This window comes from Styela clava, chromosome 12, assembly GCF_964204865.1.
Source record: "Styela clava chromosome 12, kaStyClav1.hap1.2, whole genome shotgun sequence".
Lineage (NCBI taxonomy): Eukaryota > Metazoa > Chordata > Ascidiacea > Stolidobranchia > Styelidae > Styela > Styela clava.
This window is the reverse complement of record NC_135261.1, coordinates 416,634-560,812: the sequence shown is the minus strand read 5'-3', so window position 1 is coordinate 560,812 and position 144,179 is coordinate 416,634. Positions and strand designations below refer to the sequence as shown.

Below are 144,179 nucleotides of genomic sequence, written 5' to 3'. Positions count from 1 at the left end.
GTGCACCGCTGCTGACGACGAGCGTGAAAGCGTGTCATAATAATGTAGCTTACTTAGTCACAAACGTATATTTTTAAACGAAAGAATATGCTATTAGTGAGTTCGGGACAAAAGAGAACACTTTATTAAAATTTTGAATTCCACATGGTACCAAACGCCATTTGAATGGTCGTTTTTTGTATATAGATCATATATGCTGCTATTTATACACAGGAAGCTCCTTAGAGTACATAATAACAATGTGATTATTGATTAACAACTATATTTGGGAAACGCAACTGACATTGACAAATAACACACGGAACCACGAAAATGAGGGTATATTTATAACCAGGCTTGAATATCTATCCTCTTGCGCAAAAGAAGTGTCTGAGCGTCGGCACAAATTGCAATTGTTATGTTGTTGTTTGCTCAATGCTGATTGGTCATTGTTACAAAAATAAACAAGGAAATCGACCCGTGGGAATATTCATTACGTCTGTCGAACCCAATTTATACCTTACCTTTACCACCACATAGCACTAGAGAGCAAATTCTTTTGTTCATATTTTCTGTTACTTCCTTGTGAAAGTGGATTGCGACATTTTGCTGTTTTAGATCAATCGTTTCTATATTTATAGGAATGTCGTCTTCGCCCACGCGTTTTGAAACAGAAGTGAACGTTGCGAATATAATTTTACTTGCCAAGCGTCGTAATTTTACATGCCAAGCTGTTGATAAAAAAATTAAATCCATAAACCATTCCCTTTTAACAGATAACTAATTGAATTAATAGAAATGAAATCGCCAGTGTGTGCGTTGTTGCTATTGACATTCATATCCAGCACGATGGCCCATGGAATGATGGTTGGGGGATTCACGGAAGCAAAGGATCCTACAGATGATGTGGTTGAACTTGCCAAGCTGGTGAGTATTCTAGAATTTTCAGAATAATTCTGTTGGAAAGAAAAACTGGCGCTCCCATATTACTGTAGTATGGGAACCAGGATGGCGGACACCTGAATATAGTGTGTGTACCAGGTTAGGGTTAGGCCATAATTTTATTCCAAATTTTCTTATTTTAGTTCTATTACAGTTCGGAGATTAGCCAAGTGACTCCTGTAATATTTATAGCTGGAATTATGGCCTAACCCTAACCTGGTTCACATACTACGTTCCGGTGTCCGCCATCTTGGTTTACATACTTTGTGAGTACTGAAAAACCTGTATACCGTAACTGTATAATGGCGCATTCATATGATAGGATTTTCATATTTATCTCAAGGAGAGAAAACCTAATAGGATGACTTAATCATATAGCGAACAACGGCCTCTCGTTCAGTTGCTAGTCCATGTCCAGTTAACCAGTTCTTCGCTTCAGATGCATGAACTTGATGGTGGAAAAAGCCGCAACGAACTTTAATTTTTATTGGCTGCAAAATTGGAAATTTTCTGGGCTGTTAACATTTTGATCTGTTTTCGTTGATTCTCTCTTATCTCGGTTTATCATATATCCTTGCACATCAGCCCTGAAACGGTGAATTTCTAAAAATTTGCATATACATTTACATGCCAACCCTACAACCTTTACAGCTCTACGCTCTTTCTTGAGAACTTAACATGGTTAGAGATGCTGTAACTGTTGGAATTAAGTTAGCATAAAGTCTATTCGCTGATTATTTGTTTAGGCAATAGTTGGACGAATTGCCGTAAAGTTTCAGTTTAGCTGGCTGTAAATTTGAGCATTACTTTTTTTGTTTAGTAATTTTTTCACAATTGAGTCTCCTTCACTTTTGAGTGAGTTCCCATAACTTTGCTTAGAAATGAGTCTTCTTTACTTCTAAGTGAGCGCATAATATGTCCTTGATTTTAGCAAATTTTCTAAAAATATTCTCCATTTTCAGATGAGACCTTCTGTCGAAAAGACTTTATGTTTGAAAAAAGAATTTTGTGCGTTCGACCATTACCATGTTCTGTCGTACATGTCTCAAGTAGTTGCTGGAACGAATTATATCATTAAGGTCAGTGCTTTATACCAGTGTTTCTCAACCTATGGGTCCCGACCTAAAACCGGTTTGCCTGTTTATCTGACAAAAATATTTTTGGTCAATGTTTTTTTACAGTAAAATAAAATTCGTTTTATTAGTCCATTAATTGTATTGACCATAATATTCCATTGAAATATCCATCAGGTAGTTCCCATATGGATTGAAAGAACATTACATACTTGAGGAGAAAAAAATTTGATATTTATTATTCTCAACCCGAGTAGGTAACATAGGTGATAGATCCTTCCCTATAGTAACACCATTCATTCATTCTTTAATAATGTTGTTTTGTAACAGTTTTCCCAAAATATTCAGTTATGCAGAATTCACACTCTTGTAGCTGTTACCCTGATCCTATCGATGTCCTATGATAAATGATAGAAATGACGTGTAAAATTGTTTTAGATTCGGAATATGCGTAGCCCGTGATAAATAAAGTAATTTTTTAAATAGTTTCGGAACTTATCCCGCCAAGAAGTATTTTCAGTCGTCGGTTGGGTGCGAGCTTTCAATCGTTTAATGTCAAGTTTCAGTAATGCATAATCCACTACATCATATCTGTCTCTTTTGATTTGAGCTGCTTTAAATCTCTTGTGACCCGGTATTGGCCAGCATTTAATGCATCAAATAAGTACCTTAACTCAGTTTCAATAGCTATTGGCATTTTAGTGGCTGTGCTTCGACAACATGCCCTCTGCTTGACTCAATTGGTCCAAAACTACAAAAATGATAAGTTAAGCTTAATTTTATATTTCTGAGCCGGGCTTCATAATGTCCATTAGCCATTGTTGTTTTGATATGACCGTTACTATGAAATATTTGCCCAAGTTTTTTGGAAGCAAGACTCAAAATATGATATAACGGTGTTATAATTATATTTCAAACTTAAATATAAAAATTTAAATCGAAACTTCAAATCAAAACTGATAAAATATTGAAACAAAGTTAAAAAGAGAGAGATTTTGCCAAAGTTGTCACAGTCAAATTGTAATTTGAGAATTTACTTAAACAATTTTTACTAATATTGACTCATTGCTATTTCCTTATTTCAACCATATGTTGTAGAAAGCCATTGAGACTAACACATACATAAGAAAATGCTGAATTTGCATATATAGAAAGTCCCAGTGACTCAGAAGTCCATATGTTATTCTTCATTCATTTTAGATATTAAATTTAGATGAGCTCGATAACCATAACTGGTCTATCGTCTCCCTTCACACGGAAATGCATATTTTTTATCTTTCTTAATTATGTTTGTACGATGTTTACTTTCGACATGTGTAAAAATAGACTACCGGTACCGACTATAACAGTTGACTACTTGCTGCCAAAATATATGGAGTATTTGAATCAATTCGGCATCAATTATTTTCAAATTATAATATTTAGCAATAATTTAATATATTCATTTCGAGCAATTGAGGACAGGGCCTTCATTTATTGTTATGTTCATTTTACCTTAGACACTTATTTTGATATATTACACCATAGTAGGCTATTAGTTCATGACCAGGGGTGTCGCAAATCCGATATTTAAATCAATTATCTTCAAATGATATTATTTAGGAATATAGGAATAATACTTATTTTGAATAATTGAGGGCATTGGTTTTTATGTTATTTGGATACTGCATGACAGTAGCTTAGCTGCTCAGAACGAGGATGTCGAAAACGAATTGAATATTTAAATCAGTTCAGGATTAATTTTATTCGATACTCCAAATTTCAGGAATAATTAAAACTAGTTCAATTCAATTTTGAAAATTATAAATAATAATAAACCAATCAAATTCATAAAATATATCGAAATATTGACTTGTGCATGTTTTTTTTATCAAATATAACCCAATTTAAAATGCATACAAAGTGACTCCAGAAAAAAGGAACTCATAATTTTTGTGATAACTCGTAAGTTATTTAGCACTTTTGCTGTTTGTTGTTATACCCAGAAGTCTCAGCAAGCTGGGAGGCTTTGCACAAACGTTATGTTCTCCTTAGAATATGTTTCAAATGACCTGGTTACTGTTTTGGAGTCATCCCATCCTACATTTAAATTGGGTGAAATTTTTGATTTTATAGTAAAGGGTAATAACATTAAAATTTGCCTGATTTTATAGTAATTACATTGATAATTCTCATTTATCATACAATATGATTTATTTAACTTACAATTGTACTACGAATCAAAATTTTTCGAACATCTCATATATAAGTCTCGATATACAAACGAAAATATCTGTCAGAGACCGAAGACTTATTGATCGAAAGTTAGGGTATCCCCAAAACAACACTCTTACTCCATAGTGACACCTTGTGTCTCATCACTAATTAACTAATAACGCACTAATTATACGACATGATTCGCCCAAAATCAATAGGCTTCTGGTCTGAGATATGATGAATGCACAGGCAAAATCTGGTGCAGATTCAATCTCGCTTTCGTGAGATATCGCGTGCATCTAACAGACATACAGACAGACAAATACCTTTCAACATACTTGCCGATTAAAATCGATAAGTAACAATATGTTATTTCAAAATTTATCCATGGTGTTAAATTATCACTCAATTTTGGCCTTCTTCAAATCAGCAATATTTATTACAAATCATTCTTTCTCATTCCAGATTGACATCGGGCAGAAGGAACCCATTGCAATCAAAGTGTTCGTGCCTTTACCATACACCGAGAAACCCCCTGAATTGGTAAAAGTTGTCCAGATGGAACCAAACGAACGATTTGGTTTCGAGCTGTTTGGAAAGAAAAAACACCCAAAGCGTGTTGATTTGTATTAAATCTATTTGTCGTACTTTTGATTCACAGATGCAGTATTGTATTGTATTTTTTATGATACTTTGGCTTATTTTTTGACAAGCAGCAATTGGCTGTTATATTATCATGATCATTTTTAATTGAACTTAAAAATTTAATCATCAACCGTCAAACACGAGCTCTTTTTTATTAATGTAATCAAAACATACTTATCGATAATTTTCACGGGCTTCACCTAATTGTATGTAGGGTACCCATTTTTTTTTTTTCAAGGGGGGGTGCGGGTTGGAACCCTCCCTTTTTTTAAATGAGAAAAAAATGGTTCTCCAGAAGTATGCGCACCAAGATATCGTACAATCTGAATCCTAACGGGTACACATATACTATTTTCAGGTTGTGTGCCATCTTGGTGCGCATACTTCTGGGGGGGTCCAAAAAAATTTCCCATTTGCAATTGTACATAGAAATTTTTTCATAGCTTAAAAAACTTTTTAGAATCTAAAGACTCTTGAGATTCCACGTTTTCTGGCAACTAGTGGGGCTCACTAAATGTTACGGCCTAGCTTGGCATTCAGAAGTTTCAGATTTTTTTGTTTGAAAATCCTGGGCTTACACCCTGGCATGCATGCACAAATATATCGCCGCAAAATTAACTTACATCACGTTTCAAGGTTTCGGGGAAACCACTTTTTTAATAATTTTGTTCCACCAGCCAAACCTGAAAATGGGCGTAAGTCAAAACTTGAAATTGAAGACTAGAATAGGTAGACTTAAAGATGACCCCTTGTCATGAGATCAGAAGTCCATTTCAGTCCACTTCAGACAAAAAAGATATGGCTTTAATCAAAGAGCGAATGATAAAAATTAATTGATTGAATGATAATTAACCTTAAATGACTTTTATAAGAGGGTTTTTCACACCTCAGGGCTGTGACGCAAGTAAGGCAATTTTTTTCAAAAGAGTTTTGAACCCTTTAGAATTTCTTTGTTTCATTTTTGATTATTGTAATCAGCATCGTGAATATACAGGGTGTCCAAAATTTTTCCTTCGACTTTATAGCAATAACAATTGTAAGTTGTAAATGAATATTGAACCTCCAGGACCAGAAGTATGCGTACCAAGATGGCGCACAACCTGAACATAGTATGTGTGTACCGGTTGGGATTCAGGTTGTGCGACATCTTGGCACGCAGAATTCCGGAGCACTGAAATATTATTGTATGATAATGAGAACTACAAGCACAATAAGAACTATTGAAGAACAATGAAATTTTTATCACTATAAAATTGGGCGAAATCAATTGGACACCCTGTATATTCTTGTACTGTTGGGAAGTTCGCCAAATGGCAGTGGCTTCTTGTGCAGGATTTTGTTCGGGGGTGAAAGGTATATTTAAACCTTCAATATTCAAAATACCGTATTTGCTCGTTTTGTAGCCCGGGCCCATATTTTTTAACCAAACTCACTAATCGGGCCCTTATTCAAACCGGCCCTTATTCAAGCACGGGCCCTTGTTATCTTTAAGGTAAAATTGCGACGCCCTATTATTATTGAAATGACGCACTCTGCGACGCCTAGTTTGAGAACCACGTGTGAGTGTTATCTACTAGCGCTTAAAATTCAACAGCGTTGTGACAAAAGCGCTTCTTATTTCCTATTGTTCTCTACCACTGAAAAATCAGCTTTTACATCGGGCGGGTATTCAAGCACCGGCCCTTATATATTTTTATATTCTGTTCACATGGGCGGCTATTCAAACGGGCCCTTAATTAAGTTCGGGCGGTAAAACGAGCATATACGTTAGTCTAAATATGTTTTTATGTTTATGACACTATACATGACATTATATCATAATTGACATTTTAGTAATGTTGCAATAAATTTCCTCAACCAATTTTTGAAATGTTGGTAATCGGACTTAGCCTTTGGTTAGTCATATACATAGATTTTGACAAGATAATCAATGTACGGGGCAAATTTTTTTCAAGTGAGGCCCAAATGATAAAATGGAAGAGGTAATTAGAGATTCCAATGCCCAAGAATTTTGTTGGAAATTTTAAATATAAACGTAATGTATAATCGTTTCATATATGAATAAAAACCATTTGGCAAAAAATAATGCTGGAAAAAATAATGTAACGTTGGATGTATAGAACTTTTTTGTGTATCACTGCCATGATTGAGATTTGCTGCCTTCCACAGTTTGCTGACCACTGAAGTGCGGGGTATAAGCCAGGGATGACGAACCTTTGCTAGGAATGTGTACAAAAATTATATCTTAATCATGAAGATGAAGAATGGGTAATAGATATTCAACCAAAGTTTGCATCAGTGCAATCTTCCCCGCGAGTCTTATAATCTTTAGTAAGTATGGTACACATGCAGCATTATCATGTCTGATATTTGACTCCGTGAAATTTATGTGCGAAGCCCAGATTCGCGTGCGTGTAAACTACTGAACTGAAAAATGTTTGCATAAATTGGCCGTGACTTGGTGGTTCACCAAAAGAAGGGGTGCTCCCGAAGTATGTGCACCAAGATGGCGCATCTTGGTGCACAACCGGAACCCTAACCTGGTACATATACTATTTCAGTTTGTTCGACATCTTGGTGCACATGCTTCTTGAACTCCAAAAAAAGGATATTGAGTCACTTTTGGACCTTCAAGGATTTCCCATCCCAGGTATAGGCGATATATGAATGAGGTCAGGAAGGGAGGGAGCTTTAGCCAAGTTTAAAACAATCAAAATAGATTTTTGAGGATAATCGTGTTTATTAGTCTGCTCAAATCAATGTCCTGGACGAACAACTAAATATGAGGATGTCTGGGAATCGAACAAACCCATGGAGTTTAAAACTACACATAGAATGTAAAAAAATTCTATAAGTAAATAACATGTGTTTCATCTTTAAAGTAATAAAAATGGTACCAGAAAAAAATCATCTTTTAAAAAGTTGGGGAATATCCTACTTGGAATATTTCATCCATCCAGACGAAATGTAACCCTAACTTACATTGAGATGTGTTTTTATTGAATGTATAAACGCCAAATTTTTAAGCCCTCCTTAGAATTTTTATGAGCATTTCACTCGAATAGTATTCTGGGAGATGAACTTTTTCTCTGACACCTGAGACATCCTAAATCGGGTCGGCAAACGAATTCTTTGCGACCCTCGAACTACTTCTAATATATGAAACAAAAGATAATCCTAAATGCGTTGTATCCAAATGAATTTATGTGGTAACAAGTGCGCTGTACGTACGTACAACGTACGTTGTAATTAAAAGTCAAGTTTATTTAGATTTTTAAAATTTGAAAATGTCGGGAAACAAACGGAGGGAAGTTTGCGATGAGTACCGAACATTTCAAAGTGCTTGAAAGGAAAAATAGTTAATAGTGTATTCAATGTTAAACGTGTCATTGCAAATACAAAATTCGACCCGGGGCTGCGCCACTGCTAGGCTGCGCGACAGTGTAAAACGTGAAATGTTCACGTTTGGAAGCATATATTGCTGTGAGCAGCTCTATCTAAAAGGTATTACATTAAGAATAAATTGCGTACTTGCTTGCCATATGTATCGTTATTTGTACGACGTAGGATACTGCGGGACAACGACACAGGACACAGAAACAACCGGACACAGAAACAACATCATCCTTGACACTGTTAAGAAGTAAATAAAAAAAAATGTATTGTTTGATAAAATATATTTAAAAAAGCAACATACACGTCTCATTGTGACAGGCTTTTAACAAAGTGCGAGTGCGCCATAATTAGAATTTAAATGTGGCGATTGTTCACAGGCGGAAATGAATGCTACCGGGAAAGTGGATATTTGGTTCGCAAGTACATAAAGTTTGCCGATCACTGTTCTAAATAGTGCTTCAGCTCTGACGATACTATCATCGAATCGCCAAATAGTACGCGCCCACTTAGACACCCAATAACCATGTACAAATTTCAATTGACACTAGAGGCGATGAAGGCTTGTGCTAGGACTCTCATTGCAACGACGACTCAACAAGCATTCTCGCTCGCTTTCTATTAACTTTTTATTTCTTATTAGTTAGTCTTGAATGTTGCCAAGTTTGCAGCACGAGTACGATCTTGAAGATCTGCAAATCCCACTATTCGCACTGAATTTGTTTAATAGTGTCGTTGTGACATAATAAAATCTCATCTAGCTTATTACAACCTAATGATGTTTGAATCCTAAATTTAAACCAGCAACAACAACATAAACCTCAATGCTATAATCACCAATATAGAGGTAACTAGTTTTGTTTGCTTACTTCACGTCAAGTTGTGACTGAACGTATCAGTTGTCACATCAAGGGACTGAAACCTATGGGCAGGGGGTATATTTACTTGGCTAACACAAACAGTCCCCGATCTCGTAATTTACGAGTTCGGGGACTGTAGTCGTAATAGAACTAATATGAGAAAAATCTGAATAAAATTATGGCCTAACCCTAACCAGGTATACAACTTACGGGAGGAAGTACCATAACCGCTATTGAAAACTTTTGTAGGTTCATAGGATGGGGAGTAAAAATTAGCAGGGGCTCCCGAAGTATGCGAACCAAGATGGCGGACATCGGAATGTAATATGTGTACTAGGTTAGGGTTAGGCCATAATTTTAGATATAAATACTACGGGAGGCTCTTGGCTAGTCTTCGAACTGATAATAGGACTAAAATTGGAAAAAAATTATCGCCTAACCCTACCTGTTACCCATGTGACGTTCCGATGTCCGCCATCTTGGCTCGCATACTTCGGGAGCACTAATTAGCAGGGTCTGTTAGCAACTAAAATATGAAAGCCGACCCAATGGCTAGTTTTATATCAACATCAAACTTAGAAAAATGAAGTTTGACTTTAGTAGGTTGCAATCTCAAGTTACCTAGAAATTCAATTATTTTTACTGAGCACGCTTAAACGTATCGTTCTGTCATATAAATATGAATTATGAACAATCAATACGTAATTTAATAATCGTGTCGATAATTTGCATGTTTCCCGGTCAGAAATCATAAAACATGGCCGCACATAATTCATAGATACAGTGAGGGTTTTATCTCAGGACCATAGTTGGTCGATGGATGCTTGATGTTCTGAGCAGTCGAGAGATATCGATGTACACGAGTAAGGAAATTATTGTGATGTAACAAGGAAAGTGGGTCTAAGAAGATTTTGAAAATATAGTTTTTTGACAAAGGTTTAGACTTCAGAGACGCAGCCAGAATTTTTCAAAGGGTGGTTCCGAAATTTCTAATTGTTAAGTTATAGCGTAACAGCCATTGGGTCAGAAAACGTTGGGTTTCAAGAGTCAAGGGGTGTAATGAACGTTTCAAAGCTACGAAAATTTCTATGTACGATTCAGAAGAAGGCTTTTTCTCAAATTTAAAAAAAGGTTGGGAGATCCCCTGGTTGTTGCTATTCAAAACTGCTTGATCACGGTACCAATAGACTAATCGATCTCAAATTTTCGTAGCTAAAAGATGGAATATACGGATAGAAAGCTATTAGTTTCAAATTGTTCTGACTATTTATAATTGTTTTTTACAATTCGCAAGAGCTTCATATGACATTCGGTACAATTCTTTCAACATTCGGGTATAATATTCCTGATATTTCGTTAGTTATTTCCCAAAAGATTGATCGAATAAGGTAGGAGTGAGATGGCAATCTTTTGGCTGAAAATATTTCCTTTGGCATAATAGGTTGAGTACCAGTGGACGGATTAATTTTCTCTTACCTTTCCACAGAATTTCTCAAATAAGTGGGTGAGGTGAAGTAATCCTTTCGTGGTAAATCTTCCATCAGTTCTTTAGTTCAAGGGAGTACAAGCTTTCATACGGAAGGGCCAGATGCAAATAACTGTGTGAACCGCGTGCCGCACCTTTATTTGACATGGACTCTCAGGTCGTTGCAGGCAAAAATAATTCGACATGACATGCGTAATTGGACTCACGTATATATAGGTTCTGCAGCGCGAAGGAATTGGAATTACTTAGCACTTACTACTAAATTCAAATCTCGTTTCACGGGCCGCGCGTCATTCAAAATTCGCACTTCGCCGTGGGCCGCGCAATTATTCCTTGTGAGCCGAATTCGGCCCGCAGGTTGCACACCACTGATTTAGTCAATGGTAGGCACTGCTTTGAGAGAGCAAGGAAACTTGTATATGTAGCACTTCGGCTATCAGAGTTGCTTTTAACTCTGTTATCATTCCTTCCAATTTCAGTTGATGGATCGGGACCTCTTCAGCAAAATTGTAACATTTCTATTAGTACTCTTTCCACTTTCAGTTTATGTATCCGATCTTGCTCTGAGCAAAATTGTTTAACAAGCTACATAGCGGGCCGGTGGTTTCTTGTAGTACCTCTATCTCTGCCGATTCTACTTATAGGTAATGAATTTCTAATTCTGCTTTGAGCAAACTTGTATCAAAACCTATCAAGAGAAATTTGCTTTGAAAATTTTGAATTTATAGATACCATATATTGTTTTGACCCTCATAGATGTATTTAATAAAGTAAAAATACTTGAACAATTACTGATAAATAAACCACAAACCTAGTTAAGATAAACTGACTTCATAACAAAATTAACATTGTAAAAAAACTTTATGAACGCCTTGTGTTTATATATCATCCGTAAATATCCTATTCTAGTATATATACTGGTTTTGTTTGTGTGTTTTCAATTTTAGTGGCGGGATCGGATAAGTCGCATTCTTAGTCATAACCGTGACTTTTTATGTTTTGTTACGTCCCTTAATCTCCATTGTTCAAGTTTTGATGTTATTGTTGGGTAAGAATGCTTTCGAGTTGCCGCGGTTTCATGCCAGATTACCTTCGAATCATTTGTTAGCATTTAATAGCGTCTCGCAGTGAAGCAATTTCGATATAGGAAAAAAAAAACAGGCCCCGTGTACGGGTAGAAAATGTGTTCTAAGCAAAGTCTCACGGACTCACTGGAAAGTAAGGAAAACTCATGTCAGAGTGAAGTTATGGGCACTCACTCAGAAGTAAAGGAGACTCATCTCTGAGCAAAGTTACGGGCACTCACTCAGAAGTAAAGGAGACTCATCTCTGAGCAAAGTTCTGGGCACTCACTCAGAAGTAAAGGAGACTCATCTCTGAGTGAAGTTTATGGGCACTCACTCAGAAGTAAAGGAGACTCATCTCTGAGCAAAGTTACGGGCACTCACTCAGAAGTAAAGGAGACTCACCTCTGAGCAAAGTTATGGGCACTCACTCAGAAGTAAAACAAACTCATTTCTGAGCAAAGTCACGCTCGCTCAATTTGAAGTAATGTGGAATTGTCTTCGAGAAAAGTTACGGACACCCAGTTCCGGACCTATCTAAAATTCATTTTATTTACTACCGGCCAGGCATAACCGGAGCTTAAAACAATTCCCCACATCTATCTATGGCCCAAAGCTATCACCAAATCAGAGCCACGTGGCAATGTTCTATCATGTAGGGCCCATATTAAAAATTGTTCTTCAATTCTCAAATCATGCATGAAACAAACATGGACGTGGTTTAAGCTGTTAATCAATATCAAATCGGCCACGCCCTTGATAAATGTTAATTTGCTTCGGGTACAAAAGAAAAGTTATGCGTGGTTTAGTAAAACCTGTTTCTGTTTTAAACGTGAGGTGCGTCTTCGGCAGGTTTAGTTTACGCAAAGGGAGACAGGCCTGTGGGTTTATTAGACTATTTACTGCACTAAGCGTTCGAAATGTCAAAAATCTTGGTACTCGCGTAGTATGTGTAACAGGTTAGGGTTAGGCCATAATTTTATCCAGATTTTCCTTATTTTAGTTCTATTACGAGTTCGGGGACTGTCTGTATTAGCCAAGTGAATATACCCCCTGCCCCACCAATAAGTTTCAGTTCCTTCACACAACTTGTAAGTTTGAGAATCAAAATGAGTTACTTCTATATTGGTACGCACACTTCTATAGCGACACTTTATATACTAAGCGTTATAAATGTCAAAAATTGACGATGACACGGTCGTTTAGTTTCTGTGTTATAGGTAAGCTACGTTAATAGAATAAGTTATTATTGCGGAGGGTGACGTTGTTGATAGCGTCGGTCTAGTAGTGTAGGGTTAGGCAGGCAGTGTATTACAGAGGAAAGGAAAGTAAAAGGTGGCATATTTTTTATGTTTCTGGTTTAAACGTAAGGTGTGTAGTAGCTACGTTTGAAGGTTTAGTTTAAATATTGAAAAACAAGGGTAGTGTGCGCCATGATTCTTGGGTTTAGTAGAGTTTAGTCCATAAGTAATTTTTCGATTCTGACTTGAAGATGTGGTACGTCGCCGGGATACGTTAGTTAAATAGCAAGGATGTAGCCAGAGGAGCTGAAAGTCAGAACCCCCCTCCCCCTACCCCATCTTTTGCAGTGTAAATAAAAGCAGTTATATGTATCGTTGCACATAGCAATTTTTCGTAACTTGAAACGCTTTTTATTCCCTTGAGACTATTGAAACCCCACGTTTTCCGGTAACTGGTCAGACCCGCTAGCTTTTTACAGTCTAACTTGGTGATTAAGAATCTCAGAACCTCCTTTTTCGAAGCTCCTGGCTACGTCCCTGGTTAATAGAATGCATATATGTTGTGGGGGTGCCGCCGTCTTGGTGGTCCGGTAGGATCACTGGTTGGGGAAGATATAACATGAGGGTCAGAAATGAAATGTGAAAAAAGCATTTTTCTGTATCTACATAGCAATTTTCGTAGCTTGAAACTCGTTTCAGTCACTTAAGACTATTGTGAACCAATGTTTTCCGCTATCTGTTACGTTATCTCCCCTCTCTAACCAGTTTACCGTGTTAGTGTAATAAATGGCGAATGTTGAACGTGTATGACTCTTACTTGGATATTATGATATGGGAAGAGAGGAAAGCCGATAAGACGCCATACTCGTTTAGTTCATGATATTCTCTAAAATGATCTGCCTAGGTATATTTGTCTATAGCTTTATTCGAAGCAAAAGTAGAAAGAACTATGATTAAAATTTCCTGTTTTCATTTCCTGAATACGTCACCATCAAGCGTCACGGGTCATTAAATTTACTCAGTAAGCGTCACGGATCATTAAATTTACTGATCACGCTTGTCAACTCCAGAAATTGTATTTGCTGTTAAAAATGTAGAGCAAAGTTACCCAAATTAACGAGAAATGCCCAACAATCGTTAAAAGAACATTCTACTTGGTCTGAGACCAGATAGAGGGAGGTGGGCAAGGATCTTTAACCAGGGGCCAAAAATTTTGCACATCTACACTGGCGGGCCATGTAAGTGTGACGTAAAAACTGACATTTTATGAACAGTATTTGTGATAATATTTTTTTTAGCTAAAATGTCAAAATTTGGTTTCAGTTTGGTTGTGGCAGCAACAGGCGGGCCAGATTGAATTACAGAACGGATCGAATTTGGCCCGCGGGCCATAGTTTGCCCATATCAGAGATAGGTGGAGGCTAGTACACTTAATATTATTGTAAGAATGTGGGAGTCGGGGTTTATGAACTAAAAAATGTTGAGTCGTATTTATTTGAGGGTTACCCACTTTCACTTTAAAAAGACCACTGGCAAACTATAAGTACTTTTTGCTTAACAATTCAACTAGGGCTATTTCAGTAACTAGTTATTATTCACTAGTTCTAAAACGATAGAGCGCGCTCCATGAGGCTGTAAACAATTTTTGAGGGAGCTTGAAGCTAATTAAAAATAAAAATATTTGTTATATTTGATCTTGCCCGCCTTATATGTTTTTAAAACTTTTCATTATTTACGTTCCATCAACATATTTTCAACGTACTTTTTGAATAAAACATACTTTCGCCTTACAATCTGTTATTTGTAGCTCATTGTTAGCTAGTTATTTTTAAAGGCGGGGCGCAAGTCTTGACAGATTTTAACAAGGGGTTTGAGAACCACTTTAAAAATGGGCCACGGACTTTAACATTTGCTTGAAAATATCTAACAATTCAACTAAAGCTATTTCAGTAATTGATTGCTCAATATACGCTCTAGGTATAAAATATGAAATCTTCAACCTGCATTCTAAATAAGCAAAGGTAGGTCCCGCTAAGTATAACTTCTTGTCAATTTTTTTTAAACTTATATTGAATAATCGGACCTCCTGAAGTATGCGCACCAAAATGGCGTACAACCTGAATTCAGGTTGTGTACCACGTTGGTGTTCAGGTTATGCGAATATTCCATATCACAATGTGAGATTACTCATGCATTACTTTTATGTCTCATATTTAAACCTCATTTGAAGTTGTGGCGGCATTCCTGAATTTCCGTACTGTGTGCTTGTCTCGTAAATTGCAATTTTTTGTTTTGTTTCATGACGTAGTTATAGTGTATTTTATCTGTAGCCATCTTAATAAGTAAGCTTTGTGATGGCATGAGTCAATGACTATGAAATCCTGTTTATTTCACGTTTTTTTCATCAAGCCAGATCAGCTGCTTTCGTTTTTAGTTTAAACAATAGACCGGAAATGTCGTATCATATGTCGACTCGGTCTAAAATATAGATAGAACGTAGGGTAGTAACAGTTATGGTATTACTCTATTAGTTAGTGACAGTAGAAGCAAGAGTAGTAAGCTATATAGTGAATTGCGTAGGCACTGCAATACAGGCAAGGTTGAATTAACAGTTAAGCAAAATAAGCACGTGTTTAGGGCACCACGAAAAAGGGGTCACCACAGAAATATTCATGGACGAATTTTCAAGTGTATCTCAGTGCTTAATAGAGTAATTCGAGTTGGTCAGACGATTCAGACCTCAATATTGGGTTGGTTGAAATGAATTTCGATTATTTTCTCTTTTAAGTACCATCTTACACCTCTGTATAAATGTTTGCAGACACGAGAAAAGGGCAGCACATAAATTTTCACGGACAAATTTCCAATGGTATTTCAGTGCCTAATAAAGTAATAAGAGTTGGTCAGACGATTCAGACCTCAATGTTGGCTCGGTTAGAATCGATTATTTTCTCTTTTTTAAAGTACCATCTTACACCTCTGTGTAAATGTTTGCAGGCGTGAGAATTATTTTCGAAAAATATCATGTACAATATCATGTACATGAATCATAACTTGCATTCAATTAGTAGTGAATACAGAAACTTGTTCAGGTGATATGGATCGGATCACTAGATTTTATAAATAGGGCACCAAAGTCTTAGTGATTACGTCATCTGAAAAGCGTGATCCGGCCCGAATACAAGGCACAGCCATTATTAACTGGTGTAGGGCGCTTGAAGACGATTAAGATTTCATATTTAGTTCAATTTTAAACCCCGTCACAAATTTTTGATATGTTTGCTTTGATTCTGTTTATGCGGGATGGTAATTTGGAGAGTTGGCTTATATAAAACATCATACGTCGTCTCGTTTTAGCATGGATAAAACATACAGTGCGCCGATAGCCTTTGCAATACTATGATTAGGAACCGTAACAGTGGCCTGCCTGTCTTGGGTATGGTAGCCATGGGCGCTATTTGGAATGGGGCGCAAAATGAGGTAAAAAGTTTTAATTCTAAAATGTTTCAATAAAATAATTTAAATTCGGTTTTTTATTAAATAATAACGTAGAAGTATTTCCATTAGTAGAAAATTAGTTACGGGCAATTATCACGTGTTAGTGCAATAATCGTTATACAAAATCTGTCAATATCTTGCCTCAAATCTTGCTATAGACCAAATAGGCTTGTAGTATGGATCGATATTAATTTCAGGAAGAGGAAAACGATACAATGTTTAACTGCGATTCCCATATTTATCAGAAGAAGTCGGCAATAGGACCCAATCATAATAGCGAACCACCAGATTTTTGTTCGATTACTAGACCATGGAGATTTCCTAATACAACCGAATACCTTTTCGTTCACGGGTATTAATTTTAATGGCATTTTTTATCAAATTGTCAGGTGTTAGTTTATAATCATCAGGCGATATATATATATACTTCAGTGTGCTTAGTTGAAAGATAAAAAATGCACAGATGAGTCAATATTTTCTCGGAAAACATTAACTTCCAGTTAAATATAAAAAGACTGGGCCCATCCTATTTGTACAGGCAAGGCCTATAGTTAGAGTTTGTACTGCCAAGGGCCGACCGTGGGCCGTTAGGAAGAAAACACGGTCGTTCGCTAACGTTATTTGCTGAAGATAATTGTGTTGATCTATTCTATGACGTCATGGTTTAGCGTATGGAAAGTTGTTGAGAAACGCGTCGTGTGTTGGAGTGTAAAGTAAAGGTGCTTTGTAGGCCGGCATAGTCGGTTTATATAGGATATAATTTTTATATTTTTCCAGGAGGAGAGGAAAGTTGATAATATAACGCAATCGTAGGTTAGGCATCGTATATTTTTCCAATGGTAGATAAAAGGCGATAAAATGATGAAATCGCGCCGCAGGATGCGAATATTTTCCGTTTCGGGAATCGAATTATCAGCATGTGGAAGCAGTCCAGTGTTGGAGGTAGGAATCCCTAAACCCCGAGTCGCAGAGTGAAGTAGAGTCAAAGGTCATCCGAGTTATTAGTAAATATTGATTACAAGAAAATTTGAAAAACTCTTAATCGTTAGTTAAATAGTTTTGTTCGCTAGACAGAGGGTGGTTTTTAAACCTTTTTGGTCCCGAATTATGTTTCATTTCGGTTTGCGCTTTTGTTTCCGGGTTCAGGTCGAAAATAGTTCGCATGAAACGCTGCACCCAAAGTAGAATAATATTTCGGGAATTATAGCTGTATAGGCCAAATTAGTTTTAAGAAAACCTCTCGCTTCAAAAAGCATTTACAGGCGCGTAATGTTCCACAGTAAATCTAAATTGTCTCAGCATCTCTCTGTATTTCAGCGATTTCTTGTAACTTTGCTCAGAGATGAGTCTTCTTTACTTCTGAATGAGTGCCTGTAACTTTGCTCAGAGTTGAGTCTCCTTCACTTCTGAGTGAGTGCCTGTAACTTTGCTCAGAGTTGAGTCTCCTTCACTTCTGTGTGAGTGCCCGTAACTTTGCTCAGAGATGAGCCTTCTTTACTTCTGAGTGAGTGCCTGTAACTTTGCTCAGAGATGAGTCTTCTTTACTTCTGAGTGAGTGCCTGTAACTTTGCTCAGAGATGAGTCTTCTTTACTTCTGAGTGAGTGCCCGTAACTTTGCGCTCAGAGATGAGTCTCCTTTACTTCTGTGTGAGTGCCCGTAACTTTGCTCAAAATGAATCTTCTTCACTTCTGAGTGAGTGCCTGTAACTTTGCTTAGAGATGAATCTTCTTTACTTCTGAGTGAGCGCCTGTAACTTTCCTTAGAGATGAGTCTCCTGTACCTCTGAGTGGATATTTTTCGATAAGTGTTTGTATCTTGGCTCAGATGTGACTTTTTTTTTATTTCTCGTAACTTTATCTAGGGATGAGACTCGTCTGATTAAGTGTGCTTGTCTTCACTCTGAGACATCAGTGTATGATACTTCTATTGGAACGAACTCTCGATGCGCCAGTTTGAAGATGACGCCAACAAATATGATCTTTTACTGTTTACAGTTATAGATAAAAACAACTGACGCAACATTTTTCGAATTGGGCATTGTAAGGATTTCGGTGGAATTCCCAAAACTGTAGTTTCACCGTTTTCCGTATGTTCACGACCTTTTTAATTAAAGATCGCGTGTCCTTTCGATAAATTTCGATGAAGAGCAAACATCGCGGGTTTTCATGTTTTCCTTCCTTAATGAGTTTATTAATTTATTTTCATATTTCGCCAGACTCGGAGGAAAATTATATATTCGCGAACGTGTGGTGTGTCATGGAATTTGTACATAGAATTATGGGGACATCGAAGTGTAAATATGATATCATACCGCATGTGACGTTATAATAGTAAAACTGTGACGTCGTCAGAAAATGTGACGTCATATCACAAGTGAAAGATTTCAGAGATATCGCAGAAATTATTTGTAATCTTGTGACATCATAATACAAAAGTGACATCATATCAGAAAATTTACGTCATAATAGGAGTGGATTTCATATCACGGAATTTTCGGAAAGCTATGTCTCTATAATGGTCTCGATTGCTTGTGAGGTGACTTGTACGTGGGGTCCGAAAGTTTACATTCGAATCCCGGAGTTTTATATTATTATTCGTATATTGTTTGCCCATAATCAAATACACATGTAAATTATAATAATTGTGTTTTACTGGTGCCCAAACGAAAGACCTTCAGGGGTTCGCGTCAAATAGTTTTTCCACATTTTTTAATCGGACATTTTTATGGTAACAAATATTATAAGCTATACAGGGTGTCCATAAAGTCGCTTTACAATTTCAATTTTGTTATGAAGTCAGTTCTCAATATACAGGGTGTCCATAAAGTCGCTTTACAATTTCAATTTTGTTATGAAGTCAGTTCTCAATTTATCTTAACCAGGTTTGTTGTTTTTTAACCAGTAATTGTTCAAATATTTTTACTTCATTTAATACATCTGTGAGGGTCGAAACAATATAATATGGTATCGATGAATTAATTCACTTTGCAATTCCAGAACTTTATGGACTCCCTGTACATATAATCAAATACACACTGTTCCTCGAGTTTCGGGAATATTTCATCGCAGTTCCGCTCCACCTAGAAAATTTAAAAACCACCGAGAAAGAATATCACTACACATAAGCCAGCGACGCATACTTCATAGTTTATTGTAAAAACCGCAGGGTCAGTTCGATCGCTGTTGAAATGTAAACTAAAACTCATCGGGCGTGGTTGAATTCCATTCCTATTATGAACTCACAATCCAAATATTTCGAGGAGTCTTCAGCAAACAAATCTGTCGTTTGTAGAAGTCGCGGCTTTCGAGAAAGTATTTGTCGCGCACACAGCGGATTATGTCTAGGTAGAATAGCATTTTTTTTATTCATTGGGGGGAGTGGAAAGTTGATAAGATGGCCTGATAACATAGCATTTTTGGGGGCTCCCGAAGTATGCGAACCAAGATGGCGGACATCGGAATGTAATATGTGTACTAGGTTAGGGTTAGGCCATAATTTTAGGTATAAATACTACGGGAGGCTCTTGGCTAGTCTTCGAACTGATAATAGGACTAAAATAAGGAAAATATGAAAAACATTATCGCCTAACCCTAACCTATTACCCATGTTACGTTCCGATGTCCGCCATCTTGGTTCGCATACTTCGGGAGCATCCATTTTTGATACTTCCCGAGGAGACGAAAGTCGATAAAAAAAGCGCGTTGAAACGTTGTTGCTTTCGTAACAGTTCTTGCGGACCGGTGGCGTTTACAGAAAAGTATGGGATTTTCGTGTTTATCTCGGGGAGAGGAAAGCCGATAAGAAAGGGGGATCGAAATGTTGCAGCTGAAAATTTTTTTTTTGCGGATCGGAATTTTTCCAGTCTCGGATCAGTGTGATATAGAAACGTCATATCGGTTTAACGCTTCATAAGCATGCTACTGCGTGCAGTAATCATCTACTTCAGAGGGATTCGGTATGCGCCGCGCACCAGCAAGGCACAGACCTCCACCCCTGGCTTCTGTATATGCTATGTGTAGCACAGCACGTGACATTATGTGACATTTCGATGAATTCTTTCAGATGTAAAAAGTGTTTAACGAGCGTTCTTACTATTTGCCGAGTTGTTATTGTGGGTTTGGCAAAGTCATTCGTTTCCGAACAATGTTTGCTATGTCGTGAATTATGATCGCACAAGTGATTAAAAAGTTCTATGAGTACTATAGAATTCCTTATCTTGTGAGCTTTAAGCATAAAATGCTACATATTCAAATAATTTCAAAATTAATGATATTCGATGTTTCAAATTCCGGAATTTTAGAAATATTTGATGAAATATGACAGAATCTTGTATCAAAATTAGATTGAAGATCTCGGCTTATTGAAGTGACTATAAAATGCCATCTCTTTCATTATTTTCTGATTATTACTAACAGTATCGTCTCCCTTTACAGTTTTGCTTGATTAACTCTGAACGGTTCCGACGTGTTTATTTTTTCAACGCCTTGAGATTTAACGCTCTTGGTTTGACCGCGCGTTAAGTGTCTTGGCGTTGCAACTTGTGTTCATGTGTTTGGGAGCAAGAAGGAGTTAGAAATCGTATGAACGGCCTGCCTCATTCCTTCGTAAAAGTCTAAGTGGGTTGCCATATAGACAGCTGGTTAGGAATATGGATGGATATATGGACCCAATCGCCATTTAAATGACATTTTCTGTAGAGTAGACGATTATAGCGCTGCCATATAGACAGCAGGTTAGGAATATGGATGGCTATATGGCCCCAATCGCCATTTAAATGGTCTCCTCCATACAGGGTTATTGTGCTGCCATATAGATAGAAGGTTAGAGATAGGGATGTATATAGGATCCCAATCAAGATTTTACCGCCAGCTTCATGGACGGGTTTTACTCTGCCACGTAGACAGCAGGTAAGGGATAATTATATGGTTTCAATCACTATTTGTAAGGTCTTTTTCATTTTTCATAGATAATTTTGCGAAGCATTTTACATCTTCACCCCGCCCGGCCACATTACATAAATGGCATGAGCATGATCGTCGATGGGGCGGATACATTCAAAGTAGTATTTATAGAGTCGTAGCCAGGAATTTTCTAGGGGGCCGGGGGGGGGGGGGGGGGGGGTGAATAACTATTTGCCAAGTTAGACCGTAAAAGCTAGCAGGTCCAAAGGCTAGAAAACGTCATTAAACGGCGTTTCAAGCTACGCAAAATTCCTATGTATGATACAAAAAAAAATGCTTTTTATTTTTTAAAATGAGGGTTCCGACCCCTAATCCCTCCTTCTGGCTACGCCCCTGGGTTTTTCTATCACTAATTATGCTTTTTTACATCACGTTGCAGTGACGGCTTAACTATACCCCTGTACGGGAGGTAGCCTTGGGTCTAATTTTGTTTAAAGATTAAATGTGCCCACCATCTCAGCCTATGTGTAATGCCTTGGTTCGGCAATGGAGAACAGTGAAGATTCCGTTTCTTTAAAAAATATTGGTTTCTTACGTATCAGCGGCTGCTTATGCAAAGTCTTGTTCGGAGTGGAAACGATTGAAAAATTGCAGGGTTACTCTCACGATTCTTTGTATCCTTTGTTAGAGCTCCATATACCAAAAACTAACATTATTTACACATTTATTTCAGTAAACAAACGATTTTTCTAACTTGATGATTATCGTGTTCAGTAGACGTGAAAATATGTGTATTCCGTGTCAACTATTCAAAATACTGACAAAAGTTACGATTAGTTGGTGTTTGGTTTTATTTTGCTACTGCCGAAGTATGTGAACCAAGATGTCGGACACCGGAAGGTAGTATGTGTACCAGGTTAATTTCAGGTACAAATACTACGAGAGTCACCTGGCTAGTCCCCGAACTCGTGAGAAAACTAAAATAAGGAAAATTGGAATAAAATTATGGCCCAACCCTAACCTGGTACACACAGTCACACACTACGTTCCGGTGTCCGCCATCTTGGTTCACATACTCAGAAAGTACCTTTATTTTGAAGGCAGAAGTTACCCATGATTGAGTTTTTTGTCTTATTTTCTGACAATTATGTGAGGATTGCCGACAGAAGTTACGCTTGGTTTGGTTTCTTGTTTATTTCGTGTCAATTATGCGAATACTGACAGAAGTTATGCTTGGTAGCGTTTTGGATTATTTTGCGCATTTGCATATGATTTCTTGTCAGTTGTATAATTAATTCAAACCCGAGTTTTTTAAAATTTATGTAAGAAATACTGACAGAATTCACGCTTGGTCGGGTTTTTGAAATTATTTCGTGTGTAATATAACTAGATAAGATACTGACAGAAGCCACGCATGGTTAGGTTTTCGGGCTTGTTTGTGTAGGATTCTGGCAGAAGTCACGCATGATTGAGTTTCTGGTCTTGTTTTTAATCATTTGTATATATGATGACAGAATTCACGCATGATTGGGTTTTGACTTTCTTTAAATTATAGCGCTTAAGTAGTCAAGTCCCACGCTTTTGCAATTCAAGCGACCTGAATTATACATTTTCATGATTTCTTAAAATGTGTTCACGGGAACCATTAATTAATATCTATCAAACACACATCAGTCTTCAAATTGATTAGATTGCCTTCGGCAACCAGGTGAAATATTAAATCAATTAAATTATCACAAGCCATACGACATCTCAACTTTTAATGTTCCATAACGATTAATTAATGGCGGGCACGGATTAAAAAATCAGAAAATTAACTTACTTTTTACCGTTATTGGTATTTTAGTTACATTATTTAGACTTGCTTGTTCTCATTGTACATTTGATGTAATGTAAAGTTTGTCAATGGCCAAGCTTGCATCAAGTGTGATATACCTATATTTGATTTGCTTTGTAGCTCCGAACACATAAAAATATAAGTTACTTTTACTATTTTTTAGACAGTATAGTCCTTAGCGATTGATCTATATTATCTTAATATATAGGCTTATAGGCAGGCTTACGTGACGAAATTATAGGAAAGTTGAGGAATTGAGTTAAGGCAGATTACAGCATGTGTTCGTGTGTGAGTATGTTCATGAAACTTTGCTCAAAGCAAGGTCCCAGCCCACAGCTAGAAGTACAAACAGTACGAATAGAGGAGTTGTATGAGTTATGGTGACCGTACATTTGAACCCGTGTGTATATCCGCGGGTTCAATCTATATGCGGGTGCTAAAACCCTTGGGTTAGGGCTAGTATGGTTCAAATATTGGTAAAACAAAAAAAATTCTATAGGTGCAATGTATGCAGGTGCAATGTTCGTTGGTTTAAATGTACGTGGGTTCAAATGTAATGGAACCATGAGTTATATATTGTTTTACGAAAGTTTGAAAGCAAAGTTTCTGAAAGAAAGTTCCAAAGTCTTGAAGTGGAAAAGATCTACTTCGAATTACTCTCGTAATCACGAACCTTTGTAGGTAGGCTTTTCCTTGCCGCTGCCTCAGAATTACTCCATGGTCCCCAACCGGTTTGAGAACTCTTGCCCCGAACGCTCCACTTTTTACCTAAATACCTCTACCTAAATATTCACTGTCAATATTAGTGACTTGTTACGCAAGATCTTTGGAGCATAATTTGCAAATAGGGGTAGTATAGACAAAAACATCATCAAATTAAAGTAGTCATCAAAAATGGGCCCCATCGAAGTCTTTCGATCGTAGTATCCAGAGACCCGCCTCAATTCCCCTAGGCTAAATCAAAGGTCTCAAAGTAGTCCATAGGGAGCCACAGGTCTTAGTGAACTATTTTTTACTTACTAGAATACATGACTTGGATAATTTTGCAACTCTTAAAATAAGCATTAACGGCATTAATAAAATTTGACAACGGTAGCGTCGAAATGTGGCAACATGGCGGTAATTCGAACATGACATTATCTATAAGTTCCAATACATAATTTTTATTTTAAAATCTATTGTGATGCTCCGTAAATAATAGTCAACCTTTTCACGGGCTCCATAACACCAAATGTTTGAGAACCTTGCCATAGGTGTGATCGAGGTCTCTCCTTGATAAATTCCGCAATAAACAGCCTTATTTTTGTCACACAGTTTTCAAATGTAAATAGGCCTTACTTATAGAGAAATATCAATTAACATTAACCATAAGTCCAAGAATGGGTCGGAAACTGGATCTAGGATCTTTGACGGAAGAAGAAGAAAAAATAATTTTGCAAGTTATTAAAAGGGATTATACCGTGAGAAAAGTGGAAACGAACAGAATCGGGTAAGCTATTTTTTGCGCGTGTAATAATATTTTGGCATAATTTCCGAAATAAGCGGGTTCGTCATCGCGTTAACGTGGGAGTAAGTTTGCTTGAAGCAGGGCCACGCATAAATGCACATTTAGTAGGGTGTATCGAATACCAGAACCCAGATCATTTAGGACATATTCTAGGGAGAACATAACTGTTGTGCAAATCGTCATGGGTTACTGAAACTATGGTACTCCTGAAGTATGCGCACCAAGATGTCGCACAACCTGAATCATAACCTGGTACACAACCTGAGTTCAGGTTGTTCGCCATCTTGGTGTTACTCCCACGTTAACTTTTGGGCACCATCAAGTCCATGCTTCCGAAAACAAATAACTAACTAATCCTATACCCGAATTGGAATGGTAACCGGACGAGAGACCTTGGTTCGCCACATGATTAAGCTGTCTTATCGGCTTTTCTCTCACCTGGGATAAATATGTAAATACTACCCTTCTATGCCAATCATACTTAAACAGAAGTTCAAAACAGAATCCAGGTTATTTTGAAACCTATTACAGATAAAACATAACTTTTGCTTAAAGCGTCCGTGATAAATCGAAATGGCATATGACAATGGCATAACTTAAACTAGTCTAAGTGATTCAAGAGTCTTGCTGCACACTAACACAAATATATTTCTGTAACGTTTTGTCTGACCGAGGTCAGACTTCTTCAGACGAAACGTTACAGAAATACATTTGTGTTAGTGTGTAGCAAGACTCTTGAATCACTTAGGATTGTTATCTTTACTCTTGCTACAGCATCCTTGCATTATATGCATACGGATCCGCCGACACAAAAGCATAGAAGAAAGATAAGTAGTTAGTCTCGCAGAAACCAAATCATTAGCACAACTTGAACTAGTGGCTCTAAAATTGTCGTAGCCATTTGCCCGTTCCAAGCACCTTTACTACTATCGTTTTCATAACAACAAGTGAATGAGATGCGATTTTAAAAGTTTATGAACCCTTGTTATAAACATACAAATATTGTCTGAATTGGTGATGCCACATTCCACTACGGTTCCATCATATCATCGCTACGCGAGACCCCAGCCCAGAAAGTAAATATGTGCATAACTCATGTCTGGACTCGCCCTTTTTGTTAGAGTTGCGGTGAAGATATTAAAAAAAAGATCATGAATTTAACCGTGTTTTATATGTAATGAGTGTTTTGTGTAGTATCAAAATCAGCAAAATGTTGTTCAATTGAACGCAACCCCGGTCAACCGTTTGATCAAGAAAATTCGTTTAACCGACCAACCACTCGCAAAACAATTCTAAATATCTTTCCTATATATTGAAACACGCTGTCAAATATGATTTCATGGCCCTCAATTGAAAACGGAACGAAAACCCGGTCAAATGTTTGAGCACGAAATGTCGGTTAACCATTCAACCGCTCGTTGTCCGTCATTTCAACTATATTTACTGGATACCGAGTAGTCATACACTCTAGTCTAGAGTTCAACTATATCATTCTATGGTCAACCGATAATTCAGTAAAAAACGGTCAACCGTTAACAATCATTTTAAATGCCCTGAAAGACAAACCGTCAAAAAGTATTAATACATTTCAATTGATTTGGTTAATTTAACAATACAAGAAAGAATAAGTTTAGCCTTGCATGACTTGCGTGAGGATTATAAATCAAAAATACTGTTGTATTACATGGAATTTCATAGTATTTTTCGGCTCTTTAACGTCAATCTTTAGAATTCAGTTTTGAAAGGTTGTTTTCTGTTGTATTTTTATATTTATCCGAGGGTAGTAGGAAGCCGATAAGGCGGCTCAGCCACTGCCTCACGCGCGATTACCGCGAGTTGTTTGTTTGAAAAGTTTGAAGCCGTTACCGATAAACGAGTGCTACACGGTGCGATCACTGTAAATTTGCTAGTTTTTGACATTCACGGGCACACCTTCATATGACCACGGTACATAATTCATAAACATAATTCTTTTAACAAAACATTGGAATTATGCTGACATTGGAGTGGCCATATTAATCATTTGCCTTCATTGGTATTGGAGACGAAGTGTATCGTTTTGTCGTTATGTTGTTGTTCTCGATATTTTTCTTCCCTAATGTTATAGTATGAAATAATTGCTTCTCTCATTAACTATAGGATCAATTGCTTCGAAATTTTCAGGGGGTGAAGATTGTGTTTCACTAGAAACCCGTTACTTTTATATATTTCAAAACTTTTCGTGGGATTTATGGGATTCGTTTTTCACTTCGAAATTGTCTGTGATGAACTTTTTAAAATTGTTACAAATTATTTGTAGCGGTTCTGTGATCTCTCACATGCTACTCCCGCGCTACGCGGAAGTCGGAACGTTTTTTGACCGTACCGTGCAGTACACCAGGTAAGGTACTGTATAAGATGAGGCGGGCCACTTCTTTGTTTTAGCTTTCGTGTATCGTGTATTAAATAAACTCCGCAATTTAACGGTCAATCGATTTTAAAATCTACGACGAAGAAAGCTAGATGACTATAATTTGAAAACAAAATTCTATGAATTCTTTAGGGCACATTATTTGGTACTCCTGAAGTATGCGTACCAAGATGGCGGACACCGGAACGTAGTATGTGTACCAGGTTAGGCCATAATTTTATTCCAATTTTCCTTATGTTAGTTCTCTTACGAACTCGGGGACAAGCCAATGACTTCCGTAGTGTTTGTACCTGGAATTATGGCTTAACCCTAACCTTACACATACTAAGTTCCGGTATCCGCCATCTTGGTACGCATACGTCAGGAGTACCAATTATTTTAACCCCAAGTTTTTCGGGTTCTCATCATTAACGGGCACACCCTAATATGACATTTAATACCAATCTTCATATGACATTCGGCGGGACATTTATGTCAGGTGGCGAATTCGCACCAGATAAAGTGTTTGTGTGGGAGGGACGAACGATCAATTTCACAAACGCGGTTTTAAATGTTTATTTTTGGCGCGAAAGTTTGTTACTAATAGGTTTACCGTTGGAACTGATAACACGGCAATCGGAGGGAGTGTCGTAAAGAATTCCACTCCGAGAGAATTTTAAAGAAAGATAAATTTCATCGGCGCTTTTTCATGTATATTTGCCTCTAACATTACCAATCCGCAAACCCCAAAAAATTTCCTGTTGGCGCCCTCGTGTGTTTATTTTTTTTTAATCCTCCCTCTTTTCAGATAATCACCCCTTCGTATCAATGGCTCTGCGTAATCAGTCACTGACGCTCGTCTGGGCCAATCGAATCCAAATATTCATTATTTAGCAATGACTAAAGTTTTCAATGAGTTCTTTGGGAAATTAGGTACAAATATTCGTACAAGATCCGTTCAATTATTTTAGCATTGTGATGACCATAATATTAATCGTTTTGAATCTTCGTGCCCATATATTCGAGTATTGCTCTCCTATATTTATGCCTAGTCGCGTGTTTCCCCGAAAATAACACTTAACGTGAATTTCAGAAATAATTTTGATTCAAGCCTTCCCACTAAATTGAGACCTAGTTAATAGCGCAAAATTATTTTCGACGTAGTCGATAGCAAGAAATCTCTCCTACACGTTTTAAATGATTCATAATCTATGATTAGAAGTTATTTTAAATAAAAACGTGGTATTTATGAATACATGGATATCGGTTTTCATATTCTGTATATTTAAAAATCTGGTAATTCTCTAATTTGTAATTTTGATAAACAAAAGACATCCCTCCAAAATAAGCCCTAGTGTTATTTTTTCAAAAGTAAATTGAATAACGACACTGTCTTATTATCTTCGGGAAAACACGTCAGTGTATTCGCACCAGTTAAGACTTGCGTAGTTGGGAACGAGCGAGTACTTTCTCAAACGCGGATTTAAATGTTTATTTTGTTTTGAGCGCGTAGATTTGCGACGATTATATTTACTGTTGAAATTGATAACACGGCGATGGCAGGTTAACACGGTTAACCAGTCCATGTCGGCTATGAGATTAGTTTAGGACTTAGGGGATTGTCTGTGTTAGTCAAGTGAATATACACCCCTGCCCATAGCTTTCAGTCCCTTGATGTAATAACTTGATGTAAAGTAGACGAACAAAATTAGTTACCTCCATATTGGTACACATACTTCTGGAGCGCCCGTAAACCACCCTACGCCGGTGAAGAGTCCATCAATCCACTCGCACATAAATATTCCTCACAGAATATTACTAACGCGTAGCGTAATACGTCAACCCTCAAATCAAATCGCGATACTAAAACTTTCAATTCCATAAATTTTCGAATGCTCCTAATACCAGTGATAACACTATAGAGCAGGAGTGGGCAAAGTTTTTTGACCCAAAATTATGTATCTAGATTCTAGACCAGGGGTTCCCAACCTTTTTTTAGAACGACCCCAAAGACAACTTTCCAGTGTCCAGTGCGACCCCAAACAATATATATACTTTGAAGCTTCTTTCACTGGACTTTTGAGTTTGGTCATGTGGTGATATTAAGTAAAATGAGCTGGAACCAAACAGTGATGTCGCAATAAGCACCTACATTTTCTATAGCATCAGCATAGAGCGATGCCTATGGGCCTGTTTTTCAGTACGCCATGGTACAAACTGCTAAATTTAACATGATTTATCAAATCTTAGATGTTTTGTACATTCATCCTCCACCATACCTCAGCGACCCCACCGACCCCATGACCTGTTTGCGACCCCACGTACTTATCACTCCGACCAAATTTGGGATCGCGACCCCTGGTTTGGGAACCCCTGTTCTAGCCTGACGGATCATGTAAGTATGAAGTAAAAAGTTACATGTAATAAACAATATTTACAGTGCTACAAAAGCAAAAGTGGAAAATAATATGCATCGTGGCAAAACTGAACTTAATCGCAATCTCAACAAGTTCTTTGAACTATTTTAGTTACACAACAAAATTTGATTTTAGTTCGGTTGTGGCAGCGTCAGGCGGGCCAGATTAAAATACCCACCGGGCCGGATTTGGTCCCGAGGGCCGTAGTTTGCGAATGTAAGCTATAGAGCCTTGTTCAACGTAGAGGTGTAAAATGCCACATAAAAAAACTCTTGAGGTTTACAATCGTATTATTGAATTTTCAAGACGACGTTTCTACGCATTCGCTCAGATCAAGGCACTGTACAACAGCTGATGATACGTAATGAGCTGTTTCATTTTGGAAAGAATGGAAGCATTCCGGTTCGGCCTACTAAATATACTTTCCCTTTTCCGAGCAATTATTCAGTGAATACGTTTACAAGTTCTACGTTTGCGCCACCTAAGCGCAAAAATGATTTCACTTTTCCCTTTCACAAGTAAACTCCCCTTTCGTTCCTAGTTTCATTGCATGACAAGGTTATTTCACAGGGTGTTTTCACTTTGTTGAGCATGAATTGTTTGAACATAATGGGTTTTGCAATCTACCAATCATAGAAACACTATAAATTTCACTGAAATGATAAACTGGGGGCCATGAGATTAAAAGCCCTCCGAAAGCGGGCCACGAGCCATAAAGGGTTGGTAACCACTGTCGTAACTTCTTACAAATATTTAACAAGTGGGTTGAACCTGCCAAACACGTTTAGTGGTTAACCGCTTCCTAGAGTGAATATAAACCGCAATACCCACGGCAAAGAAAGTTGAATTGTTAATATAATTGAGTTTAAACATCGGCATTACGTATACATAAAAATAATATGGGATCCCGGAACTTATATCAGGACTATGGCTGGGCATTTTCGAATATCTGGTGATTTTTGAAACGAATCAAATATTTTTTCGAAGCGAATCTAGAATTCTTCAGTACTCAGAAGATTGATAATTGTTTGTGACTTTTTTATTGTAATGAGCCCTCCAGATGCATAAATTACTGAAAACACATAAAACTTCATCACTCAGAAAGCACAAAAAATTCCTGTCGGCACCCTCGTGTGTTTATTTTTTTTAAATTCACCCTCATTTTTGAGTATTCACCCCCTTGTACCATCTTCATTGACAACCATAAATTCGAAAATTTATTTACAGAGAACTTTCCAAAACCGTTGAGAATGAGGAACTAAAGCAACAAGAAATTGTGAAGGAGGCGGTTCAAGGGGAAGTCCCTATTGATACTCTATGTGCCAGATGTGGGAGTAAATTTATATGGCTCATCAATCCTAAGGTGGGTGTGACATGTATACGGTTAGCTTATGTGCACACAACTGCGTGTGTGAGTGTGCATTTGAAATATATTTGTATGTGTGCAATTGTTTGTGTACTTAAGTTATGCCTGTCCTCCAAGTCCTCTGTATTTTGTTTGTCCGTTTTTTGTTGTTTTGTGTTTTGTTTCTATCAGAGTGACCAAATAAAATTTATTGAATGATTGATACTTATGGCAGTGGGTGCCTGCTTTCTGTGCCAGATGTGGCAGTAAATTCACATACTGACATGGCTTATTACAAATGGGAATGTGAAATATATGTGGTTAGTTTATGTGTCTTCGATTGTTTGTATGTGTGCTTTTAAGACAAATCGAAGGTGAGTTTGAAATATATGTGGTTAGATTATGTTTCCGTGTATGCTCATTTTGGCAGATGTGGGAGCACAGTAACTTTTTATGATTCAATTAAGTCAGTTGTGAAATTTTGTGTGTGTGTGTATTCATATGTTCCTGATGGTACAGGTAATGGGAGTGGAATTACAAAGATCAGTCAAATTTATTCTTTATATTTTTATGCATGTTTTTGTCTTATGTGTACAGTTGTTTAGTTATTATATTATGTATCTCTGTGAATTTATATGACCAATTAATATTAATATCTGGACATGTCTTTTTCTTTGTGTACACAATTTTACGGTAGAAGTAACATACATGCAGTTAGCTTATGTGTGCAATTGTGAATGTGCATACTTTATGTGACAGATGTGAGAGTAAATTAATATAGCGCAATAATACAAAGATTTTGGGGAAATATCAATGTTTTTATTATCATATGTGCAATTTTGAGCAATTTACTTTATGTGACACTATTCACACTATGCTGAATACGACTGTGTAAGTTGCATGTGTATATGAAAGTTGTATGTGAACGTTACTGTGTGAGTTGTATGTGATAATTTGTGTGTGAATGTGACTTTGTAAGTTTTATGTGATAATTTGTATGTGAATGTGACTTTGTAAGTTGTATGTGATAAGTTGTATGTGAATGTGACTTTGTAAGTTTTATGTGATAAGTTGTATATGAATGTGGATCCTGTATGTGATAAGTTTTTTTTGAATGTGTAAGTTGCATTGTTTAAAAAGTTGTATGTGACTGCCCCAAGATAAACATAAAAATTTGTTTTACTTACAGAACCAATGCAACGGGTGCGATCTCTACTTTTGCAAGAACAAGATCGAATGTATCGTTTACGACAAACTCACAGATAAATGCTTCTGCAATGCCTGCTTGAAACAGAGGTAAGAAAATGCAGTGTGGTGAATGGGGGGAAATATACAGGGTGTCCACAAATCCCTTTGCAATTTCAGCTTTGTCATGAAGTCAGTTCTCAGTATATCTTAACCGGATTTGTTTCGTTTTAATCGATAATGGTTCAAATATTTTTGATTCATTTAATACATCTGTGAGGGTCAAAACAATATATGATATTGGTAAATTCCCTTTGCAATTTTGAAAAATGTCAAGACTTTATGAATATACATCCGACTCGGAACAATTTGGAAAAAAAACATACAGACTTCAAATCGAAAATAAAAATTGAACTTGGCTCTATATCTGATCTCGAAGATAAATTTGGTACTCCTGAAGTATGCGTGCCAGTATGTCGCACAACCTGAACCATAACCTGGTACACAACCCGAGTTCAGGTTGTGCGCCATCTTAGTGCGCATACTTCAGGAGGTCCATAAATTTTTACAAAAATTAAAACTTTGGATTGCATGCGGTTTGGAGTTTAAAACTACAACTCCAATATTATGAAAAACTAGCTTGCCACGCTTTGACTTGGCAGACTTGAGAAAAAATTTAAAGGGAATCGAGAAAACTATTCTGTGACCGGAGGGTGAAAAGCCTAGGTTAAGAAACCCTCCTTGATATAACCTACCTGTGATAGCCTGTACAATCAGGCGAAATTCACTCTGACTTAAAATTTTAAATTGACTTCAACTACCAACTTCAGGCTGCTTGTCCAGGCAAAGTCCGATGCTTTAACAGTAGCCAATCGTGCCCAAAATGGATAGATATTTTCAGAGTTCAAGTTCGGCTGACTCAGATCGCTCTCCCCTGTATTTACCAAAAATATGGGGTATTTATTCGAATCCATCCATCCAACTGTTTACTATCATTAATTTTAGAGATCTCCATGCACTTGCTGGTAACTGGTTTTATACAAAATTGAAAGGAAAGTTTCGACGGCATGGGGGCGCTAAAGTGTCGAGGGAATTTCAGAAAAGAAAGAAAACAAGAAAATCAGAAAGTGGTAAAATTGCTTTTTTGAAACATTCAAATAAAAAATATTTTATAAGTAATTCAAGAGTCTTGCTCTAATTTTTTTGCAGAAATACAGCGTGTCTCAAAAGTAAGTATACATTTTTATTTGCGTTTCAAGTAGTCATCATAGAGAGTTCATTTCTTAATAAGACATGGTATGGATAAGTAGTAAAATTTAAGTATTGTTTGCATTTTTCATCAACCCACAGAATGACGAGAAGAATATCCCAAGAAATGAGGTGCAAAGTGCTGTTTGGCAAGAAGCATTTAAATCAATAGGAACAAACTCAGCGCATTTTTTAACAGAGAATTCAGAATTATTTCGTCTCAAGGAGTGTTTGTTCTTTGGTCTTCTTGATTTTTGTGCATCAGCTACAGATCCCATTTCCATAAATTTACGATGAATTGCATAAATTGTTCGTCGTGTAGGAGCCGAATTAATTCCAAATTCTCTATTAAAGAGGTGCTGAGTTTGCCTTACTGATTTATATGCTTCTTGCCAAACAGCAACTTTGCACCTCATTTCTTGGATTAATCTCCTTTCTGTGGGTGCTATTTTGTGGGTTAATGAAAAATACAAACAATACTTAAATTTTACTACTTATTCATACTATGTTTTCTGAGGAAATGAACGCTCTATGATGAGTACTTGAAAGGCAAAATAAAATTAAAAGTGTCTACTTTATTTTGAGACCCTGTATATTCATGTTTATTGTGCAGTAAAAGTTTTGAAACACTTGGAATATCTCTATTACTGCTACAGAATCCCTCACATTACGCGCTTACAATCCGCCAGTGCAAAGGCATTAAGGAAGGATAAATACTTGTCCCCGCAGAAACCCAATCAATAGCACAAAATTAAATATTGTCCCAGCAAAGAGTGAACAATAACTGAGCAATTTCCAAACTAATCAGTTATCTTAAGACATTAGGAATCAGTGGAAAATTATATAAAAGTCTCTACAAATAAGACAGTATATTAGCAGCAACTGTTCTACAATTCCTTTCCTGCTCATCATTGCCTGCCCACTGCACTGCACACTGAATCCCATTGCTGTATATGATTTATCATACTCTCTGTTACATAAGTTTTCATGGTAAAACAGAAATTTCTGATTCATTTAGCTGGGAGATCATTACTTACTTGCAAAATTTGATTTCTAATTTTTATTCAAACTAATTCTATGCGGAGAATTTATTATATTATAATAGGCAATAGCTATTTATCCTTTTATGAACCAAGTTAGGTTATCACACCACTTTCTATGTTTATCCTATGTTGTACAATACTTTCGCAAACCTATTGTAACCTAAAATATACAGATATTTAAATGGCCAAAATGGAGCAATAATCCAATAACAACACAAAACCTCAAATTTTTCTTATTTCATTTGTATTTTTTACATTTACAGACAGCTCTCCTGGCCCATCCAAAAAACCAGCAAGGCTGACAGTGGAAGTTGAGAGAAATGGTGAGACAAAAAAGTTTATTATTCTGAACCCAAAAACGTAACGGTGACTTCCTCCACCACCAAGTCCATTCATCTGGCAACAAATAACTGGTTAACTCTCATTCAGTTACTCAGTTGCCACATATTTCAGTATTTGTGCATTTGTGCCATATACATGGACTTGCTGGCAAAAAACTAGCCAACTAGAAGTTACATGAACCAAGCGAGTAATGCAGCAATAATCTCATCCACGGTGTTTTCAAACTTTCTCATTCAGCACATGGCAAAATTCAAAAATTCAACAAATTCTATATACTTCTGTAGACTCAATCTCCTCTATTGATTCCACATCGGCACCATCTTTATACCGGCATCCATCAGACAGAAGCTACGACAGTTCCAGCATCACAACTCTAGAGGAGGGTCGGGAAATCCAGACGCCTCTACATGGACAAATACAAGAGAATAAGAAAGATTCTGAGTCGGAGAAGAGTGATGAAGGGCTAATAAAACAGGTGAGGTTAATTAATGCTTGTTCATTGCCAAGAACAATGAGTTGAGAAATAATTGACTGGGCGGTGTGGCGCATCGTTCTAAGCGTTAGAAATACGCTCGCTAGCGCACGTCTGATTACCCTGCAAGGGTTCACAAGTTCGAATCTATGTGGAAGAGGATTGCTAGACTCCTCGCCGCTGTAGAGTGGTTCACATATTAGCTGATTGGTTACAACTTCCTCCACCATCAAGTCTATGCAGCCGAGACAAATAACTGGCTAACTAATTCAATACCCGACATGGACTGGTAACCAGACGAGAGGCCGTGGTTGGCCATGTGATTAGGGCGCGTTATTGGCCTCCTTCCTTCGGGATAGATATGTAAATTTTATCCTATCATAGAAATAATACAGTATCAGGACACAAAGATAGGTCAAGTATTTGTTTCAATGTTCAGAAAGCTGATAAAAATGATATAACGGCAATCTTTTTGAACTTAATTATTCTCTGGGTAATCAGTGATTGTTAGTATATACTTCAATCTATACCTTTGAGGGTGTGATGCCTTGGGGGGTTAGAGTGTTTAATTTAATAACGGAGGCTCAACGTGCTAAGCGTTTGGAATACGCTTGGCATCCCACCTTTGATTACCCTGTGTGGGACTGCTGGTTGGAATCGTGTGGGTCGAGATTACGACCAAAATTGATTACTGGACTTTCTAATCGTTGTCGGTTGGTTTAAGTAACCGCTGGTCGTTTATGGCTTCCTCCACCATCAAGTCCATGCATCTGAAACAATCAACTGGGTAACTAATCCCATACCCAACATGAAATGGTAATAGTATGATGGGGTAAACTTGTCCCACACTCCAACAAAATTTGATGGCCCCATGGATCAAAGCCTTGGCTCTGCTGACAATCCTAAATCTTGATCTCAACGTGTTTATCACTTGTATTCTAATGCTTTTAGGATTATGATGTCACTATGGATGCAGTTGTCATAGGAACGATTGAAGCTCCTCTCCAATCAGCATCAACTGAAACTCAAAGTCATTCGTTTGACATTGAGATTCAAACTGATGACCTTGACAAAGACGAGGACAAATTACCAGCAATCAAGGAAGAACTGGAAGCTGCTATATCTAAGTTATTGCTGCCCAAGTTAGAAGAATGTATGTCTTATTTAATTTTATTAATATTTTTTATTCCGGACATTTTTTATTCAGGAGAACATGGCCCCAATGGCTTAGTTGGGAGTATATCCAATAAGATAAGAGGCATTTACAGTCTAAGAGCCATATCCGTATCACCTCATCGGACCTATTGAAGTGTTTCACATATGTCCGCTGAAATTATAGATATAAATTCCCATTGAAAATATCAATGCAAAAATAGCGTCATAACGACCTAGATTGTTACATTCTGCTTCTCATTATTATATAAACATTAGCTTAGCTGTTGGACTAGCTTTTGTAAATAAATGTTTTTTATTTATAGTTTTTCATATTGAGTTTTGATCACTTCATCCCAGTAACCAAGTCTATTATCTGTAACTGGCCCACTCAGGAAAGTAGTTGTCCACTCCTGATTTGGAGGCTTTTTGGGGGGTAATTTTCTGGTTATAATTTCTCTCATACTCTTTTTTTTTATTCTTAATTAAGTAATTCCTTGATTTTCATTTCTATTTCAGTAAAAAGATCTCAATCAGAGCATGAATCAGAACTGGAAAGGCAGAAAAAGATCGATGAATCGGTGAAAATGGCTGAAGAGATGATTGACAAGGCTTTGGAGAGAGCAAGAGAAAAACATTCTAATATGGTAAGTAACATCAGCACTATAGAGTAGGAATTGTGAGGTTGATCTTTGCATGTTTTAGTGAAGTTGTAGCTGCTGTAGTATTTTCAAACTGCCATAGTCGTATTTAAAATTCTGAAGTTTCAGACATTCGATGGTGGTAAAAGAAGTCGACAAGAACTCATAGCTTGTGACTAGACGAGAGGCCATGGTTTGCTACATAGTTTTGTAACCGGATAGGAAGAACTGAACACTTCTTGTTTTGTCCAAGTTTTATCTATATATCGTATACAAAAGCTTTTTTAAAGCAAGTGTACATGGTCTTAGAAGATCGTCATGGCTAGACCCTTATAATCAGAGTTTAAATTGAATAACAAGTTACTAAACTGGTAGCCCCAGTTAAACCGTAAGTAGGTTCATTTCGATTTTTTGTTACAACAAAACAATGAAGCAGTACAGGGCAAAACAAAAAAATATACGGGTTATCAAAAAAGTAGGCAAAATCTAAAAAGATTTAAGACATGCTGATGTATGTGCCCACTTACCCCAAACATCAAACAACACATTGAAGTAAATTTAGAAAAAATAAACGGACCTTATTATTTAATATCTAACAAAACAACTGCTTTTTTAGAGAAACGTGTACTATTTGCCAGTCCAGATCCCTAAAGTGAAGTTGGAAAACACTTCTCACTAATAATTCTCTATATATTTTCTACATGCATGTGCTTTCACTCATCCTCTCCCTCTTTCTTTAGCCTCAAGGTCCCGAGGAAAACGTTCTCCTGACCAAATACCTCACTGATAGCAAATCTGAACTGATGGATAAAGTTTCTTCCCAGCTTTACTATGAGGTTTGCATGGATTACTATGTTACTGCAGAGTGTGACTTTTTCATCTCAAATTCTCCCCTCTTCCCCCCTAAAAATAATTAAGAATTATATGCCTCCTGAAAATGGAGAAAAAATGGTGTTCTGTTTTTTTATTAAAATTAACCCCCACTCTCAAATTCCCCTAAAAAAATTGAGATTTACATGATTCATTAAAATGAAGGATATTGTAGTTTACCCTCCCAAAAAAAGAACTATTGCCCCCTTCAAAAAAAAATTTGGATTCACATGCCTCCAGGAGAGAAAAGGACATGAATTACTCACTAAATTACTTCTTGCCTGCGATTTTTTTTATTTTCCCCAACCAAAAAATTGAAATTTGCTAGGCTCCTGAAATGGAGACCAAATGACATTTACCTTTTATATATGTTTATTGAAATGAACCTATGTAACACCTCCATCTCCAAAGTACTTGGAAAAGTAAAGAATCTTTCATTCATTAAATATTTGAATGTGACACAGAATTTTGGTGGTGTAAGTCACAGGGATTCATCTCTGAGCAATGTTACTGTACGCATCAAACCTTGTCTAAGGTTTTATTTGCTCTTCTGACTTCTTAATTTGTTTTTATTTTTTTGTTTTTATCAATCATTCTATTGTTATGCTGATTCTGGAGTCAAAATAAACTTATACTTATACTTAGGACCACCAAAATACCATGTATGTTTTGGAGAATAAACTTTTACTTATGAGCAGTATTCATTATTTCTTACACAATTCCAGGCTCCAAATAACTGGCTAACTAATCCCATACCTGACCTGGACTGGTAACCGAACGAGAGGCCGTGGTTCGCCATATGATTAAGCTGTCTTATCGGCTTTCTTCTCCTCTGGGATAAATATGTAAATCTTATGTCTATCCTATCCATGCGATCTGTAATATTTATTTCTTCTGCAATTCCAGGCTCATGACAACAATGAGGGATCAGCTCGATCATCCATGCGTGAGACTGGGACAATGACCGAAACTTCAGACAGCGAAATGGAATCGATTAGTTCTCAATCTATTACTAGTGAGTCGGGAGTCTTTAGTGCTTTTAGATCTGTGTTTGACAAAGTTTTCCAAGTGAGGCTCAGATAGTAAGTAATAGTAGTAATGGTTTCAAGACCCAACAATTTCGTTGGAAATTTTAAAATTTACCTACCTGAAATATCCGGTCTTTTTAAACATATTTCTGCCAATGTCAGTATTTTGGCGACCGACTCCTCACTTTAGTACTATATTTAGTTCGATTTTTAATCTTGTATGACCCAATGTTATACTATTCATAGGTGTCGCTGCTCGATAACCAATGCTGGTTTATCGCGTCCCATTTCACCCTGAAATGCATTATTTTTCTCTCTTTTCTTATCTTGTTCTGTATGTACAGTGTGTATTTCTTGGTGATAAAATAAATTACTGATTACAAAAATAAACTAAGGGATGCTAAGGAATATTTAATTTGTTTAGTTAGAATGAACATGAACGTAATGTATAATCGTTTGATATATTATAAACAAAAACCATCTGGCAAAAAAATTATATTTAATGTTGGATTTAATGTTAGAACTTTTATGTATCACTGCCAGGCCCAGTAGAAAATGCTCGGCAGTTTTTTGACCATTGTATTAGATGTAGATAGTGTTTTCATTTCTGGCTGGAAAAGAGGGAATCTAGTTCGGGAATAGTTACCCAGTTATTTCTTCCAAAAGCATGGACCTTTCCATTTACATTGGGGGAGAAAATTCAATAATATAGTGAACCATGGACAGTTTACTTGCAATGTCAGCTGTGTACTTTCTGCAGTACTTTGCTGTTACCTTTTTTGAGCAAACTTCAATGAAAATATTTGAAATTGTTTTCAGGTCGTCACCGATCCAGAGATATTCCACTATCAGAAAGACTTGGTAGTCTCAGCCCAGACTCTTTGCGAAATACATTGAATCAAAGTCAGGTAAGATTCCGGATTTGTCAAATCAGGTTTTTTCTTATATTTTTGTGAACACTCATGTCCCTGCTTTGGGTACTTCCGTAGTATGTGTACCAGGTTAGGGTTGGGCCAAAATTTGATTTCAATTTTCCTTATTTTAGTTCTATTACGAGTCCAGGACTGTCTGTGTTAGCCAAGTGAATATACCCCCTGCCCATAGGTTTCAGTCCCTTTACACAACTTGATGTAACGTAGGCGAACAAAATTAGTTACCTTCATATTGGTACACACACTTCTGGAGCGCCCTGCTTTGAGGGTCTTTCCAACAATCCAAGACAAGCAGACAGGCTAAACTAAATCATAACTGAGATAATTTTACCTTATGATTGTCATCTAGAATTAGCACACTGACGTGCACATGATTATAATTTATAATGGTAAAATTTAATAATTTACACCGAGGGTCAGCACTTGACCTATGTGAGTGCAGAGTCCAATGAGAATGCATAGGTTACATTAGCCTAAGACTATTCCTGTGCATCTGTTATGCTTTCAGAAGATACCTGACTAAGTAGCTGAGAACAAAAATCAATTTGTTATTCTAACAATAACAATACTTTGATATAAGTAGTATCAGAACTCTAGAATTACAACTTTTTTGAATTAGATATTTGAACTTTGGTTGTCGATGCTCAATCACCAGCTTTGGTTCCCTGCAATTTCCCTTCCCCAGTATAACTGTAAATTATCGTTTTCTCATAATTTATACTTGTAATGTTTTTTTACTTGTTGGAAAAAAAAAACTTGACTTGACTTTGACATTGTTCTTCCATATTCATCAGCTTTTATTCTTTGATTCACTTCAAGTCCATCATGTCAAAATTCAAATATTTATTTATTTATTTCAGAATTCATCAGGAAGTTCCATCACACAAGGAGTTGTGCTGCAGAAGGATCAGTTGGTAGCGAGGGCTGATATTGATAATACTTTGGGACAAATATTAGGTGGGTATGCCCATATGCCGGGAGCATAAATAGTGGTCTCTGTGTACTGTGGGGTGCAAGGGGTGTGAGTTGTACAACTTGTACATGTGGTGTATTTGATTGAAATATTCCAGCATGATAGAAGTGTGTGATTGTTTAGAATAGTGGTTTCCCCCACCCCTCATTTTACAATTAGTTGAGTCTTGTGCCCCACCTCAAAAATAACTAGCTAAGAATAAGCTAAAAATCACAGATAGTAAGGCAAAAGTATGTTTTATTCAAAAAATATCTGGATGGAAGGAACATAGATATTTAAAATAAAGAATTGTGGATATCCAAAAAGATTAAATCTTTTTATTTTTAATTAGCATCATGCCCCCTTAAAACATTGCCTACTCCTCTGTTGTGGGGCGTGCCCAGCCGGTTCACACTGGTTCTATAGAACCGTCTCACGAAACTTTATGAGATCAGCGAACCGGTTAGCATCACTGGTTACTGTCAATGTTCTGTTTGTAACAGAATCGTCTGAAAAATATGACTTTTGTGAAGGAACCGGCTGACAAAAAATTTGAATCCCACCACTGGGCGTGCCCAATCGTTTGTGAACCACTGGTCTAGAACCTTGTTGTGGGCAAGGATGTGCACACCTAATTAAAAACAACCCAAAAACACCAATCAGCATGATATTTTTTAGATGAACAAGGAGTTATCGTGTCTGGTACAAACTCACCACAAGAGTTCAGTACAGAGCTGAAATTTACTGCAGTGGGAGGAGGGGGCCAACGTAGGCGTCGATTATCAACAGAAGAATTATCGGACTCAGACTCGGATCATTCAAGCGAACATTCTCACGAATTTCTCAAAGAGAACGAGAACTGGTCGGTACCTGAGGTGCAGAAAAGGCCGTCACAGTTTGGAAAGGTTTGTAAACTTTTGTAAAGTTTAGTTTTCTTTTTTCAACGAGAGGAAAGCCAATAAGAAGGCCTAATCATGAAAAAGATTTTTGATTTTTATACTTTTTGTAATTTTATGAATATCGAATCATTACGCAGTTACATAGCGGCCCTGAATAGCTCTTATATTAATGGTTGCTCGTCATCTTAGGACAACAACTTATATTCTGTCTCAGTTTTCTTGGTGTATTGTTTACTTATTATGAAGATGCTGTTAAATTATGGGGCACATAGGCATATCTACTTCATTGAAAAGCAGGTGAAGCTACCAAATTTCCATTCTGTTTGGAATAATTTTTTATTTTTGCTCAGGTTACAAGCAATAGCAGTTCAAGCGCTATGATGTCATTGCAGAATGGTTTTGAATCACCTTATGACCACTTGAGGGAGGAAGACAGTGATTCGGATGACCGAGAACATGTAGAAGAGGAACAAGTGCTTGCGAGTGTTGTCAGGTCTAATTTCAATATGACATTTTGTTTTGACTCACTCAGAATTATTATCTGGATTAGCAGCAAAGCTATGAAGCCTGGTCGTATTTTTAAATTCCCAGATGTCAGAATCATAGTCGAACTTTGCTCTTACCAAAATAGTAATTCCATACTTTCAAAGGTGATAAAATGAGTCAAAACTCCTGACTAAAACTGCAAAAAGAATAAATTGTACCTGGCGTTCTCAATAGTCTATTGAAGAGCTTATTGCGCAACTTTTTCTGCCAGTGGGCCATGTAACTAACTTTAGACGTCTAGCTGAGTCACTCAAAAATGCGGAATGCAGCTATCACTTATCCTTACAGTACTAAGATTCAACGCAGCGACAAAAGCAACAATCATTATGTATTTTTATCCATGTGAGCGCTCTTTTTATCATAAACTGTCGGACTTAGGATTTTATGCTTGATAATGAAAAAATTGACCTTTTAAATAAACAGCGAATAATGATATTCACTGGTTTGAATCCCATTTGGTTGCACAATCTATGCCAAAGCGATTTGAATGGCAAAGAGAAAAGCAAAAGTCGAGTGTTGACAACGGCCAGACTAAATGGCTTGTTGCTTGCCCCTGGTCTAAATTATATTTAGAATTTATGACACTTTAAAGACAGCGGAGTAAGCAGAAAAACATTTTTACCCATATGAGCGCCTTTTTGAACATTAACTGTAGATTTGGGATTTTAAGCTTGATGGGGAAAAATCTGAGTGTTCTCAAGGGCCACACTAAATGGCTTGGCGGGCAAGGTTGTGGCTCGTAGCCCACACCTCAACTAAATAATGCTACTAAAACAACACCGAATACAAAATAACTTCCTCTGTTATAGGTAAAATTTTGGTAATTTTGGTAAAATTTTGTGTGCCAGGTTAGAGTTAAGCCTAATTTTAGGTACAAATACTACTTGGCTAGTCCTTGAACTCGTAATAAAACTCAAAATAAGGAAAATTGTAATAAAATTATATCCTAACCTCAACCTGGTACACATACTATGTTGCGGTGTTCGCCATCTTGGTTCGCATACTACAAGTGTACCAAAATGTTATTCCCGCATTATGAGGAATTTAACCTATTATACCTTCGGTCTCATTAAGTTATTCCAATATCTTTATTTCAGGCGTCCTGATAGCACTATGTCTCCTCCAGCTCTTATGAGCAACCAAGTTGAAGTCTTTGAATCATTACCAGCGAAAAAACCTCATTTACCAGTAGATGTCGCTGTTGATCCACGACTCCTTCGATCACTCAGTGAGGATCTGGATAGCAGAGAAGCGTTACCAAAAGTAAAGGTGTGTATAAAACGTTACCATTGGCGGGTTACGTAAATCTAACACATAACTTTCGAATATAACACTGCAGCTGCGGTTACTCAAATTACTCATTTCGTTGCTGTACAGACTTTTGCAAGTATCAGTATCTCGCGCATCTTATCCTATTTCCCAAATCTCCTTTTCTGGTTTTAAGGTTGAGTCACCCATGACTCCGCCAGTAGAGGAAGAAATCATTCAAGCAGTGGACCGGGAGGCACGAGAATTCCAGACTCCTTCCACTACCGAAGAAATCACAGAAGAAATTGTGGTTCACGAAGAAAAACCCACTGCTAAAAAGTGAGTTGCCTGGATCATACGAATAGTCATTTACCATAGTAACCCATCAGAGTTATCATAAATTTTTTTTACAATTTCAATTTTCTTATGAAGTCAGTTCTCAATGTATCTCAACCAGGTTTGTTGTTTTTATCAGTAATTGTATTTTTTACCTCATTTGATACATTTGTGACGGCCAAAACAATATATGGTAACGACGAATTCCCTTTGCAATTTAAAAAAAATGTACAACTTTATGGACACCCTGTATATGAACTTCATGCAGAAGTCATTCATTGACCAACATTCATTCTCACCAAAAGGTGTAAATTTGCTTCTGTTTGTAACCTTATTACTATTATTTATTTCGTTTCATTTGTTAGTTTATGTCATTAAGCAGTTGCTTATCTAGAGCCATGTTTAGGGAGCACATGGTAAAACATCTTACAAAGAATTATTTATTGACAAATATTCTTTTTGAATGGAATTTTTTTTTTTTTTGCTTTTAGAGACACTATCCATTTTTCGTCTCATTTCATATTATTTTTCATTCATTCTGTTCATTCATTCAGACGCATCCTCATTCCACCTCCCCGAACCCCAAGCACTGAATCTGATCTCAGCATCATACCAGAGGCAGAACAGGAATTAAGGTAAAGATCACTGGTTCACTTCAGGTTCTCAAACTTTTTAAGAAATTTTGCATAATGGTCCTCTTTTTCTAATGAAATGCGGTCCACTAAAAATTGAAATCAAATAGCATCGCTTTATATCAAGTATTCACTCATTGTAAAGTTCAATGGGTGCGATTGCATGGCCAGTCATCCATTTTTCAACCAGCTGTTTATCTATTTTGAGTTCTTTTCGCGACAGTGCAACACTCATATTATGTCTCATTACCATTCTTTTTCAAAATTTTGTTTTAAAAAAGAGTAGCGTATCAGAGACAGACAAAAAAAACCACTAAAGTTATCTTATTTTCAGGTCCAACAGCTCAGATTCGGAATCCTCAGATTCATCAAGCGGTTCCTCAGAAAAGAGAAACGTCAGGAGGTTTGTTCGATATTTATATCACTGAATTTTCATTATGTTGTTTGAGCTGGAACCTGAAAAATTTTTTGTTGAACAAGACCCAATCTAGATTCCCTAGTGCAGGAGTGTGCAAGATTTTTCGTCAGTGGGCCATATAACCAACGTCAAATATCTAGTTGGGCCATGCAAGGGCCCCACTGTATGGTTCGGCGGGCCGGGTTGTGGCCGATTTGTAGGATAGGATTTTCGCATTTATCTCGAAGGATAGGAAAGTCGATGAGGCGGCTTAATCATATGGCGAACCACGGCCTTTCGTGTGATTACCAACCCATGTTGGGTATAGGTTTAGTTTGCCAGTTATTTGTTTTCAGATGTGTGGACTGTGCCACGTGAGCACCCTATGTGGCAAGTAGCCCAGAAATCTATTTGCACATAATTAACCTTGCATGAAAGTTCAAATCTGCAAACTAACGGAAAGTAAACATAGGTGCGATGTTGAGCGTATTCATATCGTTTATTACGATGCGCCACACCTCATATTGTATTTGATATCCAATAGTAAAAATAATATTTCAGAATGTATTCGGAATAGTAAATTTTGGCCATGACTGCTCTTCTAGCATAACTAACTTAACCATTAAATTTTACCTAGGTCTCAAATCCTGCAACCAGCACGGCACTCCGTAACTTCAAATGATCATAATATAAAGACGAACAATCTGTCACCAAACCATGACTTGATTCCTGATGACGATGATTTTGGAGACAAAATGGCCGAAGCTATTGCTGCACAACAGAGAATTTCTGGACAAAAAATGGAAGAAGGTCTTGACGCTGAAGAGAGGGAACTATATGAACCTAAACAACAAGAGGTAAAGTGATTTTTAACAGTTTTTCTATACAATGTTTATCACGCCTTTCACTTCGAACAAGGCTTTATATGAGTAGGATTTCAGCAATATTTATCTCGAGGGAGAGGAAAGTTGATAAGATGGCTTAATCATATGGCGAACCATGATCTCTTATCCGGTTACAAGTCCAAGTTGGATATTGGACCAGTTAGCCAGTTTTATGTTCTTGGATACATGGACTTGATTGTGGAGGAAGCCATAACCGACCATCGTCAGAGAGGAGTCCAACAATTCTTTCGCACAGTACTATCCCTGCAGGGGGTTCAAACCCAGGGTAATCTCAGAGGTAGGATGACAAGCGTATTTCTAACGCTTAGCAGGAAGTGCCAAGCAAGTAGCCACTGATTTTTGAGGATCTTAATTACACCCTGGGTGGTATTTCAACTTTAGATATGAAATAATCGATACTAACGTACCGGAGTATAACACTTCAACGCTATACCTGACAGGGGCAAACTACGTACCATTTGGTGATTCAATATGGCTCGTCTGAGACTGCCATAAATTTTGCTTTTAACCAATTCTGCGTGCACTACATAGTTGTTGTTATTGAAATCCCAAATCTGTTTTGGCAAATGCCACAACCAAACTAAAACCAAATCTTGATGTTTTAACTCAAAATAGCTGTAGGAATTTGTTGAGATTGCGAATATATTTAGTATTGGCACGAGGCTTATTGTTTCCACTTTTGTTTTTGTCAAACTATTCATAAAATGGAACTTTCTACATCACACTTATATGGCATGCCAGTCTGGGGGGGCAAAATTTTCATCTCTGGTCTGAAAACCTTGTCCATCCCTGCACTGGGCCCACACTGATTGTTCTCTATGTACTGACTATCATAAAGAATTCATTTTTTTCAAATTAGTAGGTTCTTGCTTATTCTTGAAAAATTGTTCCAAGTAAAACATGAAAGTACATTGTCAAAAAATTTATTGTTCAACTCCTTTCACACTTGTACCAGAATAAAAACCACCATGAGATTAATCCACGCTACTGTTATCTCTTCCGGAACAAATTCAAAAAAGTCTATTCTATCCTAACTAAGCCAAGGCCACAATATTTCTTAAACCAAAGCCCAACTTACTCGAGATAATGTCAAATTCCAAAGCTATATTGTCCAAAACAGGTTTAACATATAATTATCTGGCAAGCATGTAATTTTCTATCCTAAATCAATACCCATGCAAACACAAAGGCTTATGCGGGCTGTATTACACTAGACACATAATTATAATATCTCAAGTCTATGAAACTAACTGAAGAATAACTGGTTAACTAATTTCATACCTGACATGTACTGGTGACCAGACAGTGGTATGTCATATGATTAGGCCATTTTATCGACTTTTTATCCTTCTGGATAAATATGAAATGCTTGTAAAGAAGAGCAAGGAATGGGTATTGAGTTTTTTGTAAGGACTTGGGGTTTATAGTATATGTCATAATAGTTCAGAAATGTAGAGTTGAGCATAGTCAAACTATAATAAGGTAGATTTTATCTATCAAGAGAATTTCCTCAAGGCTCAATCACTCACTCAGTAGTGAAGAATACTCATCCTTGAGCAAAGTTACAGGCACTCACTCAGAAGTAAAGGAGACTCATCTCTGAGCAAAGTTACAGGCACTCACTCAGAAGTAAAGGAGACTCATCTCTGAGCAAAGTTACATGCACTAACTCAGAAATAAAGGAGACTCATCTCTGAGCAAAGTTACATGCACTCATTCAGAAATAAAGGAGACTCATCTCTGAGCAAAGTTACATGCACTAACTCAGAAATAAAGGAGACTCATCTCTGAGCAAAGTTACATGCACTCATTCAGAAATAAAGGACACTCATCTCTGACCAAAGTTACAGGCATTCACTCAGAATTAAAAAGGACTCATCTCTCAGCAAAGTTACTGGCACTCACTCAGAAGTAAAGGAGACTCATCTCTGAGCAAAGTTACAGGCACTCACTCAGAAATAAAGGAGACTCATCTCTGAGCAAAGTTACTGGCACTCACTCAGAAGTAAAGGAGACTCATCTCTGAGCAAAGTAACGGGCACTCACTCAGAAGTAAAGGAGACTCATCTCTGAGCAAAGTGAAGGGCACTCACTCAGAAGTAAAGGAGACTCATCTTTTAGCAAAGTAACGGGCACTCACTCAGAAGTAAAGGAGACTCATCTCTGAGCAAAGTTACAGGCACTCACTCAGAAGTAAAGGAGACTCATCTCTGAGCAAAGTTACATGCACTCATTCAGAAATAAAGGACACTCATCTCTGACCAAAGTTACTGGCATTCACTCAGAATTAAAAAGGACTCATCTCTCAGCAAAGTTACTGGCACTCACTCAGAAGTAAAGGAGACTCATCTCTGAGCAAAGTTACAGGCACTCACTCAGAAATAAAGGAGACTCATCTCTGAGCAAAGTTACGGGCACTCACTCAGAAGTAAAGGAGACTCATCTCTGAGCAAAGTAACGGGCACTCACTCAGAAGTAAAGGAGACTCATCTCTGAGCAAAGTAAAGGGCACTCACTCAGAAGTAAAGGAGACTCATCTTTTAGCAAAGTAATGGGCACTCACTCAGAAGTAAAGGAGACTCATCTCTGAGCAAAGTTACAGGCACTCACTCAGAAGTAAAGGAGACTCATCTCTGAGCAAAGTTACATGCACTACCTCAGAAATAAAGGAGACTCATCTCTGAGCAAAGTTACATGCACTAACTCAGAAATAAAGGAGACTCATCTCTGAGCAAAGTTACATGCACTCATTCAGAAATAAAGGACACTCATCTCTGAGCAAAGTTACAGGCATTCACTCAGAATTAAAAAGGACTCATCTCTCAGCAAAGTTACTGGCACTCACTGAGAAGTAAAGGAGACTCATCTCTGAGCAAAGTTACAGGCACTCACTCAGAAATAAAGGAGACTCATCTCTGAGCAAAGTTACGGGCACTCACTCAGAAGTAAAGGAGACTCATCTCTGAGCAAAGTAACGGGCACTCACTCAGAAGTAAAGGATACTCATCTCTGAGCAAAGTAAAGGGCACTCACTCAGAAGTAAAGGAGACTCATCTTTTAGCAAAGTAACGGGCACTCACTCAGAAGTAAAGGAGACTCATCTCTGAGAAAGTTACATGCACTCACTCAGAAGTAAAGGAGACTCATCTTTTAGCAAAGTTACAAGCACTCGCTCAGAAGTAAAGGAGACTCATCTTTTAGCAAAGTAACGGGCACTCACTCAGAAGTAAAGGAGACTCATCTTTTAGCAAAGTTACGGGCACTCACTCAGAAGTAAAAGAGACTCATCTTTTAGCAAAGTTACAAGCACTCACTCAGAAGTAAAGGAGACTCATCTCTGAGCAAAGTTACATGCACTCACTCAGAAGTAAAGGTGACTCATCTCTGAGCAAAGTTACAGGTGTCAGACTAAATGTCAAGAGCTAACTGGACTATATAGAATTTTAGTGGTGGTAGACACCCATTCCATATTCTCTAAGTTACGTTCTGGTAAGAGTAGATAATAGTTGCCTAATTTAATGTATCTGATATGCTATGTTTCAGGTCAATTTTGATACTTCAGTCACAATCGAACACAAAGTCCAGGAATCTATGTCCAGCATCAGTGGGGATGAATCGATATTGGATAAAGAACAAACAGAAAGAGAAATTGAGGAGGTGAGTTTGATTTTTTTTTACTTTTTCATTCTCAGTAAAGCTTAGGTTTTCAATCAGGGTTCTGTTGCACCCTAGGGTTCTGCCAGTAAAGTCCAGGGGTTCTGATCGTTCACGCTCGCCATCGCCCTCTGATTACCCTGCGCGTATTCGTAGGTTCGAATCCCATGCGGGGTTAATTATGTCTGAGAGGATTGCTGAACTTCCCGTTATTTTTAGTTAGACCACATAACCGCTGGTCAGTTATGGCTTTATCCACCATTAAGTCCATGCATCTGAAACGAATTCCTGGCTAAATGATCCAATATCTGACATAAACTGGTAACCGGACGAGAGACCGTGGTTCATCATGTGAATAAGCTATCCAATCAGTTTTCTTCTCTTCTCGGATAAACATGTAAATCTCTCTTCTCTCTCCTCCAAACACTCACTCAGACAGACTGACTCGAACTGATTTTCTCATGTCACTCAGTCTTGATCATTTACTTAACTTCGACTTTTTGCATTTCCAGAGTGCAGTAGCAATGAGAATGATCAACAACAAATCTATTGAAATTCTCTCTGACACAATTCAAACCATAGAAGAGGTCAAAGGTCATTCTTCATCAGAGTCTTCAGATTCAGACTCAGATGATGAGTCATCAAAAGATGAATCGTCAGAAAATATTCACAAAATGAATGTAGCAGAGGAAGAGGTCGGTTATACTCTGGTCTTGTGATTGGTCGGTTATATATTCAAATCATCCATCAGTCCCATGCTTCTGGGATGTTTATCTAATTAAATATTTTTGTTACCCGACTTGGAACTGTAGCCCTGGTTTCCATCTCATCAGCTTTCTATCCAGAAACTGAAAAACAATAAATTTCCCGCAGACCAAGATTTTTGATTTTTTACATTGGGATCCCTTTCATTTATCTCAAATTACATTTTCATCCGCAATAAAAAATTCCTCTTCATTAGTTTAATTAATTTCAATAACGTATAGGCTCGTTTTACCGCCCAATCTCGATTAAGTTTGAATAGCCGCCCGTGTGAACAGAACAAAAAAATAAATGAGGGCCGGTGCTTGAATACCCGCCCGATGTAAAAGCCGATTTTTCAGTGGTAGAGAACAATAGGAAATAAGAAGCGCTTTTGTCACAACGCTTTCGAATTTTGAGCGCTGGTAGATACCACTCACACCTCAGACGTCCAATTACATAACAGATAGCATTGATAGCTCAAGTGCGTCGTTTCAATATTGATAGGGCTTCACAAAACTTTTCTTCTTTTGCGGATTTGTACCTGCGGTGCGTAGAAAAAGTCAAAATTTTCGATATTCTCGTTTAAATCATACTTGAGAACTAGAAATGACAATATATTAATCATTGCAACGATCGATCTTATCTATATATATATATATGTTTTTTTTTTATTTTTTTGTGTATAATCTTACTTTAAAAAAAAATAACAAGCGCCCGTGATTGAATAAGGGCCGGTTTGAATTTGGGCCCGGTTAGTGAGTTTGGTTAAAAAAATATGGGCCCGGGCTACAAAACGAGCAAATACGGTATTTCCAATCATTATACAATGTTTCAGTTTTCTGTTCACTTTTCAGTCTGAAAAAGGCCATTTACAAAAACCAATAATATGCTAAGATCTAATTTTTTTGGCTTTGTCATTTCCCCCCCTATTTATTACAACCTGACCGAGGAAAATGGGGTCTAAATCTGAGATGAGTTATCTGCAACCCCACTTTACATTTTAACTCTTAATTTAGATTTATAAGAATGCAGCCAGAACATTTGTGATGGAAGAACGAATGGATCAAATACAAAGAGATGCTGAAAACCTGAATCATTCAACCGTGGATGCTGTCGAAAGATTGAAACAACTTGAGGAAGAAGTCGGATTCATGGAAAAGAAAGAAACAGAAGTTAGACATGGAGTGAGTTACATTATTTTTACTATTCCATGAAAGTGTTAAAACAATGGTAGAGGTAGGTATTAACAGAATTATGTATTTTATATAAGACCTAAATGTAATAATATTGAGAAAATAATTGAAATGTCTGTGTGACAAAAATCATACTTTCAATAATGCGTATTAATACACCTCTTTGCTTTGATCATGTGAGACCTGAATGTAATATTTAAAAAATCGAGGTTTATAATGTTGGGGTGTCTGAGTGGTAACGTCCTTCAGCGTCCGTTAACAGTTAACAAACACATACTCTCTGTATGACATATTGAAACCCCCCTATAAATGCAGGGGTAAAAATTGCTGATCATGTCTGGGTGATATCGCCCCCGTTCTTCAGTCCCCATTTGGGTAATAAATATTGGAGTATCTGAGTGGTAACTTATTCAAGTGTCCGTAAAAAAGTTGGAGTGTCTTGGTGATAATGTCCCTGTCCTTTGGCTTCTAGGGGTACAAAAATGTTTAGTCCTATTGGCAGTTAACCGTGCTACAAATCATACTATCATAATAAGTATTTTACAAAAATACTTTAGTCTGAACAAGGCGATAGGTAACTATAGCTGGGAAGGATTAGAATCGTTTCGGTCGGCATTGCCTTCCCCTTCAATTACTCCCTGGGGTAGGGGAGTATGGGGTTTCAACCCGGTACTTTTGGTGCCATCACAGTCTGATTTTTACTTATCGATCTTGATCGGTGTGTATGTTGAAAGGTATTTGTCTGTTTGCTTGTGTTTCTGTTTGACACTTTCGCATGTTACGCGATTTCTCATGAAAGCGAGGTTGAATCTGCTCCAAATTTTGCATGTGCATTCATCATTACTAGGACCAGAAGCCTAATGATTTTGGATGAATTATGTTGTATAATTAGCGAGTTATTAATTTATTAGTGATGTGACATGCTGTGTCGCTATTGATTCAGAGCGAAGGAATCGAAACCGCAGATTGATAAGTCAGCGGTCTCTGATCGTTATCTAGTTTTACTGATAGTCCATTTGTTCAAAGTCCAAGAAAAAATAACCCTGCTGACTAAATGTCATAGCAGGCATTGGAATTGCAGAATAAACCCTCTGATAAAGTTACAGAAGAATATCACTGTTTTTCTGATACAGGTAAAATCTATTGATGATATCATGAGGGAGTTAAGAGAAGCAGGATTGAAGGCTGAACGGGGAGCATTCAAGCGACAATCACTGGATTCTGCAACTGCTGCAGCTTATAAAGAAAATCAAAAGGTAAGCCAGGGTATAAAGATTTAATTCAGAATTCAGAAAAACTTTTTCTAATATATTTTTTCATAAATCTTGCGAGTCCGCGATAGGTTTTCTTAACTCCCCATGAAATTTACAATTTATCCTAAAAATAGATAAGTTATCATTTTATCCTGCAAGAAGGAAATCAGATACGATGACCTAATCATAAGCCATACAATGAGTGCTCGTCTATGTCGAGTATGAGATTAGTTAGCCGGAGTTTGTTTCCAGATGCATAGACTTGATGGTGGCGGAAGCCGTGACTGACCAGCCGTTACGTGAACCATCCTAGGAAGTTGAAGAGTCTAGTAATCCTCTTGCATATAATTATTCCTCGAACCTGCAAACCCGAGTAATTAGTAGTGCAATGGCAAGCATATTCCTATCGCATAATCCGCCCTGTGCCACGTTTTTCTCGCTATAGAACAGTCATCAAGATCTTGCTTCAAAATGAGTTATTGTAAATACATTATGACTGAGCTGAGTTTCCATCCTCATTTCATATGAAAAAAGTGAAATGCCTTAATATATGAAATATTCACGGTACCGATAACTTACACAATTTACACTGAAATAAGTGTGGAATCAGAGGGAAATTTTAAAAATAAAATAGGATAGAATTTACATATTTATCCCAGGGGTGAGGAAAGTTGATAGAACGGCTTAATCATATGGCGAACCACGGCCTCTCGTCCGGTTACCATTCCAATTCGGGTATGGGATTAGTTAGTTATTTGTTTTCGGAAGCATGGACTTGATGGTGGAGGAAGCCGTAATCGACCTGAGTTTACGTGAACCACGCTATGGCGACGATGAGTTCAGCAATCATTTTGCACATAACTATCCTCGCATGGAATTCGAACCTGCAAACCCACGCATAGTAATCAGAGGTGCGATGCAATTTTTTTACAACAACAACAACAAATTGTGAGTGAACATGTACCACTTTTCTTTTTTCGTTTCAAAGTTTATCTAATTTTTTGTTTGTTCTCTCAATTTCATAATCAGTTTTTATTTATTTTGTTTTTATCAATCATTTCATCGCCTGTTATCCTGATTATGGAGTCAAAATGAACTTATACTTATTATAAGTTAGCAAAGTACCCATATCACCACTTCATGTTCAATTATTAATACTTTCTCTTTTTTAGAAGCCATCACGATTCAGTCTCCCTCCTCGCACTCAAACTCACCAGATACCAGTGAATGCTGCATCAAGAGAGACTCCTTCCTGGTCGGAGAGAACATTCAAAGTCACTCCAAGTATGTTATTTGATTAAGTTGCCCAGAGCTATAATTAGGGTCTTAAAAACTACATATAAATATTTTATTGGCCTAGAATGTAGTCAAGTGTCATATTGGTGTCGTTTTTGTAAAGCTTGCACTGCCACTAAGCCCCTCACCAAAGGTGTAAGAGATTTGAAAAGCAATGCTGATCATAAAAAGTATGATACTTTCGATAAATAGTAGTGTTTTTGTGTACGATGCTAACAATTCAGGTAAGAATCCCTGGCTCTTACCAAGGACAAAACAAATTGGATATGCTACATGTCTATTAAAAATAATGTGACAATGGGGGTTTCATGGGTTGGGTTTGCATTAGCAAATGCTTTTGCTCTTCTATGCTAAGAGTTTTCATTCTGAAACTCTCGCTTTCTTGAATTTTTCAAGGTGGTTTGCTAATCATAGTTTGATGTTATATTCACCACAGTATTTCAATAAAGACAATACATGATTCCTGTTTTTTCCAATGTTTTCTACTTTGGAGTTAAAAACCTTGTATTGTTATTTAGGACCGACAGCTGCCCCACCCATAGAAAACCCAACGTTCCACTCAACGCCAAAGTCAAAGTCCTCAAGCTCGAGTCAATCAAGTCACTCAAGTCATAAATCCAGAAGTCACTCAAGCAGCTCAAGCCATTCTGGGACTCGCTCAAGAAGTGAATCTGACGAGAGGAACATGAGCGCTTTTGAGAATATTGAAGGTTGGATAATGTTATTGCTTATACCCTTTGCATTCAAACCCCTTTGTTTTAACTGGGCAGTTGGTGCATAAAACTGAGTATTGCCAAAACCCTTGCTGATTACCCTACATCAGTGGTCAGCAAAGTTTTTGGAGCTCCGGAAGTATGTGCACCAGGATGGCGCACAACCTGAACATAGTATATGTGTACCAGTTAGGATTCAGGTCGTGCGACATCTTGGTGCGCATACTTCTGGAACGCCAAGTTTTTTAAGTATGTAATGTTGGATTTATAGAACTTTTTTGTGTATCACTGCCATGATTGAAATTTATTGGAGGTCCACTAGAAAATGCTTGGTGTCCCAAGATTGCGCTCCGGCCCACAGTTTGCCGACCACTGCTTTTCATGGATTCGAAGGTTCGAATCTCATGAAGAATTAATATATATGCAGGAATATCTGGACTCCCTAATGTTGTAGGGTGGTTCATGTAATCATTGTTTAATTACAGCCCGCTCCACAATCCTTCTGCAGTCTGAAACAAATACTTAATTACATGGATTGATTTTCGATTGAAACTTAAGGTCTGTCATGTGCTTAACCTGTTTTAACCACCTCTTCTTTCGAGATACATATGTAGAATCAATCCATCTTGATATCGGTTCTTGCTGAAAATAGAAACTCTTTACATACCAGTAGCTAATTATATAGCCCTAATCTTGGAAAAGTATAAAAACAGCCCATAAAAGAGGTTAAAGGTTAATGATTCAAACCTCGTGTTCACTTTTTACTGAAGTTTACCATGTGATGGATTTTTACATCTTTGAAGTCAATTACTCTTCTTCATTTAACAGCAACCATTTCCGCCCCTATTCATGCATCAGTGGACACACCACACTCTAGTGGTTCTGTCACGCCCACACATTCAAGTCGATCTGCCACGCCCACAAGATCTATAACACCTACTATAACTAGTCCACATAGTACGCAGTCTAGACCTCACTCTGAAGAAAGGAAAAGTGACCATCAAGATACAAACCATACTAAAGGTAATATTCCTATATTTAACACAGGTAGAGAGAGAAAGATGGTTAGATGTTTTACCTATATAATAAAGCTGGCATGGGATTTCACATTTATTCTGACAGATAAAAAATGACCCCTAATTCGGTTAGCAGGAAAAGAGAATTTATCTAATGATTCTCATTGTGAACAAGAAATAGGTTTCTGGGAGGATTTCAAATAGTGGCTTTTTTGTCCAGTTACCAGTCCATTTCGGATATTAGTTAACCAGGTAAATACCATTGAACCCTTTGCACTTATCAACTTTTCTGCGTTTTGTTGTCATTTGTCAAATTATAATTAAATTATTGGCTCAACAAACGAGTGATTGTGAATTTTATACTTGTTGGATTATAACACATGTGTTATCTCCACGTGTCTCACAATAAATTCTGTTACGTAAAGGATATAATCGTCAAAACAGCTGTTTTGTTACTATAATTCAGTGAAGCGTCGCGGGCCAAATGCGACCCGAGGGCCGTAGGTTGCCGACCCCTGTTGTAGGCTTTCATTCGAGTCAATATAAAACTGATAACTTTTTAAACACTTGTTAAAAATCCAAAAATTTGACTTTGTGAGTTCACCAGACAGGTACTGGATTAGAATAAGTGACCTGAGTATGTTCAAAAGCTGACAAGCCTAACAAAGCCCGCAACTGATAAAACCTAAGAATTGAAATCTCGCTTATAGCAACACATTGAAACATGTCACCTATTTCAGTGCGACCTTCAAATTTAATTCCTAATTATTGTCTTCTGCTCTTTCAAATTCATTCATTTTCATTCGGTTCCAGTTATCATTCCACTGAAAGATTCATCAATTTCATCCCATTCATCAAGTTCTCTTCATTCAGTAAATTCATCGCATTCCAAAACTTCTTCTGAAGTCAGTGATAAAGAATTAAAAGAAAGGATTCCAGGTTTGGCCATTAGATAGGATAGTATAGGATTTACATATTTATCATGAGGGAGAGAAAAACCGATGGGACGGCTTAAAAATAGGGCAAACCACGGCCTCTCGTCCGGTTACCAGTCCATTACAGGTATAGGAATACATTGTTAGCCAGTTATGTGTTTTAGATGCATGGACTTAGTGGTGGAGGAGGCCGTAACTGACCAGCAGTCGCCATCGAGCAAATTTTAATCCAATTTATCACCTTGCCGGGGTGGTGGGCAAGCATAATGTAGCAGGAATAAGAATGAAGCTTATTCTAGGTCAGGGTGGTCCAAACCCAGGCCCGCGGGCCACATGTGGCCCGCCGCTTCATAATCTGTGGCCCGCATTGCATTCGGAGAGGAATCAAAAAATCGCATTTTGTGTTGTTTCGTCATAAAATTAACCAAACCGAATCTTTTGACATATCGTTGCATCACTAATGTCACTGAATTGACTAGTGTTATGGCTTACTGAGGCAACTAGCGAAGTTAAATGAGCGAAATTCTTGGCACTATTGTGGCCCGCGAACAATGCAAAAATAATTTTGTGGCCCGCGGAGCAGCCATTCCTGGACCACCCTGTTCTAGGTGATTAAATTGTCATTTGTCAAGTGCTGCACACTATCACAAATGTATTTCTCTAACTGGCAACACTATTGTGCGCTGCAAAACTCTTGAATCACTCGAATTACAGTCTTGTTACTCGTCATAACATTGGAGAGATATAACTTCTCATCCTAAATGATCATGCTCTTTTTTACATATAACCATACATACTCAAAATTCATTCTCAGCTTCTGTCCTTATTCCCCACAAAGAATCTTCTATTTCATCTCATTCAGCGAGTTCTGTTCATTCATCCAGCTCAAAATTCTCTTCCAAGAGTGGGAAGGAATTTGAAGAAAGAATTCCAGGTAGAGGAATATTATGTTCTATGTATAGGGGTACACGAATGCATGAACTGGTAGTTTTTGCCTAGTATACACTTCCTGGCGACAGTGGTCAAAGGACTTTTTTTCTCTGTGTGTGCTCTAATTTACCATTTGGTACTTCCGTAGTATGTGTACCGTTTTCGTTATTTTAGTTCTATTACTAGTTCGGGGACTGTCTGTGTTAGCCAAGTTAATATACCCCTTGTCCATAGGTTTCAGTCCTTTTACACAACTTGATGTATAATATGCGAACAAAATTAGTTACCTCTGTATTGGTACACATACTTCAAGAGCGCGATTCATTTATTCGCAAATTAGCTGCAAAACGATTTGAATAATATGCGATGTGATTTTGAATATTCGATTTTTTCGACTGCCCTAAAAGAAACATGGTCTTTGAACACGGCTGCAGGCAATCAGACACTTGCAAAATCATTTGGTATTAGATATGTTCTATATAATTGTGAGGCTGGCCAATTGGCACAAATCTGAACACTATAAAGCTTGTAATTCCTGGTTACTATGTGCAGGTTTGTAGTCTCAATCCAGCAAAATAGGCATAGACAAATATTTGTGTTGTATTTTGGGGTACTTCATGCATTCACTACAAGGATTACCCTACACCCCACCCTATAGGGGGTGAACATCTTCTAAAATTTCAAACACTTCCTCTACTTTTGAGGTGTGATACAACATTTATTATACCTAACTTAAGTATAATTGTATTTGAATAACCAGAAAGTGGCCTATTTATCAGTGTAAATGGTCTGTCATATTCATGTCACTGTATCTGTTCAGCTTCCATCTCCATTCCTCAAAAAGATCCGTCAGTTTCATCTCATTCAGCAAGTTCCATTCATTCATCCAATTCAGAAAAATCAAGCAGTTCATCTCATTCAAAATCTTCCAGTGAGAAGGAATACCACATAAAGCATGAAATACCAGGTTGGGTTTTGATTGGTTAATTGGTTGCCCAGGACAGGAGAGATAGGACAGGAGCCTAATTCAGTGGTTCCCAACCCTTCATGGTTCGTGTCCCCCTTTTGAAGGCTTTCAGACCTCCATTGGTTTTTATAGTGTTATTTTGATTGGTTGATTTCAAATTCTATTATGTTTGAACAATTTATGCTCAACAAACATATAAATATGTTGGCTCCAGAGACTCATTTAGTGTGTAATAAATGGCAAGAGCCAAGCCAGGAACAGAGTTTAATATGGCGAACCCCTCATCTAATTACCAGTCCAGGTCGTTATGGGATTAGTTAGACAGTTATTTGGGTGCTCCCGAAGTATGCGAACCAAGATGGCGGACATCGGAACGTAACATGGGTAACAGGTTAGGGTCAGGCGATAATTTTTTTCCAATTTTTCTCATTTTAGTCCTATTATCAGTTCGAAGACTAGCCAAGAGCCTCCCGTAGTATTTATACCTAAAATTATGGCCTAACCCTAACCTAGTACACATATTACATTCCGATGTCTGCCATCTTGGTTCGCATACTTCGGGAGCTCCGTTATTTGTTTTCGAAACCACGGGCTTGATGGTAGAGGAGGCTGTCTACTCCATGACAGTGAGAAGTCCAGCAATCCTCTTACACTTAATCAATCACACATGGGATTCAAACATGAAGTGGTGCGATGGAAAACGTGTTCTCCAGGTACTGCCATAGTATGTGTACCAGGTTAGGATTAGGCCATAATTTTATTCTGATTTTCCCTATTTTAGTTCTGATACAAGTTTGGGAACTGTTCAGATTCAGATTCAGATATTTATTTTCGTCATGCAAAAAACAATGCGCGATATGAAAAATGAATAAATAATATAATGTAACAAAATGTCAAATGGATATCGGCTTGTTGCAGTTGACGCGGAGTGGCGCTGTTTGTGTTAGCCAAGTGAATATTCCCCTGCCCATGGGTTTCAGTCACTTTGCACAACTTGATGTAAAATAGCCGAACAAAATTAGTTACCTCCATATTGGTATACTTCTGGAGCGCCTTTCTTTATTCTTAGCACAATGCACCGACTGCCGAGTCTAACATACTATTCGCTTTTGCTTTTCATTGCTTCATACATTTCATTTTTTCAAATTCATTCATTTTTATTCAGTTCCTGTTATCATTCCACTGAAAGAATCATCAATTTCATCTCGTTCAGCAAGTTCTGTTCATTCATTAAATTCACTTAGTTCGGCTGAAGAAGAATTGAAAGGAACAACTTACATGCCAGGTTTGTTAAGTTGAAATTATCAGTACCTAATTCTAACACCTTTTCTAATTTTGTGGGCATGATGACACAGTAGTTCAAAGCAGGGCCATTGATTCCCCTAGTTCAGATCTCTAGAGGTCACGAGCAGAGGCGTTCACTAGTTTTCAATTGCAACACTAACATTAGTTTAAAGTAAATCAACTGTCATTTGTTTATTTCTTCGACCGTAATGCATTTTTTTTGCTTTTATAAAATCTTACAATTTGGAATAAAACAGTAAAATTACTTAACTTTAAGATCAGATATGAGATTGTGTGAGGCAGAACCTTATGGTTGAGAGATGTGTTTTGTCGAAAATTTCAATTTTTAAAACCAAACGTGGCCAGTGTGATGACGCAACATGACTTAAGGTTAAATGTCGCTATAAGAGGTTCCTTATTTCGTGGCAAGAGATTATTGAAATTCCCTCCCCCTTTTCAGGTCTTTCAGCAGCTGAATTAGAAGAATCTAGAATCCCAACCCCAGTTCCAAGAAAAAGAATGGAAACCTTTCAGATTGAAGAATGTGCGACATTGCCGGCCCCGATACCAAGAGAAAGGAAAGCTAGCAGCAGTAGCAGTAGTAGTTCAGGTATCATTTTTCTCTGCCCATTATATGCACTTTCACAACTACCGGTAAATCTAATTTCCAAAATGAGTATTATGCACCAGTTGGGAAAAATTTCAAAAATAATACTTGATAATTCATCCTTAACTGTCTCATACTTGCCACGTATAACAGTCTTGTTTCTGATATTTGTTGTAAAGTCTGTTAGAACTGTGATATGCTCATTTTACTGCTTAAGTTTTTGTTTCAATATTTTTAGATACTTTCACAAAGGATTGTGTTTAAGATATGCTTTGTCTTGTCAACTTTCCTCTCTCCTGAGAATAGATAAGAAAATTATAACTTAACCAAAACGCCTACATGAAAAATATTTGAGGGTTGGATTTTAGTACTGGCTGATATTATTGTCATATGATTGAGCCGTCCTATCAACTTTTCTCTCGCCTAGTGTACATTTGAAAATCCGAATACCTAATACCTATTATTACATCACAGATGATGAAGAAACGCAGACAACTCTCGAAGAATCATTACCAGCGAAAGATGTTCGGAAAATAGTCAATAAGTTTGAAGTAAAACAAGAAAAACTGGAAGGAAAGGAAGGAAAAGTGGAGACAGATGAATCAGGAACTGAATATACTGAACCACTGATTACCATGGGAATGAATCCTGAATTAGAAGAAAAGAAAAAGAGAATTTTAAGGAAGAAAAGTCAGTTTAAGTTTCCTACATCTTTGTCAATTATTTTTTTGCCCAAACCGAATTTGTACTTCTTGATTCGTTGGTGTCTGCTCTTCAAGTGGGTTTGAGCTTTTTATATACTGTATTTTACAGACCACTTTGAATCCTTTCGTTCATAAAGATCAATTGTGTGCCTTATATGGATCAGGCAGTGCTTTATGCTGTATTGCTTACACTTAAATCCGGTGCCGGTAATGTTTTGAAAACGAGTGCATCTACATGCACCTCATGATAAATAAAAACCCAATCTAAGGTATTTATTGACAGTGCGCCTTGCAGTTTATTGCGCTTTAGCTTTATGGTCCATAAAATACAGCAACATTCAAGATTGTGAAGTAGGGAGATTGAAGTTGCTTCATAGATTTCACAGCTATTTAGATTTATGTACCTTACCCTGAATTTTATACAAATTTACTCAAAGCAAAAGATATTTATGGAAAAAAGAATATATCGGGCAACCACCATGTGCTGAGATATTTCTATATACAACAGAAATGTCACTGAATAGAGGTTAACATAGATAGAATTTACATATTTGTCCCGGGGGAGAGGAAAGTTGTTGAGACGACTCAATCATATGGCGAACCACAGCCTCTCATCCAGTTTTCAATCCATGTCGGGTATGGAATTAGTTAGTTATTTGTTTCAGATGCATGGACGTCAGCCATCAGTTACATGAATCACTCTGCTCGGCAAGTATTCCAGCAATCCTTTCTCACATAATTATTCCCAACAGGATTCGAACCTGCGAACCCATGCAGGGTAATCAGAGGTGCGGTGGCGAACATACTCCTAACACTTAGCATGATGCGCCACACCACCGAATCAAAACTAGTAAAAATAAAAACCAACAAATTATAATCTAATACTAATTTACCATTCCCGTTATTCTTACAGAACCTCTGATTAACACGCAACTCAGCACTGAATCTGAATCGTCAGAAAGTATTGAAAGATCTGGGAAGAGAGACAGTAAGTTGTCATTTTTTTCTGCATTGTAAGTGGTGATGTGTGACTTGGCAGAATACTTGCACACTACTATCAAGGCAGTAATTCTGTCAGTCTTGCTTAATTACTTTATTTGTAGTGATTTTTGACGTTTTTTGCAAGATTATTGGTGTTTTTTCACAGTTTTTGCACATTTTTGCAAGATTTATTTATTTTTTTTGCGGTTTTGTGATTTTTCAAAGTTGAAACGAGGCATTTCCACACTGAACATGTCTCTATGTAAAAGCAGACACTGATATGTAAGGGGTTACTATTATATTAAGACCAAAATCTTCGCGGTTTGTTCGATATTGCCAACCCAATTTATTACGTTCTGGGTGAGGCGGTGGGCATTGGATCACAATTTGTATTGAGTTAAGATGGGATTGTCGTATTTAATCAGGGGGATAGGAAAGTTGATAATACAGTTTAGTCAAACAAAATAACCCAGCAAATTCCCAGTCTAAATAGGATATGGGAATAGTTAGCCAGATGATAATCTCTTATTCTTGGACATCCTGTAAATTTGGGTCTAATTCAACACAATTTGTTTAACCTTTGACCTTTTTTTTCCAGAATCGAAATACAAGAAAGATGACAGCTGGATGCTTCGAAAAGAAAGTGATTTTGATTCGGATTCTGCTTCGGTTTCCAGCAGTTCGAGCAAACATAGCAGAGGTTTGTGCTTGCACTGTAGGATTGAATATATATGATATGAGCCGACAAGATGACTTAGAATAGAATTTACACTTGCAAAACCTGTCGTCAAAATAAAAATATTTTAAGTGATTAAAATGAACTGACAAAAAGTTCGGTGCGTTATACAAAATTGGTGCCATTTGTGCGAATTAAAGTTGTACTGTGAATCCTACCTTAAGCGATCTGAATTAAGTATTTCTTTACTGAAAATTATTGGATGGATCAGAATGACTCATGTTGGGGATAGGGCGATAACACGGCTTAATCATATGGCGAACCACAGCCTCCCGTTTGATTACCAGTCCATGTCGGATATGGAAACAGTTAATCGAATATTTGTTTCAGATGCATGATCTTAATGGCGTAAGAAAACGTAACCCATGAGAAGTTACGTAGCCACAATACTATGGTGAGGAGTCCAGCAATACTATCGCAGATATTTATCTCCCACCGGATAAAAACCTCAGAACCCGTGCAGCTCATTTCCCTTTTCTCGATTAAAGCCTTTGATATAGTAGGATAGGATTTACATATTTATCCCGAGGGAGAGGAGGCTGTTCAACCATATGGCGAACCATGGCCTATCGTCCTATTACCATTCCATGTCGGGTATGGGTTAGTTAGCTATTTGTTTTCGGAAGCATGGACTTGATGCCTAGTGGCCATTATTTTCATTAGGGACAGACTGCTTATAGCCTTGTTCAGAGATGAATAGATCATAATGAAAAATATTATTTACAGAAACAGGTAGGAGCAGTAAAAGTGGGATGTTCCATAATTTATCTGCGGCCGAACAGCGAGAGATGGCTCGGATCGCTCTGATGCATTTACCAGAAACCGCAATCGCTGAGGATCGATACAACACGAAAACGATAAAATTTGTTCGGACAGACGATTCTTCCACTAAGTCTCCCCCACTAACTAAAACTGAAGTGTTACCTGCTATGGAGGTGCCAGTAACACAAAAGGTTTGATGTTGTATGAGATTGTGATGTAAACCAGGGCTACTCAACTGGCGGACCGCGGTCCGAATCCGGACCTTTCGAGTATTGGATTTGGACCGCACCTAATTATTTATTTTGGATCATTAGCCCCACTTTTTGAATTTCCTATTAGAAAATGACTTTCATAGTTTTGAATATATATGAAAAGAACTATAACACCATAATAAACAATTTTAATTTGCTACTAATCATTAGCCGGTCGAGGAAGTGCTCGTTTAAGGATGCCGAAATATCATTTCTGGAAAGACCGGACCTAAATAATTTTGAAGTTTTGTTTGCGGACCTTCGATAAAAATAGTTGAGTAGCCCTGATGTAAACCACGCATCTGGGGTGAGACTCAGACTCCAGAATTCAAACTTTTTGAATTAGGTATTAGAACCTGGGTCTCACTGCTCGATAACAAGCCTTGGGTTCCCTGCGACTTCTTTCCCCAGTAAAACTGTGTAAATTATCATTTCCTCGTAATTGTGCTTGTGATATTTTTTTTACTGGTTGGAAATAATAAACTTGACTTGAACTGGCTCACTATTGCCACACTTAATATATGATTTTCATAATTATTCCGACAAAAGAAAGCTGATAAGACGGCTTAATCATAAGATCAATTACAATCTAACTAGACAGGATATTTCTTTATCTCTGGTCCAAGCCAATGAGATCCAAAACACCTAACTAAACGAAATAGACCCCTGCTGGCAAGGTCATGTTACCTTGAAAAACAAAATTAAATCATACAAAATCACACTAAACAGAATAATTTCATTTATTTAGACCACAATCCAACAAGAATCGACACCATCTAAACCACCACGCAAGGAAGTGGCGACAGCACAGATCCACGTCCAGGGGGATTCCCCCAGATTACCACAAGGGATGACACTGGGAGAAGCAAAGAAGTTGCTGCAAAAGGAACTAACAGTAAAGGTGAGCTGGCATGGCATTGTGCTAAACTTTTTGAACAGACTTGTTATCAAACCATTGACCCTTGACCCTGAGTGTGTTTGCAGGTTTGAAACTTGCTGAGAATAAGTATGTGTGAGTGGATTGTTCTGTATTCACTATTTTTATTGAAAATGCGAAGCATTTGCTTAGCTTGCCGATTGGCACATGCTCCAGATTACCCTTCACTCAGGTTCAAATATTGTGAAAAGAAATTTGTATGGCTGTATGGCTAAGTGATGTATGGTGCGCTAACAAACTTAATCAAAAAGCATAAACGCCTTACAGTCAAAAATGGAAAATTCACAGGTAATTTACTCTAATGCAATGCAACCATCGCAAATGGCATTGACACTTTGTGAAGGGATTTGCTTGGAGCTGTCAGATAATTGCTCTGTGACTCTTTAAAAAAGGATAGGATCAACATCAAGAAACACTGTTATATATCTTTTTTTGAAGTGAGTCTATAAATAAATAATATGACATATTGACCTTTAACCTTTCCCAGATAAAAACCGATGACTCAGGAACCAGGTTTGCAAAAAGAGAAGATGGGTGGAAGGGAACGAGTTTTAATACAGAAGCAGAAAAAGCTAACTTGAGAAATAGCTTTGATGGGACAACAGTCAGAAAGCTGCAATCGAATGGAAGTGCAAAGCATGAAACTCATCAAATGGTAGGTTTTAGATTTGACATGAGCTTGGTGAATATTGTACGGTGCTAAGCATTAGAATACTTGCCATCGCGCTTCTGAATAACCTTGTTGGTTTGAAGATTCGAGTTCAGATAAATATGGAAATCTTATCCTATGATTATGCTAACTTATCAGCTTTCCTCGTCCCAGGGTAGGACTGCGAAACCAACAACACAATAGCTACGAGTGTTCAATAAAAGTCAAACAGAGAAAATAAAGCAAATGTATATTTGATGCGTTATATCTTATGGGGAGAATAGGGAATTTCCAAACTCGCAAAGGGAGAGAAATGAATCAAAAGATCTGGAAACCCTTGTGGACAGAGAGAGAACCCGACTTATCCTAATTGAAGAGGAATAACAGCATAATGATCTTCATTATTGAAAGGTTCTGTTTGGCTGGTCCACACATTCCCTCCTGTAACTTGTACTATTTATCTTCCAGGATTTGTCTCCCACTGATCTTGATCGCTCTCAAGTGGTCAGGGGATCCATTACAATGCGAGGAGGAAAAGTGATGGTTTTGACTACGAGCCCAGATGGCAAAGAAAAGGCTGAATTCAAGGTATGGGAGGATATGCATGATTAATTACACACTTGAAAATTAAGAAAGTAGTTTTTCCATGAGCAGTTGATGACCTTTTAAATAGGGTTGTGGACTCGAAAATTTGAATTTAGAATGTTTTCTCGATATTGAAATCAAAGTTGCCAGAGCTTGATTCAAAGTTTTGAATTTCCTGAGGTCCCGCTCGAACTTTGAATTTCAGAGTGGATATGGATAACTGAGGTCAAAATTTTTGACAAAATACAGTAAGCCTATTAAGCGTTCTCGGCAAATGCTCAAGGTTTGGGTATCAAAATTTGGTTTTCTAAGAGCTAGAGTCAGATTCAATATTTCAACCTGATTTGGATATTGGAGCAGCAGTTGTTTTTTAATAATTTGGAGTGTGTTGTTTTATGATTTTCCCCCTACATCAAAGTCTCGCCAGTGGTTAGTTGAGTCCCAGTCATTCCATTTTATAGATGTTTCAAATCACTTCGAGCCTAAAGAAATGGCAATTCGAGTCAAGTCAATATATCGAGCCTTCATAACATTGCCATATAGTCATATCATAATTGTGAATAAAGATTGTTTCATGGGCCTTAGAGATTAAACTAGGATTAAATATCACTTTACACTGTATACTCCATATCATCCACAGCCACTATCCACTGGTATCTCTGACACAAGATTCAAATGGTTGAAAATTTCAATATTTTCAATGTTGCACTCACAACCTGGAATGATGCTGAGTCCTATAGCTGATATTGTATATACCATAATTTCCCAAACTTTTTGAGCCACGGAACTCTATTTAAGAATCCGAATTTTGACGGACCCCCTGGCTTTGCCGTATCAATTTCAGTGCCTAACCAACGAGTAAAGATAATGTTCCATTACAACACAACACAAGCGACATTAGGTTGCTTTTCACTGCACAATTTTGCGATTTTCGGAGCAATTTGTGACAAGCAAACTTATAGATCGGAAGGCAAGGGTCGACCTGTATTTTGTCATCATATTTATAAGAGTGGAAATGCTGCCTCACGAATGTAGGTCGTTGCTAAAGGATTTTAATTACCTTTTCTGACAGCAATGGATATTCGTCCGCAATGCCCAACCAAAAATATGCAATTTCTCTTTAATTGAAATTAATCATTAAATATTGATCAGACTTTTTTAATATCGTTGGGACCCCCTTCTGCAGTTATCACGGACCGGACCCGAGTTTGGGAAACCATGGTATATTCCATATTACAGTAAGATTGTTCCATAATACTACAGGACCTATACATGTTACATTGTGGTATAGTTGAGTTTCAATAGGCATATGTAAATTGGTGTTTCTTTTCTTCTTCAGTCAAGAGAAATTATCATTGTTTTGAGTAATTCAAAGTTATCCATTGCTAAGTGGATTCATCATAAACATTTTCATTTTCTTTCATTCCTAACAATCATTCAGGTTATTAGAACTCGCCAAACTGGCTCCCCTCTGTTTCCGCCTGCTCCTGCATTGAACACTCATAAATATACCAAGGTTTGATAAGTCATGCATCATTAACCATAGGGTCAGAGTTCAGTTCTTTCCTAATTGTAATTTTAACCTAATTTTTAGAAAGCTATAAATCTGTGTGTCAACAATTTTGTTCATGTGAAATTCAATTTTAATTATTTTATGAGGATTTAAAAAATCCAAGTTTTTTTGACAAAATTGTCACAAAACAGTAACATTGCCTGATCGTAACTTTGCTCACAGAGATGAAGTTCTCCTACATTATGAGTGACTGTGCCACCATAATTTATATATTTTCAGTAGCATTTGAAGTTTTAGTGGTCACCCTTAACTTTTCTCAGAGATGAGGATCCTTTAGTTTTCTTATCATTCATTTAACTTAAACCCAGAGATAAGTCTCTGAGTGAGATCACATAACTTTTCTCTGAGATGACTCGCCTTTACTTCTGAGTGAGTTTCCATAATTTTGCTTAGAGATGAGTCTTCTTTACTTCTGAGTGAGTGCCCGTGACTTTGCTAAGAGATGAGTCTTCTTTACTTCTGAGTGAGTGCCCGTGACTTTGCTCAGAGATGAATCTCCTTTACGTCTGAGTGAGTGCCCTTGAGTTTGCCAAAAGATGAGTCTCCTTTACTTCTGAGTGAGTGCCCTTAAGTTTGCCAAGACATGAGTTTTTTTTACTTCTGAGTGAGTGTTCGTAACTTTGCTCAAAGATGAGTCGCCCTCACTTCTGAGTGAGCGAGGGTGTGAGTAAATTTTTTCCTAATAGAACTAATTTTAGACAAAGAACTGAACTCTGCTGTTAATTCTTCATAACATTCACTTGTGTGATGCATCAGCTCAACAAAGCAATTTACTAACCTGTAGTTGGATAGACTTTAATTATTTTTGTCATTTTCAATATTTTTTCTTTTTAGTCATTTTGTGAGTGGTTTTGTAATATTTCTAGTTTTAACAGGCTAGTAACTCTCTATTGAGATCTTTTTAAATCTGTAATACGTTCATATTTGTGTTCAATTTTTTAATTTATATTTGGAGAAGGGTCATATTTTTTAAATTAAAAGTCAGGAGTCAATGCTTGGTGCTATGGTGCATCGTGCCAAGGAAGGAAGGAATTCACTGATCACAGCATCTTTGTCGCCTTGCGTAGGTTAGAACCTCGTAGCAGATCATTTTCTATGAGAGGATTGCTGTAACCCGCTTGATAGACACAGCTTTCTCCACCACCATTTCTGGAACAAATAACTGGCTAATCCCACACCCGACATGTACTGGCGACCTGACAAGAGGCCTTGGTTCGCCATATGATTAAGTCGTCTTATCGGCTTTCTTCTTCCCAGAATAAATATGTAAATATCACCCTATTTTATCGATTGTGAATATCTCAGATTTCATAACTCTGCTCTTCACATCAAAAAAATGTGCAATGCAGGTAAGAAGAAAATTATATTTATACAAATTTTTTTTTCAGGACATCTGAAGACAAAGACAAGATGCTGAAATATATTTGTGAAATTTTTATTTATTTTTCTATGAATTTCAACATTTTATATATTTTGTCTAAATATTGTGCATGGTACAAGATAATGTAGAATGGGGCAAGCTAAGCATGGTGGGGTCATTTATCCTGGGGGAAATGGATGTTACCAAGACGGCATATTCATGGGATAACATTTTTTGATAGCAAGCTGATAGTTGGCTTAATCACACATATATTTAGTCTGTAGGAAAGGAAGTTTGATAAGATGGTTTATTAATTGGTCACATTTATTTCAATTAATTAGTCGCATTTATTCCTTGAGAAAAGAAAGCCGATAAGATGGCCTATTCATACAAAAACGTTAGGCATCCATATTACCTTTCTCTTTTGCAATTTGCCTTCCCACAAATGCTACATCCATCAGTAGAAAGCTTTTGGTTTCTAATCGTAGAAATCCAGCTGTCTAAATGTATATATTCGCATGTGGCTTACTGAAGTATTTTGATATAAAGCTTTCCCATACTTATCAAATTGCATATTTTCCAAATACCCACCATATCCAAAAACACCCAATATAAATACCATTTTTTGTATCTAAATACCATTTTTACAATAATTTTGAGTCCTAAACGGTACAGAAAGATATTTTTTAAATTTGTATTCTTTATTTTTAATTTTTTAAAGAAATTATTTTGAGAAGTTGTTTAATTGTATTGTATATCTTTAAAAGAAATTCAAAATTTAAAAATATTTTGCTAATCTGCTCCTGTTGTGTGTGTACCAGGTTAGGGTAAGGCTATAATTTCATTCCGTATTTTAGTTCTATTAAGAGTTCGGGGACTGTAGTCTTAGCCAAGTGAATATAACCCTCTGCCCATAGGTTTCAGTCCCTTTACACAACTTGATGTGAAATAGGCGAACAAAATTAGTTGCCTCCATATTGGTACACACACTTCTGGAGCGCTTCATTATACTAATCGCTTATGGCTCTCATTGCAAGTGAAAACGTCCCTTCCCACTTCTCTGGCGAGGCACAATAAATAATGCTGCCAGGGAACTCATTAACTCTTAGGTTTATTATATTGTCACCATATTTGCACTTTTATATTCAACTTTGCACAAATCGTTTATTTCTTCAACTTTTTTTTCTTAAGTGCCATTTTATCATTAAAATCATCTGTATATTTTATAATTATATCTTTATTCTCCTCATGAGATTTAATCTTTATCTCGGGAGCAGAAAACCTATAAGACGGCTTAATTATATGTTAGGATTTCCATAGTTATTCGTGAGGAAAGGAAAGCTGGTGAACTTGATCTTATGACGAACCACGGCCTCTAGTTCGTTCACCAGTCTAGGTGAGTCAAAGTCTGGTGAGATTTTTTCAAAGAGTATCATCCCCCTTCATTGGATGACAAGCATATTCCAAAAGCTGGACTTAAAAATTGGGTACTCCTGAAGTATTTGAACCAAGATGGCGGACACCGGAACGTAGTATGTGTACCAGGTTAGGGTTAGGCCATAATTTCAGGCACAAATACTATGGGAGTCACTTGGCTAGTCTCCTGAACTCATGATAAAATTAAAATAAGGAAAATTGGAATAACTTAACCTGGTACACATACTACATTCCGGTGTTCGCCATCTTGGTTCACATACTTAAGAAGCACCAAAAAGACAGCTGGTGACCTTATGACGAACCACGGCCTCTAGTTCTTCTCGATGAGTCAAGTCTGGTAAGATTTTTTCAAAGAGTATCCCTCTTCCCTGGATGACAAGCATATTCCAAGAGCTGGACTTGAAAATTGAGTACTCCTGAAGTATTTGAACCAAGATGGCGGACACCGGAATGTAGTATGTGTATTAGGGTTAGGCCATAATTTCAGGCACAAATACTATGGGAGTCACTTGGCTAGTCTCCTGAACTCATGATAAAATTAAAATAAGGAAAATTGGAATAACTTAACCTGGTACACATACTACATTCCGGTGTTCGCCATCTTGGTTCACATACTTAAGAAGCACCAAAAAGACAGCTGGTGACCTTATGACGAATCACGACCTCTAGTTCGTCTCGATGAGTCAAGTCTGGTGAGATTTTTTCAAGAGTATCCCCCTTCCCTGAATGACAAGCATATTCCAAGAGCTGGAATAAAAAATCCAGTAATATATGTATCATTTGCTTAGTAGCTTTGTTTTTTTACTAATATAACAAGCCTCCTTTTTCATCATATTTTTCGAAATTAGGGTTTTTTCTGGCTGTGTACAACTGTATTCTATATGCCACTTAGCTAGGTTTCCAACCGTGAACCGTGGCATAAGAACCGTGCTAAAGATGTATTACAAGTAATGAGGAGATATCAATTCCTGTGAAAACAAAATTGTTGTAAAAGGCTTGTCTGGAGAATAAATGTTACAGAAATATATTTGTGTTAGTGTGCAGCAAGACTATTTAGTACAAAAGTTTTGATAACATCATACGATTGTAAGACTTCTGCTTACTGTAGATAATTAATGTCATCTAAAATTTCATGTTTGAATAATTTTTCACTTTCACATTTATACTGTTTATTAATGCCGGGTAGCTTTGCAATTCAGTAATTTCTGTGATATTTCAATTAAAACCGTGAAGTGTACAGTATTGTGTGTTGAGTACCCTAACAATGGGATAGGTATTTTATATTTATTCAGAGAAGAGCCGATAAGGTGGTTCAATCAAATGTTAGAATTACCATATTCATCCTTGGGAGAGAAAACCTGGTTGATAACCACAGATTTAAGCCAAGTCATTGCGCTACCGTGTCATAATTTGTGTTATTTCACAGGGAACATCAATTGTTGTGAATGTATATAGCTCAATTTGAGGCGCTCCAGAAGTATGTGGACCAATATGAAGGTAACTATTTTTGTTCACCTACTTTACTTCAAGTTGTGTGAAGGGACTGAAGCCTATAGGCAGGGCGTATATTCACTCGGCTAACACAGACAGTCCCGAACTCGTAATAGAATTAAAATGAGGAAAATCAGAATAAAATTACGGCATAACCATAACATGCTACAAATACTACAGGAATATCCATTTTGAAAAAAAAAACTTGCTCTTTCAAATAAATGTAATTTTTAAAAATTAATCGGTGCTTTTTGATCTCAACAGTTGTGTAATCTCATTTGATCGTAGTTAAGATTAGGAATTGAATACTATTAGAATGTATTTATGAGATTAGATTCATACCAAAGTGGCACCATGATTGGTCCACTTTTATGCAATTGAGATCATGTTAAGCATGTGATATCGCATACACCTATTAAAATGGTGTCAGTAATACAAGGTATTGACGCCCTGAGAGATTGAGATTTCGTTTATATTAATGTGTAGTAGGGTGATAAACTGCCGGCCAAATTTTTTTGAGCGAGACTAAATTCACACCACAAATTAGCTATATTTAATTTTGGACCGTCTATCCTTGTAAAGACGACAAATACACAAAGTTTACAAAATCAAGGCTTCGAACAAATAACCATTTGTCATCGCTCGACTTCTGCTAGAATCTTTGTTACCATATTGTGCTTGATGTAACAACCATGGGACGCCAAGGACTTTCTCAGTCATCCAAAAGAGACAATAAATTGACCGTTTTCTTACTCGAATAAATTTCTCATTCTCTGGAAAGAGAGAACTGCCACCAACCAATTTTGCTAACAACAATTATTCACAAAACACCAGCTCTTGGTTATGGATTAGTTTGACCCATTTGACAAATACACTAAGTTTACAAGGTCATACGAACAACCATTTGTCATTGTTCAAACCAGACTCGAAACGACTTCCGCTAGAAACTTAGTCACCACAATGTGGTAACCCTGGGATGCCTCCACCATTCAATCGAGACTATTACCGTATAGGACTATTGTCATATTCAACTGAATTGCTCAATTTCTGGAACTGCCACCAACCAATATTGACCTATTACTCACCATCAATAACTCGCTAGGAAAAAAGAGTGTCGTATGTCAGAATTGCATTGTAATAATATGGCTTCAAGAAAACAAATGGAGGATTCAACCTTCAGTGGACAAATAAAAAAACAAGTAGCAGCAATTTAAAATTTTTGTTTGAACCGATCCGAATGATTTATCATTCGATTTGAAATGCCCATCCCAATTTATCGCTCAAAGAACTATTAACCACTGTCAAAAAAAGACTTGAAATAATGAAGTAACACCTCCGCTGGACTCCTTGCTGTTACAAAATGGTTCCTGTAACCATCGGTTGGTTACGATCTCCTCCACCATCCAAATCCATGCAACCGGTACAATAAACTGCTTAATATGATTTTAAGAACTGCTAACCAATTGACTAACACACATGAAATATAACAAAGAATCCTTCACTCTCAAATTCGCTTTATTTACAATTATGTCATTTTTTAAAAATGCGACAGAAACACGATTCAGGCAAAGAAATTATCACAGATGGTTTTGCATGCAAAGCTTGAATACAGAGTTAATTTATTGTTCCCTATTTCAAGTAACTTTCTTAAAGGCCATTCTATGAGATATTTACACTTTCACTTCTTTTGCTAAGCTTTTTATTCATAGTTCTAAAAACAAGGTGACGCATAGTGCGACAGGGGTGCACTATGTGCACTCATTCAGTAGTGAAGAAACCTCATCTATGAGCAAAAGTCAAAAACTAAATATGACATGCACACCGAACTGTAAAGTTTCAAAATATCATTTTTGGAGAGAGGTTTCTTTTCGATCCTAGCTGGCATTTTCAAAAGTTACAATATGTTTAGAAACAGGATCTCCCAAAAAAACGTAACAAGCAGAGACGACAGTTTTTTATATTTACGAAGGCTATTTATTCTTCATTTCAAGGTGTTTTGGATTTTTGCTCAAGATAAAGTAACCTTCCAGACATGAAGGTATATAAACTTACAGTATAGGATGGACGCACAAATGAAGCAAAAGCTACACACATGAGCTCGATATAAAAAAAATAGGTTAAAAGTAAAAGTCAGAAGAAAAAAACACATGAAATTCCGCTTGAAAAGGGGTAATTATGTTTTAACAAATCAAAAGTGGGTCTTAGTGTAGGCTCAAAACACATCTGAAAAAATAAACCTTGTGAGGCAAAAGATTGGTTAAAAAATATACCAAACAAAAGAGGAATATGCATGAAATATTTTTAAGTTGAACACTCAGTTTGTTGTTTTGGACGTTAGAAGACCGTAACAAATTGGTAACATGCAAAACAGCTGATGACTAGCCTTATATTTGATTTGATATTTGACGTTTGAAAAATTGTGTATTAGAATTACGTAAAGCGTGTCACATTAATGCAGAAGAGAACCCGTTCCTTTTGACTCTCACAACAAATTTAATTCCACGTGCCATTCCAGTAAACCTCAAACAAAAAATAATTTGGAAGCGTCATGCAGCAAAAATAGAAATAGGTTTTACAAAATGAGGAAATGTATAAAATGCGATTCTGGACGTTGCTTTTTCAGCCGAATTGGAAATGGAATTCTCCTGGTCCACCTAAAAGAAAGAAGATAATGAGGTGGTATCACACAGTATGAGGGGGGGCTTGGGCCAACGATTCGCCTCTTGTATCATCACCAAGACTTGTTGCGACTTGGATCATCAACTAATCCTGGGCTCTTCAAATTCATTGATAGAGTATAAATAATGCAGATATTGAATGAACTAAATATTGCTGTATTGAGCCAAGTTTGTAGTGAAAGGGCGAGTCCATCTCATCAAGTATGGACAGCTTTCAAAAACTAATTTTTTTGGTGCTCCAGAAGTATGTGCATCAAGATGTCGCTCAACCTGAATCCTAACCGGTACACAAATACTATGCTCAGGTTGTGCGACATCTTGGTGCACACAATCCAGAAGTTAACAGAATAGGCATGTACTTTTGAAGTCCGCCAAAATGCACTGTATTGGTTTTTCAGGCAAAAAATTTACTTACCTCCCCCACCACCTGGAAAATGGAATCCACCCCCGGGTCCCCCTCCCCCGAAAAACATCTGAAAAATGTTCGAGGCATCAAAATCTCCCATTGATGGCCCGTCAATATCTTCACCTCTGTCATAACGATCCCTGGAATAAGAGAATGATCAAAATTAACGATGTGAAATGTCTCGTTCCCGGAACTAGAAGACATTCCATGGAAGAGAGAGAGAACTAAAAAACATAATCCCTGGAAGAAGAGAATAATATTTATTAACGCAAAATTTTTTCGTTCCAGGGACAAGTTATACAAATATCTTTGTGAGGAGAGAGAATACAATTATTAAAACATGTCTCCCGTTTTGAGCACTAATCTGGATGAATTATCCCCGGAGTACGTGAATGAATACAGTAATAGGTAAAAATCTCTCGATTCAGGGACCCACTGTGTAAGATGAGTTTTAATAAAATTGGTGCCAAAAAATTTCTCATCCAAGATAATAAGCTATACGGACTCTAGAAGAGAAGGAATAAAATTAGTTTTGATATTGCCTACTTTGGAATCATCGAATTACCTTGAATCTAGATCCCCAACATACAGGGTGTCCATAAAGTCCCTTTACAATTTCAATTTTGTTAGGAAGTCAGTTCTCTAAATATCTCAACCAGGTTTGTTGTTTTTCAATCAGTGATTGTTAAGTATTTTTACTTCTTAATACATCTGTGAGGGTCAAAACAATATATCTTATCTATAATTCCTTTTGCACCTTATATGACAAAACACTCACTTTTTCTTGGGATCACTCAGAACAGCGAACGCCTCTCCGCACTCTTTGAATTTCCTCTCTTCTTCCTTCTGAACTTCCTCAGAATCATGTGAGTGACGATCTACAATATAATACGAGTGTGAGAGGTTAGGTGAGTAGATTGAAAATACTCAGAATAATGTAGATCATGACCATCTACAACAGTGGCTTCCCCAACCTTTCCTGGCTCATGGCCCCCTTTAGAAGGCTTTTAGCACTCGTGGCCCGCTGTTTATCATTCCAGTGGTATTTATAGTGTTATTTTGATTGTTCAAATCCAAATCCCCTTATGTCCAAATAATTCGTGCTCACCAAAGTGAAAACACCCTGTGAAATAACCTTATCAAGCAATGGAACTGGGAAGAACTGTGACTTATCTGTAGTCTTGGTGGGCCCTTTGCCCCAGTCAGAAACTGATGATCTACGATAATTGAAGAATTTTGCTATGGACAAGGCTGCAAAGTAACCACTGTTATTTGGAAGAATCAGAATCTTCAGGTTCGACATTGCCAACTCAGTTTATTTTATCCTAGGTAAGCATGGGATTTGAATCTGTGATGTGTAAATTGTGACGGCAACAAAGTGAAGTCCAACAAGGCCTGGAAGGCTATCAAACATCACATTCATGTATGCCAGCGTTTCTCAAACTGTGTTCCGCGGAACAGCAGTGAGCTTCTTCAGAGTGTTCTGTGGGCAAAGAATCGAAATTGCGACTAAATTTTTTGGAAAACTCCCTTTTCAATGGATGCTGTGATAAGCCGGCTTTGCAATTTGATGCACAAAGTAAATCTGTTACACAATTTCACCTTTTAATTACTTGGTGTTCCGCAAAATAAAAAGCGACAGGTTTTGTGCGCTGATGTATTGTGTAGGTTGGGTATTACAAATTATTCACACCCATGGAAGACTTACCAGGATGATGCAGTAAAGCCCGCTTCTTGTATGCTTTCTTTAGTTCTGACTCTGAAGCGTCTTTCCCGACTCCAAGTATCTTGTAATAATCTTTCCTTTGACTCATTTTCAATCGTTTCTCAGCTTCATCAACATGACGTTTGTGTTCTGACAAAAAATCAAAACTCAAATTAAAAACAGGAAATGAATTCTGGGATCTTAACAGAAATACAATATACACATGATTGGCAGTTGTGTTGTATTCGATTCGCTAATCGTTATTCGAATATTTGGTACTCCCGTAGTATGTGTACCAACATGACGTTTGTGTTCTGACAAAAAATTAAAACTCAAAGTAAAAACATTATATAGGGAAAGTATCTCAGTGAATGGAAGAATTGAATTCTGGGGTCTTTATATTATTATTGGCCGCTAAAAAAATAGAAACTTTGTCAAACAGCTATTTTTCTTACAGGGAAAAACTTTTACAAACATTTTCGAAGGCATGTGCTATATAAAAATAAAACACACATAGAAATAACATATATAGAAATCAAATATGAATCTTGAAGGTATTAACCTATAACCTACAAAAAAAATGAGTGTGCGCGCATTTTATTCGTGATCTCATGTGACCATCAAGTTTTCTACTTTTCTAGCATAACCCTGTACATGCAAAATTTGAAATGCACATTCGAATCAGGTATGTTGTATTCGATTCGCTATTCAAATATTTTGCTCAGTTCTACCCAGTAGTGAAATCATCTCTGAGCTAAATTATGACAAACCAAAGAAATGGCTAAAGTTAATGAAAATATAAAGATATATGGTGATGCATTACGTAAACTGATTCAGGAGTAAAGAAGACTCATCTCTGGGAAAAGTTAAGTATGACCACTGGAATGCCGAAAGAAATTAAAACTGCTAATTGTGGTGCATTACTTGCACGTTCACTCAAAATGGTAAGAGCTACTGAAACTATATAGAATGATAGTGACTTATTAGGTATTGATAACTGCAATCAACAAAAACAACGAAAATTGTCCCTAGTTATGGGCCACTACTGTACAGAAAATACACACAATGTTTATATCTGCAAATATACAATGTACAAGATGTCTCCTCACCTCTGGTCTTTTCCATTTGAAACACTTTCTTGTAATCTCTCAAGGCTTCTTCGAACTGTTCCTCAGCAGTGCATCTGGAGTGAGTTAATGAATAGGATTCATATGGATATGATAAGGGGGTGTCTGTATCATAAAAAGCTTGAGAATCACTTCGCTAACACATATTGGGACTTTCTATACCCCCCGCCCACTTACCTCTTGAACGATTCGTCTGACACAAGTGTCCAAAAAACCATCCAACCATTTCCCCCATACACAGTGTAGTGTTGGGACCTTGGAAAATGAGTTTCCCAACATATGGGTCGCGTCCCAAAGTTGGGTCATCTGAAAATTCTTTCGGATCTTGCTGTTCAGTTATGGCGATTGTAGCTAGGTTTATGAGAAGTTTCATAAAGTATGAGGTGGCGACTTTAAAAATTTAGATCACTTGAAAAAAGGGTTTAAAACAACTGCCCTAATAGGGAAACCAGAACAATGCATACTTACAACTGGGCCCTCTTCAAATATGCTTTCACATATCTTTCATCCAATTCTATGGCCACATTGCAGTCTGCTATGGCTTGAGTGTTCTTGCCGAGCTGAAAAAATAATTAGTCATGAAAGATAACACTCTCCACTGGTTGAGGTTTCAGACCAAACCAGGGCTAAAGTCTATAAAAGTACAATAGATATACATGTTACTTTTTGTGAAATTAGTGTGCTTCTTGCGGCCCCTAAAATTCTTCACATGAACCCTGTTTAGACCCCTAGTTTTAGACCATGACAGCATTGCAGGTTGAAAATCCTTTGATTATTATAATTTTTGTGCCTGATGTTCAAAAAACCCAGGTGTGGTGTGAAAATAACATTGTTGTTTATTTTTGCCCTCTTGATGACCCAAGCTGTGGAGTTGTAATATTTAAACTGAAATGTCAAAACTTCGTCTTTATTTCAGACTTTCAATGGTGATAAAATAAGTCAAAATTGTTTACTACTTCCCTATAGTGGCTTGCATACACCAAAATCAGTTTTTCTCAGAGTTGAAAGTTGGATCCCAAATTTTTTTTTTTCAGGCTGGAATTGGGAAAATTCTCTCCTCGGCTACATAGCAATAAATCCTATCAGAGCAAAACGGAAAAACGACCTAACTTACCTTTGAAGCTACCAAAGCTCGATTGTATCTCAACTTGGCGTTGGTTTTGATATTATTGTCATCGATGAGTAACGCCTCCCCATAAAATTCCAACGCTTCGTTAAATCTTCCATTTTTATACGCTTCATTGCCTTCTTCTTTCTTTGCCGCCAAAGCTTTGGCTTTCTAAAATAAAAAGAGAACTTGATTATTTGACTTTGAAGGTCAAACCAAGGTCACAATGGTCTTTATTTGACTATACTGAGATTCAACATAGATTGAATTAAGGCAACTGAGTCCCAATGAACTTGAATCGCAGCTCAAGGTCACAAACTCATAAAAAAAATGGAACTCTATACATTCATTGGACAATCAGCCAGCAGTGGTAATTTATCCAGAGCATGGTTCAGCGTGAAAATGCCATGATAGTAAGTTACTGCAGACTGCTTGTTAGGGGGGACAAGCAAGCAGGGTGTGGACATGGTGATACTCTATATAAAGCAGTGGTTCTCTTGGGGGGGGGGGGGTGCCCCACTAGGGGGAAGGAAGTAGTAAATTTTTTCAGGGGCAGAGAAGAATATCAAAAATAAAAATAGTTGTTAGATTTGATCTTGCCCGCTCTATTTTGAATATTCACATTTCTTTATTTTGTATATTGATGTCAGATTCACATAATATTTTCAACCTGTTATTTGAATAGAACACATTTTCTCTTTACTATCTGTCATTTGTAGCTTATTGTTAGCTAGTTATCTTGAGGTGGGGCGCGAGACTTGACGAGTTCTAAAAAGGGTGCGGCTTAAAAAGTTTAAGAACTACTGTTATAAAGTGAGGTGCTGGTGAGGTGAACTTTGGGCAAAGCAACCTACTACATATCAGTGGCTGCTTATCCAGAGTTCAGAGTAAGGTGTGGACATGTTGACACTATATATAAAAAAAAATTCTTGTTTGAAGCCAGGTTCAGAGAAAAAATAAGGCTGTGTCAGCTTTCTTCAATTCAGTGGCCACTTGTCTAGAGCCTCGTTTGGAGTAAAATTGTGGGCGCTCCAGAGGTATGTGGATCAATATGAAGGTAACTAATTTTGCTTGCCTATTTTACATCAAGTTGTGTGAAGGGACTGAAACCTGTGTATTCACTTGGCTAACACAGACAGTCCCCGAACTCGGAAAATCATTATGGCCTAACCTGGTACACATACTACGGGAGTAACAAATTGTGCACATAGTAGCTCATTACATTCAGTTCCAAGCCTTGTTCGTAGATGAGATTTAAAAAAAACTTGGAAAAAACATACAAAACAAACCTTCAATGTTAATCTTGCTTTCTCCAAGTCAGGTGAGAGCTTCAAAGCTTGAATGAAAAACTTCACGGCTTTGTCAATGTTGTCGTCGTAATATAAGCAAAGAGCACGAACGTAAACTGCGTCTGCGTTGTTGACATCTATCTGGAGTGCGTCCCTGGGGGGAATAGAAAAAAAGTTCATTCTAAATGTTAATCACCTCCCCATTTAGGAAAAAATTGATAGTTTGGAAATTAAATATTTGAGAGTCAATCACGATCAGCATTTCCTAATGTGTACTGCACGACCATAGTGCTATATAAGTTTCACAGCTCTCGGCCAAAACGTTGCTCAGAGATGAGTATCGTCAATACCTGAAGTGCATCCCGGGGTAGGATGAAAAAATTCTCCGGGTAAGTATGTGTAATGCCCTATGATAATTCTGTATAAATTTTGTAGCTATTGGCATTTCAGTGATTGCCCGTAACTTTGATCTGTTATGAATCTTCTTTACTTACGAGTAAGCGTGCGAAATGCCCCATCAAAACTCTGATTTGGTTTTGGTTGCTCTGTGAATTTGGTGATTGCCTGTTACATTGCTCAGAGATAAGTCACTTTCAATTCTGAGTGAGCTATTGGCATTTCAGTGGTGGACTTTATCTTTGATCAAAAATGAGTTTATTTACCTCATAAGCAAGCGGGTGTGGCATGGCATTCCTTATAACAAATTAGGGAAAGCGTTTCCTTTTGTACAATACTCGAACAGTTTGAATAGCATATTTGCTGATATTCAAAGTTCAAGCTGCAGAAATTTGAAAATATGATCAAAAATATACCAGTACCATACTTACATAGCAATGCTCTGGGCTTCATCGTATCTTCCAAGCAAGGCCAGGCATTCAGCTTTCTTCATTTTATAGGGCATACAGGCAACTGCAACGTGTGATGCTCGGTCCATACAAAATACAACCTTGGAAAAAAGAAAAATCAGAACAGGCAATTTAGGCGAATGGTTTTAGCAATATATTCTCTGAATTAGACCCAGGTCACATAAAAGTCAGAAAAAGACTTTAAAAAAGACTTGTAAAAAGTCAGTTACAATTTTTCAGAGAGTAAATACAATTGCCTGGTGGCTTAAAAGTTATGCCTCGCAGGCAGAATACCTCATGTACAGACTGTGTGCACACTACCACACCTAGAGTACAATACACAGGAAGATTTTAGAGTCCTTCAATAATATAGTAGCACCTCACATATTTGCTATTACATGTTACAGAGCCCCTATCAGAGTGAAAGACAACATAGCCTTACGAGAGTTCGCCTGTTCTTCTGCTCCTTAATTTCAGTTCAAGTCTGACTTGTGAATAAAAATGTGAAAATACAACTTCAAGGCTGTCTCCAATCGCAGAATTAAGGACCCCAATCGCAGAATTAAGGACCCCAATCATAAGTTAAGATTGTCCCCATATTTTGTTAAACAAGTTCTCGACTTACCTGTCTGAAATCCCTCTTATTCCAGCATTCATCGGCTTTTCTTTCATATTCAGTTAAAATTCTGGCATTCTGAACCTGGAACAAAGAAATTAGGAAAACATGAATAGACTTAATTCACTTTAGCATGGCGGGCTTCAACCAAAGACAGTACAATCCAGGGTTCTGCAAATTTGCATAAAAATAATTCAATACCCACTAGGTTTGCCACTATCATTAAACTTGCCATGCTTTTTAGATACCATTTCATTTTACCAGTATTAGGTTTGCTTTTATATATTCATAGTTCAGACAATAAAAGACAATTAAACAACATGATAGATCCTCTGTAAAGTTTCATTTGGGTTTCGCTTCACCAAAAGATAGAAAAGTACCGCCCACAATATCGTGTAATATTTTTGAACCAACAATCTAACCCAGCGTTTCCCAAAGTATGTGTACCAGGTTAGAGTTAGGACAATTTTATTCCAATTTCCCTTATTTCAGTTCTATTACGAGTTCAGGGACTAGCCAAGTGACTCCCGTAGTATGTGTACCTGAAATTATGGCCTAACCCTAACCTGGTACACAAACTTCGTTCCTATGTCCACCATCTTGGTTTACATACTACGGGAGTACAGAATAAACTTATTTGAAGCTTCAATTTTTTACAATTGTGCCAATTTGTTTACACCGCGGGCAAAAAAAGTTTGAGAACCACTGAAGCACCGGTTCTATTTTTGGTTTAGACTTATTCACTTCAGGTGTTCCTCGAGTCTTTGGAATGTTTTATCGGGGTTTTGCTCCACCAGAAGGTTGAAAACCACTACAATAGGAGTCTTAACTTAGTGACTGAGTCGACTTCAGACTCAAAGCTTAGTTGAACCGTGAATTAACAGTAGACCATGAAAGAAGAACCAGTTATAACATTATGATTTTATTCGCTTGTCAAATAAGCAAAAATTCTGTTTATAACAGTGTGGTATCAACAAATAAAGAAGTCATGCATAACAAAATAACAACTAAAATATTTGAAACAAATTCAACAATATATATGATGTACATTGATCGCAAATTGATATCCAAATAATACTTTGGTATCCAGTATTTATGTTTTGCAATTTATTTGAATTCGAATATTCTATAGTTTATAGTAAAAACATGATATAAGGTGGAAATCACAGACAAATCTCCAATATTCATTAATTCCTTTATGAATGTTCTCTCATATACTCAGGTCACACATTAATAATAATGGTCCCTCGTATTCTCAAGTTAAGCATCAAAGTTCTGTCATATTCACGGGTCATGCATCAATGTTCTGTCATTCACACAGGTCACGCACGCATCAATGTAATCTCATACGCATAAGTCACGCAACAATTTAATTTCATACGCATAAGTCACGCATCAATGCCCTCTCATATTCACATGTCACACATCAATGTTCTCTCATATTCGCAGGTCACACATCAACACTCTCTCAGATCCCAGGTCATGCAACAATGCTCTCTTTTATCTTCTGTATCTCCTCATAGCTCCTATACTTTCCATCTCTGCATCTGATCCATTTACTTCTACTCTTAACTTCACCAATTGGCAGTTTACCTCGCGCTTCTCGTTCTGAGCGTTCTCTGTAAGAATATCAAGTTGAGAACCTTTTTGCCGTGTGAGATAGGTGGATAGATAAGGTATTATGGGTGATATATGTAGATGTAGTATAGATGAAATAAAAGTGTTAGATATACACAGGATAAACAATGTGAATCAGATAGCATATATAGATAAGGTAGGTAATGTGAGATAAGAAGGATAGATTAGGTTATAAAGGGTAGATAGCAAGATAAGACATTTAACAATAACCAGATGAGATACCTCATTATATTATCAAGCTATCTCACGTATACTGGAACATTTTAAAAAAATTATTGTTTTTATTAAATATGAAATGCTGAAAATTTCTGCCTATGACACAAGCAATAGTGACGGTGTGAAAAAAATTCAAAGTTGGGCATATTTGCTTTGAATGAGGAACAGATCCAAGCTGCATTCTCACCTGAAGTCTCTCTCAATCTCTTTTCCTATAGCCTGCATTATTTTGTCCATTCCTTCCGATGCCAACTCTTTCATTTCGGCTAGAATTTCTTCGCTAGATGGCGGCAATGCACTCTCCCATTCTTGGTACTGGAGTAGGCAACGTTAAGTTAGGCACAATATTGGGAGGAGCAAGTCTTTCAAGCATTTGACAAAACCTCACTCTTCATGCTAACCACATGCAGTACAACACAAATCAGAAAGAAACTCTTCCGTACAACTTAAGTTCCAAACTCGAAGCCGTCTAAATACAACCAAACATCTTTCTATCTTAAGACAACCAAAGACACCTGCCATCTTAACACAACCAAATACCTTCCCATCTTAATACAACTCAATACCCTCCCTTCTTAATACAACCAAATACCCTCCCATCTTAATACAACCAAAGACACCTGCCATCTTAATACAACCAAATACCCTCCCATCTTAATTCAATCAAAGACACCTGTCATCTTAATACAACCAAATACCCTCCTATCTTAATACAACCAAAGACACCTGCCATCTTAATACAACCAAAGACACCTGCCATCTTAATACAACCCAATACCCTCCCATCTTAATACAACCAAACACCCACCCATCTTAATACAACCAAACACCCACCCATCTTAATACAACCAAAGACACCTGCCATCTTAATACAACGCAATACTTTCCCATCTTAATACAACCAAATACCCTCCCATCTTAATACAACCAAATACACCTGCCATCTTAATACAACCCAATACCCTCCCATCTTAATACAACCAAATACCCTCCCATCTTAATACAACCAAAGACACCTGCCATCTTAATACAACTCAATACTTTCCCATCTTAATACAACCAAATACCCTCCCATCTTAATACAACCAAAGACACCTGCCATCTTAATACAACCAAACACCCTCCCATCTTAATACAACCAAAGACACCTGCCATCTTAATACAACCAAAAACCCTCCCATCTTAATTCAATCAAAGACACCTGCCTTCTTAATACAACCAAACACCCTCCCATCTTAATACAACCAAAGACGTCTGCCATCTTAATACAACCAAACACCCTCCCATCTTAATACAACCAAAGACACCTGCCATCTTAATACAACCAAATACTATCCTATCTTAATTCAATCAAAGACACCTGTCATCTTAATACAACCAAACACCCTCCTATCTTAATACAACCAAAGACAGCTGCCATCTTAATACAACCCAATACCCTCCCATCTTAATACAACCAAATACCCACCCATCTTAATACAACCAAAGACACCTGCCATCTTAATACAACGCAATACCCTCCCATCTTAATACAACCAAATACCCTCCCATCTTAATACAACCAAATACACCTGCCATCTTAATACAACCCAATACCCTCCCATCTTAATACAACCAAATACCCTCCCATCTTAATACAACCAAAGACACCTGCCATCTTAATACAACTCAATACTTTCCCATCTTGATACAACCAAATACCCTCCCATCTTAATACAACCAAAGACACCTGCCATCTTAATACAACCAAATACCCTCCCATCTTAATACAACCAAAGACACCTGCCATCTTAATACAACCAAAAACCCTCCCATCTTAATTCAATCAAAGACACCTGCCTTCTTAATACAACCAAATATTTTCCCATCTTAATACAACCAAAGACACCTGCCATCTTAATACAACCAAACACACTCCCATCTTAATACAACCAAAGACGTCTGCCATCTTAATACAACCAAATACCCTCCCATCTTAATTCAACTAAAGACACCTGTCATCTTAATACAACCAAATATTTTCCCATCTTAATACAACCAAATATCTTCCTATCTTAATACAACCAAATACTATCCTATCTTAATACAACCAAACACCCCCCATCTTAATACAACCAAATAATGTAATTATATAATTTTGTCTATTGGAAAGGATTAAGTTTGCTTACCCGTGCCGTAATACAACCAAATACCAAATTCCTTACTGGTAAAATAAAAATGCCCACTATGCAGAGTATGGTATTCTATTCATAATATAAAATAACGCGCACAAGCAAAGTATCGCTTTCCTCACTGAGTATTGGATCAATTGCTTTGAAATTTTAAGTGATTAAGTTTGTATATTTCAGTATTACACAAGTGTCTGTTACTTTCATTCATTACAAAAATTTCTGTAGGATCTATGGGATTCATTTTCTGTGTGCGATGTCATCATCAAAATAAAAAATTGTGCACCCCATGGCGGTTCCGTGTACGCATGGTCAGGTGAAGCCGAGAGATTGCGTTCCCGTACTACTTTATTTTGGCCTTGATGTCCATATATTCGAGCATTGCTTTCTTTATTAGAATATACTCAATTTCATATTCGGAATTGACCATCCGTGGCATCCACAATACAAAAAAACATGCATTAGAGGGACAAGACAGACTGGGCAACCCACCTCTTGCATTATAGCTCCGGCACTTGGATCGAGATCTTTGGCTTTTTGTAACGAGAGAAGAGCTGCTTTGGAATTGCCAAGTGCAATATGACATTTGCCTTCACGAAGATAACCCTAAGAAAGAAAGAAAATTGTATGTTCTTATTTATGAAGCACCTATAAATTGTCTTATAAAAGTTTTGTCATTACACAAATTACTTGAATATTTTTTTATACAATGATTGTCCCGAGTTCTACATTTACCCAATGAATTATAAATTGTTACTTGTTATTTGGAAACACCGAACATTTGCGGATTCACGTATCTTGATCTAACTGCAACATTTTACATACCCAACCTGAACTGGTAACTGGGAAACATTGATTTGCTCTCCATATGATTCATACCCTGACAGATTTCCTCTCAACCAGGATAAATTTGAGAATCAACGATTCACCACCAGGGAGGGACGGCTCTCAAGTGAGAAAATTTTGTTGTTTTGAGAAATGAAATTTTACTTTTGGTTTTGGCCGATTTGGTTTAGTTTCATTAATATTGTTATATTTATGAGCGCATAAATTCTTCAAACCGTACAAAAGCAAGTGCGTGTTGCACATATCGTGGAAGGTTTTTGGTGGATTTTCACTGTTTTCCCCATTTATGCAAGATTTCTGCACATTTTTGGTGGATTTTCACTGTTTTTAACGTTTTTGCAAGCGATCTGTACGTTTTTAGTGGTTTTTCACTGTTTTTGCTAGATTGAAGAAAAATGTCAAAAAAAGTCCTAACAATCTCACCTTAGCAAAGTGTGGGTCAAGTCTGACACTGGTCTGGGCATCTTCAAGAGCTCTTTTATAATTGGAATCCATCATATAGGCTGCTGATCTGTTTCCGTAGAAAGCAGCATTTTTTGGATTTAGATCTGAGAATAACAAGATGGAGAATTGTGAGCAGGAATGTCCAGATTAGATTGAATATTCTCGAGAGTGATCAAAGAATTGGAATTAGATATTTTGGCATTGTAGGTAAAAGATCTTGGTAGACCCATGGGTTTGTTCCCCGTGCCCATTGTCTCACCCATGGTGCGATGAACTGAGCGTGAAGGACTCTGATAGTTTCAGTGACTTCTCAGTAAAGTAGTGGCAAAGTAGTCACATTAAAAATATGATCGTAACACTATAATTTAAATTTCAAATTAATAGAATTGACAATGGCTTTAATGAAAAATATGGCCATGTTAGCATTTGGCTGGCAATGCGAAACGAGAAAGGTTTCAGTCGTTTTAAAATCAGTAAACAATGGTCTCTGGCTTGTTTAGAGAAAAAAAGGGGGTGGAAATGGCCTCCTTAAAATACATCCAAAATTATGGATAGTAACATTCTAAATACTGATTTCGAAAATAATTTGGTTTTTCAAGCATTTGACATTTTTTTCAATTATCAATAACTTCAAACCAATGAGGAGAGAGGAATTGCAGATATATACCCATGAATTCTGTGGTCTAATATTATAGTTATTTAGTATTATTGTAAGTCATGAACCGGTAAATATGTTCACATTATAGACCATTCAAACTGTACAAAAGTCAGATTGAGAGTTGTGCGTATCACTAACTAGAGATGCATTAATAATTTATAAAATAAAGGAAACAGGGCTCCAATGCATAGTGAGAGAGGAATAAAAGAGATCCGGTGCTCCCGAAGTATGCGAACCAAGATGGCGGTCATCGGAACGTAACATGGGTAACAGGTTAGGGTTAGGCGATAATTTTTTTCCAATTTTCCTTATTTTAGTCCTATTATCAGTTCGAAGACTAGCCAAGAGCCTCCCGTAGTATTTATACCTAAAATTATGGCCTAACCCTAACCTAGTACACATATAACATTCCGATGTCCGCCATCTGGGTTCGCATACTTCGGGAGTCCCAGAGATCCAATATAGGCAAAAGGAGGAATGTATTGAAAAATGTTGGTAACCACCGACTTTAAAAATTCTACGTTAAGCTAAATTTTGAGCACCCCTAGTGGGCAGACTGTTAAAACAAATCTTACCAATCGCCTCAGAATAAAGTCTAACGGCTTCTCGATAATTTTTTTTCTTGTAAAACTCATTTCCCTCAGCTTTCTTCACTTCTGCACCCCTAAATAAAAGTTAAAAATTTAGTTATAGAAGGAGAGAAGCAGGGGGGTAAAGTACTTTAAAAAATGAAAATTATTATTAGCAATAAACACAGATGGCCAAATCTATTCCAAAACAATGGGCCTATTTTTAAATATGGAACATATTTATGTGATGTTTTCTGTAGATCTTTCAATGCCCGGTCATTGTGCTGTCATCGCTAAGCAACGAGGTGAACATTTATTGTCCAAAATATTCACACACAAGGTAATATAATTTAACCGCCATTTTTTGTCCAAAACTTACTTGATGTCAATCTCTGGATCTACATCCATCGGAGTTTGAGATGACGCTGGTATCTGCTGACTTGAGTCCGTTGAAGGCATCCCTGCTGCCTCAAGTGTCCAGAGTTTTTTATTGGGAAGGTAGACGTTTGGCTTTGATTTAGCTCTAAATGATTATCCAGAATTTTCGAATCCGATTTCCAAATGTAGGCTGTATCCTTGAAGGATTTTTGGAGTAGCTACTTCACTTTATATTCTACCTAATCCAACCTGAGTACAAGCAGCCGAAGGCCCACTAGCAGCCACTAATAATACAAAACAAAGCATCAAATAGGTGACCAAATGGATTCATACAAATACATATTGATTTAACATGGCCCGTGCTCAAGTTCATACACCAATAGGTCTTGCACAGAAAATGAAAAATTTCCAGGATTGTCATAAATGAAACATATAAATTAGTGGTTGTTCCCAAAGTTGATTGACAGGAGGCCAAAATTAGAAGCGGAAGGATATTGTGGGCCTGGAAAGAGCAAGTGTGAGACATTTATGTAATCCCAATACCAGTATGTACAACCAAGATACCAATATAATTGAATTATTACAAATATACACAAACACAAGCTCAAACTGCGATATTTAAAACGCAAAAGGATAAAAACGTAAAGTGTGGAACTATTTTACTCAAGTTCAGCGGGCCATGTTAAATTGTTATGCTGGCCGTAATTAGCCCACGGATTTGGGAACCACTGATATAAATGCACAAATTGCAAGAAGTAAAAACAAGATCCTTCATCTTTTAAATACCAAATAATAACAGAAATGAAAATGAAATTCCAGGGCCTATAGATATTAGCATGTCACTGTTGTTAAACTTGGCGCAAGTGGAACATTAAAAGTAAATTGAGGGCTTCAGCCTTCAATCCAAACAGATGAAACTTGAAAAATATGTTTTTAGGAAATAAGGAAACACAAATTTTTGACTTTCAATTGAACTATCCAAACTTTTTATTGAAATAATTTGATGGATATTGTTTCAAACTTTGAGAAATAGAGAAATCCACTAAATCAAACTGTTACACAGGCCTTGTAAGAAATTCATCAATAGTTCAGATGCAGAATATCATCACTGATGTGAAAATAATATTAACATTACCAGCCAAATCTAAAACATGCTCATTTCAAATAACTGTCCAAAATAGCAAACCAAACGTAACAAATGTGAATCCAAACATTCCTACTTATGAAACACAGCCCTCAATACCAACATAATCTTGCAATTCCACGAATAATATTGACATTAATGAATAATAACGACAATATCTAGTAGACTAAAAGGGTACTTTTTCTGACCAGACAGGCTGAGCAGTTGGATGGGGGCCACATTGCCAGACTCAAAACTGATTTTACATTTTCTTCTACTAGAAAACAACCCATTTTCCATCTGTTTTACCATACCGAGATTTGGGATCAAAATAATACTACAAATACCACTGGAATAATAAACAGGGGGCCATGATCCTCTGGGAAGAGGCCACAAGCCATAAAAGTTTGGGAACCACTGTTCTAAACATTTCCATATACAGCCCTACACAACAATACAATCAAGCCCATCCCATAGGCAACAAATGATATTGCCATAAATAGATAGACTAAGAGAGTGTTAACAGCAATATCACACTTCCAGAAGGTAAAAATACCTGTGACCTAGATAGTTAATTAACCTTACATTACTATCCTGATATGACTGGAATAATAATTTTTTTTAAAAAAACCTAAATGGACAATGTCAATATAACTTGCAAATTGTAAGTTTTCAGTTCTATAATTATATCCATTAATATTATTGCCAACGTCAATTTGATGTGAATTTTTTGAAAACATTTTTTTTGTATAATTCCAATATAGTCAACAATCCATATAACATAATTCCACAGTTAGTTATAGGTCATATATCTTGGTGTTGAGCTGAACTTTGCGTATGACTTGATCACTTTGTTGACAGCTTCCAGAAAATCTTTTTCCGTTGCAACTTTTCTTCGAGCACGAATAGCGTACATTCCAGCCTCAGTGCAAACGCTGCGAATTTCAGCGCCAGTGCTGTTTGGGCACAAACGAGCCAAAAGCTCGTATCGAATGTCACGCTCGACACTCATACTCCGTGCATGGATTTTAAAAATGTGGGTTCTGCCTTCAAGATCTGGCAACCCAAATTCTACTTTTCTGTCCATTCTACCTGGACGCATCAGCGCTGGGTCTAAAGTGTCAGGCCGATTCGTTGCCATTAGTACCTTGATATTTCCACGCGGGTCAAATCCATCCAATTGGTTGATGAGCTCCAACATTGTACGTTGAACTTCATTATCCCCGCCAGCTCCGTCGTCGAATCTAGCGCCACCTATGGCATCAATTTCATCAAAGAAAATTAAACATGCTTTCTTAGTACGAGCCATTTCAAATAATTCACGAACCATTCTGGCTCCTTCCCCGACATACTTCTGTACCAACTCGGAACCAATAACACGAATAAAACAGGCATCCGTACGATTAGCAACTGCTCTCGCGCAGAGCGTTTTCCCTGTTCCTGGGGGTCCAAAAAGAAGAACCCCCTTTGGAGGATCTATTCCAAGTGTAACGAAACGTTCAGGGTGCAACAAGGGAGTTTCCACTACTTCACGTAACTTCTGAATTTGCTCTTTGCAGCCTCCGACATCCGAATATGTTACATCTGGTTTTTCTTCAACCTGCATCATGGTAACAGTGGGGTCTATTTTAGGGGGTAACGGGATATGAATTTGGTATTTATTTCTATCTACCCCCACTCTCATGCCTTCTTCTATATCGGTTGGAGCGACTTGATCTCCAAGGTCTACGACGAACTTCGCAAATTGCTTCACATTGATGATATACTTGGCGTTATCTGTGTCAGCATCAATAATTTTCGTACATCGGGCTACTTGCAATGGTTGTTCACTATGCAACGTTTGTTTATCCGCGGCAAGATCCCACAAAGCCGGTGGGGCGAGTCCAGTATCCGATTCTTTAATTCCTGTGAGCTCATTAACACGTTTCGTAATCGCTATGATGTCATCTTCAACTTGTTTGATTTGCTTCGCATACGGACCCTGTCCGTACGTCTTCAGGAGTGCGATATCTCCTTCATCCAGAGCTTGGATCGGTTTCTCGTCCTTATTTTCATCGTCACGGACTCTGCGTTGGTCATCTCCCAAATAGTCTGGCATTTTTATTGTTATTTACTTTACTTTATAAATTATTATAACACTAGCAAAATTGAACTGTTATTGAAAAAACACATACAGACTTACCGGTATATAATTATTATTATACATTATTCGCTATTTGATTAATTTTTTTAATCTGTGAATGAATCATTTTACCATCTCTACACGTTTGGCAGTCATCCGGTGCAGTTGCATTTTTCAGCGGTGCAGAAGGACTGAAATGAACCAGCACCGAAGAAATATCAACATGTAAATACTGAAATATTGGGAAAAATACTACAAAAAAGCGCAATTTAGTAAAATCATCGTTGAATTTCAATCCGATTTACCGAAGGAGAAAAAATTTTACCGGAGCATTCGAGAGTTTTTAGCAGAAAACGGCAATTTTGGTCATGTGACTGCCACGATTAATTTAGATTATTATTGAGACAAGCATGGTGTGATATGACGCATCTGACGTGGCCCCAGACACCCCTCGTTTGTGAGACACATAGAGTGTTTGGTTTATTGAGCCAATTGGAGGGAAATTCTTGAAATTTGGATAGGGTGCTGTACTGTGCTAGAAATTCTACTTGAATACTAAATGAGAATTCAACTATATATGCGTAAATAGTTTTTAATGTAAATTGATATGACCATAACAATGCTCAACGTTTTTGAACATTCATTTGATGGCATATTTTTGTTTTGTTCTCTCTTTGTGTATACTGTTTTAACAATGCTGGCCACGTCAATATATCAATTAGGCTACAGACCTGTTCACGTGTGATTAGTGTTTTTCCTGAAAATTGTTTTTATTAGCGTTCGTACACCGAGTTTACCGTCATAGTTTAGAGTTTGCTTGATCTTATACCACTTCATCACCTTTTTCAGCAATGCCCGATCTAGCAATCAGGCAAATAGCAGTGTAGTTTTTCATGGCTCGGTTTTTCTTAGCTTCAATGACTATTGTTGTCAGTTTATTACATTGCACTCCCCACATTATCTTTATATCAGATTGTATTGGTTATATCAATGTAAGTGTTAAAAGTACAACAGCCCGAAAGTTAAATACTATTTCGTATTTGGGGTCTCGTGTAGTTTCGTATCTAACATACTTCTAGTGGGCGTAGCATCACAATTTTCTGACATATCAATCCTAACCCCCACCTGACTATGCCATCCAAATATTACTTCACTGCGACATCACAATCACGTCATAGAGCTTGACAAATATACGTACGATCGCCTGAAATGGCATCGGTGCCGGCGATAAAGAACTTACTAACGTTAGTGATCTCTCTCATATTGGGATCGTCGAGATGAAAAAACGAGAGAAGTAGCCATTCGATTTCAGGTGTGCAGACAAGCGCGTTTTGGATGACGGTTCGTATAGTTTGAAGGGCTCTATTACGCCACTGTGACGTCAGAGAGACATAATTTTTGGATGGCATGGTCAGGTGGGGGTTAGGATTGACACGTGCAAATATTGTTACTATACGCCCACCAAAAGTATGTTAGGTACGAAACTACATAAGACTCCATATTTTGTTTGTTCAATTCTGGCCCACGCCTCATTTAATTTGGTTTGTGTGTGTGCTGAGGGGCATGATATTTATCATGTCTTAAACTATTTTGTATGCTCTCCGGAATCCTCCATTTTTAATCTGTGTGTGTTATGGAGTTTTCAAAATAAACTACTGTATCTATCTAGGGTTACCATATTTTTTTGACTTCAAAGCGGGACTCCTCCTGTAACTTTACATTTTCCGATTCACTACATAGGCCTACATTTATTCTTCATTGACCATATTGTCATCAGCAGTGTTCACTATTAGCGCACTTTTTTGCGAAAATTGCGAAGCACTTTCGCAACTTTTTTTAGGGACTGCGAAATAGCACTTTTTTCCGATTTTGAAGAGAAATAGCACTTTTTTCCGATTTTGAATAGAATAAAAATTCAAAGTTAACAAATATTTTCGAGTATTAAGTTGACAAATAAGTAACATACTAGTACTTTTGTAACTCAATTCTGCATATCATAACGATATTTACCGGAATTCTAACCTATGAGATGCAGACATAGGAGATGAAGCTTTTGCATTAACGGCAAAATTCTTGTTTATAATATGATTATTATACAAGCACACGGATTCCGCTTCTCCCGCAAAAAACGCTCTCGGGGCGTTTCTTTGAACTAGAGTGGTCATGTGACTATCAATGATATCGATGAATTCAAAATGACTATAAAAAGTGTTAGTAAGGTGTTATAGTCACTTTGGATGAATTGTGACCAAACTGCACGATTTTCAAATCAGACTTAACTTTTAGCAGCATTTCACAGATTTGCAAAATCAACAAATTCACAAAATACCATTAAGTGCCATTTTATTGTAATCACAATGTTGAAAGGACGTGGCATTTTCCGGAATTTTGCGATATTTACACAACTATTTCTCATTGATATGCGAGGAGGGGTGGGCAAAATTCAATATTTTTTTTCAAATCGAATATTTTTAAGGAATACCGAATAAACGTGGTGGAAACATTAAAAAATCGGCAACAAAGCCTTTTTACTGGTTAATTCCGTTGTAATCGCTAATTGTTCTTGTCACCGATCGTTTTGGCGGCGATATCCAGGTTTTGGGTAATCTATATTCCCGCCCTCTGTTTTTTACAAATATGAATTCTTGTGGGTCGGCGGACATCGAAGTTTTATATTTCGGGTTTACCCGTTCGTTCACATCGGCAACAGCTGTTGAAGACATTGAGGACTCAAATTAACATTTGCGCTGGCTTTAATATTACCTATCAAGATTTGTAAATTTACCGTCCCAATTTTATGTGAATGGTAATATTATTGTCCATACCGTGATGCAGATATTTATTAAGACGATAATTAACTTTCTCGTGTATTTCTATGGTGATAAACTTCGCAAATCTGAAATTGTGCCAATCCTGAATGTTGATTTGAAATAGTGATTGAATAATTCGGCTATAAAGGCATTTCTGCGTGGTCGTAAGACGAGATGACGTTAATGAACAGCACTTCTTTTGCAGGATATTTTAGGTATGCGACTTAATGCTAAAAAGATTGGGCTCGAGTGCTTTTTTTTTCGAGTGCTCGAGTGCCTAATAGAGGTCAGGCGCTAATTGTAACTAATTCCGTCAAGTTTCAACGTGTTTTCAACCAAACAATACCCCGGCGATAATTATAGCTAAAATGTTACCGAGCAATTCACAATTTTATTTATGGAATTTGCAAATTCACCAGTTTCTTGACGATTTTGATATTGTCACGCCCTAATTATTAGTGCAAAAAATACTCCACTTCTTCCGCGGCGGTTTGACGGGTTCTTTGTTCCATTCTTCAGAAAGTTCTGACACGGGGATATAGAATACTGAATCCGGAGGGTTGAATCCCTGTCCACTTACTGGTGATTTTCCGTTTTGAAATGCGTGAAACATTCTCTATTTTAAATTAAATGACGTTTCGCGGGCTAGAGTTCTCCCCGAAAATGATGTGTTCCAGACGTTAGTTAGACGATAGATAGAACATTAAATTAATAATTTTCGTGACGCCTCGTTTTCGAAAATACAAAGTTATATCGCAAAAAATGCGTTATGATACATTTGGAATGAAACATTATTTACGGTGAATTCAGATCACATTTTACTCTCCATGACACCCGGTATCCGAAAATACAGTTGTATCTTGAAAAATGTGTTTTGTTACATTTAAAATAAAACATTTTTGCGATTAATTTAGATCATATTTTGCTTTTCACGACACCCGTTTCCGAAAATAAAAGGTTATATCGCGAAAATGTGTTTTGTTACATTTAAAATAAAACATTTTTGCGATTAATTTAGATCCTATTTTACTTTTCAGGACACCCGTTTTCGATAATAAAAGGTTATATCGCAAAATGTGTTTTGTTACATTTAAAATAAAACATTTTTGCAATTAATTTAGATCAAATTTTACCTTTCATTAATAATAATTTTCAACAAAACAATACCCCGACGGTCATTAAAGCTGAATTCGTTACCGAATAATTCGCAATTTTATTTACGGAATTTGCAATTTCAAGATCTCACTTGACGATTTTGATGATGTCATGCCCTAATTATTACTGCCTAAATGCCTCAAAATACAACAAATGTAATCATTTTCGACGATAACAGGCGCAACAATTCGTAAACGAGCCGTTATAACGAAATTCGCGATTGATTTTACCTCTCTCTTGTTTACAATTTTCAACATCCCGCCGGCCACGTATGGTCGAATAAAATGTTCACATATTCGAAACATGACTTGGCCAAGGATGGAAGGGATCACTAAAGAGCTAATAGAAAGTACATACGCGAGGGTATGATATTAATATCGAGAATATTTGTGAGCATATCACAGGACGGAAATATTTTGCACCCTGCTGTTTGTTGGCAGAACAACGATACGCTAAAGTTAATTGATCGAATACAGGGAAGTATTTATTTATCATCTCACTTGCGAACATCGAGGTTTTGGCGGAATTGTACGATCATGTTGTCTTCCTTAAATAATAACTTTTTCAATAAATGTTCATTTTACTTTTGCGTCTTTATTATATGTCTGGTTTTCATTTATTTTAAATTCGAAATTGTCCGAAATACTCCAACAGGTGTATAGGTACAATAATAATAGTACTTACCAGGGAAGTTTAATACACACGATGTGTAAAGGGCGTCGTAACTCCCGTTTATTAATTATAATTTTTTTTACATTCTGCTTAAAAAACAACGGCAGTCATCTCACGTAACTCTCGCGACCAAATCTTTTTTGTTTTGTATGGCATCGTCTTGGCGACGAATTTATTGCCGACTGAATTTTAATTGTGTTTTAGGTTAGTTATTTTCTGTTTGTTGGTTTCTAAACTTTACAAATTTGGGTAGCAATTACTATTAATGTGAGATTTGTGCATATGAACGATTGAATATCGCGACTGGATGTCCGATATCTGAGAATGCGTAATTCTCTTTCAACATTAATTTTCAGGATATCAGCGTTCATGTGGTCGAATAAAAATTATTTATCAAATGGATTGGTATTTCGAGACACTCTCAAAATTATTTGGGATCCATTATCATATCATTCGTTCATTTTTTATATTCATGTTTTTCTCAAGAATCATCCTCATATTATATTAAGTCTACCTTCGCAAAAGAAAACTCTTTGATGTCATTGTTCCTATTAGTGTAATTGAAATATATGGAAACCTCGCAAGTGGCGTTGTGATGCGAATATTTGATACTAGGTCAGCAGCATTACAAAGAGTGCTATTTATGAATGCTGAAAGTACATGACATTACTAAACATTTTGCCAATATATGATGTTTTCTGCCCGATTTAAACTAACTCGCACGCAAACCAAGGCATGTGGACATTTAAAAATTACTTGTCCTTGGGTAAGCTCTGAAATAGTATAATATAAATGTAAATGAGAAATTAGGTCACGCTAGTTCACAAAACAAGGATTTTCAAGGAGCATTTTCAAAGTGATCTTGTGTAATATTTCGGAGAAAAAAGTTTGAAAGGAAAGTAGGTCAACCTATCTCCTAAAACAGGGGAGTATCCTGCATAATATTTCGGAGGGAACGTAAGTTAACCTATCTTTTAAAACAGCGGGTGGCGACTTTCGAAGTGGTTCAAAATCACAAATTAATAATTATCAGATTAGGTTTAGGGATGAATCGAAAAGTTGAATTTCCAGCGCACCTAACCCTAATTAGTTGATTGCTATTTATATTTGGGGGGGGGGGGGTTATTTTGCACCGGATTTGTACAAACGATCCACCCTGTAACTAATATGGTTTCCAGCCGGCCTCGTGTCTGTTAGATGGAAGGAGTAACAAATTTGAAATTCTTTGCTGTTTACGCGAGTAAGCAACTGACACCGTGATACATTGCATGAAAGTTTTGTCCGCGGCAGGTGTTAGCAGATGTCATTTCGTTGCCGATGAATTTGCTTGTTTTAATTAAACATGAATTCGCCCAAAGGGAACTCGGTTAACGAAAAGGCTTCTCTTTAATTCTTAATATTAACCGGAGGAGCCCTTTTTCGAGTATCTATGCCGTTTTAAATGGGTTATATGAAAGGCTAGGGCACCTAACTTGTTAAAATCGGCAAAAGCACTTTCGCACTTTTTTTTTGGACTGCGAAGCACTTTCGCACTCATAATTTGCTTAGAGTTAACACTGGTCATCAGTCAGAGTTCATGCGCATATTCTCTGTCTAAATATCGGGTCGAGTTCGAAAAATATAAAGGAATTAAACGCTAACGATACAAATGATCCGAATTTAGATATTTTATTTATATTAAAGGAATGAAGAATAATGAAATAGTCTGCCGTTTTCAAGCATTGAGAATTTACTTATTCGCCCAAGCATGCTTTTCTGTAGACAACACCTTTAAAAAAAACGTTGTTAAATGTTACATTCACGTGAACGTCCGAACAGGATCAATTAGAATTGATTTCCCATGTGATACGTTCGCTAACAAAGCGGGAAACAACGAAACAAACAAAATACCGCATGAAATACCGTTGAATAGAGGGCAGTCATTTTTCGGCAATATTTCCGTTTTTTTGAGAAAAAATAATTAGGGTAGCTTACCCACTTTACGGCCACGACCTATTTGCGGCCATCAACTTCATCGATTAATTTAATACCAAAAAAATTAAAGAACCGCAACGATATTTCTCACACATTTTCGTTCATTCATTCATCATAGCTCTGCGAAATTACACTAAAATGCGGCCACAAACATAAAAGTTACGACCGAAAACCCACCCGAAGAAAAAAACGGACCATTTTGTCATGTCGCCAACTAGGGTGGCTTACCCACCCTGCGGCCATGACCTATCTGCGACCATCAACTTCATCGATTAAATTAATGCCGGAAAAATTAACGAACCGCGACGATATTTCTCACGCGTTATCGTCCACTTATCCCTCGCAGCTCTGCGAAATTACACTAAAATGCGGCGACAAATAAAAAAGTTACGACCGAAAACCTGACTGAAGAAAAAAACGGACCATTTTACCATGTCGCCAACTACCCATTGTTCCTTTAAAAAAGCTTGAAAATCCATACAAATATAAGAGATAAAGAGATGAAACTTGGCAGGTGGGTAGAGTTGTGTTTCTTTTAACCATCATTAAAGTTTCGCGTTTCTACATTCAAAAGAGGGGGAGTAGGGGGGTGCGCATTTCCAATACGTCAATAATATCTTTGTCAACTAATTTGCGACCACCATGTTTTTGTCTGTTTGATTGCTGTGATGCGGTGCTTTGTTTATAATTTGAAGAATTTTATTCGAAATAACCGTGTTCTTAAAATATATGACGGTCAGAAATGCAATTAGAAGCCCATTTTTTCACGCATGGCTGAGTATGCTCTAGTCTCGACGCAGCAGAAACGATGTTCAAGGCTTGAAATCCGTGGTCGCACACTGGTCGTTCGGTCGCAAATACGTCTTCAGAGTGTCGTACTTTGGTGGTTTATATAGCTTTAACCCCTGGTCGTAGAAAGTTAATTCGAAGTTCAGCGTGTAGAATAAATGCCAATGCACCTACGGTGAAAAAATTAACGGGTTAGAAATATTGGATTTTGTTTTATAGCGGTTTGAATGAAATCGTCTGCAGACTGGCTACACCACCCTACCCATTGTCCTTTCAAAAAAGCTTGACAATCTATACAAATATGAGAGATAAAAAGATGAAACTTGGCAGGTGGGTAGAGTTGCGTTTCTTTTAACCATCTTTAAAGTTTCGCGTTTCAACATTTAAAGGAGGGAGAATAGGCAGATAGGGGGGTGCGGAATCTAACTTATCTATCTATCTAATAGACTACACACTTTTTAGCTTCTCACAAGCATGCCAAAACCCAAACCTATTAACAATTAAATGCGGCTTATTTATAACTGTGAATACAAACCTTTCCTTTACAAGACAGTCTGGCGAGACAGTCGCCACAAACCTGCAAACTGATAAATCCAGAAATTGGCATCCCAGCACCGCGCAATAAATCATGAAGCGCAATTTGAAGATCACCATTCTGCCTCAGAAAACAATTCTGAATTACGGTATCTCATCCAAGGTCAAGTCTTAAGAAGTCTACAGATTGCCATTTGTTCTATCTTATCCTTACTAATAGTGAAACTTTCCCAAATTAACTCAAAACGAAAAGAAACAGGAACGAAAACTTGAACAAGAACTGAAACGAACGACCAACAGCAGTGGCGCACTGGCTGGATCATGTAATTGTGAAAGTATGAATAAGCAAAACGTATTTCGTCATGGTTGCAGTGGTGATGGGAGTCGTTAACATGTCTTCATATACGGATGGTATGGACCTTTCCCCGAGCACCGACTTCCTTGTTTACTTCGTGACATTGGCCAATCAGCTACATGCAAAAAGTGACGAAACGATGCCCCAATTTTGCATCCGCTCAGACACTTTTCTCACTCAGACAGATTTTCAAGCGTGGTCGTAAACATTACCTCGTTTTTGAATTCTATTCGTTAGTTTTCAGTTGTGTTTCGGAAACTTAAATATAAATCACATAATTCAATGATCACTCTGTCTTCCTAGGAGCTTCAATTTAATTGCAGTAATGAAAAATTAGTGTAGAAATAGCTGTGATATCCTAAGCCAAAATTCTTTATCGGTACTTTTAAAAAGCAGATTGTTGTATGCGATGAATCATAATGATGGTTCGAAACACATACCCAGTTTTACAGGCGCCAACTCGCACAAGCACTCTTAAAATAGCCACCAAAATTTTGCAATGGTAAAGTATAGGAAGAATTTTTCGGGGGTCAAAGGTCGGGGAAAGGTTCATAGGATATGGATTTACATATTTATCCCGGGGAGAGGAAAGTCGTTGAGACGGCTTAACCATATGACGAACCACGGCCTCTCGTCCGGTTGCCATTCCTAGTCGGGTATGGAATCAGTTAGTTACTTGTTTTTGGAAGCATGGACTTGATGGTGGAGGAAGCCATAAGCCGCTGTGTGAGGTGATAGGTTTATTTCGACTCCATAATCAGCAAAAATGCAATAAAACAGTTGATAAAAAAAAATAAATAAAAACTGATAATGAAATCAGGAGAGTAAACAAAACCTTGGATAAGTTTTAAAACGTACAGAATATAAGATGGAAGGTATTGTTAAAAAGAAGTGGTACGTGTTCACTCACCTAAAAATACTGAATCAAATCATTCACACTCGCACAGACACAGCCAAAGGGCATTTAAAAAATTAGAAAAAAGAGAGAAGCTTTAAATAAATTATATGGTAACCAAAAAATAAACACATAAAAAAGAAATTAGAATAAAAGATAAGAAATGTATTAAATAACAAGAATTGTTTGCCACACCATTTTGGTAATTTTGTAAAAATTCCCAAACAATAGTGAACAGTATTTAATATAAGGACAAAAAAAATTGATTTCGCCAAGCTGATTGTAATTGAAGTCAAGTGCCAAATTGCCCAACCAGAGTTGCCAAAGTTGAGTGCACGAAAAGGTGGGCTAAACCTTTTCATTCACCAAAGACATGCCAAAATATTGCCAAATTATAGTTCAGATTACATCAACTATCAAATACTACTGGTAACAGTTTAAGTACCGGTATTATAATTAGACTTGGGGATTTGATATTGAGGTAGGTATTGTAATTTATTGGGTATAAAGGGCGGGAGCAAGAATAAAGGAATTGAGGATGTTTTTCATAGGATCCTTGGAGATTAATACGGGAGATTCATCAGAGTCAGTCTTTAGAAAATTGTTAACATATTTCACGTCATTCGATAATTGTGACGTAGCCTGAAAAACAAAAAACAATCTGCGAGTAGGTGTTTAAAAGATTGCATATATGGATATATGTTGACCTATTGATTATTGGGAGATAAATGAAATTGTTAAATTTATTTTAGGGGGTATTGATCAATGACTGAAGTCCTTACTTACTCCCGGAATTCCTTTTACCCTCTAGCGGCAACGATCGACTCTGCGAACATTTTGCAAGCTGGTGTCGTCTTCTCTGGCCAAACAACATAATGGAAATGATGACGTCATAAGTTATCTGAAAAATTACTTTATTTCATTTCGGTTATGTGAGTGGAATAAGAAATGATTGCAAGAGCGTATCACCCGGAATAAATACGCAAATATTATGCAATCAGCTAGGTATTTTTGGACACGTTAGTGGACCTATGGATTGTTTCAATATTATGTTGTTGTTGTTCTTTGACACTTTTTGGACACCTAGTGGAAAGTCTAAAAAGTCGCTTTTCTCTTTGATTACTGGACCAATTGCTTTGAAATTTTCAGTGGTTAAAGATGAATTTTTTCTCCAGAAGGCTATTACTTTTATTTATTTTAATATTTCTGTTAGCTCTGTGAGATTTGTTTTTGTTTGCTATAACGTCAGAAATTTACATAGACGACCTGCTATAGAATCCCAAGGAAAGCATTTACTTGTCTTAGAAGAACAGAAAACTGATTGACCGTACGTTACATTGATTAGCTATATTTCATCATAATCGGGAAAAGATGGCGTAGTTTCAGAATAAGTACAAGAGAGCTACGCACAAATATATGAGCGCAGAGCGAATCAGTCCTTACCGGTACCTTTGACGCTACCGGTACCCTCAAAAAAGTTCTGAATTTCCAGTAACAAGAATTTTGCAGAATCAAAACGTACAGCCAGTCATGACACTGATTAAAATCCGTGTTCCCATGGATAAAAAATAATACAGCAAAATTTTAGACGAAATATCAAATTTCATAGAATTCACGCAAAATTTTGAAATAAATAAAAGTAATAGCCTTCTAGCGAAAAAATTAATCTTTAACCACTGAAAATTTCAAAGCAATTGGTCCAGTATTCGAAGAGAAAAGCGACTTTTTAAAAACGTGTCAAAGAACAAGAACAACAACATAATATTGAAACGATCGTTATGTCCACTACGTGTCCAAAAAGGGTACATCCATGGGCTTGTCTAGAAGGGAGCCATAGGTGCAGCATATAGGCCGCGAGCCGAGGCCATTTATCTTTCAGTTTCGTAGCGCACATCAGGTAACTACCTGAAAATGATTTTAAAATGTTCCTTAGAAATTCAGTAACAAATATTGCCTTGTTCCCACTTCCAAAAGTTGCACGTTTTACAGAAAAGACGCTTTTACTACAATAAATATGTGTTACCATCTGTCCTATTTTCTCTGCTTTTCCGGTATCATGGGCCAATGAACGCAGACTTCTGCACGACGTAACAGTCAAGTTAGTCAGCTGTAGGTGGATCCCCAGTGGTCGGATGAATATCAGATGTACTCAACTGCTCGCTTTTGCGTTGAGTAGCCTTTCCATAGTTTTTTTCAGTTACCGGTAATATTAGTCCAGTTATTCTAAGGAGGTGTTGAAAAGTAAAGGTAAGATATTAAACACTTGTATATCCTTGCCATAAATAGCAATTTTAGTTGAGCACTAGCTCATAAGACGTTGTTAAATAGGTACGGTGCGGTAACTCCAAGGAAGGCTAGACCTAGAATAACACTGTAATATGTCACAAACAACGATATTTTCTGGCTTGCATGAAGTGTTTATGATTAATTTAATGACTCTTCTTGACTATTCAGCAGACTTATACTACTATATAGGCCACAGCATATTTGGAAATAGAAATGAATGGCTGTTTCTGTAATGCACGGTTGTGTGAAAGAGAAGAAATTAATCAATTTTACTAATGTCGGTTGGTCTAAATCTAAATTCATAGAGTCGACAAGAACCTGGGAAGCAATGATAAGTTATGCCGGAGTGGAAAGAAAGGTAGCATTGGAAATGATTGAGAGGTGAGAAATGAAGTTGTAGACAAACAGTTGATGTTTCAAAATATAGTCTATAGTCCATACTCATACTGTCATAGGACATTTCAGACTGTGATATATCAAAATTTAGTGTAGATATAGTCTAGTAATGGTATGCAAACACTGCTGGACTGTAGAACATGCAATGAGCATATATACGCTCATTTAGTATTCAAGGTATTAGTTAGTATTTAGGGGTATTTTTAAAATCATGCTGCTCCAAATATTATTTTCTTCCTTATTTTAGATACTGTACTACAAAAGAAAACGGCAATGTTCCACCAATCCGACCTAACGCAGGCTCTGATCCCTGCTGCTATCAGTGCTATAAAATGGATTAAACAAGAAGTCTTGAAGCTTAAAGGTATATGAGAATCATAATAGTTGCAAACAGCTTAGATGGGCTATTCATATTGAAATACTTTAGCACTTTTCTGCAATTGGAACTGCCCATCAAATTCATGTTGGAGACTTCATTGAGATTTTCAATTCATTTTTTTCCCTCGACTATGAAGATCTTTTGAGGTTAACGAGGTATTAATAAATAAAGCTGAGGAATTTGAAGAGGATATGAAGAATGTAAATGATACCGGTACCAGGGCACGTCTATTTAACACTGTCAAACATAAGGATTATACTCTCCACCCAACAATGATTCACTGAAGAAGCATGTGGCCCTCAAATCAGTTCTTGAGTTGGCAAACTGCAAAGAAAAATAGTCAAAATAATTTATGAAAGTGTGCCAAAATCAACTTAAATTGCACAGATTTTTGTTTTTGTATTGACTGCAGAAATCACAGTACACCTATAGAGGAAAAGTCGATTTTTGAGATAGTGGATTTCGAAAACAATTCAGAAGAAAGTGAATTAGATATTACAGTTGATTTAATAAGTATCATACATTTGTTTTTTTTTTCGGACATTTGTTAGTGTCGTAGTCCTGTTTCTAGAAATATTATTGCCTTTGTTCAAATACATAACCACATAAACTAAAAAAAGATTAATTGTAAATTGTAATATTTCTGTTCACTATGTTATGTACATATTGTACATTCATTTAATTTTCTTGACTTTTGCAGTAAATTTCTAAGTGAGAAATAACTGATTTATTTGTGTTTTCGTGATCACGATGTTAATTTGTGACTTCATTGCTTAAAAATAAATACGTTTGATACTTGATAGCTTCTATAAAATGGATGTAGCTTTTTATGCTGTTCTTGTTGTAAACTGCTTGTGGTTATTACATAAAATTTATTCTCAAATGTGAATCAGCGTTGTTGGTGTCGCTGCTTTCGAGGTCACTCCCGACTCCTGTCACACAATTAAAGTATTTTTTGTTGTTGGTTACATGTATGCCATATTTTTCGTAATCTACCTAATAAATTATGATTGACTGAGGAAGTCCGATTTTGGTCAGGCAAAACATTACAGGAATACATTTGTGTTAGTGTGCTGTAGGGCTCTCGAATTGTATAGTTCTTATGTATGCGTTGTAAACTTATGGTTATTGAATTTCCGGGAACCTCTTATATTCAATTTCGCACCAGGATTGTGGAACAAGCTGTAATGCGTTCATTATGTTCGTTCTCACACAAAACTGAAGAATTTATTTAGTTACCAGATGTGCGCTACGAAACTCATTTTCTGGGCGTTTTCATGGTTTCGTCTCACGGCCCATATCCGTGGTAAGGATCTACAAGTGTTTAATAATTTACTTATACATTTTTCAACAACGTCTTAGCATAACTTAACTAATAATAACTAAACAGGGCTATGGAAAGCCTGCCCAACTCAGCGCAAGGTCGAGCAGAAATAACTAATATTCATCCGCTCGCTAACAGCTGGTTTAATTCAATTGTTACGTCATGCAGGAGTCATTGTTCAGTGCCGAAAATGTAGATAATATAGGACAGATCGTAGCACATATTTCTTGTAGTAAAAGCGTCTTTTCCGTAAAACGTGCAACTTTTGGAAGTGGGAACAAGGCAATATTTGTTACTAAATTTTTAAGGAACATTTTAAAATCATTTTCAGGTAGTTACCTGATGTGCGCTACGAAACTCACTTTCTAGGCGTTTTTCAGGGCCTCGGCTCGCGGCCTAATAGGAACAGACAGCGCTCCAGAAGTATGTGTACCAATATGGAGGTGACTAATTTTGTACGCCTATTTCACATCAAGTTGTGTAAAGGGAATGAAACCTATGGCCAGGGGGATACTCACTTTGCGAAATATAATTAAAAATAGGGAAAATCGAAATAAAATTAACCTGGTACACATACTACGGGAGTACCGAACAGACTCCCCGGGCAGCACATTATCGGGGTGAGTTTGTTTCTTAGTTTGATGATTGAAATAGTAATAATAATACAAACATTCCACTCTTACTTGACCATATATTTTATTTATTCTCATTTCCAGCAACATCGATATTTGTTTGATCACCAAATTATTTTGAAGTTAGGAATAAGGGGCATCACTATCAAGACTTGTCACGGCCAGCAGGAAAGTTTGGCACGCCCCTGGGCAGACCGCACGTGCATTTCGTATCTGGTGCGTGCGGTAGGATGTTTAATCTGTCGCGAGGTTTCTACGACAAACTTTATGTGGTTTCTCCTTCTATTTTCAGTATGTATGTAGCAATGTAGGGCGGCAGTGGTTCCCAACCACCGGTCCACGGAAACCTTGCTGCCGATCCGCCAAATTTATTTCAATATATATATATACAAAGTATTGACAGCATGTCCATTAATTTTGTGATTTTTTAACTCCTATTGATTCGTAGTACCGGTATTCGGTTATTTTGGAGGTCCGCAAAATTTGTTTTGAAAACTTATCAGTCCGCGAACTGAAAAAGGTTGAGAACCACAGATGTAGGGTGGTCACGTAACTGCTTTTCTCCGCTAACGAGTCCAAGCTTCCGAATACAAATAACTAACTAATCCCATAACCGACATGGACTGGTAATCGGACGAGAGGCCGCGGTTCACTTTATGATTAGGCTGTATTACCGACTTTCCTTTCGTCCGGGATAAAATTTAAGTCCCATTCCCCTATCCTATGTATGATATCGTTCTATTTCTAAAAATAGAAAATATCAAACTGATGAACGGCCTTCCAGTTTCACTATTTCTCCGCTGTCAGTTCGAAACTTGGTTTGCGCTAAATTATCTTCTGCGTCCTGTCGCCGATGATCGCATAATAACGCACTTTTCCTGTCATTTTATTATCCGCATTTACAAAGTTCAATGGGAACCATAGCGAGGGTGCTCCATCATTGAGAAATGCTCGCGCTAACAAACTTAAAAAATAACTGGCGACGATTCGCTGAGGAAACTTATAGGATGGAATCTGCAGCTAAAATTTCCGAATAAATTCATTCTGATTTTCGTTTCGGCTCTGATTGTTCATACCGCCTTCGTAAAATTAAAAAAATACCAATATCTATATGGCTGGCTCCTGGATTCGTTTTCTTTTTTCTGTTTGTATTTTTCTATCGAGTCTATGTTATTTTTTCTTCAAAACAAAACCTCTGAATTGGGGATTCGAATTTCACCAAATGGCCTACTAAAAAATGTGAAACTCATGCGATATTGGCTTATCATACGTCCCGCTGTAGGCGGGACAGTCCCGCTTTTTAGCGTCTTGTCCCGACAAGTCAGCCAAAAGTCCCGCTTTTGCGTTCAGCCATCCAGCATAATATACGAACATGTTTTCGTTACTGTTGTTACTGTGTAGCGCAACGCTAGCGTACTTACTGAAGGTGAATGTGTTATTCTGTTTGTTTCGTTGTTTCCCGTTTTACATTGTTTAGCGAACGTATTACATGTAAAATTAATTTTAGTTAGTCCTGCTCGGACGTTCACGTGAATGTAACATTGAACAACGTTTTTTTAAAGGTGTTATCCACAGAAAAGCATGCTTGGGTGAATAAGTGAATTCTTTATGCTTGAAAACGGCAGACTATTTCATTATTCTTTATTCCTTTTGTTGTACATAAAAAAATCTAAATTCGGATCATTTGTATCGTTAGCGTCTATTCCTTTGTATTTTTCGAACTGAACCTGATATTTAGACAGAGAATATGCGCATGAACTCTCGATGACGATATGGTCAATGAAGACAGCCGGGATGGCTTAAATGTAGGCCTATGTAGTAAAATCGGAAACCGTAAAGTTACAGGAGGCGTCCCGCTTTGGAGTCACAAAATATGGTAACCCTAGATATTGGTGCCCAATAAGATCATCTAAAAAATCGCAGCTATTGAGTTATAGGAAACAAATAGATAAAAAATAAATATACCACTCAATTTTAAGGTGAGCGAAAGGAGCGCGTAGACTCGTGTTTTTTTTACTCTGACTCCAGGAAGTTTAAAAATTTGGTACTCACGTAGTATGTGAACTAAGATGGCAGGCAAGGGAACATAGTACGGTATGTGTACCAGGTTAGGCCATAATTTCATTCCGATTTTCCTTATTTCAGCTCAACTACGAGTTCGGGGACTGTCTGTGTTAGCCAAGTGAATAACCCTAGGTACTCCCGTAGCATGTGAACTGAACCAAGGTGGCAGACACCGGGACGTAGTGTGTGTACCAGGTTAGGGTCAGGCCTGATTTCAAGTACAAATACTACAGGAGTCCTTTTGCTAGTCCCCGAACTCAATATAGAACTAAAATAAGGAAAATTCGAATCAAATTATGGCCTAACCCTAACCTGGTACACATACTACGAAAGTTTGAAAACTCGACCCAGCGACCCGGACTTCTTGGGAATCCAAAAAAGAAACTTATTCTGGAACATTTTATTTTTTAAGAATCAGAGAAATCGCACAAATAAAAATAAAGATTTGAATTTTTAATCAACTAGTTTCGTTTCCATGAATATAATGACACCGGCCACTATGAGTCCACTCAGCCATCCTCGCTTTGCCAACTGAAATAGAAAAAATGATGGTTACAAGCAGGCATCCATCCACTCATATATAGCATTATATAGAGCAGGGGTGTGGCCACCTGCGGGCCAAATGCTGCTCACAAGGAAGATTGTGCAGCGCATGGTGAAGTGCCAATTTTGAATGATGTGCGGCCCGCGAAACAAGTTTTTAATTTTCCCTTTTTTTGACGCATGTCATAAGATCAATCAACATTTTCGTGCCTGTAACGACTAGAAATCATATGTTAAATAGAAGTACGACCCGCGGTTTCGGTCGGTTATTAATATCTGGCCTCTCCTGTATTAGAGGTTGCACAACCCTGATATAGAACAAGGGTGCGCAACATTTTTTGTCAGTGGGCCATATAACCAACTTTGGACATCCAGCTGTGCCACGCAAACAATTATGTTTTTCCATGCACACAACGAATTAAAAAATAGTTTACTGAACTACATCAAATTCTAGATAGCTAGTAGATCTTAAGTGCCAAGCAACCACAATGAGATAATATTATATCACAAAATAATGTTGCAAACAAGCGTTGAATGAAAGCCTGCAACTAACAGTAATACAGGCACCAGGAAAAACGACGAAAGATTTAACGCGGCGACAAGAGCAAAAATACTTATTTTTACCATATTGATGTCCTTTCTGAACATAAACTGTCAGATTGGGATTAGTAACAAATTTGCAATTTGTCACTTCAAATCATCGAATATTACCCCAATTAATCATCGAATATTACCCCAATTAATCTTAAAAACTTGACTTTCGACTTAGCACCTGTAAATTTCCATGAGCATAAAAAGATTCCACAGGACATTGAAATCATCGCTATTTTTAAACTTAAACTAGGTCATTTCATAAACTTTACAAGATATTCGACCTAAATAATAGTGCCGATGAAATAAGAAATTATCGTGCACATCCGAAATTCCTCCTATCAAAAACGAGACAAACTTGAATTTGATTGGCCGAGGAAAAACCTTCTTCCCGAAAAAGTAATAAATAAAGATAGACAAATTATCCTCTAAATTGAGAAACCCCCAATTCCATTTAAATAGACTGATCGGGAAAAAGAAAATAGAGTGTTGGGAGAAAGATTAGCTGTTCTAGTTAATTCTGCTGTTATCTTATGGACAATGCTATTTAATGTACAATTTCAAGATTCAAGTCGTGTTTTATATTTTCTTGTTATTGACGATCGTAATTTGTTTAACCGGAGCAACAAAATTATACTAAAGGATGGATATTGAGTTGATCTGTTATATAAAATTAACAGAAGCTCCCAATTGAGCACGTATACCTTCTGATTAATATAATTGTTTTATATCGAATCTAGATAGTAGGAGCACAATATATATCAGAGTAGTTAACTAGTAAACATCAACTAACGAAGAAGATAGCCAACAGCAATTTTTGGTTACAGATTTAATGCGTGATGGGGAAAAATATGAGTGTGGACAAGGCACACACTAAACGACTCGCGGGCCGCCTGTTGCACACCCCTGATGTAGACTCATATATAGCTCGAAGCAAGGACTGCTACACTGAAACAATACGACCAATTGGACTTTTTTGGAAGAGTGAATGGCATAATATGGGGAGAGGTAAGCTGATGTGACAGATAAATCCTATCGCGAGGAATGGTTTTGTTTGGCTATCATTCCAGGGCAAGTACAAGAATTGCTAACTAGTTCATGATGTGAAGCTCTGCTCTTACTAAAGACGATAAACACCTACCACACAAATCATTCATGCATGAGCGGAATTCAACACAAAAATACTTACAGTATATAATGTAACTGGTGGTCTACTTCTGATAGCATATTCTGCCCAAACTTCATTCCTAAGCCAAGGATCCTTGAGACCAATCTTTGCCAATCTCTTTTGTATCGGTTCGTAACTTGTGCCTTCCACTTTCCATGTCCTGGGAATAAAGAACAGGCATTAGCAAAATAGGCAGAGAGAATTACGGTATTTCAATATCACAAATGAGACACCCAATGCCCAAGGGTTCCAATACTAGGCTCTTGTCTCCCTAAGGCCTCACTAGAAGAACATCTATTAGCCAAATGGACAAATATGTGAAACACCTTACCAGTTTTTATTATCACAAATTACAAAGTAAACACTATGATACATTTCAGTTCAAACAGAAAATATTCCAAGTGATTTAAAGACTCTTGTTACACAACAATAACAATTTTTTTCTGTAACGTTTCATCGGGCACATATTACGCAATAACGAAACTAGGGGGTCTGATTTGTATTTTCAAATCTCCCAGAGACTAAGTTCTCTGAAGTCGAAATTACAATTTACAGACTTTCAATGTAAATGAATTAAGTCAAAATTTTCCCCAAAAACTCAAATTGTTACGTTTTGTTTACTAGGCTGTATCAGTAACAGGCTACCGAAAAAGGCTCACAAGTGCCAAAGTTTTCATTATCAAAATTTGTTTTGGCTCCAATCTGGAGCTGAAGTCAAATTCTCTTTACTTATAACTGACTTCACAGCCCCGCACCCACCTAGGGCAACGAACCCCTCAGATAATCCCCCATAAGATTCAAACCTATAAACCAGGGCCGGGCAAGGTTTTTGGACCAGTAGCCATGTAGGTGCGTTATAAAAAGTTATATTCTATGAACAAAATTTTATTTACAGTGTTGCAAAAGTGAAAAAGAACAAGCCTCGTGCCCAAACTAGATTTAATCACAATCTCAACAAATTTTTTAAGTAAAAACATCAAAATTTGGCTTTAGTTTGGTTGTGACACCATCGGGCATATGGCCTGCAGTTGTATGTCAGCTATATACCCTCGCTGTGTGATCAGTGGTGCATTTGAAAGAGCGTTCTTATTGAATACAAGGCTGCGTATACAACACAAGTTCAAGCAGTAAAAATCAGCAATAAACAATATTCAAGAAAAAATTTAATCACTCAGTTTCACTGGGGTCAGGAAGACGCGGAAACCAAAGCTGGTTATAGAGCACTGATACCCAAGATTCTGAAATCTAATTAACAGGTCGGGCGCTTTCTTTACAAAACCACTGTTGTTGTTGTGACTGTGAGTATCGTACATCGTATGGTACGATAATCTAACTAACATCTCTCACACCTTTATTAGTGATTTTTAAGAGCTATCAAGGCCACAGATGACCAAGGTATTTCCCGCTTCAACTGGATCACTTGAAGTCATGACACTTCTGCCGTGAAACATTAAAAGATGGCTCGATCACCCACGTTGTTACGATGGCAAGAGTTGAAAGATGAAACTTCTGGTTGGTCACGGTTTCATCCAAATTAATAAAAAAAACTGTGGCTTTCATCATAAGCACACTGACTCAATATGCAAATCCAAGACTCACCTCCAACTAGGTTTGTATTCTTTCGGGATATCGTTCCAGCCGATGCCCATGATCTGTGCTGTTCCAGAAATTAATATTACATAAATACTAGTTGGCTAAAATTAAACGGATATCATTAGGCACAAAATTAAAGGAGATAGTACGATTAAAAATAAAATATACATATACTAGAAAGATGAAAAATTTGAATAATTTTCAGAGCATGGCATGTCGCAAAAAATTATGGATTTCGCCACTAGTAGCAACTTTCAGAACATGCCCTGTCACAAAAATTATGGAATTCGCCACTGCCCACTAGTAATAATTATTTGAGAATGATATGTTTTGATAGATCGACATCAGGATTAATGGTCTCCAGCACCCTCGAAATAAAAAAATAGATCATAGATTAGCATCTTTCCCTGGAAGTCGCCACTAGTAGGAATTTCTGATGTGATGCATGCCAATGCTCGAAAATTTTAGAGGATATATATTTTAGAAGTGATACCTCGACAGTCAAACATAATTCGTTCAAGATTGGTGTTCCACCGCCAACACTATTTTTGTCATGAAAAACAATGGTATGTTAACTCGTTATCATGCGTTCCAAAATAATACCAAAGCATATACATTATAAAGATTAAATACATAATCCATAATAAAGCTAGGTTTCGCCACTAGTAGGTATAATTGAAGCATGTCACAAAAATGATAGACGATATATACTTGAATATGAGACAAAAATGGAGTCAGATTCAAGCTATCGGGACTTTGCCACAGGTAGGAATATTTGAAGCATTAATGTCACAACAACAATCATACATTTTGCCACTATGGCATGCTACAAATATCTCTAATTGTAAAATTTTTTGGATCATGATATGTTTTAAACAAAAATATAGATCTAATCTAGGTCTAATTGAAGCGCGTCACAAAAATTATAGAAGCTAAATACTCGAATATGAGAGAAAACAGGGTTGAATGACGCTCACAGGATTTGGCCACTAGTAGGTACAATTGAAGCGTGTCACAAAAATTATAGAAAATACATACATGGATATAAGAAAAAATGGGGTCGGATGAAGTATGTCATATCGTGATGGCCTTGAATTATGACAGATTTGCCACGAATAGAAAGCACAATTATGGACAATTTTACAAGCAATAGAAATTTTGGGAGCATGTCAAATCACAACAACGATCATAAATTTTTCGGACATAGTTTTTGAAAAATAATTTGGAACAAGATAGCTCCAAAGAAAAGTACAGAAGCCTAATCACACAAAAAATCAATGTTGCATGACAATACAGAATGAGTCCATCCTATTTGATAGGGGATGTTGCTGCCGAACGAAACTCAAGCAAAACTAAATTTCAAAGTCAACGTCCGACCATTTTTTCAAAACTTTGATCATATCGCCAGATTCCATAGAGATAAAATGCAGGCTCTCATTATCTTTGGCCATAGATACTACGTGCTCAGAGTTCTGTTGACTAACGTACTCAAGGCTTTGCATTTTAATCGGAAACTTCGTTATCCGAAATATCATCATTTTCAACGCTGCTACGGTCATAGATCGTGGAAGTTTTTTCTTCAGTGGTTTTATATCCGGTGTGTCTGGAAAGGCAATGATAACATCCAGTAAGTTACTCTTTAATGCAGTTGATTTGACAAAAAACTCGGCATCATCGCAAGCGCCATGCTCTTTCACTAGTTCCATATACCTGGGGTGGTTTTGGGTGAATTCTGGCGACGGGTTATTTTTTTCAGGGTTTTGATTCCCCCCACTTTCTCTCCAGTACCTCCCGTTCTTTTTTAAATAATCCATTTCCGCGCCTTGACGTTCGATTGTGTCCACTATACTCCGATTCAGCATTTTCAAACGAGCGATTTTCGCTACAATGATTTCACGCATTGTGTCCGCTGTTTCTTCCAATAAAACAGGGTTTTTTCGAAACATCATTTTTTCCAGATTTTTCAAGTTGTTCAATTGATTAAAAACCTCCATTTTATCGAACTTATTTCCAGATAAGCAAATTTGTTTCAGCCCCACAAAATCTTTTCCTGTCAATTGTGCTTCATGGAGTTCGCATTCATTCAAAATCAGCTCTTCCAACCCTGAAAGGTTGGAAAGACTCAGAACATTCTTCCAATCCTGAATTGGATTCGTAGCGAGGCCCAGAACTTTTAGCCGAGCAAACATGCCGTTCTCTGGTCTGCTTATTTCCTTGATTTTATTTTTGTCGAGATATAATTCGACAATATTGGGCCACAATCCCAAGCATGAAACAACATCTGACCACTTGAGGGAGCAGCTGTTCAAAATGAGTGTATGTAACGAAGCAAAACTGTCCATTAGCATATCGGGTTGTTGCGGAATTTGCATGATATTCCCACTCACATTTAACTGTTGAAGCATTTTCAATTGGTGGCAAATTTTTGCGATGCTTTCCCACTCATGAAAAAGATTTTTTGATAGATCCAAGTCCTGAATATTGGGTGCTTGGTTCAACAAAAAATTTTCGTCTCCGGGATGCGAAATATTTTCAAATCGCAATCCAACCATGGTAAGATTTTTCAAGTCTTTGAATACTTTTTGTACTTGTTCCATTCCAATGGCTTCCACTCTTGTTTTTTGAGCTGTTTCTGGGTCTTCAAAGTAAAGTTCCTCTCCTGGGGCAGTACCATCTTTACAGTTATAGCTTGCATATCTTTCCACAAGAGCTTGAGATAATGAAATTCCAGTTGACAACTTATGGGGTCTCACAAACGAACCACCAGTGTCCGATTCACAGGTGAAATAACTCACGCCATCTTTTGTCCCATTGTGCTTACCCCTGGACGTATCGTCCCATTCAATACCAACCCAGTCACCCTTAGTAGTGGGTACTGGCCCTACATAGCGTACAGTTCCAAAATATTCTCCCACGGAAACGCGCTGCCCCACGTAAATTACTCCCTCGGCACCCATTGTCCACCTCAGTCTGGAAGGCGACCTGACATCAGGAATGATTGTCTCTGGCGCCCTCGAGATTAAAATAGAGGTCATAGGTTAGCCTTTGTTTCCACCGCATGTATATTTTAAGAATCTAAAATCTGGGAAAGACATAAAATTTCAAATTTAAGAATGTATCCAAAATTAATTATTATTACTAGTATAGACAAAACAGTCTATGCAACAAAAAACTGGTAAAGTCCACCTGTGTCCAGCTTAACCTTGCATGAGGCGATGGCCAATGAATGAGCCGTCTTATCCACTTCCTTATCCTCAAAATAAATTTAAAAAAAATTGATAACAAAACACACCCTCTATCTATCTATATTTCACGTCGCAATACTTTTGAAAGGACGACACAAACGTAATTATCCTTTGCACGACAAGCGTTCTAAACTGTTTCTTTGTGTGAGAGGTAACGGCCCGTGGCGAGGTATAATTCATTACTCGCTATATACTTGTACTGCTATATAATTTAACGGGCTTCGTATAAAACGTTTCAAAATACACGTCACGTGTGTTAGTGAATAGGGATTTATTGCTCGTATTTCCACTGCCCATGTTGGTATGATATCGCAATCTTAAAGTTTGATTAGAGAGTATCCTATCTCATCGTATTCTTTTACTTATATTCATGTATTCTTGCATTGTTCACAAGCTTAAGTTCCGGTAAATAGTATCTTATTTTGCTTTTTTGTTTCTATGTCACAAAGCGAAATTGGCAATGTATTACTTTTAAACCTCATTTACAGTTAACCTTGCTAATGTGAGGAACGCCACTATACTAATATGCACCAAGACAATCGATAAGTATATGCCAAAGCGAATTTATTAAAGCGATATTTAGAAACTTGTCTAATAATTTAAATATATTGGAGCACAATGCGGAAACTATTTCTGCATCGTTTTCGTACTAAGAACTTTCTCAGACTATATGAAACAACATCATATTCACAATAATTCACACCGCGAAGGCATAAAAAAGAAATCCCTAGCTTAATATCTAACGAACGGAAACCACATTCTGGTTAGTTTGCAGCCAGATTCTTCAATCACATAGAATTATTTTTTTGCTACAGCATTCTTGCAATATACGAGTCTGATTTTTGACTCCGGTCTGGCAGAGTGTAATAGTGCGCTGCAAGACAATAAGCATTCTTGATCATAAGCGTACAGTCGGTCCGATGCAAACGCTTCGGTATGGCAAAGGTATTATTCTCACAAAGTTATAGAAATGAGTTAAGGTTCTGCAGTAAAACTCTTAAATCACTCAGAAGAATGAGTACTCTTAGTCTTTGCAAAATATAGAAATACATTTGCGTTAGTATATGCGGCAAGACTTTGACTTACTCAGAATAATCTCCACTTTTATTACTATAGAATCCTCGCATTATACACGAACTCACTAGCGCAGTAGCATACATATATACACAATCAATAACACACAGTAATTTTTCTCTCAGCAAAACAATCCATAGTACTTACACGCACTTAGCGTAACGCTGTAGCCTCAGCAGTCTGACAATACACGACTATACTTGTAATGATTCAAACGCTCTCACTTCCTCGATGACGTCATACCTGGTTATCTACTTAACATGAGCGGAAACTAGGTCGATGACAAAGGAAAGAGGGAAACGCAAATACGGCGTAGTACACACTCAAACAAATATGGGCCGTACTTGAGGCGAGCCAATTTCTTGCTCGACTAAGCTCCTTGCATTTAAATCTCAAATCTTTGATTGACAAGGCAATGTGACGGAATAAAACTGACAAATTACATCGTTATGCTTTATGCATTATCAACACTGGCCGTAAATGGTATGAGCCTAATTCTTTGAACGCAAAATATGCGGAAGACGTATGGTCGGCCGCGTTACATGGCCCGTAGTTCAAACGAGTGAAAATTCAGGCTGTATGTCAGGTCAAGCATGTTGGATATATGCTTTATATATTCTCATCATTTGCCGTAGCAAACATGAGCTAGGTCGTCGGGGCGAAAATGTTTCGTCTATCCCAGTGGTTCTCAACCTGTGGTACGCGGAAGATGATCAAGTGGTACGCGAGCAGCTTTGAATTATTGCAACAACTAACTTTTGAGTTGGCTAAAATATGCCGACAACGCTACATCTTCAATACTTTATGTATTCGCTGAACGGCCTTCATGAATTTTTTTCCCGTGCATCAATTTCCTCGTTTACTTCCGTATCCAGCAACAATCAATAAACATTGCCTAGTTTTTGTAGTTTTTCGTGTTATTTGTCAGTTTTCCAGTTGTGTTTCGAAAAAATAGTTGTGATTTGAATAACTTAATTGTCATTATGTCTTCAAAATAGCATTAATTTACTTGCTGTAATCATAAATGAGTCTCGCAAATGCTGCGATAGACCAGTCTAAATTAAGCTATCAGTGCTTGTAAGCGGCACATGGTTGATTAATTTTAGTCAAAATGAAGGTTTCAAACACGTAAACCAGCTTATTAGCGCCAACACATCAAAACACTCTCAAAAAAAGTTTAAAAATTCTGCATTAGTAAATTATAGAAAGAATTTTTTTCTCAGATCAAGGGTCGGAGAAACGTCCCATGAACTAGTCCAGTCTTTATCGCCTGCCATTGTCCACTAACGAATCGAAATGGGCATGTTTTCGTCCGTCTTTCGAATTAAGTCACAAAGGATGTAGTGCCACATTATAAAATACTTCCATAGCGCGTTTCTTGTGCCATTGTTCCCCACGTCAAAAAGAGGCTTCTTCGGTAGTACGCAGCCAGAGTAAAAAACAGTAAAGTGGTACGCGGTCATTGAAAGGCTGAGAACCACTGGTCTATCCCAATCCACTTGAATCTAGTTCTTTCATTGGAGAGAGGCTAATATTCTTCGCCACCCGGGGGCTGTAAAAATACGTACATAGGTCGCTCTTCCAGAGACTATTCACAATATAGTAAACGATTTATAGCGTATTATCGACTTAATAAATACGTGGAAGACGTATGGTTGGTCACCTCACACGGCCCATAGGTAAAATGATTGAAAATTCAAGCTGTATGTCAGGCCAAGCATGTTCGATAGATGCTTGACTGTGGGATATGTGGCCCTTACATGGCCTGTAGTTTGAACGAGTGAAAATTCAGGCTTCATGTCATGACAAGCATATCGGATAGATCTATATATATATATCATCATTGGCCGTAGCTGACACGAGGTAGATCGTTGGCACAGTATCGTAAACTGCAACAAGCCGATTTCAGTTTTTGTAATTTGTTACATGCTTTTTATATTTATTTCATATCGTATATTGGGTCTGCGCGACGAGAATAAATATCTGAATCTGGAGGGATTAATACGTTGAAGAGAGAATCATCAAAACAGGGAATATGCCTCACCACGCATAAGGCTGTAGAAGTACATTGGTCGCCGAATTCGCCGATTTTATTGATTATTTAATATGCGTAACGTGCGTCCTTGGTCAGACGAAACGTTACAGAAATATATTTGTGTTAGTGTGCAGCAAGACCCTTTAATTACAAAGGAGAGAGAGATGCAAATATAGCGTAGTACACACTCAATCAAATATTCGTGAGATATGTGACCCTTACATGGCCGTAGTTGAAACGAGTTAAAATTAGTACCAAGGTCGTTATGCTAGGCCGAACATTTTCGATACATGCCTCATATATACATCATAAATAGTAGCCGTAATTGAGACGAGCTAAAGCTTACCAACGGAATTAGCAAATATCTTAACTAAAAACGCTCTTTCACTGATAAAGGAAAGATAAAGCCGCAAATATGATACACAATCAACCAAATGTGTATGGTATACGTGGCCGTAGTTAAAACGAGTCAAAATTGGTACTGAGGTCGTTACGCCAGGCCGAGCATGTTCATAATATGCCCAATCCATCATCAACATTGGCTTTAAATCAGACGCGCCTAATGCCAGCGACGAAATTACGCACTTAACCCTTGAATTCATTTCTTGGCACTACAGATGTGTGTTACCAATATGGAGGTAACTAATTTTGTTCGCCTACTACTATTTGAGAAGACGAAAGACACTCTGCATCATCTGAGGTCACTTTTATGGTCTCAAGTTTTTTTTACATACAATTCTTGATTGATCAATAATTCATCGGCTGATTGTTGTATGTCTAGTCCCAAATATTTGAATGCCTCGTTTTTCTCCGAGCTAATTAGAAATGTTGACCTCAGTTTCGAAATCAAACTGTTCTCAAAATACTCTGTGCCAGACCACAGAATACCATCAACATGAATCCCAGCTATTCCTTGTAATTCCCCATTGCAGTATACATAGAATACTGCTGAATCAGATGCTGATACTTTTGCTCCTTGGTCAACGAGAAACTTCTTTAGTCGATTGTACCATTTGAGTGATGCATCACTCAATCCATAAACACATTTGTTTAGTTTCCATAGCTTGGTAGTTCCAGCCTCTTTGGGAGGCTTTAAAAATATTTCTCTATCCACACAATTTCCCTGTAAGAAAGCTGTTTTAATGTCAATCGTATGAAGCTTCCATTTCTTTTGTGCGACAATGGCAACAAGAACCCTGAGTGAATCTTTTGAACAGGTGGGCGATTCTTTAGCAATATCGTCAGTTTGTTCTTCAAAGCCTCTTGCGACAAGTCTGGCTTTGGGAATGATTCCATCTTCAGTATCTTTCATTGAACACACCCATCGTACGGAAATTGTTGGTTGACCAACATTTTCGACTTCATTGTAGACCTTATTTTGTCTCCAGCTTTTCAACTCTGACTTCTTTGCTTCTAGAAAGTCAACATTTTCCAAGACCAACACATCTCCATGAGTGTTTTCATCCATTTCCTTCTCGTTCAGATTTTCCACTTTATCAAAATCTACGTACCCAGATTTTCCTCTAAAACTTTCTGGATTACAATATTCAACATTGTAGCTTTTCCCATATTTCCCGGTTGATTTACCTGCACGACTAAGGATTTTGGCTTCATAGTCTTCACCAGCTAATGTAAAAGAGACAATTTTGCGTTTAGTCAAGTTGAGATTACGTCTGCCACCAGTTGCTGCTTGAACTGGATTGCCAATTGCACTTTGGTCATTATCCATATTTTCAGAATCATTGCTTTCATTTGAAATTTCTGGAACAGACTGTTCCTCATCTTCTATATGATCATTACCATTAGACGAAGCGTCAATTCCATCATTAGAATCTGTTGGAATGCAAACCTCCTTTGTCTGAGGAAAATCCTGAAGATAACGGTTGGCATGCTGGACTCTGCATGAATGTGATCTGATTAGCTGTCCGCCATGTCGTATAAAAATAACCGGTCCATCTTGCCCAATTACTTTTGCAGGGCCCTTCCAACGTTTTTGATCCACTCTCTAATAATGGACCTCTTCTCCCGTGAAGAATTCATCCCGAGTCTGTCGGGTTTGTGTTCGTAATGCTCTTCTTATTTTTTCGGAAGATTCTGATTCAATAACTGCTTTTCTGGCAGCTTGCATTGCAAATATATTATTGGCTACAGTGAGACTTATAGATTCACCTTCCAAGGCAGGTGGGTCATCATGAGTAACTGATGGCAAAGTCGGATTCCTTCCAAACACGAGCTGGTTAGGGCTGAAGCCATTGTTATTCACAAGTGAGTTTTTTGCGCTAACAGCCCAAGCAAGTGCAGTTTCCATATCACATTTCTCAGCTGCCTTAATCTTCATCAATGTTTCTGTCAATGTCCCATTGTGTCGCTCGCAGAGTCCATTAGACCACGGTAAGTATGCAGCTGTCGTCGTGAATGTTATATTAAAATTTTCACACATATCTTTGAACACTTCAGAATCAAATTCTCCGCCGTTGTCACTCAGAATACGAGCCGGACTTCCAAAAATGCTGATCCAATTTTGCATGAATTTCTTTACAATTGTTGATGAAAGTTTATTTCTCACAATGGCAGCTCTACTGTATCGAGTGAAGTGATCAATCATATGCAAATACCACATATCAGAACCTAGCTGATGTAGATCGACCTCCACTGTTTGATTAAAATCATTTGCCCATGAAAGTCCTACAACTGGACGTGGCGAAGGTTTTTTGTAAACTTTACATATTTCACAGTCACTGACTGTTTCTTCAATCAGGCTCGAAAGATCTGCATTCCATTTTCCTGCATTCTGAATGAGGTTCTTTAATTTGTCTTGTGACGCATGGCCGAACTGTTTATGTAATTTTGTAATTTCAGCTTTCCCAAATTCTTTATGCCCAGTGCTTTCTGATGCAAGGATTTCATTACGACAACCAACTTCTGCCTTCATTTTAGGCAGTATATCTACCGCATAATGTCCATTGGTAGATAAATGCAACTTAAGATCTTGCTTGAGCATTACCGCACGATCGTTCTGCATGTCAAGTACAGTGCCTGCACGCTTTAGTGTGCTTTTGCTGAGTAACAATGGCAAGTTTTCTTCATTCACAATTTCAACCTCCATTCTCAGCAACGTTTGGCCAATTTGTACAGGAATTATAGCCTTTTCCTGAGATTGAATTTCTTTCCCATCTCAAAATTCAAATCTCTTCATTGAAGGAAAAATCTCAACTCTGCTCGACAAGTTTTCGTTTAAGAGCCCAAGATAATTCCTGAACCATTTTTTACCAGCTACTGTCTTCGTGCAAGCAGTATTTACTATTGCAGCCTTGGCAGCTTCAACTACAAGAATATCTGAAGAATTTTCATCTGTTATCAAAACCATTTGTATTTGTTCGCAAACACCATTTTGCGCATCGGAACAATAAACTTGATTCTTCTCATGTGGACATTGTTTGGCCCAGTGCATTTTTGATTCACAAATTGCACATCTAGATATATTTCCATATTTGTCCCGTGGATTCAGTTGAGCTTTTACTGCCGATTCGTGATGCTTGTATCGCCGCTTTGCTCCTCCGCCACTACCGGTGGCGTATCTCGATCTCTCTTTGAAAAATTCTTTCTTAGATTTTGGCCTACCAGTACCGGTATCACGAGTCACAAATGCATTTTCCTTTTTAATATTCGATACAACCTCATCTCATCAAAATCATAATTCTTTTCATCGCCATCTTGCTTTGAAAGAATCCTTTTTAAGGCTGATTTCATAGATTCGAACTTCAAGTCGCTTCCAACAGTAAGAACCATTTGGCGCTGTTGATCAGTTAGGCCTGCAGCATCTAATATCTTAAAAGCCAGAATGGTATCTGGTAGCTTCATGTCATATTTTACAAGTCTAGCATACCGGTGTTCAAACTCCAGGATAAAATCCACCATTGAAATATCAGAACTTTTCTGATATTTACTAAATAGCGTGTAGGCTAAATAGGCCTCATCAGTTTTCTCTGACTGAAATGCACCATCAAGTTTTCCAAGAAGTTTGTCCAACCAATGACATTAAACAACATGATAGGCAACTCTGACGTCACTCCATAAGTCCTACAACTGGACGTGGCGAAGGTTTTTTGTAAACTTTACATATTTCACAGTCACTGACTGTTTCTTCAATCAGGCTCGAAAGATCTGCATTCCATTTTCCTGCATTCTGAATGAGGTTCTTTAATTTGTCTTGTGACGCATGGCCGAACTGTTTATGTAATTTTGTAATTTCAGCTTTCCCAAATTCTTTATGCCCAGTGCTTTCTGATGCAAGGATTTCATTACGACAACCAACTTCTGCCTTCATTTTAGGCAGTATATCTACCGCATAATGTCCATTGGTAGATAAATGCAACTTAAGATCTTGCTTGAGCATTACCGCACGATCGTTCTGCATGTCAAGTACAGTGCCTGCACGCTTTAGTGTGCTTTTGCTGAGTAACAATGGCAAGTTTTCTTCATTCACAATTTCAACCTCCATTCTCAGCAACGTTTGGCCAATTTGTACAGGAATTATAGCCTTTTCCTGAGATTGAATTTCTTTCCCATCTCAAAATTCAAATCTCTTCATTGAAGGAAAAATCTCAACTCTGCTCGACAAGTTTTCGTTTAAGAGCCCAAGATAATTCCTGAACCATTTTTTACCAGCTACTGTCTTCGTGCAAGCAGTATTTACTATTGCAGCCTTGGCAGCTTCAACTACAAGAATATCTGAAGAATTTTCATCTGTTATCAAAACCATTTGTATTTGTTCGCAAACACCATTTTGCGCATCGGAACAATAAACTTGATTCTTCTCATGTGGACATTGTTTGGCCCAGTGCATTTTTGATTCACAAATTGCACATCTAGATATATTTCCATATTTGTCCCGTGGATTCAGTTGAGCTTTTACTGCCGATTCGTGATGCTTGTATCGCCGCTTTGCTCCTCCGCCACTACCGGTGGCGTATCTCGATCTCTCTTTGAAAAATTCTTTCTTAGATTTTGGCCTACCAGTACCGGTATCACGAGTCACAAATGCATTTTCCTTTTTAATATTCGATACAACCTCATCTCATCAAAATCATAATTCTTTTCATCGCCATCTTGCTTTGAAAGAATCCTTTTTAAGGCTGATTTCATAGATTCGAACTTCAAGTCGCTTCCAACAGTAAGAACCATTTGGCGCTGTTGATCAGTTAGGCCTGCAGCATCTAATATCTTAAAAGCCAGAATGGTATCTGGTAGCTTCATGTCATATTTTACAAGTCTAGCATACCGGTGTTCAAACTCCAGGATAAAATCCACCATTGAAATATCAGAACTTTTCTGATATTTACTAAATAGCGTGTAGGCTAAATAGGCCTCATCAGTTTTCTCTGACTGAAATGCACCATCAAGTTTTCCAAGAAGTTTGTCCAACCAATGACATTAAACAACATGATAGGCAACTCTGACGTCACTCCATAAGACTATACGCGAAAGATTGTATTCCATGATACGCTTCAATGCACATAGTTATCGTCGCCTTTCGAGACCGTTTCCCGTTCGCTTTTGCTACTCGGCGCCTTCTTTACGTGTAGTATCTGCCTTTTTGCGCCTGTGACGAAAGAAAATAATCATTATATCTAAGAAAATTTTGCTCACTTGGAAAGCTGGAATGACAGAGAAGCTAGCTGTAAAGAGTAATTCTGGACATCATAGACGTTTTTATTTTATCAGAGAAGATTACAAACGCGATAGTGTAAAGATTTGTGTGGAACATTTTGCAGATAATGACAAAGTTCAAAGTTACTAGTTTTAATGTTTTTAATTAAACATTGAAATTTTATTTAAAGAGGGTGTCTTACAAGACAACAAGACTGTTTATACTTCTCTTAACGGTGCTGTGATACAATTCCATAACACAAAGTTTGCACCCATCGAACTTGCTTTAGTAGGTGAATTTATTAGACATATTACATATTCAGTTTATCGTAGGTAACATTGATGGTACATAATGCCTCGTAGATATGTTTGTGTCTAAATTTAGAAATTTAGCTCATAGCCCACTAATTAGTATTATCGTCTATGCAGGAGGTTGCAGGGCTGAATTCATCTTGCAGCCTTACTGATCACCTTATGATGCTCATTTAGTTTGGCTCGAGCAAGTCTTCTTGAAAGACTTGTGTGAATGGAAACTACCTATATCTTTTGCCTTCCTCCGATTTTAGAAGACAAATTTAATCTGAGGAATTTTGCATATAGTTCTCATTGATTGTTGGCTGTTTATATTTCCTATTAATTGTGAATTCTGATTATAACAAAGAGTTAAATAATTTTTTACGTAGTTTACTGGCACCTTTTTCTTGTCAATACTCCAAGCTGAGGTAATAAACAAGACAATACATTCATGTCACCTGGAAGCAAAATATGCACACTAATTAAAAGTTTGACACATTGAGATAATACATCGCGACAGCAAATACAAGTTACAATACAAGTCATACAATATGCCGCATCGCATTTTGGAAATTGTAAAAAGGGCCGCAACCAGTTTTTGATAATGTATACTTAAAAGATAGTTTTAGTTTGTGACATATATTGTGATGCAATTAATCAGTTGGATTAAGTTCTACTATTTTCTCTAATTTCAAATGCAATTACATATTAATATTTGCATTCCACTATTATTGCAAGTTACTGTATTTATCACAAAAAAATCATAAAATTCTATGTACAACCATCAAAATCATTTTTGAACAAGCTTTGGATAAGGAAAGAATAATACATACACTAAGAATGACTTAATCTAAATATATGGACCTGAAATTAACAAAAGTACTATAGTATAAACTCAATGTTTACTCAATCACATTTGCCCTGACGTTTGGCATCTTTTTTGTGTCACCAGCATACTAAGGCCAGGCTGAAATGATTTTATAGTACCAACTCTTATAGTAACTAACGAGGTCACATGATCATGGGTTAATATGCATCTGTGAGAATGTTTAATTAATTCCAGTAATGCAAGAAAGCGTATAGATCAATTAAACGAACAAATGACAGATTTTTTTGACAAGAAATTTCGCGCCACATTGTGTGGCATTGAGTTGCTTGAATTATTGTTGATATTGATTTTTAGTAAACTAAGTCGTTGTATAATTATATTAATATACAAACACATGGAAATTTTCTGTTCGAAGTTGGTCTTTGAATTTGTCATATTGACTGGTGAGTTTATTGTGTTATTTCATTGTAGTGATGGAAATATGACAAAACAAAAACAATGTGCTTCGGAATTTTGAGAAATGCAGAAATATTGTAAATCCCATTTTTCTTCGAAAATGCCACCTTCTTCATGTACTTTGCGTTTAATTTACCCACTCAAATGTTTTATTCAAGTATTCTTTTGCTAGCTTGATGTGTAAATTCTTAATTGGGTCAAAATGTGAAAAAAAATGTGAAAAAATTTTTCCAAAACTACTTTCAGTAAATTGTTTTTTGCGCAAATAATCAATTTCACTTTATAAAATTGGAAAAATCTTTTACATTTAGATAAAAAAAAACTTTCAAAAAACTATTACAATTATTGTTTAGCGTTCGAGGGCCGCACTGGAAGTTCTCTGGGGCCGCGAGTTTGACATCCCTGGTCTATATTGAAGTTGTCCAAAATATTGAACAGTATTTTATCATGAATCATGATTATACCCTTCCCTGAATTTCTTCTATAGTACTACCAAAATTTGATGGAACCAATTCTAACACAGGTGTAGTGAGTGACCCATAATCTACATTTCCAAAGCTGTTTTAATTATGTCTGGCGTGTTTTGTGCCTTTTTACAAATAAGACCCATACACAACTCTACCGGGGGGGTCAAATGTCTTTGCATGCCTCCATAGGTTGTTCTTCTATTGCAAACATTCATGGAGTACTCTAATTGTATTTCTTGGAATCACACTGTCACTGATATTTTGCCAGACTTCTGATATCTCCCCGTCTGCTACAGTTGTCCTGTGAATAAATAATGGGAAATTGAGGTTAGACGAATAGTTGAAAGTTTTGCTTTATGTCGACTTAATTTCTTGATTGATATTCTTACTATTTTTGCTATTGCCTCTTGTGCTGCAGGAATCTCACAATGTTTATACAGGTTTGTCCACAACATTCACATCTGAAGAAAGAGAGGATATTTATTAATTTTCGTCAAGAATATTTAAAGCAGTCTATATGATTTAGAATGGAAAAGTTAATAAATCCAATATCTCATGTTAAATGTAAAAAATGTTTTACTGAATTTGGTATATAAACCAACTAATGAAGGGGTTTAGTCCAAAAATTACAGGCATTCGTGGCTTCATATACTTGAGAGATGTATAGGGTGAGGGTGAAATGTTAGGTGAACTTATTAACCCTTTGAATCAATACGCAAATCGAAGTGATAAATTACAGGCATTCGTGGCTTCATATACTTGAGAGATGTATAGGGTGAGGGTGAAATGTTAGGTGAACTTATTAACCCTTTGAATCAATACGCAAATCGAAGTGATAAATTACAGGCATTCGTGGCTTCATATACTTGAGAGATGTATAGGGTGAGGGTGAAATGTTAGGTGAACTTATTAACCCTTTGAATCAATACGCAAATCGAAGTGATTGAGCAATAGTAGTTACAGCAATCCGTATATATCCTCATTGGTTAGAAAAATCTAAATGGAGGTGCATGAACTATTTGAAACCATAAGGGGTAAGTAAATATGCAATTTCGGCAAATGGGCAACTACGTACCGTACTGAATTAATAACTTTGTAGTATTTGAAAAAGCTGGCTTCCCCACATGCACTTAACAGTGCGATGCCCGGTAGTGATATACAACAATAGTATTTATCTTACCCTTTTCCGATTTCTTTTTAACTCAACTTTCCAAAATATCATTAAAATCGACAACAACTGTCAAAGCAGGCACGAACACCATTCGTGCTATGCCTTGAAAGCAGCACACATCCGCTCGTCTCGTCAAGTATGTGCATTGGAGCGTGTTATCGAATACGATCTTCGGCCAAAAATGCCGGAGTTGCGCATCATGTTGTTTAATGTCATTGGTCCAACCCATCTCAGCTTTCAACTGTTCACTAGTTAACTCTGACACAGCTTTCTCAGCTTTATTATTTCCATCAAGCGACTGCAGACGCACCAAAATTGCCTGCTTTTCCTTTGGCACTTCTGTTATGGAAATCCACATGTCCAACTTATTTTTCCATTCTGCATAGCTAGTACCGCCTCCAAACCTTGGTGGTGGTATTTGTTTGGAAGTCATTTTCCTCTGCTACCATGTAAAGTTGACAATACAACTCAGTTCAAAGTCAATACATCGATTAATACAGATTAACAAAACCACAAACTAACAATGAGCATGCTGCCCAAACAGTAAAAACAGGAAACAACCACAATAGAAAATTATTCACGCCTGAGCGAACATGATAAATGAAGCAAAACGAAAGTGAAAGAATGCAGTGCTTGAAATGAATAAAGCAGAACAGTAACAAGAACCATGGAATTGAAGATTGTACAACCGTACATGTTTTGCATGTGCTTTGTCGTACACTTGTAAAGGATACATGTCGTAGATACGAGGTTCGGCTAAAATGAAACGGGACTGACTTCATAGATTGCGCAACACGATTAACCATCGGTAATCAACACTTTTGCAGTATGGCGTAATATGTGTTCTTTGTTTAACAGCTGTTTTGACACAATATCGCAATTATTTTTGCATTTCAGGATCCATAAGTGAATGTGATAAATTTCTTGTTGGAAAAAAATGCTGTGCGAGGTCTGATTGAGTTTTTTGGCGATAAGGGGTTCAATTGCAGAATGACGATTGAGCAAAGAATTAACATTAAATTTTGTGTCAAACTCTTTTTAGCCTTACCTCGTATGAAGGTATTCATGAAGTATGCGAACCAAGATGGCGGGCACCGGAACGTAGTGTGTGTACCAGGTTAGGTTTATGTCATAATTTTATTCTAATTTCCAGTGGCGGCGCGTGGTCATTTTGACAACCGGGGCAAGCTACTGCGGGACCAAGTCACCCCCATCTACGGGGACAAGATGAGCGCTGTAAGTTCTCCCATCATTTTATGAGTATAAAAACCATTCCATCGGTAACAACCAATCGGCAAAAGCGACAATTTTTAACGATAAGAAAGTGTCTTTAAAACCGGTCCAAGTCAAGGGATTAATAAATATAGACATAGTTTATTTTGAAACCTCTTTCAAAAGGAAAGGCAATATTTACCCAGATAAATACAATGACATATTAACAGAAACTTCGGGAAAGCAGACAAAACCTAAAATAAGGTTTAAAACGTTACTATGAGGAAAGGAAAGGTAATGCAAAGATAAGGACATGCGTCGCTCACTCATAGATATATATGCTGCTAGACTTCTACTGCTTGAACATATATGCAACACGCCGCGGTTTCTTGGAGGCAAAATGCTCAATAACGCGCTGATTAAAGTCATGCATCCCAGAAATAACGTCTCTGTGAATGGATAAAACAGCCAAGGAATTTAATCTATCTTGCTTCATTGTGTTTCTGAGATACGTTTTAATACGCTTCAGCGTGCTGACGCTCTGCGTCGGCAGAAGAAATAGGCGTCGTCAAAATGATGTCCAGAAATTTTGCAGACGCCGCAAAGGTAGTTACTAGAGTGTTAACTATGAGGAACCCATAGAGCGCGCAAGTTGATGTGATGTTCAAAAAAGTTTGATTGGTGTATATACATCGCAATTCATTTTCCAATTTACCCACGTTTATCATGGGGTAAAATTTGGAGACAGTAGCCAACAAATGGATGGGAAATTGACGTGCAAATTTTGAAAAATTTTTGGGGTTCATCAAAGAGAACGCGGCAAGGTGTTCAGTGCGCAGACGATCGCCTATTTGATTCACCAGAATGTCACAGCATTCCTTTGCAGACAAAATCAAACGCCGCGTTGTTTGCCCGCGGCGTAAAGAAGCACTCCATGTGTCGTCGTATTTTATTGTTTCCCGGATACGAGATACAGCATCGCAGAAGTCTGAAATACACGACTGCACAGACGCTCCATCCATTAGCCTTGACTGCAATGCGCCGTATAATACATCCACGTGATAGAATATTGTGGAGAAAAAAGCGAGAAAAAATGAAAACTCACCATCTTCTAGCAGACGCTCTAGACTTGCCGCCTCCCTCACAGAGCGTTCGTCCCAAACCGGAGAGCTCTGAATGCCATTGAAACACTCAATGAGCTCAGACCTAATTTCGGACACGCCCTGCACCACGCGTGATTGAAAGTTCCAACGTATTGGTACACAAGCTGGGAGACGGCGGCTACATATCTGGCGAAGGAGGTCAGAGCGCTTCGGCGAAACGGAAAAAAATGAAGAAAACCCCGAAACATTTGCAAAAAATATACTGACGAGAGGGGTATCAAGACACATATTTTTAATAACGAGGTTAAATTGGTGTGCATAACAATGTAAAAAATGCGCATGAGGAAAATCTTCTTTTATATAAACTTGAACACCATGTTTCGACCCACTCATGACTGCCGCGCCGTCATAAGCTTGAGCTATCAATTTTGACTTAGCGTTGTAAGGCTGTAACACTTCTTTCAGTACAGCCGATATCCCGCAATCCGTGCGATCAACGATTGGTACAAAGCTGTGAAATCTCTCGGTAGGTTTACCATCTTTCACAAACCGAAAAATCACAGCCAGTTGGGAAACGCACGTGATGTCAGTTGTCTCGTCAGACTGAATCGAAAGGAACTGGCAATTCTCAATTTCCAGAGCCAAATGTTGTAAATAAATTTTATACATTGAGTCGAGCAAATCATTTTGGATATCCTTAGATGTCCCTTTCGAAACAGTTGCGGCATCAAGATGATCTCTCAATACTGTATCTAGGGATGCGGTGTATTCCACCATATCCAAAAATACCCCTCTATTAGAAGAGCCAGCCCGTTCATCGTGCCTACGGAGGGACAGCTCGTGACAACCAATGAACTTCAAAACATCTATCAATCGACCGAGAACATGGCGGTTTTTCTCGACGTTTTGGTTGCGCCGACGAATAGAAACCGCGCGTCCTTCATCCGACTGTGCTGCAATATTAACATTTCCGAATGTTCGGTATTTTACTGCATTGTCCAGATGCTCCATAAAAGATTGATGATCCCTGGCACGCTCGGAAAGATGTTTAAGATCTCTAAAACCAAATTTACACCAACGTGAGTCACGGGCGGTAGCAAAAAGTAGGCAATAAAAACAAAAAAGTGCATTTTTGTCCTCGCTGTAACACAACCATTCGTGTTTTTTATACCAAGTTTCTGCGCAGAATGTACGCCGACGCTTTCTTCCGTCATGGGATTGTTCCAGTGAACAATTTTTTGGTTGATAAGGCCCAAGACGTTGTACCTCTAATTTTTGTTCCAGCGGCAGCTGCGAAAACGGAGTGCGAAGTAGTGCATCAACCTTATTCATTATGAGGTCTAAGGCTAAGAAATACGAAGCCGGAAAGAAGTGAGGAGCTCAAAAGGAATGTGGAAAATCGAAAGCAAATGGACTAAAGGTCTCTAACTGATTCAAATAGCGAAACAAGCGACAAAAACGAAGGCGAGGAAACTATCAACTCATCAAGCAACCAACGAACGAGAAGGAATGCGTGAATATGTCAACACGTTGTTGTAAGAAACGTCGGCATTGTGTCGTCATAATTTCGGGGCTAGCCCCGATCGGCCCCGATGATTTAGTAAAAGAAACAGAAAACAGAGATAAAAGAGAGAATACGATATACAATGAGCAACCGGGGCAAAATCGGCGTCGCCCCGTCGACGTTCGGCGAAGGCTTTGCGAGCGAAAAATGAACCATGTCGGGAGAATATGGCTAGTGTAGAAGTCTGTGCAACCGATATTGAGGTATTTTACGAATATTTTTCATTATACCGAAAAAACAACGGGGGCATTGCCCCGGCTGGCCCTATTGACCCGCCGCCACTGCTAATTTCCTTTATTTTAGTTTTATTACGATTTCGGTGACTAGCCAAGTGACTCCCGTAGTATTTCTGCCAGGAATTATCACCTAACTCTAACCTGGTACATATACTACGTTCCGGTGTCCGACATGTTGGTTCACATACTTCGTGAGTACCAGAGATAAATATATTTCCATATATAGCCAAAAGTGAGAGAGATCGACGAGATCTAGCTCAGCTCATACTCAACCAAATATGCACCATAATTCGAGCGAACCAAGTTCTAGGAAAGACAAATTTCCAGCTAAACCAAGATTGCGCTAATGACTTGGTTTCAGCGAGACTAACTAATCATCCTTCTTCTATGCTTGTGTTGGTGGATCCTTATGCACATAATGCAAGGATGCTGTAGCAAGGGTGAGGGTAACTATCCTAAATGATTAAAGAGTCTTGCTGCACACTGACAAAAATATATATTTCTGTGGACGAAACGTTGCAGAAATACATTTGTGTTAGTTTGCACCAAGACGCTTGAATCTCGTAAACCAATATTCCCTGGAATTCACAATCCAACATTGGGTATGAATTTATACATAGGGCGTTTAATCGTTAATAATAGAAGAAATAGGTTGCACATATACTTGACCAAATAAGGGTCTTAAATCAGGACAGCTATGAAAAGTTGCTATGTTTGATTCAGAAGAATGGGTTCTGCGGAAGTATTCGTACCAAGATGACAACCTAAACTTTAACCTGGTACACATACTATGTTCAGGATTGGGGCATCTTGGACGAATACTTCGGCAGAACCGAAGAATATTTTTAGAAATCGAAACGGAATATGAAAGATTCGCCAGGAACAAGTGCTACAAATGAAATCGTGTTATTCGGTGACAATCACTCACACTTATACAGAGCATACAATATAGACGCGGATTAAAAGAAAATGACTCAAAATAATAAAACATACGCATGGAAGCAGCGTCGTGATTCATATGCAAAAAGAATTAGGTATACCATGAGTGCTATTAAAAAGATTTACATACGACTTCAAAATGTTGAGCTGAATCCGGGCTAGGAGCTGAGGTCGGAGTCAAAATAATTTACAACCGGAGTCGGGATTTTTCTTATATTGTGGTCGAAGTCATTTTTTTTCAACTAGGCATTGCCGATTGTATATTTCCCCGATTCCATACCCCTGACGCACAGTGACGAAATAACTCCTGTAAACAAATAATTTCTCACCAATAGAAGTCGCTAATGAGTAAAAAATATGCTTACGAAAGTAATCGTTCGATTTAGATCAGGTTGGTCGAATCGTCGCAGCTTCCTAATTTGTGGCCTGAGTCGCATTTGGTGTTGTTTCTTCATGGAATTAACCAGGAAAATCTTTTGACATATTGTTACATGAATAATGTCACTGAATTGATGGGATTCATGATTTTGGAACGGGTTCATTCGCTGTATTATTCGCTGTATAATTAAGTTCACAGAAATTTACTACTGGTTAAATAGTCCTAGAATTAATATTGTTTCGAACAAAATGGAAGGAAAATTCGATGAAATCAAAAACAAGCTGGACCTTATGGAAGCAAGAATAACTAAAAATTTGAAAATTGAAACCAAAGCTATAGTTGAAGACAGCATCAAGGACCTTCTGGAAGAATCAATACACGAACATGATAAAAAAATTTCGACCCAAATAGACGAATCCGTGTTAAACAACACACGTGAAATGGCTGATCGCTTAGAAGGCATGTTTAAGCAGACTGACAGCCTGACGAGCAAAGTGAATACCCTGATGGAAGACCTGAATGGCATTCATGCTGTGAATAATGCTCTTCAGCAAGATGTGCAAGTGGTTCAAGCCAGCCAGAATTTTATTACCGCTGAGTTTGAAATTCAAAAGAGTTACTTAAATGACCTCCACAACAAAGTAGCAGAATTAACAGCGTCAAACAAAGAACTTGAAGCACTGGTTATATCCCTTCAACATAGATTTAACAAGGATTTCGAGGACTTGGCTCAGTATGTTCGATGAGAAAACTTGAAATTGCATGGCATCCCTCAAGGCTCTGTATTAAGACCTACCCTCTTTCTTATCCATATCAACGATATAGTTAATGCCACTAAAGCTTCAATAAACCTTTTCGCAGACGACACTAGCGCTACATTCTCTGCCGCGAATATGACAGACTTGGAGCGAATAGTTAATAATGAACTAGTTCATATATCCAATTGGCTCACTTTAAATAAGCTTACAGTAAATCCTAACAAAACACAAATCATGTTAATTAACTGTAACAAACACCCAGAAACTTCCAACTTCATCCCAAAGTTTATCCTGAATGACTCTGTATTAACTATTTGCAACTCGGTCAAGTATCTTGGTGTAATTTTATATAGTAAAATCAATTGACAAATGCATATCCACCATCTACCCAGATAGCACAACTACGTCGGAACAACCATGGCCGAACGTTGTTCGAACCACCGGCCCAATAATGGCGAACAACCATGTTCCAGCGAAGATTTGGCCGCTGGGCCAACGTCGGTCCTTTCGCTGTAATGCAACCGTGGCAAACGGTCGGGCCAACGTAGGCGATACGTTGTAACACAATCGTGAAATTTGGCCGGGCCTACGTAGGCGACACGTTGTAATACAATCGTGGCATATGGTCGGGCCGAGTTAGGCGATGTGTTGTACAGACAGGGTATGGATCTATACTACATAGAAATTCCCCACTAATCTAACATTATTTAAATAATAAAATACAAAAGATAGCAAAATGTCTTTATTTTACAAATATGTATACATGTAATAAAATTAATCGGAGTTCGTTGCCGGATCATCCAGAGCTGAAAAATATAAAAATTCTGTGTTAAATTGCAGTATTAGCAAATTACAGCACCAGAGTTCAAAGCCTAGTCTGAATGACTGCATCCCAACAAATTTTCAGAGTAGGAATCTTAAGCCAAGATTCTGCAGTCGCAAATGTGTGAGTGAAGCTTACATTGACAAGACGATAATAATTGATAAATACAGAAATTCTTGATTCCGCAAGGGGGGCGTAGACAACGTTTTGAGGGGAATATTTGTTGGAGGGAATAATGATGATTTGCGATTTTATCTGACTAAAATGTCTTGAAATATTCCTTGTTGAAATTCATCTATCTTATTAGAAACATCATGCACCATGATTAGTCTATTTGTTTAATTGATTTACAATAAATTTAGTTGTAACTTCATTATTTGCTGTTGCGATGATACAAATAAGTTCCAAAACCACTGTTCGCCATTATGCACCAAACTCTGGCAACATTGGATTGGCAATTTGGCACTTGACTCTAACCATAATCAGCTTGGCGATATCTCCTTAATAAATATTTTTCTATATTGTTCACTTTTGTATACAAAATCTACATTCAATTTCTTTACTGTTCACAGTTGTTTACAAAATCATTATTCAATTTAACAATCATAATGATAAAAATGAATGGTGTGGCAACTGGCAAGTACATTTTGTTTACTAGTCCGTTTATTAGTTTAATATACCCAACTTATCTAAATTTTCTCGCCTGTTTTTATTTTATTATATCTCTGTTGTTGTTGTGTGTGTGTAACTTAATTTAATTCATGGAAACGATAGGCATCTTTTTGGCAAAACCTTATATTCTTTACGCTTTAATCTTAATTAAGGTTTTGTTTTCACTCCAGATTGTCAGATTCTATTTAATCAATTTTTGTTCATTTCCCTTATGAATTATCTTAAGCTGATTTGGAGTCAAAATAATCTTATACTTTTAAAATAGAAGAGGGTAGAGCAGAGAAAGATGGTGGAACAATATGATGAACATATTACATACCTTTAATAGCAGAAACTAAGGGCGTCCCACTCACTCCTTCTTATCCACCGCGTCCTGCACAGTTGAAAGATCGGGCGAGTAAATTTGTTATAATTGAGCTCATGATTCTCCAATCCAGTCTTTCTTGGAGCAACCTCCGAGACTTGACAAATATCCTATCTGGAATGAGTAAATAAGCACAATTATGAGAATACATTTAATGAAAAGGTTTCCATCCGTTGCAAAAGCTCTATGTTAATTACCGCGAGTATCTACTCGAAAATATACACATATGTGTTTTGTCCACATCGCATTCGTATAAAAGTGAACAATTTTAATATTGCAATCAGATCGTATTTAGACATTTAAATAATCTTCCTTGAACACGAAGCGAAAATATGGGGCATATTGTATTTCATACATAATTTCGAAGCGCTTCATGCAGTCAAAAACAAAACGACAAAAAATAAAAGGCACTCAATAAGATGAGACCCAGCAAAGGTATTTTCACCTATTTTACTTTCATGTTCTGTTTAGCTTTCGAATTAATTATGGAGTAATCTGCAATATTTTAACATTGTACTAAAACTAAACAAATATTCTGAATCTCAGAGATTTTTACATCGTGGTCTTCATACGATGGCATGTGTTACCGGTCAGCGAACTCTTTTAAATTAATTTTGCTTGCCCGCTGGGGTAAAAAGGTTGGGAACCACTGAACTAAACAGTTAAGTACAACCACGTTACACCAACGCCCTGCAAACTTACAGTCAATTTTCATCAGAATGATTAAATAGAATATTCAGAATAGAATAAATTGATTTTTAATGTTTTTTCGTTGTGGGGTCGCAAGTATCTGTAGTCTGTGATTTTACAAAAATTGGGGTCGCGGAAAAAAAAGTTTGGGAACCACCGCCGTAAAGTGTCCGTAATCAGCCTATAAAAATATTCAACTTACGAGCCATTTTTTCATCCTTGAATGTATTCTGGATCAAAATGTAATCAGACAATGAATTGACAATGAATTTCATCAATTCCGGTATGTCCGAGTCCACACTATATTCAGTGGAAAATTGCAGATGCCGTAGCTTGTAGCATAAGAGTTTCTACCGCCTGTCCCCACAATTTTTCCATGGACTGGATTGAAGCATGGCTTGATCTCTGAAAATCAAGTTAGTGTTACCCAATGTATAGTACATGATTGTCTTTCAGATGATAAACGTGAACGAATGACCTATACTAATTACCAGAATATAAATTTTTCATTAATATTAATTACCGTATTTTCCGGCGAATAAGTCTACCCGGCGAATAAGACGAGGCCTGTTTTTAAGCCTGAAAAAATGGGTTTTTGCATATAACCGGTTAATAAGTCGGGGTAGTAAAATCTCATCAACGTCGGGAATCTTAAATTACCATGCAATGCCTTTCGAGCGGTCGCCGCGTTTGCGCATTGGTTAAAATAGCCTATAATGACTTTTTCTTGTAGCGTAATATTCAATCCATATATGATAATGCAAATATGATAATCACAGCACTGAAATTCCAGATTCACAGCACGAGAATGTCGATTTATTTAAACTAACCAGAGGAGGACGTGGGGGATGCTATCGCCGAAGGTGTTTCATTGTCCGGGTTCAATAATAAGGCGACAAAAAAATGAAAATGATCATACTCGCCTAATAAGACGAACCCCCCCCAAAAATTTGGGTCTAGAAAAGCGACTTACTCGTCGGAAAATACGGTATTAACCACATGATGTTGTACTAGGTAATTATTCAACCGATATATCTAGCTATTGTGCAATATTTTATGGCACAGATATGCAAGGAGCTACTATCAAACTATAAAACAAAAACACCTGTTTTGGGCATTGTCCGCATTGAAACACTGAGATGCTTGAAATGACACAGTGTATGATTGCGTGAAAGAGGGAATTGAAGCAGGTGAATTTTCCAGTCCATTGTCATAGGGCCTATTACTGTATTATAAAAATGGTATATATCATTAAACTTACAATGGTAATATTGACACTTGACAGAATATCTAATCGGTAATAATTATTTAGAATGACCGAAAAAAAAATGGATATTACACAAAATATGTCCAAATATTTGTAAAGGATGTGCCGTAAAATACTTCATGCTTTTAGAGTCGCTGCGCATTGCACAGTTGCATGCACATTTGGCAGTCATTGTACAGAGATGGGCTTCGCCCAGTCGCCCGAATCTTTTTTGCTAGCGGTCTACTTTCCAATTCACTTTAAAATATAGACTAGACTGGCCCGCACCTAGACTGGCGGGCCATGTCGCATCTCGCATGTGTGGCGTAAAAAGTTATACTTTGGAAACAAAATTTTATTTAAAGTGTTATAAAAACAAAAAGGGAAAACAATTATCCTTGAGCTATTCTTTACCCAAAAACATCAAATTTTAGTTTCAGTTTGATTGTGGCAATTGTTAAAACATATTTAGATTTCAGCCAATTGAGATCTGTATTTAGATTTGTTGAAATTCATCAGACAGAAGGTTCACAAATGTGCAACTATTCAGATTACTGGATTAAGTCGTCCAACGGGTTGGATTTGGGCTGCGGAAATGTTTGGACTTAGACAAATAAAGTAAATATAAAAAATCATATCTAGGGATGAAGGACAAAAAATGCCAAAAGACCAAGTACGGTAACTTACCGGTACCTCATCTCGTTCTGTCGTTACCGGTACCTACGGTGTCCAGGGATAAATATGTAATACCGGTATGGTGCCGGTACCGTATCACCCTTAAGAACTGTGATCTGACAACGCACTTAGGGTACTGTACCGGTACCATGAGATTAACTTACATGGTTACAACTATCTCTACTTTCGCCATTCATACTATGATAGCATCAAAAGTTCAATTTCACTGTCTAATCCACGGCAAAAACCTCGTAACAGGATACCGATTACGAGTACCGCCAAAATGAATGGCGACCCCATGTGCTATATTCGAATCGCGCGCCAATTTCATCGCGTTATGGCGTGTTTCGTTGAATGCCAATGATGGCCTTACCATGGTAAATGGTTGTAAAACCGCGTACAACGGTTGCCGGCGGATTATAACGTTGGCCCAACGTAGTTGTGCTATCTGGGTAGCAGGCAAGTTGTCTAGAGCAGTGGTCACCAAAGTGTGGGTCGCGACCCCAAGTTGGGTCGCCTTAAATATTTCTGGGGTCGCCGAGTGCCCATCGTTGTCTTTTCTTTTATTATTTTTATTATGTGTGTGACTTCTCGGCTTAACGCTAGATACTTCAAACAAAAAAATGAATAACAAGCACGCAGACAGGTAATACCAAGAGCAATTACGATAAATTAATTATGACATCACAATCACAAATTTAGTCCGTGTGAAAAACAGCGTTCCATGACACAAATACACAACAGTGTGCAGTCTGCACTGTTAGGTTGATTAACGCTACATAGGCTAGCAATTTTCTGTATTTCGAATTGGAGTGACCTCTTTTGTAATAAAGCTATTGCGTAACGACAGTAATTTACATTTTAAAGTAAATCGTTATTGTGTTTTAAATGTAGGCCTACTGTACAGTGGCCGTTGCTTTAACTGCAAAGCGTCATTTTCCAGGCTACCGTCATATTGATAATTACAATTTATTAAATGGCTGATAAACATAAAAGAAAAATATCATATGATCAATCTTTTTGAAAGCTTGACTTTTAGTGCTATGAGTCTGCCTAAATCAAAGCACCGAAATCGATTAAACGTAGAAAAGATTTGCGTTTGAGCTTAAGCAACATTAAGCCACGAATGCAAGATCTCGTTGGGAGAAGCAGTCGCATTCTTCACACTGATTAAATATGGTTGTTGTTGGGTTCTTTTGATAAATTTCCTAATTTGATAAATATATTTTTCGTGTCTGTAGGTGAACATATATATATAACTTGGGGTCGCGAGTGCTTATCATACGTAATAATATTGTAGATGGGGTCGTGTCTCAAAAAGTTTGAAGACCACTGGTCTAGAGCTATTGGTGCAATGACTAAACTAAGCCGATTTGTGCCAAAAAGTATATTAAGAACTGTTTACTTTGCACTATTTCACTCTCATCTACAATATGGAATTGTGGCATGGGGCTCGGCATGCAAATCCCATCTCAAAACAATATCTGTTCTTCAAAACCGTGCCCTGAGATTGATGACTGGTGCTCGTTCTAGACATAGTTTGGGACCAATTTATAAAAAAAATGAACATCCTTAAACTTGAGGATGTGTATAAACTTGAAGTGGCGAAAGTCATGTTCCAGTTCAAATTCGGTTTGCTGCCCATTGCTTTTAACAATTATTTTACCAGTTGCAGCAATGTCCATAGTTATAACACCCGTTCAGCTGGCAGAGGCTCTTATTTTGTTAGAAGGACAAACTCCACCCTAGTGCAGAAATCTATAAAAATTGCTGGCCCAAACATATGGAATAACATTCCAAATTTGATCAAAGATTCTTCGTATAATGGTTTTAGGAGTAAATTCATGAGGCATCTCATTGATAAGTACTGAAGGTATGATTTTGTCCAAACTTCATGATACTTTTTGTATCCTAGCATATATAAATTACTATTATGTTTTTTATGTTTATCCATATTTATATATTGAGTACTATTTGTGTATTCGCAATGACTGCCATCTAATATTGGGGCAAACCCTTGCTGATTCAAATGATAGTTCATTTATCCATGTTTATATATTGAATCCTATTTGTGTATTCGCGATGACTGCCATCTAATTTTGGGGCAAACGCTTGCTAAGTCAAATAATAGTTTATTTATCCATATTTATATATTGAATAATATTTGTGTACTCGCAATAACTGCCATCTAATTTTGAGGCAAACCCTTGCTAAGTCAAATAATAGTTTATTTATCTATATTTATATATTGAATACTATTTGTGTATTCGCAATAACTGCCATCTAATTTTGGGACAAACCCTTGCCAAGTCAAATTATAGTTCATTTATTCATATTTATATATTGAATCCTATTTGTGTATTCGCAATAACTGCCATCTAATTTTGGGGTAAACCCTTGCTAAGTCAAATAATAGTTTATTTATCCATATTTATATATTGAATAATATTTGTGTATTTGCAATAACTGCCATCTAATTTTGAGGCAAACCCTTGCTGATTCAAATAATAGTTTATTTATCCATATTTATATTATGAGAACCATTGGTGTATTTGCAATAAATGCCATCTAATTTTGAGGCAAACCACATAACTGCCATCTAATTTTGAGCCTAACCCTTGCTGATTCAAATAATAGTCCATTTTTCCATATTTATATATTGAATCCTATTTGTGTATTCGCAATGACTGCCATCTAATTTTGGAGCAAACGCTTGCTAAGTCAAATAATAGTTTATTTATCCATGTTTATATTATGAGCACCATTGGTGTATTTGCAATAACTGCCATCTAATTTTGAGCCTAACCCTTGCTGATTCAAATAATAGTTTATTTTTCCATATTTATATATTGAGTACTATTTGTGTATTCGCAATAACTGCCATTTAATTTTGGGGCAAACGCTTGCTAAGTCAAATAATAGTTTATTTATCCATGTTTATATTATGAGCACCATTGGTGTATTTGCAATAAATGCCATCTAATTTTGAGGCTAACCCTTGCTGATTCAAATTATATTGAATCCTATTTGTGTATTCGCAATGACTGCCATCTAATTTTGGGGCAAACGCTTGCTAAGTCAAATAATAGTTTATTTATCCATGTTTATATTATGAGCACCATTGGTGTATTTGCAATAACTGCCATCTAATTTTGAGCCTAACCCTTGCTGATTCAAATAATAGTTTATTTTTCCATATTTATATATTGAGTACTATTTGTGTATTCGCAATAACTGCCATCTAATTTTGGGGCAAACCCTTGCTAAGTCAAATAATAGTTTATTTATCTATATTTATATATTGAATACTATTTGTGTATTCGCAATAACTGTAATCTAATTTTGGGACAAACCCTTGCCAAGTCAAATTATAGTTCATTTATTCATATTTATATATTGAATCCTATTTGTGTATTTGCAATAACTGCCGTCTAATTTTGAGGCTGAACCCTTGCTGATTCAAATAATAGTTTATTTATTCATATTTATATATTGAATCCTATTTGTGTATTTGCAATAACTGCCATCTAATTTTGAGGCGAACCCTTGCTGATTCAAATAATAGTTTATTTATCCATATTTATATTATGAGAACCATTGGTGTATTTGCAATAACTGCCGTCTAATTTTGAGGCAAACCCTTGCTGATTCAAATAATAGTTTATTTATCCATATTTATATTATGAGAACCATTGGTGTATTTGCAATAACTGCCGTCTAATTTTGAGGCTGAACCCCTTGCCATATTCTTTATATTGAGGTCTATTTTGTGCATTTGAGAGGCTGACCCTCTCTATTTCAAATAATGTTTATTTATCCAAATTTCCACTTGATATTAAGATTACCAAAATTGTTTCACATTTGGGGTATATAATAGTTTATAAATTGGTTCTTATATATGTATTTGTGGGTATTAGTCACCCATCTGTCTAGATTCTTTCTTGTTATAAGGCTGATTCCACTCTTTATACAATTGTTCTCCAATATTATATTCACATGACTATGAGTACCATTTTGTTTATCTCCTGAAACTTATTTTTACATGTGAGGCTTACCGCTTGCTGACTCAAACAATTGTTATGTGTCCAACTTTACATTTGAGTATAGTAGTCCAATAGCCAAATTTGTTTTTTATTCATGGGACTTAGACCTCGCTTTCAAATAATAGTCTGTGTAATAGTTGATTATTCGTTCAAATTGTTTCATTTCTCAAAGACAAATCTTATCTTTTAAAAATTGACTTAAAATAATTTTATTTTTTTTGTTCAATTTGTATAACGCGCCTCAGCCCATCTCTTATTTTCTCACTTTGTTTTTAATCATCACATGTTGATGGCTATGAAATTTATAGCCCAATTGCAGGCAATTTAGGTAAATTAGATAACAACATCACATGTAATATCAAAACGATAAATAGCATCCCGATCCCGCTTACATATATTTTCCAAATATGTATCCATGACGAATGCTTGTAATATCCTCCTTATCTGACCCCTTCATAAATTATTCTCCCAGTCCAAAATGAATGCAATATTTCTTCAAATGAAAAATAGTAATGGGCTTCTTAGTTGCATCATACCACATTTATTTTGTTAGTTTTATAACTTTTCTGTATTACTATGTTTATTCAAATTGTGTGTTTGTATATATAGATGTTAACACAAACAATTGCTTAGTCCATTTTTTTTGTTTTGTTCGTTTTTTTTTTTTTCAAATTTTGTTTCATGAATTTTAACCACTTCAAATAGTCATATTTTACTGTAAACTTATCAGCGTAAACTTGGAGGGAGCTGACTCCGATGACCGCATGGTCGTATCGCTCCTTCCAGTCTATACCAAAAAAAGTGTATTTTTTGTCACCATTATTTATTGTTATGACTGTTTTTTTTCTGGTTGACGAAAATAAAAAATCTCTCTCTCTCTCTCTCTATCAAACTCACTAACAACGGGTTCCCTCAAAAAAAAAGTGTTCCCAACCAAGTGTTCCCTTTACCTACTTGTCTAACCTAGATAAAACTATTTTTAAATTTCCAATTTTCCGAGTAAGCTAATCTCTTAGTTTTCTGAGAAATAAATTTGATCTCTATCATTTTTATAATTCATCGATAACGTTTTGTAAGACAATTTTATTCACACAAAGTAGCAAATAATATTTCTGTACTGAAAGTTCAAATTATTTTCCATGAATTTCATTTGTTAAGTTCAGTTCGTGAAAAATAATTTGAACTTTCATTGACAAAATATTTTGCCAAAAAATGATAAGATCCAGAAACACATCTAACAAATAAAATATCTGTATATACATATTGTATATCACACGAATTCCCACACAAGAAAAATGAAAAGCGAAGGAAATGAAATCTTTGCCCATATTTGGAGATCCCCATGGTTGCATACAAAAGATAAAACTTGATTATTTTAAAGAGAAGACAATGCTGTAATTTGTTGCTTTTTTAGCTATTGAATAACCAACAAAATATCCTATTTAATGGCCTGATTCCTAAAAAGGCAATCATATAAATACCAGAGCAAATATAATAAAATACAAACAGGGGTGTGAGTAATAAAACTTGTTGATTGTAAAGCGAAGACAATGCTGTAATTGATTTGAGTTTTAATAACTTTCTGATAAAATAAATTCCTTATATTTCATTCAAATCACGATGCAAATTTATTTTAATGAAAATTGAAAAACATTACAAATTCAAATCCAAAATACAAATTGAAAACTCGAACCCAAAAGTTTGGGTAAATAAACCTGATATTTGTAAAAGATTTCTCAGCGAAATTCGATTTTCGGTGAGTTCGAGTGAAAAATGCGACATGCTCGGGGTATTACCCTCTGAACATTTTTGTCTTATTTGGACAATTTGGATATAAGTCTTTTTTAATTCCAATTCTCTGATTGAGCTAATTTCTTAGTTTTTTGAAAAATAAATTTAGTCTCTATCGTTTTTAAAATACATCGATAAAATTTTGCAAGACAATTTTATTCACACAAAGTAGCAAATAATAAAGTTCGAATTAATTTTCATTAATTTCATTTGTTAAGTTCAGTTCGTGAAAAATTATTTGATGTTTTACTGACAAAATATTTTGCCAAAAATGATAAGATCCAGAAACATATTTAACAAATAAAATATCCGTATATACCTATTGTATATCACACTAATTAACACACAAAAATGGAATAGCAAAAGAAATGAATTTTTGAGTGTGACGTCATCGAATGAGTCGATAGGCGGCAAGTCTGGGAAGTTGAGTCAAAATTTGATTTCTGGGAGTTCGAGTCAAAATTACGGGTTGGACAAGTTTCCACAAGAGCCGGAATCTGAATTTGTCGGAATCGTAGATATTCGATGTTTCGAAATAAGTCGAAACTTCCATATTAATTCAAAAAGCATTAGTTCACTGAGCGTTCGTAAGTGATCAACGGAGAAGTTTGCATTTACCGTAAAGTTTTAATCGTAGAAATGAGATTTTTTTCAGAGTCGATTGTGTTTTTTTTCCGATTTCACAGCTTTATCAAAATAAGGTTCAAT

The 144,179-nt window shown here is 37.1% G+C and overlaps 7 protein-coding genes and 3 long non-coding RNA genes across 15 annotated transcripts; 3 read left to right on the top strand and 7 right to left on the bottom strand.

The window, feature by feature from the left end:
* Positions 1-744: 744 nt before the first annotated feature.
* Positions 745-6,696, top strand: LOC120330247 (cystatin-A1-like). Its single transcript, XM_039397125.2, has 3 exons — positions 745-906; positions 1,884-2,000; positions 4,656-6,696. The coding sequence occupies exons 1-3, from the start codon at positions 778-780 to the stop codon at positions 4,821-4,823; spliced, it is 414 nt and encodes a 137-aa protein (XP_039253059.2). The 5' UTR covers positions 745-777; the 3' UTR covers positions 4,824-6,696.
* Positions 6,697-24,434: 17,738 nt separating this feature from the next.
* On the top strand, positions 24,435-71,409 carry LOC120329707 (uncharacterized). 4 transcript variants are annotated; one of them, XM_078118539.1, is made up of 39 exons: positions 24,435-24,605; positions 30,657-30,792; positions 31,964-32,070; positions 32,965-33,089; positions 34,514-34,573; positions 34,877-35,067; positions 36,016-36,217; positions 36,736-36,863; positions 37,598-37,693; positions 38,634-38,742; positions 39,575-39,663; positions 40,548-40,644; positions 41,318-41,544; positions 41,889-42,031; positions 43,182-43,353; positions 43,529-43,671; positions 44,223-44,303; positions 44,635-44,703; positions 45,335-45,554; positions 49,146-49,259; positions 49,769-49,951; positions 51,017-51,184; positions 52,327-52,449; positions 53,619-53,730; positions 54,261-54,452; positions 55,284-55,478; positions 56,285-56,410; positions 57,221-57,340; positions 58,157-58,303; positions 59,469-59,588; positions 60,048-60,197; positions 60,669-60,884; positions 61,812-61,886; positions 62,478-62,579; positions 63,342-63,568; positions 64,377-64,529; positions 65,053-65,220; positions 65,683-65,802; positions 68,761-71,409. In XM_078118539.1, exons 1-39 carry the CDS (start codon positions 24,496-24,498, stop codon positions 68,767-68,769), a joined length of 5,325 nt encoding a protein of 1,774 aa, XP_077974665.1. In that variant the 5' UTR covers positions 24,435-24,495; the 3' UTR covers positions 68,770-71,409. The 4 variants fall into 4 exon arrangements, with proteins under 4 accessions (XP_077974665.1, XP_077974666.1, XP_077974667.1 ...); XM_078118540.1 differs by lacking the exons at positions 56,285-56,410; positions 57,221-57,340; XM_078118541.1 differs by lacking the exons at positions 56,285-56,410; positions 57,221-57,340; positions 58,157-58,303.
* Positions 71,410-73,157: 1,748 nt separating this feature from the next.
* LOC120330231 (dnaJ homolog subfamily C member 7-like) lies at positions 73,158-88,635 on the bottom strand. Its single transcript, XM_078118312.1, has 14 exons — positions 88,353-88,635; positions 87,980-88,068; positions 86,726-86,850; positions 85,949-86,062; positions 81,444-81,518; positions 80,801-80,919; positions 79,974-80,127; positions 78,691-78,855; positions 78,045-78,136; positions 77,559-77,632; positions 76,453-76,599; positions 75,523-75,622; positions 74,754-74,884; positions 73,158-74,314 (listed from the first exon to the last, which is right to left on the bottom strand). The coding sequence occupies exons 1-14, from the start codon at positions 88,430-88,432 to the stop codon at positions 74,280-74,282; spliced, it is 1,500 nt and encodes a 499-aa protein (XP_077974438.1). The 5' UTR covers positions 88,433-88,635; the 3' UTR covers positions 73,158-74,279.
* LOC120330238 (26S proteasome regulatory subunit 7) lies at positions 88,636-91,642 on the bottom strand. Its single transcript, XM_039397114.2, has one exon. The coding sequence runs from the start codon at positions 91,570-91,572 to the stop codon at positions 90,268-90,270; it is 1,305 nt and encodes a 434-aa protein (XP_039253048.1). The 5' UTR covers positions 91,573-91,642; the 3' UTR covers positions 88,636-90,267.
* An 11,565-nt stretch (positions 91,643-103,207) lies between these two features.
* On the top strand, positions 103,208-104,863 carry LOC144430539 (uncharacterized). Of its 2 annotated transcripts, XR_013479599.1 has the most exons (3): positions 103,208-103,447; positions 103,710-103,826; positions 104,254-104,863. It is a non-coding gene; the product is annotated as an uncharacterized LOC144430539 (long non-coding RNA). The 2 variants fall into 2 exon arrangements; XR_013479598.1 differs by having other exon boundaries at positions 103,209-103,447; positions 103,710-104,863.
* A 3,383-nt stretch (positions 104,864-108,246) lies between these two features.
* On the bottom strand, positions 108,247-111,902 carry LOC120330249 (NADH dehydrogenase [ubiquinone] 1 beta subcomplex subunit 3-like). The gene is made up of 3 exons (XM_039397128.2): positions 111,763-111,902; positions 110,185-110,323; positions 108,247-108,392 (listed from the first exon to the last, which is right to left on the bottom strand). The coding sequence occupies exons 1-3, from the start codon at positions 111,810-111,812 to the stop codon at positions 108,315-108,317; spliced, it is 267 nt and encodes an 88-aa protein (XP_039253062.1). The 5' UTR covers positions 111,813-111,902; the 3' UTR covers positions 108,247-108,314.
* Positions 111,858-114,842, bottom strand: LOC120330230 (tubulin-specific chaperone E-like). Its single transcript, XM_039397105.2, has one exon. The coding sequence runs from the start codon at positions 114,789-114,791 to the stop codon at positions 113,109-113,111; it is 1,683 nt and encodes a 560-aa protein (XP_039253039.2). The 5' UTR covers positions 114,792-114,842; the 3' UTR covers positions 111,858-113,108.
* A 3,983-nt stretch (positions 114,843-118,825) lies between these two features.
* On the bottom strand, positions 118,826-120,752 carry LOC144430404 (uncharacterized). Its single transcript, XM_078118338.1, has 2 exons — positions 120,128-120,752; positions 118,826-119,980 (listed from the first exon to the last, which is right to left on the bottom strand). The coding sequence occupies exons 1-2, from the start codon at positions 120,728-120,730 to the stop codon at positions 118,826-118,828; spliced, it is 1,758 nt and encodes a 585-aa protein (XP_077974464.1). The 5' UTR covers positions 120,731-120,752.
* A 2,950-nt stretch (positions 120,753-123,702) lies between these two features.
* Positions 123,703-127,146, bottom strand: LOC144430685 (uncharacterized). The gene is made up of 3 exons (XR_013479665.1): positions 126,986-127,146; positions 126,195-126,266; positions 123,703-126,106 (listed from the first exon to the last, which is right to left on the bottom strand). It is a non-coding gene; the product is annotated as an uncharacterized LOC144430685 (long non-coding RNA).
* A 6,748-nt stretch (positions 127,147-133,894) lies between these two features.
* Positions 133,895-138,076, bottom strand: LOC120348173 (uncharacterized). 2 transcript variants are annotated; one of them, XR_013479667.1, is made up of 5 exons: positions 137,650-138,076; positions 136,822-136,941; positions 135,919-136,121; positions 134,982-135,140; positions 133,895-133,973 (listed from the first exon to the last, which is right to left on the bottom strand). It is a non-coding gene; the product is annotated as an uncharacterized LOC120348173 (long non-coding RNA). The 2 variants fall into 2 exon arrangements; XR_013479668.1 differs by having other exon boundaries at positions 136,822-136,935; positions 137,656-138,065.
* Between the last annotated feature and the right edge of the window lie 6,103 nt (positions 138,077-144,179).

Coding starts and splice junctions, on each gene's coding strand:
- LOC120330247 (XM_039397125.2), top strand. CDS start 778: ATGAAATCGCCAGTGTGTGCGTTGTTGCTATTGACATTCATATCCAGC. Junction 907..1,883: donor TGGTTGAACTTGCCAAGCTG/GTGAGTATTCTA, acceptor CTCCATTTTCAG/ATGAGACCTTCTGTCGAAAA. Junction 2,001..4,655: donor GAACGAATTATATCATTAAG/GTCAGTGCTTTA, acceptor TTCTCATTCCAG/ATTGACATCGGGCAGAAGGA.
- LOC120329707 (XM_078118539.1), top strand. CDS start 24,496: ATGGGTCGGAAACTGGATCTAGGATCTTTGACGGAAGAAGAAGAAAAA. Junction 52,450..53,618: donor CTTATAAAGAAAATCAAAAG/GTAAGCCAGGGT, acceptor TCTCTTTTTTAG/AAGCCATCACGATTCAGTCT. Junction 64,530..65,052: donor AAAAGGAACTAACAGTAAAG/GTGAGCTGGCAT, acceptor AACCTTTCCCAG/ATAAAAACCGATGACTCAGG.
- LOC120330231 (XM_078118312.1), bottom strand. CDS start 88,432: ATGCCTTCAACGGACTCAAGTCAGCAGATACCAGCGTCATCTCAAACT. Junction 75,623..76,452: donor GGCTTTACTGCATCATCCTG/GTAAGTCTTCCA, acceptor ATTATATTGTAG/ATCGTCACTCACATGATTCT. Junction 74,315..74,753: donor TTTTCCAGGTGGTGGGGGAG/GTAAGTAAATTT, acceptor TCTTTCTTTTAG/GTGGACCAGGAGAATTCCAT.
- LOC120330238 (XM_039397114.2), bottom strand. CDS start 91,572: ATGCCAGACTATTTGGGAGATGACCAACGCAGAGTCCGTGACGATGAA.
- LOC120330249 (XM_039397128.2), bottom strand. CDS start 111,812: ATGGGCATCGGCTGGAACGATATCCCGAAAGAATACAAACCTAGTTGG. Junction 110,324..111,762: donor GAATACAAACCTAGTTGGAG/GTGAGTCTTGGA, acceptor CTTTATTCCCAG/GACATGGAAAGTGGAAGGCA. Junction 108,393..110,184: donor CACCAGTTACATTATATACT/GTAAGTATTTTT, acceptor TTTCTATTTCAG/TTGGCAAAGCGAGGATGGCT.
- LOC120330230 (XM_039397105.2), bottom strand. CDS start 114,791: ATGACCTCTATTTTAATCTCGAGGGCGCCAGAGACAATCATTCCTGAT.
- LOC144430404 (XM_078118338.1), bottom strand. CDS start 120,730: ATGTGGTATTTGCATATGATTGATCACTTCACTCGATACAGTAGAGCT. Junction 119,981..120,127: donor AATTCTTCACGGGAGAAGAG/GTCCATTATTAG, acceptor CGTTATCTTCAG/GATTTTCCTCAGACAAAGGA.